Source organism: Lytechinus variegatus, chromosome 1 (assembly GCF_018143015.1).
Source record: "Lytechinus variegatus isolate NC3 chromosome 1, Lvar_3.0, whole genome shotgun sequence".
NCBI lineage: Eukaryota > Metazoa > Echinodermata > Echinoidea > Temnopleuroida > Toxopneustidae > Lytechinus > Lytechinus variegatus.
The window spans coordinates 38,555,936-38,677,831 of NC_054740.1; the positions used below are offsets into that span (position 1 = coordinate 38,555,936).

Sequence of the window (121,896 nt, forward strand, 5' to 3'; positions counted from 1 at the left end):
TTAAAATGTCTCTATTAGGTCAGTATGCCTGGCATCTGAGCGCGCTAGTGACTCAAAATTTTTGCTGGTGCCCCCCCCCATGCCGTGACCAACGGTGCGCCACTGACCCTGAACATGTTATAACTATGATAATTATCAGTATTATCATTATTATTATTATCCTTATTATTATTATCAATTTCATTATTAATATATCATATCAAAATATGAAATATAGAATACACATGGTAAGTTCCGAATATTGATTTGTAAGTTAAGTTTGGGGAATATCCTATGCAAGAATGGTTTTTCTGTTACAGAAGAAACATGACATTTATAAGCTTGCTCCGAAATCATTACCACTTCAACATAATTTGGAAATGTAAAAGGATTCGAAAAAGTTTGTTTTTCCCCGTGAGCTTGTTGTCCCGTGCATACACATTCGTAGTTTCTTTTTAAATCTTCAATATATTATATTGGTCTTGACTATTTTTGCACACTTCCTGGTCGAAACACGTTTTAATAATTCAAGAATCTGCCGTCTCTTTTTTCTGTCCTCTTTTCTTTTCAATATCCGGAGTGCAACAAACGCGGAGCTGCTAGCCCCGAGGTAACCGCGAAATAAATTTTGAATTGCGAGCGATATAAAAACAGAAAATAAGCACATGCTGAATTCGGAATAGCACATTAACTGGATATTAAGAGTCGAAGAATCTACTCTGGTCCACTCAGTTGCTTCAATTGGCATGTACTTCACAGATGTCCGGCGGGTCCCCGGGAGAATTTCTCGAATTGTCTTTAAGACGTCCCCCTGCTTTTAATGCGGTTGTCCACCTCGCCAATTTCCATTCATATTCGAAATAAATAATCGATGTTCGAAGGGCGATTTCCTGCTTCACTTTCTTGAATAATGGATTTGGCGAAGGTCAATGAGGATGGTTGCATAAAATATCGAACACTTTACATGCCATACAGAGTGCTTCGAAATTGCCAAAGTGAATTGCGGTCTTTTCGATCAACAACCAAATTTTCCCTGCAACGGTAATAAACTTTCGGTGCCTGTATGCTTCCAGTGTTACTGGACAAAAGCTTTCTAAAATGTGTTGAAAGCATGAAAGCTGTTGGATCCATGTTCCCTCTAAATCCATGACAAATAAATAAACTTTACCACTGCTAGAAGTGAATTAAGACATTCTGTGAAATACTAGTTCTTATTTACCAATGTCGCCAAAGGCATACCAAGTTTATTAACACCGCCGAAAAAGCCAGGCGTAGCAAAATTCTGAAACAGCTGAGTGCTCGATTAATCGTTTCCCGAGCCTTCTAAAAGATAGTCAACATGGCGGCATGGCGCATGTCGCTAAAGAAAACGTATGTAACTCTGAGCGCGCTTGACCTTTCGGAGTAATTTTAGTGTTTCCGGCGGCTTCAGAACAGCAAGTTGTTGCTATATTCATTTTAAAATAAATTACATTGATAGTGTACACTTGTATTTGAATCAGCATGCATGATAAGTGCATAATTACGTGAGATTACGTTACCTACAACCTTTTTTAATGTTAATGATGATGATCTTCAGACCAAGATCATGTAGTGTCCCATTATAGAAAACTGTGATGTTGTAGATGAAATGAGGACGAACAAAATTTTCGTTTTCTGGTGTACTTTGCATGAAGAAGTGGTAGTAAATGTTTATGAATTCCATTCAAATTGTTTGCACGCACGATTGTCGAACCCCATACGCACAAACACACAAACGCACCTTCAAAAGTGGGCATAAACAACATTTCGGTCTCGGCTTAGCGACGAAAGAAAAATATATTTCGATCAGCCTTTCATTTGTGTATTCTTAATTTGAAAACAGGAACTCTTGTATGTTTTCTTTTTTCTGTAGTAAACGTGTTGTCTTACGATTTTTGATAAAAAAAGAATCTTAGTGCACTTTAAACAAACATGGCGATTCTCTCGTATTTCAATCTTCCTAGAATCTAGGCGACGTGAAGAGTGCTAATTTCAGATCATATTTCAATCTTTGAAAGGAATCTCATCCGATGTTTCCTGTTGTATTTTGACACGCAGGATCCATTTCAGATGATATCCCGTAATATCTTCTGAGCAGAAGTTAGATAAAGTTGCATCGCAAGTTGCCTAACGCGACTAATAAGAGGATATTTTTCATAAAACATAAGCTGTTCGTAAGTTAAGAGCGACATTGAGAACGACTGGTGAACCTTTCGTACGCGCTAAATAGTTAATGACGAACACCATTTACCACAAGAAAGGATCACTAGTCGGTCGTAAAGTCGCTCTTAACTTACGAATATCTATGATATATGAAACACCCATCCGGCATGGATATCTTTTATGGTTTAAAGGGATGGTCCGGGCTAAAAATCTTTATGTCTTAATATATAGAGTAGAATTCACTGAGCAATATGCCGAAAATTTCATCAAAATCGGATGACAAATAATAAATTTATTGAAGTTTAAAGATTAGCAGTATTTTGTGAAAACAGTCGTCATGAATATTCATTAGGTGGGCTGATGATGTCACATCTCCACTTTCCCTTTTCTTATGTTATTACATAAAATCATATTTTTCATTATTTCATGCTTGTGTGAATAATATGTCTCCCTTATAATGAAATAGGTTGCAGCAATAAATATCTAATGCACTAAATCAGTTGCCAATCCAATTTTTCTGGTTCTTGAAGGAAGTAAATTGAATAAACCTAATTTCATAATTATACAAAATAACAAGTGGAGATGTGACATCATCAGCCTACCTAATGAATATTCATGACGACTGTTTTCACAAGATATTGCTAATTTAAGATTCCATAACTTTGTTTTTTGTTATCCGATTTTGATGAAATTTTCGGCATTTTGCTTAGTGAATTCTATTCTATTTATCAAGCATTACATACTTCCAGCCCGGACCATCCCTTTAAAGTGCGCATTAACGATTCTCCAAAATGTACACTAAAACACTGGTACGACAAGAGACCAAACCGCCAGTGCTGCAGTAGTCTGGCGTAAAAGCGAAAAGATGATCATAGTTCAACAATTTGTGTTACTCACAATATTACCATTTTGAATGAGGCATTTCCCATCTTTCCAGAAATTACTATAATAATAATAATAATAATAATAATGATAATAACAATAATAATAATAATGATGATGAACATAACGGTTTATTTACCCAGTTTAGCCAAAAATGTTCTCCCGGCGGGCCCTGCTATTATTATTATTACCCGACTAAGCTAGGCTACCGATTCAGGTGCACACAGTTTTTTGAGGAATTATTTCCTGCCGGTACCCATTTACCTCACCTGGGTTGAGTGCAGCTTAGTGTGGATCCACTTATTGCTGAAGGAAAACACGCCACGGCTAGAAATAAAACCCACGACCCTCTCTTTGGAAGGCGAGAGTCAGAACCAATAGACCATGACGCGCCCGCTGACTTGACAACTGTCAACAATGGATCCTGTATAGAATTAAGAAATGGAAAACTGATTTAAATGCTTATTCATTCATCTGAACAGGTGAGACGAGATTGAAAAGCAGTTACTTCTGTTAGCGAACCGGTAGCTTACTCATCGGTATATACATGTATCTGACTTTGTGATAACTGTATATTTTGTAAAGAATATTTGTTGTGTCTTTCTGTTAATGCCCACAATCATTATATTGATTATTGTGGCAATTGAACGACACGATTGACTTGACTTGAAGATCTTTGTTGAGAAAGGCTGGTGCATAAACCGGGTGAACCCTCTTTAGTTAATATTGTGTTAGTTTTAACGTGCATACTTTGTGACTCTACTTTATACGGAACCAATTAGATTAATTACAGTTAAACTTGTATATTAAGGTCATCAAAATGAAGTAACCAGCTAACTCGGTTAAAGATATGTGTATTTGTTTGTGAAGGGCCCCAAATTTGTATAAGAAAGTTTTTGTCATTTTTTGGAATTCAATCAATAACTATCCGTCATTCATTTGCTGAGATCCTATATGACTGACAGTGCCTTCACGTGTTCCAAAATGGCATCCAAGTTTATTTGAATGGTGATAAGGTTTTATTTGCAAGCTGTAAGCCATTTTACTATTAGTTGCAGACCTTTCATTTGGCTAAACAAGGTTCTTTAATGTTTCTGATAAATCAATAGCACCAATTGCCCGGTGTGGATCAACTCAGGGGGCCGTTTCAACTTTAAGAACGACTGGTAAACCTTTCTTACGCGCTAAACCATCGCCAATAAATATTACCACAATAAAGGATCATTAAAGTCGCTCTTAACTTACGAACAGCTTTATGAAACACCCAAAAGGATATTCTAAAGAGAGGAGAGGGCATTGGGGAAGCCATCTTGTCCAGTCCGTGGCTTCGTTTCCTTAACACGATCGTCATTATAGAAGCTAATCTCGGCGTTAAAATGCCACAGGTTCATGCAATATGATTATCCACTGCAAGAGTGCCTGCAATCTGCCGGAAAGTGGGCTTCACATGTTTACCTTGCCTGGCATCCGATAGGAGAGTGATCTATATTTTGCCCTCAACACGAGAGGCCAATGGGTGCGTGACCAAAGGCATCATCCGCTGGGAAAAAATGCGCTTTGGAAAAAAAAAATTCTTGGAGTAGAGCTAGGCAAGAGTCCTGGATGGACTGATGCAATCCCATTTAGGAATCATATTGAAAACCTATGCTAAGACCAGGTGATGTCATGAAGTTACAATTTCATAATGAAATGGGGCAACGCGATACGTAGCCGCAGGGTCTTTGTGACCCGACTCGAAAATTAAAGGCATGCCTCAATATCCATCTACTCCAAGGACTGTAGAAGAGAACAAAATGCCTATCACGTTGTCTGATAGTTGTTGGGGCACTGATCTCGTATTTTGAGTAGTTCAGTGTCGGCCATTACAATGCGGTGGATCTGTACTAACGTCTTTCCTTGACAATATTTTTCCCCAAATAGATCACGCTTAATCTGCTACAGGTAGTTGGGTGCTTTTAAATTTCCTTTGATACGGCAGAAAAGCTAACCATCTGCAAAAACTACATCCAATTATTACCATACCTGTCTTTTTATGCAGACACACGCAGTTGTGTCCAAATCAAATTGTGATTTTTTTTTTCAATATTTCATTACCGTGACTGTGGCATGGTCGCCATGGACTGGAGGAAGTTGTAGGAATGGTGTCAATTAGATTATCTTCTTATCCTCTTTATAGGATGAGAGAAGATGTTCGATGTAATATCAGCCATCGTATCCCTATTGGCTTGATAATTTTGATGGATCGCTACTCGGTAACCAATACATATTTTCACCCGTAAATGCACCATTCACCATGTTCACTTCCCAAAGGGGAAACGTTACTGTTTTCTTTTTAGTATACATCCAGGCATCATTCATACCATATTCGATCATGTTGATAGCACCCGTAACCTTGGCAACCATCTTCATTTAGTGTTGGCAAGACCAGCTTAGTTCATCATTATATCACCAGCTGTACATGAAAAAAAGAAGAGTAATACATGTACATGCTTCATGCCGAAGGCTTCGATTCATAATTTAGACCATCATCGAGGGGACCGTGTGTCCCACCTTCATGCGTGGTAAAACAGTTTTATGGCTGGAGCTCAAGGGAAAACGTGATGCTTAGATTGAAATCCCAATGTTAACGGGTGTTTCTCCGATGAGATTTCATTACCCGAAGGCACACGAGTCTGCAACAAACAGACAATCTGCTATAACCTTCTTCGTTGCCGCGACGCAAGGTACACGCTCCATTCGTAAACAACATAAACATGAGGGATATGTAACATATCGTAATCAAATAAAGCAACTTGCGATCCTCGTGGTTTTTCAATTTACCGGTAACTCAGTCTATTCTTTGGTTTCTGTAGCAAATGTGTATATTCTATTTTTCTATTCTCCTCTGGTTGTTCTCCCCTTGTTAACCCCTAACTTTTTTATCTAAAGAAAAAAAATCTGCATGGTTATATTTAATCTTTCATCGTTTATTTGTTCATATTACTAAGTTTCGCTAAGCCCCAGTTCCATGTCTGATACAATTTTGAGCCTTTGGATTATATTCGAAACCCATCTTACCCCAGTTCTTTTCAGACTGGCCTCCATTTTATCCCCTCAAAATGTTCTTTCTATTTTGTCTCAGTGTTTCTCTTCCTGATCTCTCCTTCCCTCATCGACTCTTTTCACTTAGTTCCCCTCCGCGCTCGATCTACCTCATCCCCCTTTGTACATCTCACGCAGAGGCGTCGATGATGGGGGGGGGGGGGCAGGGGGCGATCGCCCCACCAATTAAAATATTGGGGGCAGACATATCGTTTTGCCCCCCCCCCAATAATTCTGCATGTGCTAAAAATAAAATAAGGTTGTAATGTTACATAGAAGTCTGCAAGCAAGATTGAGATACACAACTCGTTCTTCGTCTAAAATCTTGCTCAAAATATCTACTTTTCAGATTGGAATATAAAAAAATTCAGTCACGCTTCGCGCTCACATCATATCTGTAGCAAAAACCCATACTTTTCATGATTAAATAGGTGAATATGGTCCCGTTCTCAGTTCTAAACCTCAAAAGAACTCCCACTTCGATTTGCAATAATCTTTTGTTGGATATATATATCCTTTTCGTTATTAAAAAGTCCATTTAACTCATTTTTTTCAGATGGAAATATCAAAATTTTTAGCTCGAGCTTCGCGCTCGCATTAATTTGTTGGTGAGATATGTGTGTGTATGTATATATATATATATATATCAGGAATGCGAAACAAATTCACGAGTAATGCAGTTTTTGTAATGCCAACAATTAAGTTCGGTAGACCTCTACCTTCTTCAGGGAAGATTCGTGAATTGTGACAAGTTTGAATGACAGTTGTTTTTATTAAAGCGTGCGCGATCTCAGCGGGACTAGGGTAACTGCTGCTAGGTGCGCAAAATGCTGTTATTAATGTATATTGCGCGCTTTTTGGTAAAATATATATATATGTGTGTGTGTGTGTGTGAATGTGCGTGTATATATATATATATATATACACATATATATGGGTGATCGAGTGCCTTTGGAGAGTTGATTCATGATTTTGCCCCCCCCCCCATATGAAAAATGGATCGACGCCACTGCTCTCACGTTGTTCCTCTCCCTTCTCAAAGTCATATCTAACTGAGATATGAACATATTGCAACAGTCAGCTGAAAAAAAGCTGTATTAAACCAAAGATCAGCGGGGGAACGCGGTCCATTCCTCCTGTATTTATTTTTCTTCAATGTCTGACAACAAATCTTCCCTATTGGTAATTAATTAATCAAATTTCAATAACTCGCTACTAATTTGGCGCTTGAACACCGGGCGACGTATCAATCAATGCTCACCGAGTGGAATTCAATAATTGTCTGAGGCTTCGTGAATTGACGTCTTTTCTGAAAAGAGTACAAACCATGTTAAAAAAAAGGCGACAGGAAGGGGGGGGGGTGGTGGTAGAGAGACGGGAGAGTGAGGGGATGGAGTGATAAAAAGAAATGGAGAAGGGATGAGCATGATTGAAGTGCATGCAAGGACGAAGAGAATTTGATAAGTAGATGGGTGGATGAGGGTGAAGGAGAATGAGAGGAGGAAGTGCTCTTTTGTATGTGTGTGAGTGTGCAGAAGAGTTAGACATGCAGATAGATGGATGGATCGATAGTAAAAGAAGGATAGAGAGACGGTGGGGGAGGGGTAAAGAGAGAGGACAGGGGAAGCACTTTAAAATGTACTCAAGAGTGATTATGATAATAGTGGATTTCATTTATGACCATTGTTTGTGCTCATTCCCTTGTCATTCTGTGCCAATATGTTCAGAGTGATATCTACGGTTAGTCAAGCAATCGTTTCACATCAACGTTCATTCGCTGAAGATTTTCAGATTTGCTATTCATCCGCATGGGAGAACAACATTAACGAATGTTTTTCGGACAAAGAGAATAACAAGTTAAACAATGCTAAAGTTAACAAACAAAAAGCCTCATTGAGTATTACCATGAGTCGTAAGATATTTGATTTTTTTCTGATCATCATTCTACTTCAATCCTATCAGTGAATTCTCAAATTTGACCAACTTCACGACCTGGCTACGGTTAATACGACTGTAATGCTATAGTTGTACAATTATTTGTTATAATGTTTTTTATTTAAATATTGAAGATTTCTAATAAGAGAAAATGAATAGACAATATGTTTCTTATTGACCATAACAAAATCACAATGTGAATTCCAGTGAAAGGAAAAGAAAATCAATCAAGGAATCAAAGTATGCGAAATACCGCCTCTTCGTGAATTTCTTCCACAGCTCCAGAATTACACGAGTCTATAAACATTTGAAGTAATGAAAGAAAAAAAAAAAAAAAAAAAATTGTAGATCCTCGACCATTGATAAAAGTAATAAGAATATTTCAATATCATACATTACCTCTCGGGAAACTTTCAAACTTATAGGGGGAGTTGTGGCACTTGTCGGAGGGGGAAGGGGGTGGGAAGTCCCTACAACACTTGCTTAATCCGTATGCCATTTTCAGATCGCTCTCCGTGGAGTATCAAATGTATTCCATTTTTTGGTTGGTGAATAGGTAAAAGAGGCGAAAGACCGACAGACAGTCATATGGAGATGGATATAGGGTTTCCTCAGATCTGGGTTACGATTACAATAAGGGAAGAGAAAGATAATACAACGAACTCTGATCATTACACCATCGCGCATGAGCAAATAGAGAAACTAGGCTGACCATTGATCCTAGCATAGAAATATAAGGGCTTGTTCGAGATTACCCAAGAAGGAGAAGGTAAAAAAAGTAGATTTATCCTCCAAATATACTATCTGCGGTATCTTGCGTTTGGTTTTGTTTTCTTCTACTTTTTGAAAGAAAAGAAAAGGTCGTGCGATTGTTTTCTTCTACTTTTTGAAAGAAAAGAAAAGGTCGTGCGATTGAAAATAAACAACCCAAGGATTGATCGCTCATGGAGTCCGGAGGACTAGACACCTGAAATAATTCTGTTAAACAGATAGTCTCAGGGATACCTGAACTTTACGACCAGTTAGTAAACAATACTTCAATCCAAAAATGATCAGTAAAAATCTAATATATGCTTGGAAAGTTGGGTAAAAGGATTAATCAATGTTCGTTGGGAAAATATTAGGATTTTTTTTTTGGTAAACCTTTTTTTACCCAGATTCAGCAAAATGACATATTCAAATCAAACGATTTTGTTGACTTGCGCCTATGATCATGATGATAAGTAACGCAGGAATTCCGGGACCCTTTAAGGAAAAACAAAGACCGATAAGTCAACAAAGTACAGAGAGAGATAAGTCCATGAGGCGATCTATATCCCTCATCCTTGACATTCAGACAGAGTCATATGAATGAGAATAAATTCAGAGTTAATAGCAAAAATGAACTCGGCCTTGAATGACATTTTATACCTCCTAAAGGATTCCGCAAGGGGAGCATCCAGGTAGCGTGAGGTGAAGACGATCGGCTGGAGACTGAATAAGAATTTGGCATCCCAAAATGAAAATTAGGAGACGATAATCATGATGATGGAAATTTGGAGACGTTTGGTTGTTTTTATTATTATTATACTGAGGGGTTCCATGAGTTGCAACATTTTCCTATGAGGAAGCGTCGAGGAGGTGTCTGTCAGTGACATATTATAGTCGCAATTCGGACAAGTTGTAAACTATTTTCAGAACATGGTGCCCCCATTGCATTAGACAGTGACATTGAGACTCAGATTATCGATAGAGTGAGTAAAAAAGAAAGTGAGAGAGATAAAGGGAGAGGGAGATTGACTAAAGAAGAACGAGGCTATAGAGTTAGAGAAAGAGAGGGTGTGGGATTCGAGAGTGGAGAACAAGATAGAGAACTGGGACCGTAACACAAAGCTTAGCAATGATCGTAGAACATTTTCTACGATTGATTCCATTGACTACAATGTACAACCAATCGTGAATATCAAGTGTACGATTAATCGCCAACCTTTATGATACGGGATCCAGAAGAATGATAAATGCAGAGGTGAACAGAAACGGGAATAGATAAGAGATAGGAGAAAGAGATAGACAGACACACAAAAAGATAGAGATAGGTAGATCATGAAGATAGATAGATAGATAAATAGATAGATTGATCGATCGTGGAGATAAATAAATTGATGGATAGATAAATAGACAGAGATGCGGAAGATGAAAACAAAACCTTAAGGTAAAAGTGAGATTTTGAAGATGGCGGAATCGATGGGGGGACTGAATGAAATGGGGTTTAAGGAAATATAAGAGAACATAAGAAAGGAGGATTAGTAGCTCAGATGGAGGATAAGCAAAGATGGATGAGAGGGTATGTCTACATGAGGAATGGCGGTGAAAGCTCCTGGAGGGCCCTCGAAAATCGGGAGTGATCAAACATGAATCGGGAGGCGAAGGTCTCGATGAAAGCCGGCCAAAGTCAAGAGACCATTCGTCATTATATGACGTATTCACACCCTCCTGAGTACGGAGAAAAACAAGGCTGTTTCATGGCTTCCATTGCATTTGCTCTGGCGACAAATGCTCCGATGCAAATTTCACGTATTAATGGAATAAACAACTTCAACCCTGGATTTAACACTATACCTTATCCTAAACCTAACCCTAAGCAACCTCAACCCTATATCTTAGACAAAATAAAGCCCGGAGCCATTGTCGCCGGAGCAAATGTCGTGTCACCGTTTGTGCAAGGCTTTATGAACGACTGGTACATCGAGTTTGTTGCTTGATCAGATTCTCAATCATTTTGATCTTCAGAAGCTAAGATTAATGCAAAGTTTCATCTACTGAAAATTGAAAGGGGTAATAGCTATTCAGTCATATTTAAAAAAAAAAACATTGGCAAATTTTTATTGTGCGCAAGAGCATGCAACAAGTACGTAACAATCGGACAGCCTTTGAGACACACATATCATTTTGTGAAAAAAGGAATTCCTAATATACCTTTAAAAGTATCGCAAACTGAGAGGTACCTTGAAATCACGAGGTCTTCCGCATGGTGTTCGGCAATTTCAAAGCAATTTATGAGAATTGTGTGGCTAACGAAAAAAAACCAAATATAGGAATGCTCGAATTGTGCAGTTTGTCCACCAAGAGCTTTAATTGGATTATACCGGTTGAGATAAGTTAGTACGTTTGAACAGATGAAAGCCTCATAAAGTTCTTGTTAATTATGGGTATATTTTGAGAATGGATGTGATGTGAACTTGTCTATTCTGGAGAATTGCGAGCAGGGGAACCCAGGATTAGGAACGTGAAAGATCAGTCTTGGAGGGTTGAATGGGTTTTGGGGTAATCTATAATTGCTCATTGCAAGTGAAATTAAACATCGATTTTAGTTGTTTGTAATGATAATTTATTTTATCACAATATGATGAAATTACCACCAAAGGCTCCACAAAGATACATCGGCCTACATTCAAACAAAACATGTGTTGTAAGTCACAGAAAACGAGGAATTGGTCGATTAGAAAATAAAGATAATCATGGCGTATTGTCGGTAGTCTTCCTTTCTAAATCCATTCTCGGCCTACATGAGCCTACCTGTGATGGATATTTTGACGGTGTAGGATTTGAGCGTTTAGATTTCATCATTTTCGCAACAGATGTTTAACTACCCAATGAATTTAAAATAAGTGACTAAATCTAATGTATGTACGGTAAAAACTTTCCTCAATTTCGACGACTCTCTCTCTCTCTCTCAAGATGAACACTCAAAACTAGTGTTGGGCCTAATGCACTTGATTTTTTTTAGAAAATACTATTTATAATTAAAAGACGTCGATGATGACGACAATTACGATGATGGTGATGGTTTATATAATAACAATAACAAATGCATTGTAAAACTGTTCCTTCTGATAATTGTTTCGTTTCTCTCCCGGATTCATTATAATGGGTTTATACATATACCAGCCTTTATGATGCCTGTTTATGTCACCCTTTAAAATGTTCGAGTGATTTGCTTTGAAACGTCTTAAGAAAGCGCCAGTCAGCGACAAAGGATTTCTCCTCGCTTCTGTTTTTCCATTTCAAGCTCTTCGTCAATGGCGACCAAGATCATGCAAGAAAGTCATCCAGAGATTTAATTAAAGCTCAGAGTTGAAAGGGGTGCCCTCTTCAACTCGCTATCAGTGCATATCTCTTCCTTTATCTCGTGGAAAGTCTTGTCCTTTTTCTACTATTTCTCAACAAATTTATTGCTCTCTGCCAGTCTTATCCTGTCTAATCTGAGCCAAGGCTGCCTTGCTATTGCCATTAAGACACTCATCTCCGCTTTGTTAGGCTCATTCAATTTGTTCCATTGTCATCCTTTCTATTATGACAATGAAGACTTTAATAACGCATATGCTTTCCCTACAAGCATTAGGCATGTTAGGATCTAATCGGACGCATAGGCAAAATGTTGAATTAATCTCAACATAAATTTGAGAATACTCAGTCGAATTCTAACGATTCTTTTTCTTCTTGCTGACTCGTCATAAAATAGTCATTTGTTTACCATTGCCTGCAAATTTCTTTTCGTCTTACATGTATGCTACCATTATCAATCAAAGAGACTAATAATTCCAATTCCAAACACAACATGGAGCTTACAATCCCTTTAAGACATGTAGAAACATATTTTCACTTTACCGTATACTGCAAAAAAGGAAAAATACCCATCTCATTGTGACGTCACCCTTGACAGTCCCTCCCACGCAGTTGGACATTTTAATAGGAAATGACGAAAATGTCACGACAAACCCTTCATGTCCTCATTTTAAAGGTTCAATGTTCAGTAGAAATTTAAGATGTTTTTTTTTACTAATTGTTCAAAAATACTATTTCTCTTTTTGAAATTTTTAATGTATTTTTTTGAATAAATATTTCTGTGAGGTAGGCCTATACATTTTGTGATAGTGCTTGTTCAAGCGGTGGGTACGATGGTAACTAAAAATAATTACGCATTTTCAATTAAGCAAATGAAACTGCAGCTATAATCTTAAAACTGCTAAAACTATCTACAACACTTAATATTTGCTCTATATTCTCTTACAGTTCTATGTTTTAGACCCCGTTCTGTGTACTCTGATCACGAAAGGAGAAAGATCGGCAACGAGGGTAAAACTAGGAGAAAATATTATAGGATTCGGGTCAAGTCGCTACTTGAGCATCGGCAAGAGACACTGGAAGAACTCGACGTATTATTCGTGTTCCCATTTCCTTTTCTGCATATGCCTTTTTCGGGATAACATGTTTTCATGTGTTTGAACAACTGTTGTACATGGTCAAGTTGTGATGACGATGATGAAGAGGGAGAGGATACATAAAGAAACAGGGAGAGAGAGAGAGGAATGGATGGGAACACGAATGTTTGTTTGGCACAATATTAGGTCAGAGCCTGTTATATAAGGCAACAATTGTGTACATATCATTGTGTAAAATATTCACATTATTTGGCTATTATATCTAAATGACCCAATCCGGACCCAAAAGAGAAATTAGAAATTCATTTACCAGTCCAAAACTTATAAACTACACAACTTAGCAATTCAAGATTCATGCCTTTTCACCGCTTGCCAGCTGAGTATTTTGCTTAAGAATAGCTGCAATTATTGGGCTTCTTAAAATAGGGTTTATTGTGCTTTTCACCGGCCTGAAGTCCGTGCCGTCATTCTGTATCAGATGCGCCATGATGCCATAGGTCTGTACATAGAAAACTGAATTATTTTTTTATTTATTTCCTTTTAGATTACACATTTGATTTTCTTAAGTTATACTTATCACATACATACCATAAACAGGCTTTTCTGTATGTTTAAATTGACGGAGCTTACAGCCCTGGACTATTCCTTGCCATGTTTTATTTTCCTCCTATTTGTCGCAGCTTCCTATTTCTATCTCCATTCCGATTATGCGTTTGACTGTTTTTCTGACAAAGGAATTTAGGCCTAAAGGAGTGAAACAGAGAAATTGAAAATACAAACAAACAAACAAAATTAAGAGCTGCAGTTTTCCACCCATTTTTAGTACTACACATGCTAAATCGATATTGTCAGAGCTATTGCCCTGGAAATTGTTAAAACGGAGAAAAAAATTGAATTCACAAGCTGGAAATCAAGAATATTATTGTTCTTTTTACGTACAAACCTATAATTACGCCTGTTTATATGACAATTTGTAAAACACAAAAATCTACAAATGATGAGTTTTACGTTAAAAACATTTTGATTCCGAAGAATAGAGTTTGTTTTTAAATAAACACCTTTCTTTAATATGAGCTAGAAAAGGCAAACAAGTCAAAAGTAATAAATATGTAGAAAATGCTAAACCAAGCATGCGCTGAGTGGATCATTTATTTGATGTTGAAATTATAATTTACTACTTTTTCCGAATTTACGTTAAAATATAATTATATAGATGTATGCTTGGGTTTGCAGCTCAACCATTTGCCAGATACGACATGGATGATCAATAACTCGAGCAAATCTTAACGTCAAACTATTTTCTTTGGCCTGAATATGTCTCTCTCTTTTCGAACGCATCGTCGATTTTGAGGCGAAATCCAGTGACAAGCTCAGAAACGTAAAGCTCATCAGCCCCGAAGACCTTCCTTATCATTCTTGTTAATACCTGCAGCAACAACAATCCAAGAGTCTTACTGAATGTCATCTTCGTATTAAGAGTTATTCTTTGAGATTCGTCAATGGGGTCGGGAGGGATGATCTTCTTCCGTGGATTTTCTGTGCCGCCGGGCCTCCCTCAAAGGTGGATGACTAGATGTAAATCCATATCTAAAGGCCAACGAAGCCATTAGTGTGTAATTTAGAAAGCTCCGTTTCTATATAGCCAAGCTGTATACACGTTCGAACCAGAGATCTGAGACTACATGCACGCGAATTAAGAACTTTCAGTTGTTATTATATCTCCATCCTATTTTAAGGGGTTTCAAAAGAATATATAGCCGAGGGATAGATGGAAATAAGCATTGCTCGCAAACAAACTTTTTCTATGACAAGAGGAAAAAAATCACGTCAGTGGATGACTTGGTGGCGCCATGCAGCAGATTAAACTCGAAGAAGAATTAATCATAATTTGCTTGATTAGGCAAAGGCATGAAAGAAGAACATCGATTACTGTTATCATCATAGTTATCCTATTGTCATTAATCATCGAAGTAGAATTTGGTTCCGTAATATCGTGTGTTTTTTTTAACTTTCTTGCAGTGTAATGTTTTGTAATAATATAGGAAAAGGAGAATCGCATATGTTCGTAGACAAGTCTTGAGTAGCCTTGATTAACACATTGCATAACGTGTATAATAGAACATCTTTGATACTCTCTATTAAAACAAAATCTATTGATATTATCCACTACATGCCACAGCTACACTAATACACTGGCTCCATATCGAATAAATCTATTACGTTATTTTCATTGAAATATCATCGATAATTTTGATGGTTTCGTTAGCGTAACTAGGATATGAAGGAAATAATAGCAATAGTTATACAACTCCCAAGAATGTTCCGTAATCCGATTGGTCCAAAGCGGATCACACTATTGCATCCAAAATGCACTATCCTGTACTCTGACGTTATACCAATAGTACTATCCTGACGTCAGAGTACAGGATAGTACGAGGTCTGGAATTATCTAGAATTTAGATCAAATATAGCATTCGGGGCAAGTCAGTGATTTGAGGGAGGAGAGGGGTTGTATAAAACAAACAATACATGCATTCTTGTGCATAGACGACCTGAATAATGAACTCTGTGTTCGACTCGCCAAATGGATATAGCGCACTCGGTCCTGCGGACCTCGGTGCGGTATATCCATTGTCTCTTCTCGTTCATCGTTCATTAATCGGCCCTCCATGCACGCGCTTACGTGCATTATTTGTATATTATTTGAATGCCACGCACTAACTTGTTTATATTTATGCCAAGTCACAATGGCCAATCTTGACCGAATTTGACGTTATATGACGTGGCTAGCAATCGTTCGGCTTGGAGTCGGATTTTTGGTTGTTGTGACTGAGGTACCACATTTCATTGCACGCTTCAACGTCGATTCGGTAGAGCAAGCAACAGTCACATCAACGTAACTGAGCCCTAACCTACCGATCGGAGGCCATTGGAAATAACTTGATTTCGTTGTTTGGTCTTGAATCGACTCCGTCGATGTGACTGTCATGAAAGTATCATTGAATTACAGAATTGGTTTGAAGGTCGGTTCCCCAATTTATTCAATCAGGAAATCACCGAAATTGAATTGTTGGTTATTATTCATTTATTTATTTATCATTATCATTGTTATTTTATCTATTTATTTAGTTTCTTTGTGGGGGGGGGTCATTTAAAATAGGCATTGTAAAATATGTTGATCTTCTGCATCCTATAAATAATAGATTTGCGAAATATTTGGCAGAAAGGGAATATGAAATGATCGTTGTGTAAAATAAAGCAAATCGTTAGGTAAATTTTACGCGACGCTGCGTGAATATTAAGGGTTTTATTGCAACACGACCTAAAAAGGTTTATAAACACAGTAAATGTATTGAGAATACAAGTCAAAATGACAAAGATCTGCTGGGAGGTTTTTGTCGTAAATTCGCGAACCGAAACAGCGGTTTCGTCCAGCCTAAATTTCGGAGCTGACGACAAATCAGTCTAAAAAAAGTCGCTTGTCCAAGGTCAAAGACTAAATTGCTTTTTCGATTCACCAATTTTCGACAGAGACTTTTTTTTGGGGGGGGTCGTGAAGGGCATCTTTTTTTCTTAAGTCCTCCCTACGTTGCTGTGCGAAAACTCCCTATTTACATGAAACGTACATTTTACGTACAGCGTTTTTTCTAAACAAACGTGCGTGCTGCATTCACCCAAACGCCGTGTACTCTACCTTTTAGCAGAGTGGAACTATCAACACATGGCACAAGCAGCTGAAATGTTTGCGTCAACATTTGTGGCTATAATACCTCACATGTTTCTTTCCTTTTATAAATAGCCAACCGCTTTCGTGTAACCAAAACTCATTTCTTTTTTTTCTCTCCGTTTTTTTCCTCCCACGATTCTATCGATCTCTGTATATGCAACCGTCTTAAATGTGGTTGAGGTTTGTTCACGAGTGCAGACGATTTCACTTCGCCTCTTTCATGTCTTTAAGTATTCTGATGTTGTAAACCCCATGGGGTGGGAAATCCTGTACACACATATTTCTTCGAGTGGCACTATTTGGTGGACTCAGCAACTAGTTTAATCGCATCTCGAGACATCTTCACATATATGCATAGGACGTACACTGTTGGAACATTTATCCTTAAAATAAAAAAGGTTCCTGCAGCAGAGTCTTGAGAACACATGTAGCCTTACCAGATTGCGTAATTACAGGAAATTGGTATTTGGTGTATGGAACTTTTCACATTTCCTTTAATAAAACACACTTTCCCCCTTTTTAAAGAGATCTGTTGTGTTAAATTGCAGGAAAAAAATCATATTTTATGAATTTACAGAATGATTCTGTTATTGCTTTTTGGAAAATATTCTCTTCTTTTTTCTGTAAAATCAGGGTTTTTTAACAGTGTAGTGCACTGTTAAAAACCCGAAAGATTTTACATGAAAAAATAATGACTCCTTTTTTTTAGATTGTATAAACTGGAAATCAAATGTAATTTGACAGATCGTAGCTCCTAATAGATTTTGGGGGAATTTGGTTGCTTTCAGTCCCATCCAAATATGCTGATTATATACAGGTTTTTTTGTTTTCACAGTTTCATCTTACATGAAAGTTTTCAAAATTTTAAAAGTACCTGTTTCCTATCAATACTTCAGATATCCTAAGCTATAAATTATGGTTCATGTATTTGTTTTTCATCAGATGGTGCATTTTCTATTGTCTTGTTTTTTATATCCAAATAGAAATTGCGCAATATAAATTTACAATTATTATTATTATTATTTTTATTCTTTAATTTTGAAGGAGGAATCTTTCCTGAGCTTCCCGAAATATCTAAGTTTATAACTCGAGAACCGTATATCCACCGGGGCGTACCCAGTAAAAACACTGTGGATTATTATGTTTTTTACACAACGCTATTTGCTATATTATGATCTTTACAAAAGATGTTTATCTGTTTAAACAAGAAATTTGATATTTTAAACAAGGAATTTGATACTTTAAACAAGGTTTTAATTTATAATATTTTCTATCATAAAAACTTTATGTGTGGTTGTTTAACTGTTAAACAACTTACATAAACGTCATACAGGAACACGACTATATTGGAAATCTTTACTTGAAATCATGGCATACATTCAACACGCCAAAGTATCCGAAAGTAGGTTGAAATAATGACTCGTTTATACTGAGAAGAATAAAGCCGTATTGATACAGACACAGATTGTTGGCAAGGGTAAATAGGGGGCGCTCTATGTTGTATAAGCTTACCTCTTTCGATAGGTCCTCCCAACAACGACCTTGGACCGGCCACGGATTCCATCAATCAAACGCATGTTTTCAGACACATTATGATTGCTAGAAATATTGTCATATATCATTCGATGAAACGCCGTTGGTTTATACAAATCGGTAATAAGAAGGAATGATCGTTATATTCAATCATAAAAAGTGCACTCGAAGGGACAGATTGATTGGCCCTTATGTCCACAATGTCACATTCCCTCGTTTATTGCCGTCAAGAACGATGCTGGATGATGCAGTTCCATATATCTGTCAGATTTGAACGAACGATGTGGGCCTAGACTATAGAATACATCGTCGTACAGAAGCAATCGTATACGATCCCCGGTCGGTATTAAAATGACAGTCACGCCCCGGCGAAAAGTACATCTCACTTTAGATTTATGACTAGATTGTGATGGTAGTAATATGGAAGAAAAGAAATTGATTCACTGTGAATTCTGAAAGCTAGTATGCAAGGCAGCTCCGTGCTCTTGTATTGCCTATTATGAATAGACGTGATAGGAGAGAGAGAGGGGGGGGGGGGTGAGTGAATTATTGACAGTATATAAAAAACAGAAGTAAATACCAAAAAAAGGATGTGAAGTTGAAAATTAGAGATATACAACATATAAAATAGAATATAATTACGACTGTCAGAATCTGATAAATAATTCCGAAAAAAATAAAGTGATTTAAGAAATTATTTGAAAGAAATGAAAAAAAAAGAAGGGATGGGGTCGAGAGACAGGGAGAGAGAGAGAAAGAGAACCGTGATGGAGTATTGAGCATTAGAGGGGGTGGCAAAAGCAAGACACAATTCCTACTGTGTTCATATCTACTGTTGATAGATTTTCATATTTGATAACATGGCGTTCCATATTCGCCCCATCGCATAAACAAATTATCACTGTGGTCAATTGACCTATCGAGGTTTGCCTCATTATATGGAACGCCAAATTTACTGTAATAGTTTTGTTTTAATTCATAAATGACGAGTGAAAAAATCCATGATCATTTAGCTTTACATTTGCAAAATTAACATTCAATGCTAAAAATCAGATGTCCATGTTGCATCATGTTTAGTGCTAAGCAAATCCGTCATATTTAACATCATTTTGTGAATGAATTCCTTTTTTCTCACATCAACAGGAAGGAAAATAAATTTTGTTTTTCAGTTTTGTAGTAATCTAGCCGTTCATTAAGTGGTGTGTAATTCAACGAGGTAATTTAAATTGGGGGTGTCGCAAGAAAATATTTGAGATCAATAATTGCAAATATTCTGTTACAATTTTACAACTGATAGATCAATGCTATAGCTGTAGCAAATTAGATTAATCTTCTTGTTTTAAGGAGCAGATTAGCAATCAATCACAAATTAACTACAAGACATATGATTGCTTGGGGACCAAAAATAGACTTGCAATTGATCGCAAGTTTCTCGGAACACCCCAATCGTGTGTGTTTTATTCGTTTGAAGTCCTTTCCATAATCAATGAAGCAAAACCGTCCTATACACATGATAAATAATATGAAATATGGACGGTATTCTGATGATTAATTCTATGTTTAACCCTAGTCTAAGCTATAATCTTAAACACACTGCTATGGTCTGTTAAGCTTCATTACAATTTTGATGTATCAATTTTTAGAAATAAATCTTCATAATTTGGAGTTTCCCTATTCTTCTCATTTCACGACAGTCACTTAATTATTTGATAACTTTTTGCAACAGGATAAGAATGGTGTTTAATTGGTGTGAATGAGTTGACAACTGGCATTTCATAGATGGTCAACGTTGAACCGGGTTTAACTAAACTACGGGTATGAATATCACCTTATATTTTTTAAGCTACAGAATTTAGCACTTTATTCATATCTTAACGTGCCTAAACGAGGATCTACCGGTGTTCCGATCGGTGTGATATGTGTGATATAAGATCAATACGCCTGGGAGTGATTGCATGTTTTTCTTCCATTTTAATACAATTTCTGTTAATTTAATTCGGGGAAAAGGTGCTCCTGATTTCCCATTCATCACTCTCCAGCCGAGGATATTGGCAATCCCACAGTCATAATCAATCAAACACTTGCTGTATTCACCATCACTTTCCCGCCAACATCCCCGGGGATACCCCTAGACACCGTCGGCTGTTGCCTTTGTCACCGAGTCGTGAAAACAAGGTTCGGGTTAAGCGCAGAGAGGATAAAATGTGAGTGTTTACCCCTCACTCCGTCCAACAGTGGCAGTGGTGATCAGCACCTCTTAAGAGCTTCTTTAGTTGTTGGATGGGGAAGAGTGCGTGCTTGTGTGTCTGTATGTGGGTGTGTGTGGTGTGTGTGTGTGTGTGAAGGGGGGGGGGGTGTTTTCAGTTAGATGCAGTATGAATGTTTGCTCAGTTGATAATCTAATGTTGATGTCGGACAAGCGATGCATAGCGATTAGGTTATGGTCATAGCGGTTGGCCGGCCCAGTCCCTCATGCTTACCACTTTGCATCAATATGCATCGATTGCATGTCACTTGAAGCAGACGTAGCACCCACCTATGTGCTCTTCCCGGGTTCTCCCCCCCCCCCACACCCAACATATCCAACGAAAAACCAGGCGATGCTACCTTCTCGTTACCTAAGGAGAGAAACAATTTGATAGGCCAAATGAATCCGAAATTTAGGCAAATGGAGACGAAAACGGGGGAAGTATGTATGGCTTTAGGTTTAAATCACACCGTGAACGTGGTGAATGTTCGAAGTGTTTGACATTAAAAACGAAAAGAATTAAAGTCAGAACCACAGGGGATAGTCAGATAGAGTGTTCTTCGGAAATGACTAGACACCTTGTTTTTCCACATTTGTCTGCGTATGAAGCGTTTGGCGTATTCATAGGCCTTGAGTGCACGCTGTGTGCGGTTTGATGATAACAGGTATGCTGTTTAAGTTTTGAAGTATTTAATGGTGTGCCAATTATTCCTCTATATTTATTCACTCCGGTCACGTGTAACATATTCTGAAACAGGTGCACTTGTTACTTATTTATGAGTCAATCAAGATTGACTTTGTCACCAAGCATACAAGCCATGAGCATCTCATTTCATGAATTAAAATAAATACGCAATTATGTGGTTTCTCCCTCCTGTAATTTGCTTATTTATATATATTATTGTTATGTGAAATAAAGTGAGTATGATTAATACCATACAGTGTACGTTTCTTCAAAATGATACATCCTATTTTAAATATATTCGCAGTAGAACTTTACACTTAAAGCAGGAACGGGCCAACAGCCTTATAACGGCGCCACCTCAAGCCGTTACCAGCTCATATCCGACCAGAATAATGCAACATTCCGATCTGTGTTGTCTTGTAATTTAGGTCAACTTTAATTATGACGCACTAATTTAACCACTCAATACAATTTACATGTATATCCAAAGTAATTATGATTACCAAGTAGCAAATCATGTACTTTCCTCTAAAACACTGCGGAGGAATTGTCGCCGGTGCAAAATGCCATGGAACCGTGTTATGAAACATCATCTCTGAGTCTTAAAATGTCAATGGATGGAGCGCGTTGTGCGCTTGACCCTTTTGGTACTTTTTTAGACCGAAAAGAGCGCGTTGTAGCCCTAACTATCTATTGTCATAGATGTAAATATGCAAAGCAGTGCATCTGAATGCCATAAAAACATTTTCATAATTAAGAATGGTGAGGATTATGAGTTCCACCTTATACCCATTTCTCGTCATTAAATCTCAAGAGTGAGTCGTAAATTGTATGTTTCCATGGTTACGGCACAATTTAATAACGCGACGGATCTAATGGCGTCCTGTATGGCTACACCATTATGAGCAAAAGCTTGCTACAGGAAATACGAAGAACTTTGGCCCCATTATTTCTAAATACACACACAATTACAATTGTATTCTTTTCTCTATTTATAATGTTAATGGCACGGAATGTAAGAGATTTATTTTTTAAATGTAACCGATCAATCTTGTCGTATCTGTTGTGAACGGAGAGCACCGTCATGACCGTGGTCGGTTGTTTCAAAGTGTTGTAAGATCGGGTCTTTCAATGACTTTGTTCTTTCGTGTTCATCTTATGATAATACCTTTCATGGAAAAAACTGAAATAGTCCTATAAGCTGGAGAAAAGAAAAAAAATGAACGGCAAAAAACTTCATAAACGAAGAAAGCCGATAATGAGGGAATTCAGAATCAGAATTAAACAAAATGAGAGATAAGTTATCGAACCGTTGTTAACTCCAAGTTCTATTCCTGACAAAAAAAATTACAGAAGTAAACACCACTAATTCTTTAATGTATTTGTCGCTAGACGAAAAAAAATGCGATAACATCCCGAGTCGTCCCGGTCAATTGAACAGATCGAAAGGTGAGAGCGCTTGAATGGTCGCAGCTCACTGATAGTTGATGTGCCGTATCCGATCGACAAATCAAAGTTGTCGCAATTTATTTCGAGTATCGTCACTTACCGTAAGTGACACCTCATCTGTATCGCCCCATCGTTCGTTCGGCCCGGCACAAATTAAAGGGTCGCGCCATTGCCGAAGGCCTGACAAGTAAATTATGCACTGTCGTGGTTATTGCCTCGTATATCGCTGTTCGATGATGAGTGATCACGGCAATTGGAACACACAATTTTTAAGGTGAGTCCGTCACCAGTCAAAATCAAACCATTGCATGAAAAAAATGGACGATCACAATAAAATGTGTGATGTACAATGTTCCAAATCCTTGCTGCAAAGGATTCTGTTGAGGTAAACGAAAACTGACAATGGACAATTACAAAATTTGATTTAAATCAATATGATGGATTGGGGGAAAAGATATGCGTAGGCTCTTAAAATGGTTTGGGAAAAGGGAAGTAAGTAAAACTTGCTAGAAATGCCTTTGCGGTTTCAACCCACATTTCATATACTAGGAAAATTAATTTCCCGAATGGTGTTGTGGCATTCGATTTCTCCATGCCTTGCGGTATATTACCATTCCTTCGTTTCCGCAATCTCCATTATTGCGTGATTATCCTAGTGGGGACCCATCACTCTTTTGACTTCCTTTCAACCCCTGCAAGAAAACAATTACACAATTACATTAGAACTGCATAACAATCGTCGATTTCGAATAACTCAAGTCGGGGAATTTCTTTCAGTGGGTTAAAGGAATGATTCATTATTTCTGTAATATAGCCAATCGTTTCGCCACAGGGAGTGACATTAGAAGTCACTGTTAGACGCAAAAACTTTTATGGTTATTCATGACTTTTAGGATTGTAATATATAGTTGTTCAAAATGATTTGATTTGTTGCAAGCAAAATGCAACCGTGTTTTCTTTACTTCACTCTGTAGTGTGCCACATACTGATATAGATATTACCATGGCAACAACACATGCATTTTACCGGTATACAAATAGTTTTGATAGATAAATGGGTCGGATATTTCTAAGAGATTTAGGATTTACAACAATCATGGTTTGATTCAAATACACAGTCATAATCGTAGATCGATAATCTGTAATAATGAACATACAGTGCGTATCAAAAAAGGTAAAACTTAAGAAAAAATCATCAAAAATTATAATTCATAATATCCTCAAGATTTTTTGACGTTGGTACAGATCCATTTAAAGGTCAAGTCCACCTCAGAAAAATCTTGATTTGAATCAATAGAGAAAAATCAGACAAGCACAATGCTGAAGATTTCATCAAAATCGGATGTAAAATAAGGAAGTTAAGACATTTCAAAGTTTCGCTATTTTTGACAAAATAGTTATCTGAACGAGCCAGTTACATCCAAATAAGAGAGTAGATGATGTCACTCACTCACTATTTATTTTGTTTTTTATTGTTTGAATTATACAATATTTCAGTTTTTACGAATTGACGATTAGGACCTCCTTGCCTGAAGCACAAAATGCTAAAATAATGGAATGCCACGTTTTCAGGGAGGAATGAAACTTCATTTCACATGACAATGACGAGAAAATCAAAATGTTTAATATTTCAAACAATAAAAAACAAAAGAAATAGTGAGTGAATGACATCATCGACTCTCTCATTTGGATGTAGCTGGCTCGTTCATATAACTGTTTTTGTGAGATGAAGCGAAACTTTGAAATGTCATAACTTTCTTATTTTACATCCAATTTTGATGAAATTTTCAGTGTTATGCTTGTTGAACTTTTCTCTTTTTATTCAAATCAAGTTTTCGTTGGGGTGGACTTTGCCTTTAAGGAAGAGACGATATAACTGTCGAAAAGTATTTCCGCTTGAGTGAGGACCACTTACTTTTGAAAAGTTAGTGAACAATGATTTGCGCAGAACTTTGAAATAGCTTGTGCGTAAAAAAGACCTTAATCATGAAGAACCATTGGAACTTAGCTAGGAAGATTGATTTGAAGATATATTTTACCTTTTCAAAACTTTTTTCCTTGTCCAAAACACTTTGAAGAGTGCTTTGCACCCCACCCCACACACCGAGGCCATTGTGCTTTATACTGAGCTGTGATTTACATGAAATGGTTTAGGCTTGATTATAATTTTGTTTATCAATGTGAAGCTTATAAGTGTGGAGTGACAAGTATTGAATGAAAAATGAATTGTCAACCCACTTTAAATGATAAAAACTTAGTGAAAAAATGCTGGAGATAATAACTTTTGTTAAGATTTAATTATATCCTCAGATCCAGCAATCACAAAAAGGGTAAAGGTTGTGCTTAAGTGTTGAAATTTCGATATTGGTGGCAAAATTGTTACAAAATCCTTGAATGTATCCGTTTTATTCCATTTGACTAATAGGGCAAAGGAAATGTATGCGAAATGGTTTGCAGGGTAAGTTTGATTTCGCCCTTTCCCCTTGACACAACATGAAAAGCAGCATTTCTGCGCAAACAGATTTCTATGAGCTTTACAAAAATGGACAGTGCTCACTCAAGTGTAACATCCTGTCAAAAACCTTTACTTTCATTGGATAGATGAGACCTAAACCCAAGATTATATGTGAAAAAAATACCCATAATTGTATATTATTTAATCCCAAGGCTTTTTCAAAGTGTAAACGTTTTTTGATTCGCACTGGAGAAAGCAGGTGAAATTCGAAGTAGTTTCCCCCACCCCTGACATTTCTTTTTCCTTTACGATATTTTGGTATCAGTTTTTTAAGATTTTGCCATTTGATCTTCGTTCTCACTCTTCTACTACCTGTGATGTAATCATCAATTCTCTTTTTTGCCCACTCTGTTCTCATTTCCTGATTATATTAATAGGCATTTCATTGACTACCCTAGCACCAACCCGAGGTGCTGCTTTCAGCATCTTATTCATACGACCTCTCTTGATAAGCGAGTCAGAACCGCTAGGCAATTTCTTCATATTCCAGTTCTTTCAAAATTGATGCAAGATGTTATTCAACCGTGGGTCGAGAGCAGCGAAATGTGGAGAACCTCTTATACTGAGCAAGCTGAAGAAAAAATTGTTTGAAAAGCGTGAGTTAGAACCATTAGACCATATGGGGCTCCGTATCCCTCTCTCTCACTCTTTTATTGTACTAATATTTTCGCCACTTGTTCCACCCCCTAGACAATTTAATATTTTCTTTTGGCACATAACAATTTGCGCACGATTTTGTGTGCGCGTGCGTGTGTGTCACTCTCTGAACACCTTTTCCTCCCTTCCCTCTTGAATTCCTTTGTACCTCTCCTTTTCCGCTCTCTGTTCTCTCTATCGCTCTCCAATTCTTTCTGTATCAGATGCCAAGTCAACACAGCGTGCTTTATTGAGTCTCTTAACTGGGAGGGAAGGTGACATCGAATGTCTTCATCTATCACCATCAAACTCCAACCAAACGCATTGAATCCTCCACAATTATCTCTTAAACCGTCGTCAAGCCACGGCTCATTTGTGTTTCGGCCAGGGAAGAGGGTAATAGCGAAGTCAATCTTTTGAAACTGTGTCAAACTTTGCGCTAACTGTCAGCCAGAATGCAGTAAATACTCGGAAATTCTTTTTTCTTCTGCCCAGGGGGTGGTCGAGATGTTGTTGCTCTATATCAAACGATTTGTATTCATTAAAAACCTGCACCGCCATTGCTGGAGGCTTCGCTTTGGATGTGTTGGCCGATTGTCACTTTTTGTTTTCGTTAGAACCCTCTCAATATAAAGCGACACATACGTATAGATATCAATGGTGCATTGTAGTGTACAATTAACGCCGGGATGGGATTGTTTTTGTATAACCAATTATGGCAAATGAGAATCTATTTTAAGCGAATGGAAGGGAGTGCCATTAGCCTCACCTAGAATTATTTACCATATGCAACACCCCCTTTTTTTTGGGGGGGGGGGGTGAGAGTACTTGCCTTTTTTTTCTGACGGCAATCCTTTGAATAAAACATTCAACACCCCTTTATAAATATTTTTCCTATAGGGCCCTGTATTATCATTGATAAGATGATTGGTCATATTATCTATATTTTTACCATTATTATTATTATTATCATTATCATCATCATTAATCATTATTATCATCATCACCATTGTTATGATATTATAATCATAATTATCAACGAAGAATGTATATCATCGTCGACGTCAATACCCCCCCCCCCCCTCCTTTCTGGAATTTGCGTGACACATAACCTATTATGACATATTTTAATATGTTCGTATCTACTTTAGATGTGAGTCTGTGTAAAAAATTGTTTTAAAATGTCATAAATTTGTACGACATTTCAATGTTTACAAATGAGTCTAATTCAGAAACTCATTTGATGTCGCAATACTCATAAAAACCGAATACTTCCATACAAATACAAACCAAATATGCAAAACACCTACGAAACTAGTCACCGTGTTTGTATAATGTATACTTTCGTCAAATCTTCCTCTTTGAAAAAAAGTGTCCGGTATTCGTGTATATTCCAAATCAAATTTACTCATTACACGATACGGTTGAATAAACATGCCGATCCAATTAATGCGAATGCTTTCGCAGGACGTGAACCTCGAAGATTATTCCGCCATCAATATACATGTCTTGGACGAATTCCTACCGGACGCTTGGACTGGTCCCGATCGTGTGTAAAAACTCTCTGCACGGGTGAAAGGTGTAATGAATGCATATCGAGGGAGAATGTAAGTGTCATGTGAATGTTGTCGCGCGGGAAATTATTTCGCGTGATTTGGTCGTCTGCTCACGCTTACATGATGTCACGGGGGAGCGGCGATGGATGTTATAATCGTGTGTCATGACACGCCAAAAGAATACACTAACAAAATTTCCCAGGTAACATCGGGCCTCACAACTTGGAAGCAGTGAATCGATCGATATGAGCACTATCCCAACTTAATAAAGAGGAAAAAGGGGAAAAAAGATATAGATAGATAGATAGATAAATAGATAGATAGAGAGAGAGAGGAAGGGGTAGGGGGAGAGGGATACAGAATTTTGCAATGACTGTGATCGTTAAGGGCACACCTATTCAAAATGTATAATAAAGAAATGGAAAAGGCAGCAATTCAAAACTCTTCATGAACAAAATTGTTCCTGAATTTATATTTTTCTGCTTAAAAAAAACATGGATATACATGTATATTGTCGGTGTGTGAAGTATATACATGCATATTGGACGGTTGAGAATGGGATACCCGAAATATTCCGCACTTACATTGCACGAATCGTAGACAAGTGCAATAGGCAAATTGACCCTAAATAGCAGAACATTTCGGTATCCCAATGCAGTAAAGCCATTCAATATAATTGGTACTATCTCTTATCATCATTAGACTGTGGAATACGATACGATGTTGTACAGCAAGTTTTATGGGAATTCGTCAGATTTTAGCATAAATTATCATACAATAAGCTCTGACATTATTATTATTTGGTCCGCCATTATGCGGACCAAACTACTGATTTATAATGCCCCACTTAACGTCTTGTCCATGCAGGATGCACGGGTGTCGATATATCTTTCGGATGGGGGGAGGATGCAAACCGATATTTTTTACCCATCCCAATATTTCAATTGGGGCACTCCCCCCCCCCTATCCTACCTTCCAGTGCCACTTTTCTGTCCTCGTGCATGCATATCTGCTTCCAGTGATACATGTAGATATGCACGCTATATAATGCATGGCTATTTAGTGATCTGGAGTTGGAATCCCGTGTTCGAGTAACCCGACACTACTCTCGTAACCTTTATTTCCAGATAAACATGGACTCATTTCGAGCACACCACGGTAACCGCACGAACGGAAAAAAGGAAGAATACAAAAAAATCGACTGCCTGTAAAGACGGAGATGCTTTCGCTTGTGTTTTGAGAAAGAAAAAGAGAAGAAGAAAGGAGGGGGTTGATAGAGGAGAAATTAGCAGCGAGTCCGAGGGAGGGGGAGGGACAAAGGTATACGTTCCATTGTCACATTCATGACAAAAGTATGTCGATACTTCTATTTTTACGAATTGTGTTACTTATCAGTGATCAGGTTTTGGAAAGAAGGTGTTTGATTTACAAATGCAAATGACATTGTTTGTAATATTAACAAACACAACTTTCCCCCAGCTTCAATTACGGTAAGAATAATCAAGTCCATAAGTGCAGGTATAACCGCAATATTTTATTTTAGGGGGCTTACTAATTAAAAAAATTCTTTGACTTGGCTACATATTTAAGGTGATTCGGTGAAATCAACATTATTACCACAAATGCAGTTCTGCTCTTTAAGTTTGGTTCAAGGTCACCAAAGTCATTGACCGATCAATAATGGGACCATGACCTTCAGAATTTGCATTCGCAATGAAACTCAAGAAAAACATAGAAAGATGGAAATATTCTCATCCCTATATAATGTAAACACATTGATGCTTATAATAAAAACAATGAAAATGGCAGAGAGTTCATAGGTCTAGCAGTTGGTCATTGCCAGACATCTCGAGCATGTCGAGTGCTGTATGAAATCAATTCTCAAGATATTTCAAATGATTTCGAGTGTTCAAGCCGAAGGCAATTATGATTTTTTTTTTTCCGAGAAGCAGGAATATGGATGTAAATATAATTTGCCCAAGGGTACCGCTTTGTACTTATTTATTTTTCTTTCTTTGTTAATTTGTATGTGTGTTTGTCTTTCTCTCTCTCTTTCTCTTTCTCTCTTCCTCTCTCGTCAGTATATCAGGACAAACTCTAGCAACAACCGATTATTTTACCGAGTTGTTGTTTACTATATGAACCTCACAGTCATGACAGTAGCTGTTTAAACAGTTTAGACAAGTGTTTAAATCTTAAGCAACAAAGTTTAATTTTCAATATCTAATTTTCAATAAATTAAACATAATTGTTTAAACGGTTAAACAAATACTGTAAGGTTCATAATTATAGTAAACAGCGTTGTATGAAATCTTAAACAGCGTTTTACTGTGTATGACTGCCAACTTAAAGAGGACTCCGGATACAACGATGTGCCTCATCATTGATATTCATTCATCAATTCATCAGCATGTGTTGAAACAGCACCACTTTGGCTTGGGCTAAAATTGGATATCTAGTTTAACAACACCAGTCGGTGTTTAAACAACTTCGGTGTGATTCTAGACGGGTGCCGTTCCAACACTTCGCTGAAGCACCTGTTTCAACACCTTTTATGTAGATATAACTTGCTGGTGTTAAGCACCCATGTATTTGTACTGCAAATCCGTCGCCGTCTCAACAATGAGCTGAAATGAATATTACCATCACTACTAAGCATGTATTTCCACTTCAAATTCACCTACTGCAATCAGAGTACTTTTTTATTTACTCCTTGATTTCATAAAAACCCAATTTATTTTAATGGAGGTGAATGCATGCTGCACCTTTTTTTAATGTTAAGAATCCATTATGATATAGGGGAAAGGGGCAAATTTAACAGGTGTATATTCAATCGGGATCATGAGTACAAAGCGCCCTTCTTAGTGAGGATAAGATCGAATAGTCCACTCACATTTCACTTGATCAACAGTAAACGAAAGCACCATTCTCGGTGCCATAGGTCAAATATCATTAGGATGAAATTTAATTTACCTTTCATTTCCGGTTGAGGGCAGTTCACGAATACCCGCTCCGAAACGTGAAAGGAATTGGAATTCACTCCGCCAATGATCCGCCCATTACGAGGCGGATATAACCGACTGCCATGAACGCTAAAACATGCCATGTGTAAATTGTTTCAAAGACGTAGTGATACTAGGGAAGTACCAAAAGAGCATGCTCATGCCAGCTGTTATCATATGAAAATTAGTGCTTTATTCGCCAACCACATTTTATAGGATGCACTTCAGCCGTAGATTTTCAGCAACCCGGGTGCTAAAAACACTTTACCTCCAACATGGGTTTATGAAGTACGTCAGTAATTTGAAAGCACCATGCTGCATGTTTATTTAAGCTCTTAATTTAGCCCCCAAATTTTGAAAATTAGCAACCTCAAGTGAGCGGTCGCGATCAATGTACAAACTCATGAAAGAATTCAATACAGTGCTTTGTACAGTGTATATTTAGTGGACTAAAGCAATTTCGTAAAAGAGGAGGTGATTCCATCTTTATTTGTATCCGGGATTTTATTTTATTTTTGTTTCGAAATATGTACAGAATAGGCGAATTAAGAGGCCAACGCACTTTGCCTCCAACATGGATTTGTGAAGTACGTCAGTAATGTGATTCAATGTTTGCTGATGTTCACTGGTAATTGGAAAATATCCATGGACGCATAAGTGTAATAATAGGAAACATACACACTCATCATTACCTTGCCTATAACATTTATTCATTCTCTGATGAGCTTTCAGTAAACTGACTTTGACAGGGGAAATAATTGTCGGCGTATTCAATAAAGATTTGCGGAATGGCGGTGCTTGAGCAATGACAAACATAACGTCACAATTAATGATAGCAGAATGCATACAATGTTTCGTCGAATCATTTTTGTTCTGTTCGTTCTTTTATGCATCATGTTTCGCCAGTATCGTGGTTACTATTGTCGATTTTAATGACTTTGCTGTCATTCGGTCGACAATATTAATGGTTGAAAGAATTGTACATTATGCATGTTATGTGTATCCTGAGTTTCTATTGTGTCTAAAATGAAATTTTTCGCAAATCGACTGCATTTATATGTATATGTGTGGGTGTGCGGGTATATACAGTGCGTCCCAGAATAAACGAAACTGAGATTTAGCGATCATTTATCATTACTTAATCATAAATAAAATAGACAAATGACCTACCAATTTAAAGCTTAGAATCTCCTCTTTCATCTGATATTACTTAGCTTATTTTTTATTCACGCATGAGTGAGCAAAAACAATTTGAAGAAAGGATACCAAAAACTCATTTGGCGAGGGGTATCTTGGTTTAAAAAAGAAAACCACATTTATGAAAAGTTCAATATCTGCTCTTTAATTTGGTACCTCAATTACAGAAAATGGTCAAGAAATAAAAAAGTTCTGGTCATTTGAAATAAGGTTTGTATTTCCATAATTTCATGAGATAAACGTGTTTTCACCGGTTTCCCACAGAAGCTTTCGCATGGTGAACAAAAGATTTAATGCATGGCTGATCGTCAACAAAACGGAGTGATGAGTGAGTTTGAAAGCCAGCCTGGAGAACCTCTTCATTTTATGAAATTATTGAAAATCAAGCCTCATTTCAAATGACCAGAACTTTGTTATTTCTTGACCATTTTCTGTAATTTAGGTACCAAATTAAAGAGCAGATATTGAACTTTTAAAAAATGTGGTTTTCTTTTTGAAACCCAGATACCCCACGCCAAATGAGTTTTTGATATCCTTTCTTCAAATTGTATTTGCTCACTCATGCGTGAATGAGAAATAATGTAAGTGATATCAGATGAAAGAGGAGATTCTAAGCTTTAAATTGGTAGGTCATTTGTCTATTTTGTTTATGATTAAGTAATGATAAATGATCGCTAAATCTCGGTTTCGTTTTTTCTGGGACGCACTGTATATATATATATATACATATATAGAGCGCAAAGAAATGGATGAAGAGAACAATGGTAAGCGTAGCTTAAATCAAGGTTCCCCAGAGCTATCTACCCTTTGGAAAAAATTGATGATACCGAAAAAATGTCTCTGCCGGGAATCGAACCTGGGCCCCCAGCTTTGAACGTCAGTGCCTTAACCACTAGACCACAGAGACGGGTTAGTGGCTAGGCCGACCACGATCCGATTGCCCGTCAGGTAGACAGATTTTTGACACTATACCAATTATAATTTCCTTTGTCGGGTAGATAGCTCTGGGGAACCTTGATTTAAGCTACGCCTACTATTGTTCTCTTCATCCATTTCTTTACACAATATTTAAATGAAAGAGTTGCCAAAGCTGTTGTACATGTATAACTTCACACATTTGTATACTTCTCCCATACGTGTACTGTATCAAAGCAAAAGCTTTGATCCAACTGAGGCATGGTGGCTTGTCATTATTCAAAACCCACCTTCACCCGACAAAGGAAATTATAATTGGTATAGTGTCGAAAATTGACCTTGCTACGGCCCTCTCCATAATCTTGATCTCAAATATTTCATACGAATGTTGAGTGTCCAACATACAGGTAATTATGTTATTTATCGAGAAATCGGTCGTAATTAGATCCCCAAACCAGACATTATTCTTATGATATGCAGTTGAAAAACTGACAGCTTGTGGCGCGTAGTAACGAACAAAAAATCGGATTAATGGACAAATCGATTTGCAATGACATTTTTTGCAAGAAAACAAATGAATGCTATAAACAGAAAGAGTGAGAGAGAATAAGGGAACATAAAACCCTTTGTGTTAAGGTTTGTTTCCAATGGCCAATTGTAGCCTATTGCTAAATTGAAACTCTGGTCTCAAGTTGTGGTTCAACTATGGATAGCCAATAGTGACACAGAAATCTTACTGTACAGGCTTGATTTATACAATGAAAACATTTTTTTTTACTTTTCGGTTTCCCATAGTTTTCATTACAAAGTCAGACCTTTGCCTCAGACTGGTCTCCAGAATATGAACCAAGTGGTCTTTTAACAGATCAGAGTGAAATGAGATATATAACTTTGAAAAGAACGAGGGGGGGAGAGAAAATGAAACGGGGTATTAAAAAATATGCATGACGACACTTCGCTTCCTGGTGGTGCCACATCAATCTAAACAACCGACAAGACCATGATAATCAAAGAACCTCAGCAACGGGGGAGGGGGGGGGTGGTTGTCACAGAAAGATTCGTTCAAACGTCACTCCCCAAAACATGAAAAATCGGACACAACGTGGAAGCGCCATGGCGTAGCGATTCTGACTCTCTCCTTGTAACCAGAAGGTCGTGTGTTCGAATCCCACCATGGGGTACAGCTTTTGGCAAGATGTCAATCCACACTTTGCCACTCTCACCCAGGTGCTAATTGGGTACCGGTAGGAAACAATCGTCATTGTGGTTGTTTAGCAAGTGTGCGCCTAAACAGGCTGCTAAAAAGGCTATGAATCCAGTACCCAGTAATAATAACTGCCAAGCGCTTTCAGCAGTCTTAGATTGATATCGCGGTATATGTAAGCCATTTATCATTATCATCATTATTATTATGAACATTATTATTTTGAACCATTGAAACATCCGTATTAGATACTTGGGCTTATTTTCATTTTATTATTGTTATTGTTTCTAGCTGTATTCAAACGCAACTCTTTCTGCGACAGGGACCAGTAATCCCCAACTTGTGGGGGTATGTGTGTCAGTGCCCTCGCTTCTCTTTGCTTTTCTATTGGTTCTCTCTCTCTCCATATTCACTGCGACTCCAGCGTGAGGCGTGACAAATAATCTCGAGGGGTACCCGATAGCATCCGGGTTGTTTGTGATGCGCGCGCGCTTCTGTGATTTACCCTACGGGATGATGGGTCACTGGTAGGGAGCCCCCACGAGGGCACGGTGGCTACCCCCTCGGCCCAGAAGCAAACACACATCAAGCGTGTCACGAGAGGGTAATGCATTGGTGGAAATTGTGGCGGAGACCACATAATGAGCAAACATTTGTTTTTCGGGGTTTTTTTTCTTCAGGAGTGGGTTAGCTTGAATATAATGCATGATTTTGTTTGTGTAAACGGTAAAAAGGAGTGATGAATATAGGGCGGGATGCGTGTGCATGTTGAGTATGAAAAGGGAAGGCGGGAAAAAGTAAGGCACAAGAGATGAAAGGAGCAGAAGGAGAACTAGAGATCTACGTATACAGAGATAAACGTAAAATATAGCTTGAAATGTTTTTTACGTTGGTAATCTACGAGGTTTTAATCAAACTATTTTTGTTCAAGTTTATTTATTTTGGGGGCGGTTAGGAAAACATCGTAATGACTTTTTTTTTTGCTTTGAGAGGGCTACAATACTTCTCCTCACCTTGTTTCCACAAAATATCTAACATCAATCGCTAAATAATTGGTCCATTTCCTTGTCATGTTAACCTGTAAGTTGTAATTTCTAATATTCTAATTCTTGTATTTACCCCCCTCGCAATGCTCCGAGAAATATAAATCCTATTCAACATCAAAGCCAAGCCACTTGTGAGGTTTATTTTTCGCATAACCCCAAATGGTTTAATTTGAATACATTGAACTGTTAACAGTGCGATTTGATTTAATTCATTGTCCATGATAGTCATTTCACTCTAAGAACACTGAATAAAATTTTACCCAATATTGGGCAGAAAGGGAACATGCATGTTTGCTGGGTATCTTTCTTAACCCCATATTGAGCTATTTCAACGCAATTTTGCGTAAAATTTACAGAATATTGTAAATACATCTAGTTACCCTACCAATATGCATGTTCGCATTTAAACCGATATTGGGTAAACTTTTTTTTAGAGTGTTCATGTCATGTTCATAGAACTACGTGCATATAGTCAAAATCATTAACATCGATAAATCTGTACTCTTAGTGGCCGACATTGGTAATATGCATATGCCAGAGCAACCATTTATTCCCACCGTGACAAAATTATGCTAATATTCAACAATACCCAATCGCTTGAATTCTTCTGCCACTGAAGTTCTTCACGTCGGCAAACCCTTGAACAATATCGTTTCGTGTATCCCTTTCGTAGAGTCCCAAATCTGTGACCCTACCAAGAAACTAAGATGATTTGATAAGAGCTTGAGCGAAGCCTTTCAAACTTGACAAACCAACAACAAACATCGCTACTAAACTTTGATTATGAACTTTCCAGTTGGAAACTAAATCAGCGTAGAAAAAGATATTCTCACCTCATGCTGACTTGAGAGAGAAGTAAGACGAGTTTTGAAAAAAATCGTTCAAAATCACATTAAGTAGAGTCGTTGCATCATAGCAACATCGGAAATAAAATCGGTTTCATCGTTACATGTATCTATTACCAAATGAAACTTGCTATTCTGATTTCATCTAAAATAGAAAGGTATAGACTATGAAATACGAGGGTGATCCGAACGTAGAACAAGAGTCGAGCGCCTTTTCTGCGTGACGTCAGAACACGGCCATGCGTAAGAGTCACCGCGTCACACCAAAGGGAAAACGAATCCAAACCGGCGTGCCATCGGGTACATACCCTTCCATATTTTGTCGATCTAGAATCCGTCTTTCCAGTGTGACTGGACACCTGTTTTACTGTCCATTGTTTCAGTCTCACCAACGAAACCGACTCCAAACGATCGGTTGTACATGTATATGACATCGGTCATTATTAATGGATGTGCCGTGGCCAAGTGGTCTAAGGCGCCTGACTTGACTCATGAAAGTCCGGGGTTCTATTTACGGCTACGACACCAGTGCCCGCGTTCAAAGTACATATTCAATTGAGAGTGCTCTTTTATTCTGCATTCAAATAAATGAAAAGGCTACGTATTCTTGATGACTGTATGTGCACTTGTTAAAGAAATTGGTAAATGACATTACACTTATAAAAAAGCAACAACTTAAAAAGGTAACAACGTAATAGAATCGGTCACCTCGAATTATGTGGGCTATATTCGAATTGCATGTTTGCAATAAAAATGGGTAGTCTGGTAGTAACGCCCTAATTGTATGCATCTCCCCATGAAAGCCTGCAATATTTTTTGATGCTTTATGAAAATTTAGACTGCATTAAGTACACATGGTACATGAGATACGTTACACTAAGCATGCTAATTGCTAACGATATTTGTTTTTCAATCACATCGGATATTGTTTGTGTCGTGATAACAACAATGTGAATAAGTAGCCAGCATGAAACCTTCCGTATTTTACTTTCAACTCCGTAACGAATATTCCACTTATTCCATTAGATATACTACAATTTCCGTTTGAATGTACTTTAATTTCGGTTCAAGTGGAGAGAGTCGATACACGCGTATGATGTGTTTATTTTTTTCAAACCGAAATACGAGAGATTGATGTAATAAACTTCGAAATAGCCGAATCGCTATAAATGCCATTCGCTGTAAACATACCCGTTTCGATGACTGGATATAATGAATTTACGATCACATTCGGTAAAAAATCTGTCACACGAAAGTGATATGACATGTTTCCGTCCTCGAAGGATGTTTACAATTGGTCTGGTATTCACTTTATTTTTGATGACATGTGCAGTGGTATATATCTTTTGAAAGAAAGGGGATGGAAAACGGGGTTTCTCTAGATGTTCTCTAGCCCATTATCATCAGGTGATAATCAACTGGTATTGCTTTGATGTTATGTGCTTATATTGTAGATGTTTTGTTCACGGCACTAGTCTGTAAATAATAGTTGCATTTTCTAAACAAAATGGTAATAAGAATTGCAATAATTACATCAAATATATGCACTGCACACTACACAGCGAAATTAGGAATATTTCGTATTATCATCTATATTGAGTGTTTTAGCGATGCATTAAAAACGAGTATTTTGGTCTGCATCAATGGCAGGTGCAGTATCAGACCGTATCCCTAAAAAGGACCGAAATCTGACGAATATCCCATAGGTTCGTGTACACAATTTGCAATTGAATATGAGAGCTTATATGACAACTATATCCTTGTGATTTGATTGCTTGTTTGATATCTTTCATTCAGCCCATTTTGCAATGACGTCATCAACCGTGCAATTTTGGATCTATACGATTTTGTCCATTGCACTAGCGCACTAAGACTGCAGCTCTTGCACCAGCAATGCACATGTTGTAATGACGTAACAATCAATAGACCGAATTAGCACTGCATGAGCATTTTTTGCATCGAAATTCATGAATTTCATATGATTTTTTAGGTGTCATATAAACAAAATAATAATGAATATTCTTTCATTCGTGCAATGGACAGAATACTTCCTTCGGTAAAAGATGAAGTGAATGATCCGTTCAGCTCGGCTATGCCTCGTTGAATGGATCACTTCATCTTTCAGCTCAAGAAGTATTCTGTCCATTGTACTCATAAACATTCAATATTTGTATAATATTAGATAGCCAAGACAGATAGCTAAGCGCGATTGGTCCATAACGCGTCACGTGATATGATCGAAATCAATGTATTTTCCCAGCCGGTCCACTTTCGATGAATATATTGACCAACCGGTCCATGAATATATTTTTCTACGTGTATGGCGCCCTCTTGTGGATTAGATGTTACCATGCATTATCGGCCTGCCTTGGGTCCTGGACCTGGACTGGTCTCAAACTTAGATTTAGATCTAGGGCAAGGCCTAAACAAAGTCGAATTGATCAGAAAAGGGTCATTCACTGCGTTAGACTAACGTTACTTAGATATCTATAGATCAAGATCTAGTTCTATACCAGTTCAATCAATCACTGTGAATATCATAAACATGCTGCACGCATCGTTAGGCCTAACTTTATCTTAATCATTAGAGGCTAACTAAGAAAAAAAAGAACATTATTTGGACCTCCTAAAGGATTAGTATTTTCCCTCGTGATCATATTTTCCCTCAGCGCTGCGCGCTTCGGGAAAATATAACCCCTCGGGAAAATACAAATCCGGCGGTCCAAAGGATGTTTATATTACACACCCCATTAGTCAATATCTGTATAATATTCAACAGTAAAAGGCGCGTGCGCGAATGCGTGAAATATACAATGCTGGCTACAACAATGAAAGCAATGCGATGTGCAGCATATATACTGCGTTCAATGACGTCTTAATTACCTTGTTTACACTTAATCGGCTTTTGAATCGGCTCACGGTTCTGAACCGCGAGCCGATGCAGCATCGGCTTTTTCATAGCGTGTAAACGCAATTAACTTCCATCGGCTCGCGATTCAGAACCGGCAATTTGCACCACCGAAGTAATAGGTTCCGAACCGCGAGCCGATGCATTATCGGCTTTTTTTACTACGTGTAAACAGAAAGCCGATGCAGAATCGGCAATTTGTGTGCATTTCAATTACCTTACCATTGTGACGTAATTGTAAGGGCACTGATCCAGCGTTGTCTCTATTATGGCGTATATTGTTGGTTTGCGTATCATGTCAGGTTTTTGCATCGGCTCGCGGTTCTGAACCGCGAGCTGTAACAACGTGTAAATGCAAATGTATTATTAGATGCTTTATCCATTTTTTGGGGGGTTATCCGAAAGATACAGTAACAATTCCAATCTATCATAATTATGAAGAAAACTGGTCAAGCCAGAAGACAAAAGTTGATGAAACGCTCTCCAGCTAATATCCCTATACTTGAAAACGTTAGTTTTCTTCGTTACGATCACGGAGCAGCACGATTTGACGACATTTAAACATAACCACAACCACTGGGAATGAACTCCAATTGAAATTCTAATATTTGCAAATTATGACAAGCTATTATCGGTGATACGGTATGCATTGTCATGGTGTGGTTCACCCACAGTCATTAAAAGCATTCATCTTGGATTGCATAGCGAGGGGCGCCCTTGTTGCCCCCAAAACATCCCAGAGGCCCCCGCAAAACGTTTAATATCTTCACTCCCGACACCCTTTTTAAAGATCTTAATAATGCAATACTCGAAGCCCAACCCTAATACGCAACTGACACCGTGCTTTCAGGGCACACTATAAGGAAAGACTTAGAAATTTTGTACAAATAAACAAAGCCCTTGAAGAGCGTGCCTACATACAACCTCTCTATGTAATCATACCCTTAAAATAATAGTGCTTGCTGAGCCCCACTTTTTATTCTCTCTGTTTTGACATTTTCAGCTTGAAAGCAAGTCGCTTTATCATAGCCGTCGCTGTCACAGGAAAAATAATTATCGACCGTTTTATCCACGCATCGCTCTTTTCTTATCCATCATAATTTTTATCGTTGTATTGTTCAATATATATGTTTATCGTTTGAAAGGTTTTTGCCGGGAGCTTAACGATATGCTCGATCTCCCCAATAGCTGATAATACAGGAAAGCACTTATCGCCGTCTCTAAATCGTTACAAAATATATATTCAATAATCATACAGATTAGGAAAATGGAAAGGAGTATTAAAAAAATAAATCAAGATCCCAAAGAAAGAGAAGATCGATGATGTTTTAAGAAGGGTAACAAGCTGAAATAAGAAATAAAACTGATAGCTTTCAGTTTCCTTGTGTTTATTGGCATATCCATCCTTTCTCTTGATTACCTCACTACTAAATTTGAAATACAGCAACAGTAATAATAATGATACAAATGAACATTTATGATGGAAAGATCAAATTATGATGATGATAGTGATTATAAGGTAATGATAAAGATAATACTATTGTTTATTATTTAAATAATAACAGTAATAATAATAACAAAAATAATAGTGATGATAATGGTATTAACGATAATGAAACACAAGTATATATTCATATTAAAATAACCATTATCACAATAAAATTGAAAATGATCGCAATTAGTATCAACTGATGATGAAACCAACATTATTTCAGAATATTTTCATATCTACCAAGGATGATCCATCCATGCTTATTTATCATTTTTATTATCATTATTATCATATTATTGTTATCAATTTTATTATTAATATTATTATTATCATTTATCTTTACTATTATAATTATTACTATTATCATTATAATTACTATCATAATATTTATCATTCTTATCATGATTATCATGTTATTATTATTGGGATTATTATTTGATAGCATTAATGCTGATTAATGAAGACTATACACACCCTTTTAATGCGTTCATATCTACCATGGATTTTCCGTTTGAAAGTTCATCCCAGTTTGTCCGTCCAAACCATGGCCCTAAGAAAGAATACACGTCTGTTTCCTTTACACTTTTATATTCCTTGGGCATCTTTCGAGGAGGCGTTAGATGGCCAATGAATATTCATTTATAGCACGGAAGCCAATCATATAGATTGAATTATACGCATCTCCTAATGAAAGATTATGCCGTAATGAGTATTCACGCGTAAAAAAGCCAATCGCTGAATAGAAATATTGCAATCATGTACAAAGTACATAGGAAAGGGAGGTCGAATATATTGAAATCCCCTATCATTATTTTGATGAATAACAGTTGTATATACTAGAATTATGATACTACCTTTCATACACTGGATAGCAATACTTCTTTTCAGCGTTTTATTTTAAACCAACTCGAGCTCTCTCTCTCTCTTTAAGTTTGATATCGTTAGTGCTCATCGTTTATTGCAACTTCTTTCATTTTTCTTTAACAGAACGACGAGGGGTTCGCAGTGAACATCGTTTTTGACGACCTCTACAGTAACACAACAAATAAAAAGATGATGGTCATTGGAGGACTACGGAATGAGATCACCGAAGCCGTCTCAAAGCCCCTTGTCTTCTGGGGCGTGGTTCAGGTAAGATGTTACAGATTGTAACCATAGGTAACTCTCACACAATCTTAAAATGTTAGGCAGCATAACACTGTCCACACAACAATTGCCTATTTTTTTTCTAATCAAACTCTGGGTCGTTTTCGACGTATACTGTATAGTTTTTACCCAAAGCACATATTATTGGTTAAAACAAGTTGGATTAAGTTACAACCAATTATTGTGTGGACAGTATGTTGCCCTAAATTTCTAAGAGTGCATCAAATGGGTTATATAGAATACAATTCTCTCAGCTTGAAAATAAATCCAATCAAAGTATAACAAGCAATGAAATTGTGAAAAAAGGTATATGCATGCCATGACGAATATTATGTACACAATAAAAAAAAGTTGTTTAAGATTTTATAAAACGCTGTTTATATAAACCTTAGAATAGTTGTTTAAAATAGTATGAACAACCATGCCTAATTTAATGAAAATGCATATTAAAAGGTTAACTTTTGTTGTTAAAGATTTTGACACTTGTTTAAATTGTTGAAATATCTCCTGTTAGGTCCATGTTGTAAACAGCGTTATCGTGGATATGTAAATCCTCTAAACAGCGTTTGTACTTTCTAATATATAGGCAGGCATTAGCAATTTCACATTTTACCCATAAATGTCGGGGTTACTTACATTGATGTTCTATTGCATTTAACATATCAGCATTGATTACCATAAGCTACATTCAAATGCAGGACCAATGGTTGATTTTAGTAATTTGAATAGACCTGCATTTGATTTCAAGTGTCCTTCAACATTCCATAAGACTTTGGCCTTGTGAGTTTGAATATTATGACTGATGTTTTAATTATAACTAAAACGTTTATAATGAATATCTTATTAATAATATTGGCAATTACCAAAATAAAGACCAAAGGTTTTATGAAATGAACAACAGTATGCTCTCTAAATGCAAAAGAGCCAATCCGGTCCTTTATCAAACTCCTCTTAGAATGGGACGAACTCACTCGTTTTTGAGTGAGATTTGCATCATTCTAGAGTGGATTTTACCTCTTTTTGAGTGAAAGTGCACTCTAAAAAATGAAGTGCTAATTCAGCTCTTAAAGAGCGTGTATATAGTGACTGCACTTCGGAATTTGAACTAGACAAATCAGCACTCCGAAGTGCAGTCAGTATACACGCTCTTTAAGAGCTAAATTAGCACTTCATTTTTTAGAGTGTACTATCACTACAAGAGGAGTGTGATTTGGGGGTCTGGATTAGCTCATTTGAATTAAGAGAGTAGTATAAACACTCCTAGAAACCGAATCACGCGTAATACTATTCTTAAACCTGCTGACCCGCATTAACTGAAGACTCGCTGAAATAAAAATGACAGGTGATTTTTCTTAATAACTCAACGCCTTGGGGCATGATAAACACACACGTGAACCCATAGCTTCTGCCGTGCATAAATCGATAACAAACGCTGTCATATTCCCTATAGTTATATTTTTTTTATTAGGCCTCTGTAATTATGGAATTTTAATGTGTTTGAAATAATAGCAGGTTTCTTATTGTGGAGATTGATGCAAGTCGGTTTTTATAAATATAATACAGGCCCATTTTAGGTTACTTTAGATATTGCTGCTTTGGCACACAATCTTAAAAAAAATCCCCAACTTTTAACCAACCCTGGGAAACCTACTATTTACACAGCTATTGGTTAAATTGGATAAAAATTGCCCAGAATATTATGGACATGTGTATTTTTACCAACATACATCTACCCAACACAGTGGGCAGTATGTTGCCCATCATTTTATGTGTGTGTGTAATTTGTGTTCGATTATATCGTTAGATATATCAAAAGGGATCAAGAAAGCAAGGGTTCTACTTCTCAAATCTTAAAGGGATGGTCCAGGCTGAAAATATTTATATCTAAATAAATAGGGTAAGAGCAAAATGCTGAAATTTTCATCAAAATCGGACAAACGAAGTTATTGAATTTTAAAGTTTATCAATATTTTGTAAAAACATTTATATGCTTTAATTATCTGATATAGTTGTTGAAAATTCACTGAAATGTCAAAATTATGCATAAATGTGTTAATCGCAAAATAGCGTTAAAAACGAACTTTTCGACATGAACTATCGATGGGTTACAAAATATGCTGTCAAGTTTTATATCAGCTGTTAATATACATGTAGAGAGGTTGAATTACATGCACTAAAATGTCAATATTCAAACTCTTATCCGCAAGTGAAAGAATAGAATCTAGCTTTAAAGATTAAGTATATTTGATTTCAACGATATATTTTTAATACATATATTGCGAATATATTAGCTATTCATAGAAGCCCCATCTATCCTTGCAAATCTTGGAAATGTCTTAATTTCTGGCATTATCCTCGGAAATCTTGGACGTGGTAAAAATCCCTTGAAAAATCCGGAGAAGTGAGATTTCCGGAAGGGACAATGTAGAAAGAGGACACAGTAAAATAACTTTGTGAAATGGATTTTTTGTTAAATTCACACTCAGTGATCCGGCTCTCATTCTAAATTCTCTCAAATCACATTCATGGACCCCTCCCCCCCCCCCCCCCGCTTCAACAGATTTCCCTTACTTTTAGATGATGCCGCCTCGGATGTAATTCTTTGAAAAGTCATTAAGAATAAGTGATTAATAATATTCATGATAAAGTACTAGTAAAATTGACGAGAAAATTCTTTTCAAGGTATCTCGTATAAGTACATTCATTGGCAATTTTCGGAGGATTAGTAGATAACTACACCACATTTAGATTTATATATTTGGAATATGATACTAGGCCGAGATTCCTACCTTCTTTAATATATCTGAACAATTTGCTTTCCGGTATCTGGATTTTTTTTAATTATTGCAAAGTCAATATGATATACATGTCATGATTTCATTTGCTTGAGACGGTTGTATTTCGTTTGACAATTTAAGAAAAGAAAGCGGTATTTCAAAAAAATGTATTTTGAAGATAATAAAAAATCAAAATAGATATCGAAATACCAAGGCCCATATTGAAGTCGGGTATAGTTGTGGTTTAAGTATGAATAGCCAATTGTTACATAAATCACTAATAGTAGATATAAAATATTTCAGCTCATTTGGCTCTCAAATCAGTCATAATTGTCTAGAAAGTACACTACTCAAAAAAAGTTAAGGACCACTTTTAAAACGTATGTAATTTTTCTTATATATATAAGGTGTTTCTACAATCAACAACTTCCTGACAACAGCAATGCCAAGATACAGCTGTCCTGAATGCCATCAAACACACTGTAATCAATTTGGTTTCAGTTGTTGCATGATGTCTCTCACATCATTGCATATCCTGAAAAGCGGGCCCATTGTGAAGTGGTACAAAAGTGGATTCAAAAGCATTTTCTGTCTTTAGTCTTTACAATCAACAAATTGCTGACAACAGAAATGCCAGGATACAGGTGTCCTGAATATCCTCAAACACAATGAAATCACTTTCAAACATGCAGTTCTTTCACGATGTTTCTCACATCATTGCAGTGGGTCCGTATAAAAGTGGCTTCCAAAGCAATTACTGTCTTTAAAATCAACAACTTGCCTACAACAGCAATGCCAAGACACCACCTAAGTGAAACAGATGTAGCCAGAGCCCTAGGGATGCTCGAAGCTGGCCTCAGCGAAGAGTAGCCAGAGTGATGGGCGTGTCACACAGTGTCATTAGCAGAGCAAGTGAAAGACACCGAGAGACAGGGCTATACTCTGAGAGACCCCGTAGTGGCCGACCAGTTTCAAAACCCCTAGAGATGATCGCTACTTGACGAATCTCAGTCTCCGCAACCGCTTTCACAGTGCACGCCGCCTCAATAATGACTTCACTTCAGCAACTGGAGTGATTGTTTCCACTCAAACAATCCGTAACCGACTTCACAGAGCAAATTTGAATGCCAGACGGCCAACTCAGTGTGTCCCACTCACCCCTGCTCACAGAAGAATTCGTCTCAACTGGGCTCGGCAGCATGTCAGATGGACCAGACAGCAATTGCGTAGAGTTCTGTTCACAGATGAGAGCAGATTTTCCCTTGACCACAATGATGGACGTATGAGAGTCTGGAGGCGACCAGGAGAGAGATTTGCTGACCCCTGTATTGCAGAACATGACCGTTATGGGGGAGGCAGCATCATGGTGTGGGGAGGCAGCACCTATGACAACCGTACTCGTCTCTACGTGGTCCCAGGGAGAGCAATGACAGGAGTGAGGTACAGGGATGAAGTCCTCGAACCTATTGTGGTGCCATTTGCTGAAAATGTGGGTGAAAACTTAATTTTGATGGATGACAATGCCCGTCCCCACCGAGCTAGGGTGGTGACCGAGTTCCTTGAGGGCCATGGAATTGAGCGTATGGAGTGGCCAGCGAGGTCCCCGGACTTGAACCCGATAGAGCACGTCCGGGACATGATGGGGAGAAGTATCCAGCAGCTCGAAGCCCATCCACTTGGACTGCAGCAGCTGGGTGTGGCTCTGGAGGCTGGATGGGATGCACTGGTCGTCAGAGACATTAATCACCTCATTAGCTCCATGAGACAGCTCTGTGAAGCCGTTATTGCTGCAGGAGGAGGTCATACGCGATACTATGCTGCCTGAAAGACACTCAGAAATTCGTTTTTTCCTCTTCATGTCGATAGTTGATACCCCTGTGAACCCACTTTTCAGGATGTGCAGAGATGAGAGCGACAGTGTGCAACAACTGAAACCACCCATGCGTGAAATTGATTACAGCGTGTTTAAGGACATTCAGGACAGTTGTACTGAGGTATTTCCAGAAATAAAACACTTTGTATGAAAAAAATTATATACGTTTTAAAAAGTGGTCCTTAACTTTTTTTGAGTAGTAAGTATAAATACATGATTGTCTTCACCATCGATGAATCAGGAAAGAGCACAGTATTAAGAAACATACAACTTAATACAAAATCTGACACTTTGGCTTCCCATATTTCTAGCACAGAGTCAGACAATGATGTAAGTTAATCCTGACTTCAGAACACGTACCCAAGACAATGGATGAAAGCCATATAATGGTATCACTTTTTTTCATTCAGATCACCTACGGATCCCATGCTCCATCGTTGTCTTCTGGAAACCCGCTTTTGTTCCGAACCATTCCGTCAACAAATAGTTACAACGATCCGCGGATTAAAATGTGTATGAAGTGGGAGTGGAAGAATGTCGGCATCTTGGGAGTAAACAGTCTTGATAATATCGCCGTAAGTATTTATATATTTATATGTACATATTTGTATTTACCCCCAGGAAAATGGTATTGGTTGGAAAAGCTTTTAGATTGTCTATCATGTTTGATCAATCGTTCTAAGTTATACTCTGGGGTGGGGGGGTCGGTGTGTGTGAGTGGAAGAGAGACAGACAGATGGAAGTAGAGATAAATAAATAGTGAGCGAGAGACAGAGGGAAAGATGGGGAGAGGGCGAAGAGAAGTAGCTGAGAAGGAAACTAAGTAAATATTGAATAGTTCGCATGACACGGCAAAAAAGGGTCTGGAAAACTGAAAAAAGGGGTGCGCCTTGTAACAATAAACCCCCATCCCTTTACGTGTTTGTACTACACAGAAAATGAGTAGCTGCAAGCACCGGCCATTCGTCTTATCTTGATCAAGATCCCTGGATCAAAGGTCCTACGATTTTGGAGGCAAACCATGATTCGATGACGCCAGAATAGTGATGATGATAATGATGGTGATAATGGCAATGATGCTGCTGCTGATGATGATAATGATATTAAAGATAATGATGATGATGATGATTAAGAAGAAGAAGAACATGATGATGACGAAGAAGAAGAATAAGATGATGGTGATGAACATGATGATAATGATGATGAAAATGTTGATGATGATTGTTAAGATGAAGATGACGACGGTGAAAGTGATGGTCAAGATGAATATGGTGCTGAAAATTGTCTTTGCGCGTTCTTTTTTTTTGGGGGGGAGGAGGTTGCTCATTATAACATAATGCAGCTGGAAAGTATTTTGCGTTTCTTACGATTCATTCCCATTGCTCTGTTAGCAGTAAAATCGGCTTAGTGTTTGAATGTTCTATCCGCGCTCCCTCGCAGTTGTGCCAGTCCGTTACCATTTGCCGGTGGTTGAGAGCCTGGCTGCAGTGTTTGTGTCGGATCGGATTTCTCGGGATTGAAGGGCAATTTAGGAGGGACGAACTTATTCCCACGTCGAGGCAAGCCCTACCTGGGATTCGATCGGGGCGAGACACGCTCCGTGGATTTAGGTATCGAAATAATTTGATCGGAAAGAAAACTTGAAGCGAGCATTATCTTCTTATCTCCATCTGCTTATGCAGTGTAACTCCAGATGGCAAATGTTTTTTTTTTGGGGGGGGAGGTGGCATTGATCTATATGCTGACGAAGTTCCTTGCCAATCGTCTTCTTAAAATCCTGGGATGTCCCCTTCCCCCCTAAAAAACAGCAACAGACAGACAAATAATAAAACAAAAATTCCCTCGCCTGATCAAAATATAGTAAATATTGGGGGGGGGGCTCGCCCCTCCCAGGAACGCTGTGTTTATGATATACTGTATAATTTCAATTGGAATACATGTAATACGGAGTATTTGCACATGCTTGACATTTTTAATGGGCTTTGGAACGAAAAAGTAAGTAAAATGCTGATTGAGTGAAATCAAGTATTGCATTTTCCGAATGAGCGTGTGACAATGCGAATTTTGACTTCGCCGGCTTTCCATAGCTTTGCAACATGTGCGCAATTGGTTGGGACATGTTGTTTGTTCTCGATGGGAGAAGGGGAATGGTCGAGAGCAGAGAGAATCAGTGCTCGGAAACTAATCAAAACGACCCCAAGATCTTGAGGTAGAATAATTCTGGAATCAAACCCTTCCTGAGAGAACATGAAGTGGGATGCAATTACATGGGAATGAAATCAGAAACCTGAGTTTGGAAATCGATGATTTATTCATGAATGAATAGGCGCCTGCATGTTATGCTCCACAATGTATACCGATCCTTTGTCCGTTAGGAGCAGACGGAATCCACTGCTTGACTTGAAAAGATCAAAATTTTCCTTCCTCATTGATTATTTTGAGTGATTTCTTTTGGGAAATGAAGAGTTTATTTGCAAAAGGGGGTTAGATCCACTTTAGGCCATTCCGAGAAATTCGTGTTTTTTTTATTCTCCCATATGCTAGACTAAATCGTTATGATAAACTACCCTACCATGCCTACCATCTGAACAAAACATTTGATATAAAAAAAATCTGCCTGTCTTCATATTTTGTTAAAAAATATTTTTCACCAAAACTTACTATTGGATTTAGCCCCTTTCGCAATCAAACTGAAATGGATCTAACCCCTTTTGAAAAAAGGATTTTTCTTTTCTATTTTTTTCTTCACTTTTTAATGCGAATTTCAGCTTTTCTTTGGCATCACCCTATAGAGCTACTAAAAATCTATACATTGAGACAAAAAAAATCAGATTAGATGAACAATGGATCTAACCCCTTTTGCAGTCGAGCTCTTCAAATACAGCAAAACTCACATTTTTACCTTAAAGCAAACACTGTTAGCAACGGAGCATTATTTCATGTTTTGGTGATCAGAGAAAAAAATATATAAACGTCTGATTGATTTTAATCTTTTATATATTCATGGTATTGTAGTTTGATGTAGTAGACGCGTGCAAACAGCCAATAGAAGAATAAGTAGACAGCGATATTATATTTATTATAGCAAATAAGCTTCCATACTTTGCTTGGCAATATTCATTTTGTAAAATTTTCTTCTGAGTCTATTATGATATGCTCAATGATAATTAGATTCCTATTTTCCTTCATTAATTTTTGTTGATTTTTTTATTTACTATGTCATTAATATCATACACCTTAGTTTATATATTACTTTTTTTTGCATTGTCTACCTAAGTTACACTTTTATATGTTATGTATATATTGTCATTTTATGTTAACAGGTCACCATGCTAAAAAACAGTCAATCTGAGATTGTTATCCTGTATAAAGATATTTTAATAAATAAGATAAATATATATTTTGGCGGTCTTTGATGGTCAGATCATTGATGGTCAAAATCATCGATGTAATGTTTGGTTTTCTTTTATAATAAAAATGCAGCTGCAACCAAATGATTGAAAGTCGTCTATGATCAAGGTTAACTCCACTGTCTTCAATATCATAATCATTTTTTTGTTTATCGATTTTTGTAATGCGAGGGCTTTCGCACCAAAAAATTGGTTTATTGGTACATTTCAGAACATTATGTATTTCATGAACACGCAAAGTTCTGAGCAAGTGCTAAGACTTTGAAACCGAGATATCTTTTCACCAAAACAAGCCCTATCTTAATAGTTTGTAGACATAATTATATAATATAATTTTTCTAACCTCGATTCCATAGATGAATGAAGATAAAATCTGAAACCACTTGTAATCATTGAATGGTAAAAGCAACCTAGATGTTTTATGTGAATTTATCTTCCTGATTAGACGATTTGATGTTTAACAAAACTATCCAGAATTCATCATTTTCCCAAACATCTAAAAGTAAAAAAAAAAACAGTCATTACACATTTGTCAAATATACAGCGAGATAACTATAATACTATTTAAGTCATCAATTTGTATTTATAAAACCAAATCGGAGTCCAATAAGCCAGTTCGTAGTTCCTTTCTGCGCATGATCAAAAGATTCTACGCATGATCAGAAGAAGGTCATTTGTACTAAAGTGACATGGTGCTTTAAAATCTAATGAGATAAGCACCAACTTTGATGTCTTGATTGTCGTTTTCATTTACATCCACAAAAAACAACAATGCTTCCACGAACGACTGGTATTTCATAGTTTGTCAAGTACATTGTGCAGCATGCTATGATATGCATTCAAAGTAGGAATGCAACAAATACCTTCATTAAGTGTTCATTGGTGTGCTATTCTAGTCACCTGGTCTATTCAATTTCTTCATTATGCTTTGTAAGGCAAGCTTATGTAATATCGTGCTTTGAAATCTGCCTATCATGATGAAAGAAATGAAAGGTCATTTGACCAAAATTGTCCATGAAGTAACTACGAACTGGTCTATTGTATGCCCGTAACACTCTTATTTGTGCGAATATCTCTTTTTCAAGATAAGTATAGGTTATAAAGAATTATTGCATTCTTCTTTCAGAATCTTTTGAAACTCATTTTTTAGACAGTCTATAACTTTATTTGTACATTTTTTGACCTTTTTAATAGGCATTTCGTTCCATTATTTAGGTTTTTACGTATCATATATATTTAAATACATATTAATAACATATTAAATTATGTATAGACCCCTCCCAGTCAGTTATGTTACTTATCCGAAGGAAACAAAATACTATTCACTCTCCTATCATGACGATTGATTAGTTTGATTTAATTTTGCTCATTTTACGCTTGAATAAGGAGCCAAAGTAAGAAAAGAGTCGACGCTTATTTGTCTATTTGCATTACTCTGTTGTGATAACCCATCGTTAATAATATAGTTTAAAAAGAGAAGCATATTGATTATAATTTCAAAGCATGTCAAAGGTTATTGCTCCTATACAATTCAGGGTATTATCGAGAATTCTAAACCATTCGCATTCTGTACAACTTTCCCTATTTCTCCCTTTCCGCCCCAGCTCTGCTTAAGGTTAAGTGCCCGCCTGAGTGTTTGAATACTTTTCATAAATTCATTTTCTCCCATTTTTCTACTTTCTTAAAAAAATGGGCTCGGTCACATGCATAGCTATTCATGTCACGCAATATCAGGAATGGTCTAGATCTCAAACAGGAATGTGACGAGGGTCACGGCCAAGACCAATGCACTTGCTAACGCAAATCATAAAAGCCTCGAAAATGGAAGGTCTTTTCATGACAGTGCATACAAAAATATGAACCAACAAAACAAGGAATATCATATTAAGTTGAGGCATGTTAGGTCTGACAGGATTTAACAATTGACCGCCAGGGTAGGGTGCCAGTGGAGAGAAGAGGCTGGATGCTCTGATAGTCCCTCTTTATGAACACGTTTTCATGCAAACTATATAAAGCATTGGCCTTCGATTTTGTCAATCAACAGTCAATTCAAGCTATCTTCATAAGTTTGAAAAATCGAGTCCGATTAAACAAATATATATATCATGCAGTGTTTAATGATGGGAAAGTTGTAACAAAAAGAGCAAATCTCTGATGATGTACAAAGTAATGTACTGTCGAGTCTCACCAAATAAACCGGCTTCTTACTGTTCAAAAGTACCAAATATGTCGTTATTGTCGACAAAGTTACAATCCGGAGAAGTGGAATATGACATTTCGCCGGTCAAAAATGTTATATTGCCCATTATTAATTTGGGCGAAATATTTCACTTTGCTATTTTTACATCGTCAACGTGTACGAACGAACAGAGCTTCATACGTACCTCCTCCCGATTCTGAAGTAAGACTGCGTAAACAAGTCAGGTGGTGTGCTATAGAGAGGATGTAAACGGACTGATGATCCAATATCTACTTAGATTTCTTGTTCAAAAACACCGTTAAGAGATATCGGCCTCCCTTTTTTTGACATTCATATTTCTTTGACATTCCGAACAGGTGGTGAACGATTTGATTACCAAACTAGACGAAAGCAATATCCATGTCATGGTCAAAGAGGCTTTTAATGTCGACAAGGATATGGAGACGATGTCGCAAAACATCGCACAATCTCTCAAGTATCTGAAGGTAAGTGTGTGCGAGAGCGTGGGTGTGTGCGGGCCTTGTCTGATGTCTGTATGAGCAAAGACAATTATTGCTCCAACAATAGTCCTCAGATGTCAAACATTATACTACACCCACACCAATGGAACCGACTTCAAACCGACCGACGGTATATCATTAAAAATAGCATAACGCATTTTTGTCGGTTTTGGGTCGACTACGCCTGTGTGACTGTCGCATTAGACCTAAGATGCTAAATCGCACAGTTAGCCTTATTGTATCAACGTTCAGAGCTCGGGAGGGTGAGCAGAGAACATTGTCCTCGGACGTATACCAATGGCATAGGGATAACGTGAGAGAGTGTGTGTGTGTGTGTGTGAGAGAGAAAGAGAGAGAGGGGGAATGCGTTTATGTGTCTTTGTCTTTCGTCTTTTATGCGTTTATGTGTCTTTCGTCTTCGATGCATTAACGCGTCTTTTATGTTTTACGCGTTAACGCGTCTTTCGTGGCGTCTTTTATGCGTAGTAACGTGCACATGTATTTTTCGTGTTCGACATATCAACGTATCTTTTGTCTGTGACCAAAGGTATCCATTTTTGTTCATTTGATTGATAAATTGAGATCACACAGAATAGAATTTTACAGCAAATTTCAGAGAAATATCAGACGGGCCCTTGTTGGTAACCACAATTCCCGATAATAGTCCATTGGCGGAAGTGTTGCCACATCAGATTCCAGTGCCTTAGTGAGGTTGGTCACTCAATCCCCATATTACCTCTGCGTTCGTTGTGCCCATTCGAAAAAATACCTGCAACCCACCTCTTTCTACCCATCTACTGTTTCACAATATAACACGATAAAGCGTGTATAGTTCTCATTTATTGTAGATATGAAAGGACAGGCACGCTCTGGAGAGGGCCCCGAGAGGGCCGAATGCTGGAGTTTGAGTCGTTGTAACGTGCGAGTGGTTCACACAATGTAGACTGGAATGTATTTGTGATTAAATATCGTGAATATGGCATGCTTTCCATGCGGGCTGCGGCAGCAATAATTTTTTGTTTTAAATCATATTTATTTCTTCCTCATATCACATGTAAAAAAATATATATATAACATGACATCACTAAAACTTAATTGTTTCAAGTTTACACATAAACATTTTAACATGGTGAGAAAAGGAATATATATGAATTTCAAATGTAAACTTAGAATTAATCTGCTCACATTTCTTTAACAACTTATAATCACGAAGGGATAAATACAGAAAAGAATCCGGGTACAACAGCAAAAATCTAAATTACGGAAATAAACTTATAATCTGTATATAAAACTCAAGTTAAGATTCTCCATACTCTTCAATCAAACTGATTAATGAGGAAGTTATATTAATAAAAAAACAAACACACAACTTAAAGCCAGACCCTTAGCTACACTTAACCCCCCTACCCCCATAAACTACAAATAATAATAATAATGGTAATAAAGAAAAAAAAACTAAGTGGTGGAAGACTGTGAGGCTGATTCGTCAAAGTGTAGTTTTAAATAATAGTTTCAAATAATAGTTTTAAACATGGATCGATATACATGATATAGGAATGATTAAGGAGGGGGGTGGGCAAAAGAGAGATAAAAATAAATCACTGGAAAAAAAACCAAGCAAAGCAATCCTATACAATCTCAAGTCTTGCTTTTAGTAAAAAGAAAAGAAAAATAAATAAAAATGGAGGTGCCGCTATTGGGAGCACGAATCACCATTCACTTGAGATATCAACACAATAATGTAGTACAAACATACTTTGCATTATATATTTTTTTAGTTATTCGAATACATCGCCAATCTTAACATATACCCGAATAATTATCGTGATATTAAGCACTACATTTACGAAAAAATGGAAATTGTAGCCAAAAATATGATTCCTCAGTCTTTTATTTTTGTTTGTTTTTAGGAAGTGAATGATTAAAAGAACAAGTAAAAGGTCATGTGGCAATTGAAAAGGGGACCCATATAACTGCGTTGGTGTTGTCACCATAATGATACATGACATGATTTTTTTCTTTTTAGCTTTTGCTTCAGATGACAGTGTGTTTACCCTTACGAACGACTGGACTTGAACTGAGAGCCAAATTATATTGCTAAAGTTTCATCGATTTTTTTTTGTTCTAAAGCGTGGGCGTGTTTCGATTAAGTGATGTGTATTGATATTTTTGAAGAATGGCAATGTCGGCACACTAACGGACGGAGAGATTCTGTCTTTTTCAAAACTTTTTTTCTGAACAGGTCAAAAATAATCTAGAAGCTGCTCGTAAATTCCCAAATTACAATTTGCGGAGAGCATAAAACACACACCATCATTGTGTTGCTTTGAACTGTAAAGTCAATAACCAGAATCGATTTGCCTCACATTTGTAGTGATTTTCGTTTGAATAATAACAATCATATTCTAATTACTTCTATCATAACCGTGCTTATTGTTTTCATTCTCACTCTGCTACCAATTGAGACTACATCCGCATTTTGGAATTCTACCTCCACATTTCCCTCTTCTAAGAAAAAGTACTTATAACAAATAGAGAAATTAAATTATTTTACAAATTCTGTTAAGATTCTTAAGCATGGCAAACAACTAAAGTAGGACATCTAAAGAAACAAATTATCTCGTACAAAAAAATGAACCTATGAAAGATGTAAATGAGATTGAAGCACTGAAAATTCACCATTTAAGTTTAAAGATAAATTCCAGTTTTGGTAACGATCTCAAACTGACTCTTTACAGAATCTAATAAAATGACCACCCAAGTGTCTGTTTGTATGAATAAAAAATATGTGCCAAAGGATTCTGGAAGAAATTGTGTAATTGCTGAGAAATAAGCAAAATAAGCGCGGATTCGATCACTTCCGTCGGGTCTTTATTCTAGCAATATCAATACACTGTCCAACGTGTGCCTATCTGTGTTGGTGATCTTCAGTGTGAACATTTTTCAGCGTAGATTTCAAGATTTCACAAAGTTCAGTTTATGTAACTGTACCAGATCTAGATCCTCGATAATCTGACAATTAAGCCTGGTTTTACAGACTTTCTCATGAAATCAGTGTTTACTGCAACTACTGGCATTTCTCTTTAATAGAGAAAACAAAAAGGAATATGCGTAGGAGGCAATTATTTTCTGATATGTATTCGCTTCACTCTCTATGAGAGCTTCCAATGAATTTTAAAATATTGTAATTTTAAAACTGTCCATTCATATCTTACAGTCTTATCCCTTGCGGAGTTTTATACGGAAGAAATTATCCCGAACACTTTATAATGGTGGTTATAAGCTAATAAGAAAAGATGACCCGGAATCTGTTATTAAACCGATAAGGAGATAACATTTCCTAAAATGCAATCCTTATAACATATTGCAGGGGCAGCGGACCCCTGGGGCTCGAATATGCTGCAGCCCCTTCCAATAATTTGTTTGGACAAAAAGTTGTTTTTCTTTCAGTCAGCTTGACAAAGGCTCATAAAAGTTCATAAATCCGAGATTCATTGGAATTATCATTCTGATGCAATGGCATTTACTCTTTTAACACGTGTAATTTTTCTAATATTCCATATTTTTTCTGAGCGGTAGGGGGCGCTAAAAAGTTACGATGAACGTTGATTTCAAGTTCTTAAAAATATTGAAGAATGTGAGATTTTGAAAAGAACAGAATTAGATTGACAATTGTTATTTTTTACTTTTAAATCGATAACAAATCTTGAAGGAAAATATTTTCCGTGAAACAAGTATATTTCTTTTCAATGAACACACAATAGTAAACGACTGAATCGGGGACCATACTCAAGCCCAGTGGAATAGAGAATGTGCATGTTCTTTCTCGTCCTTGAAAGCCTTTGGTTACGTTCGTGAACAGAAGAGAAGGCACGTACAAAGGGAAATGCATTCCTTATTTCATTAACAGGATTTCAAATCGCAAAAAGCGATGGACGTGTCGTCTAGACCAGGTAAAAGATATCCAGTCCTTGACCTATAATCAAATATTAGTAGAGGAGGGCAATATTTCATTGCTATCTTCTTCTAGATTCGTTAACGATCTAAAAAAAAAAAAGATCACTCTTACGATCTCTCGAGAATATGCCCTTTATTAGCAGGACTCAATGACACAATCCGTTCTCACCAGAAGATATCTTAATTTTGTTTATGTTTTGTGATGTTTTAGGGAGATGGGGTGGGGGTCAAATACATTAGGGTATTACAAATGCACACTTAAGAACACAGAGGGTGGTATAAGAGAAAGGGACGAGGGTGATACACCCCTTTCCACCCTTGACCGTTTTTGTTTAGAGTACTTTAAGGTCAAAATTAAGAAAAATGAATGGTGCGAGGACGTTAGAACAGAGAACATTTTCTAAAGCAAAATTGAGATGAGATTAACTTAACTCTCTCAACTCCCTATCAGGAATACAAGAGTATACAAGTATAAAGAGAATACAAGTACATTACAGTATAAACAAGAATGGAGTGAGTAAAAAAAGATACACATAGGATAGGATTGTTAATACTACAAAGGTAAAAATAATAATAGTAATAATAATAATAATGATAACAACAACAATAGTTGCAATAATAATAATGAACTTTATAGCACGGATCTTGTTGAATTAACACTTTACTGTTAATTCTAAGCTTACATGTAAAATCATTGGAATGTAAACTTCATTCTGAAATTATTTTAGAAAATGAATTTGACTGTACAAATAGACACTGGGTTCATCCCGCAGCCATATTTGACTGATTTTCATCACGGCAGAGAATCCCTAGCGATTAACACCCCAGTCACATTTCCTCCATATATGCCGGCCGTCCGGCGAGTCGAAAACAGTCGTTTTACTCATTTTTATTCAAACACATGTAGCTATTACAAAAAAAAATGTTAAAAGGACTGTTTTTTAACTCGAGGTACGGCCGCCGTAGAGCAAATGTATAACTGAACTGGTTGGGAGAATAGGGGCAATCGAATGCAAAATGGTGCTGACACCATCTCTGAGGGATTGCATTTTTTCTGCTAAAATTATGATTAGTCACGTGTCAGCTCATGGCCAATCCAAGAGCAACGTATTATTAAAAAGGGGTGGGTAGGTAATACACTAACGCATTGACATTTTGTCGAATCTGGGTTGCCAGATCTTTAATAAATAAAAACAGAGAAGAATGGCAGAGGCAAAGCGGGGCGAGAGAGAGAGGTGGGGGGGTATAAGTGAGGGAGACGGAGAGAGAAATAGAAAAAAAACGTGAGAGGGTATACGATAAGAGCCATAAATATTTGTTTCGATGTGGTTAACCTTCTCCTGAGACAAAAAGGAGGCTCTATTAGATAATTGAAAAATGTAATCAAGTTGATTTGACGCTGCAAAAACCCAACAGCGTTCAGGGAATAAATGCAGTGGCAATTTCACACACCTTGGGAAAGCTTTAGTTAATGATTGATTTTCCCGCATCTGTATAAAAAAATATATAGAATAATTTTACAAGAGACGGTAACGGATATCTGTCAGTTTGCGAGATAACCTTTTGTTTTCTGGAATATGGAAGTAACTTGTTATATACATATTATAAGGCTACAGAAACATTTGGTTTCCGGTGTCAAAATGTCAAATGTTTGTTTATTAATGGGAGGAAGTATATAGATTGATTGAATTCGTAAGTAGAAATAAACTGCATGCAGCGGTACATTCAGAGGCTCTAAAAATTTACCACTTCATAATCATTTACACGTTTAGCTTTATCTAGATAACACATTGAACTCGAATGAGTCGAATAATCTGGTCTGTCTAACTTTCTTTCAGGACAAGGATGTACGTGTCATCATCGGAAATTTTTATCAGAAAGAGGCCATTCAAGTGTTTTGTGAGGTAAGGGGAAACATCGAATCACATTGGAATCATCATATTAATGAGAGTTAAAGATGTGAGGAAAGATGAAAACAGTAATATTGACCTTTTAGACTCCTTTATGATGTATGCAACAGTAAAAAAAAGTTCAAATGTAAGATTTTTTTTCAGTATTTGAATAGTGTGATGCTAATCCCTGTCCCGATTTTTTCCTATAAATAAAAGAAAAATGAAAAATGACAAGGTTGAAATGTTCAGTCGACACATTTGCGTGTAGTCCAATTTATTCTTCTGTGTGAAGTGAAAGTGACCCACAACGAAAATGAAAATGAATGAAAATAGAATAATGCCCATTTCATTACCCCGACCTATTTTCTTAAGTAGACTTCGCTTTGGTTGACGTACGTAAACTTATCAAATATTCTTTTATTGTTAATAATGATTTTTCATCATATATCTTTTATCGTAAATACAATTAACATTTTCTAGATATTTTAATCATAACATGATCAAAAAGATTAGAGTAGAAAGTAGTTTTTTATTAAGACCTAATATTATGGTAACTCTTCCATTTCGGTAACATTGCTTAACTTCCAATCAGAATATTTTAATCATGTTAGTTACTTAAATCGTAAGTCAAATTGTCCATAATCGGGCGTTATCTATATATAAAAAAAGGCCCTCAGACGAATACACAACGGTAAATCACGCAAGTCAGACCTCCTTTCACCACGTGACTACCACTGCTAATGAATAGTGAAAACGCACATCACTACCACAAATTCTTGTGAATTGATTTTTAAAAATGCTAAAGGAATAAAATACTTCTATATGTTTTTTAGGCTTATAAAGCTGAATTATACGGCTCAAACTACGTCTGGCTTATATGGGGACACTATGAACACGAGTGGTGGGTAAGTATCGACTACATGTTAACAACTGAATTATGTCATCCTCATGGGTTTGTACAGGTGCCGGTACACACTGGGTTAAATTTATTCCTCTAGCGCCAGCGTACACATCACAGCTGATGCATTACCTCATTTTGGAACCAATCGTATGAATATATGAACATAACAATTTTTTTGGTTGGGTCAGATATAAGAATACTTATATCAAAACATTGGGTAAAAGAAAGCGTTTTCTTCGGAGTAGTGCTAAAATCGATTCCAATTCGTGGACGATCGTACTTAAAACTTAATTTACAATAACAAAGTATTCAACTGTAGTATCTACATGGCAAACAAGAGACTTTTGAGCGCGTGGGGTTCCCTTTTCCTATGTTTTAATCCAAATTTATTTTTATACATGGGTCAAATGAGAATCGTCAAGTACCGAGTATCTCATAAGTGAGTGATGGTGGTCTCAAAAAAAAAGGAAAACGAAAGTGATTCACACTGATTGAAAAGTACAATCAAATTGCGTGAGATAATATTGCGTCAAAATGATGATTTTAAGCTGACTAGAGATCAGTGCCGTAGAAACAGCTCTCACTTGAATTGAATAAAGTATCGACTTTGAAAAGAAAAGAACACAAATCAAAGCATGCGTAATATTTACCATATTCTGTTAAAGGTTTAGAGTGATTGATGCAATATTTTTTCCTTTGATAGAAAATGGATGACGAAACAACGGACTGCACCATGGAAGAAATATCGGCAGCAGTGGAGGGGTACATCGCCGTCACTTTCGATGTCTTAGGGGATAGCAACAACGAAACTATCTCAAAAATGGTGAGTAGCTAATGCAGGTGTGTTGAGAGTTTTGGCGCCCTCTGTCTTGGGTAATTTTGTATTGTGTGCCACAGCTTCTTTGTAGTCTGCTGTGCAGAACCTTCACTCAAGTTTAGGCGGCTGAATACGCAGCCTACGATGACTTGTGCACTGAGTTGAAACCACAAGTTTCATATGTGTCTGTCTTGTGTAAAAAACCCATTTCTTCGTCAAGAATTCAATTAGCTTCTGCGCTTGTAGACTACCTTATTCTGTTTATGATACTCGAATATCGCACTGTATTTTGTTCCACTTAATCGTGAATCATTAACTGATGTATGGTTTCTAAGATCGGAAAAGTTTTTTCAATTACACTTTGTTACGATAGCGCAAAAAAATAATGCAAATTTAGTTTTGAATATGATTTCCTATTCTTTATTACAGGAAAAAGATCATTTATAAACAAAACAAAAATAATATTGATCTTACATCTCTCGAAGTGTCAGTTCTGATTATCATCCAAAGTTATGATAGTCCTGTAGTGAATCGAGATAAAATCGAAGTTGATTGGCGAAGATTCCTTAAATTAAAGTTCACAACGATGGCGATGATGAAATTGATGTTGAAGCACGATGAATAACAAGAGTCACTGTAACGAGTTGAAACGTCTGTGAAGACGACGTTGATGATGATTAACAGTCAATTTTCAGCAATCAATGGGTTGAAAAGCGTTCAATCAAACAGCTTGAACTCGATGACAACTGAGAATTCTTCTCTCAAAATAACTGCAAACAGTTCATTGATGGCGTGCAAATGATTCCACAGAAGATAAATGTTGTATTCCAGGTGGAAATAAACTATGCTCTGACATAAAGTCTGCTGTGAAACTCTGATCTGATGTGATGATGTCCTTGAAGAAACTGCCAGCTTATATAACTTTCTACTATTCTGGAAGCTTCTAGTATTGTCTTTAAAAAGAACATTCTCCTTCCTTCCAGAGCAGTTAAATTCTCGAAGACTCTTGAATGACCTCAGTGAAATTAACAATGTAAACAACATAGCTAATCCTATTGTCCATTTCCACTGCCACTAGGAATCTCTATTGTGTTGCAGACTTTTATTGTATCAATGAATACACATGCCTAACAAAACTTTGCTGAGACATTCTGGAATATTCTTAATCCATGAATATCCTTAAAGAGAAAATAACTGAATAAATAAATGTAATTGCTCTTACAATTCTGCCTATATATAACAACTTAAAAAACTTCACCCAATATGTATGTTTGCTGGGTAAAATAATACCAAATACTTTGTAAATTTTACGCAATGTTGCGTTGAAATTAACCTTTTAAACTTGCATTTCGCCCAATATGGGGTAACAAATTTACACAGCAAGCATGCTTGTTCTCTTTCTACCAAATATTGGGTAGAGTGTATATCTGAGTTGATATAAATTACAGTTACAGTCTACTCTGTTTTCTGAAATAGATTTCAACAGCATTCGGTTAGTCCTATGAGACGATAAACTAAGTAAAGACAAAAACTTCGATATAAACATGGACAATTCGAAGAAAGGTTGCTTTTCACATTTCCACGTTGGACTCTACAACTTCACGAACAATTCGTACCGTGACGACGCGAAAAATGGCACCAATTTCGCTGCATGGACTGTATCCATCATAACACGAGGCAAAATTGTTGAGCTGAAGAAGATCTTAAGTGAAAAGGTGCAGGCATCTGCATGATTTGTCAAGCTGCACACCTTTTAGAAACCGCAAAGTTGAGTGCCAATCTCTTGAAGCAATCCGATCTTCAGAGGATCCATTTACAACCCAATGTTTAATAGCCACATATCAATCAAATCCTCCGTCTAGGGCTATGTGATATTAAAGTCCTCCTTTGTAAGCATTATAATAATCAATTAATGCAAGCTAGAAATCATAATATATGATGACATGGTCAATTCTTCAGCGTTACAACCATCAGTGATCCAACCTTCACTGCTCACCATAAAAGTGTTATTATTTCTTAGTTGGATCATGACGCCAGATGCCATCTTTAAGAGTATCGTCATTTTGAGTATGGATAGTAAAATGATTCATTCGCTTTGCGTTTCGATCAATTATGGCGCATGCGTGGGGCGTCGTGGTCTAGTGGTTAAGACTCTCTCTTTCAATCTGAGAGACGTGAGTTCGATTCCCAGCCACGGCGTGTTTTCCTTCAGCAAAAAATTTACCCATATTGTGCTGCGCTCAACCCAGTTGAGGTAAGTAGGTACCAGCATGAAGTAATTCCTCAAAAAGCTGTAAGCACAGGAATGTTTATACTAGCTTAGCCTGGGTAATTTCCATGATTATAGGAGCGCGTTGAGCACCTAACAAGGTCGATACATGCGCTATATAAATCCTATATTATCATTATTCTTTTATGCAATATCTTCGTCAAATAAAGATATAGTTTAGTAGCCACAATGTTTTCCTTCACTCTACATGTTCTATCCCGAGATCTTTCATGGCCTTGTATGATTTACGAATCACTTTTTCCTTGACTAAATACCTAGTAGTGAGCTGAATGTTTCGCATGACATTCACGCGAAGAATTTGATTAAACAGTGGCAAGTCGGCTTGTAATAGATCATTAGTTCTTTAAGTCACAAACAATGTTACGCATTGTAAATCACCTTTAAACTCAGCTCACCCGCCCCTTTCCCTTTCTCACCTACTATCTGCCAATATCTATTATCCTTCTGTCTTCCGTGGTTATATTTTCCGTGCAATTTCGCCCTGGTTTTGTCTTTCTTCGTCACCCCCTTTTTCTTCATGTCTTTCTCTCTTGTGATATTTCTCCTGTTTTAACCCTCCCAGCCCTCAATCCATGTTAAATTCCAACCTTGTTCGTTCCCCTCTCTCGCCATCCATCTTTTACCGCATCGATCCCCAAAGAAACCTTATTCGAGCTGACATGGATTGAAGAGTCGGTATGAAAGCTGGCTTAAGCTAGATATATTTTCACAACCCACTAATCATTGCCAAACACGTTGATTTTTCTCATAACAGGAATTATATATCCCTTGTCGGGCTGAATGGGGATCGCCATTTATCGTGCATTCATGAAATGCTATAGATTTTGGTTCCCCGTCCGAATTAGCGTAAGACTCACATCAAGTCGTGACGTAGATAGCCGAATACCCCTCTTCAGATTTATTGGGCTAATCATGCAGGTCGAATACAGAGAGGGAAAGTCGAGGATAGGGGGAGAGTATCGGTACCAGATTAGCCACAGCAATTGCTTTAAGACGCCACTTTACTTGCCGTCCTTTCACACGGTAAAACAAATCGTAATTTTAATGATGATTCCAGTGAAAAATAAGGTGAATAACGAAATTTTTAAGCACGTGTGAAACCAAACTAGAATCACGAAAGCTAATCACAATCACGAATTCAAATTCTACTCTAGAGATGAATTCCAGTAAAGTTTCAGTAAAATTACGGAACGAATTTTACGTGTGAAAGGCTTGACCTACAAAACATCTTTTGAGTGCGGAGCTTACGTGTCCTTTCAAACACTTCCGTAGATAATACAATTGTCATGCACTCATTTGTATCGATGCAGTGCTTTGATTGACACGTTACCTTCGCTCGGGAATTCAAATTCATATCACAGTTTTCGAGTAAGCGTGTGAAAGGTCCGATGATTCAAAGACGAATTGCAACCATTAATACATTGATGATTCAAGATTCAGGTGTGAAAAGGCCCTTGTTCATATTGAGAAGAATGGAGATGTAGAAGAAGAAAGAAATTTGAAGAGATTTATGATCACTGTCCGAGCGTGAAACTTTATTCGCCATCTTCTGAGCACCGCGGTCGAAACGATCCCGAAATCTCAACATTTTATCGAATTTAGCAAACGGTTGCCATCAAATTAAATTTATGGGCTAGCCTGGATGTCACGAAAGAATAAGATACAAACGTAGGCGTGATGAATAGACTTGATAAATCATGGTGGATTATGGGTGGTGGGATAACGATTTAAATGAACGAATGAAGGAGGGGAAACACGGAACATTTACAGTGGCACATTCCCTAACGTTGCATTTAAACCCAAATAGAAGAACAATATTTAATTCTGCTTTTTTAAGAGTTCACAGAGTGTTTCATTAGAAATTATTCTTTACGTGATCTTGAATTAGATTATTGTTTCTAAATAATGTTTTATTTAAAAAAAGAAATAAACAAAATAAAAAATACCCACTCTTACTCTCGTACTTTACTAAAATCATATTCTAAACGTTTTTAAGAAATATTCCTATTTTGTCCTAATTACCCAATTAAGATTCTTAAAGCGAAAATCATGTAACACCCACGTGAACACACTCGCACACACAAACACACCCATTCTTGTAATTTGGCAATTGGCGATTCGCTTATTAATCGTCAAAATGGGGACGTCTGTTTAGGGCCTTATACAGTCAGAATTTGAATTCAGTCCTCTAAACGGGGCTCCTCGACGTCATCGAAGTGCGCTAAGCGGGGACGCACCCTACTGTCCTAAACACATGACACATGAATTTAATTTGCCGCATGGAATTTTCAACAAAAAAGGAAAGAAAATGATTTTACTGTATGTGGAAACGCCATGAAGTGAGATAAGGCATGATCATCTTAACCGGGGACGTCCCCGGATGATGGGTAAAGAGTAAGAAAATGTCCTTTTACGCAGACCATTAGAAAGTAATTATCTTCCCCTCTCACGCAAAAACGTATGCACACACACGCGAATTAAGGCTGTTCAACTTAGTCTTTTGTCAGAAAAATTCATTTATTATCCAAATATAAAATCATAGACCCGCACGGCGCCAGTGTGTGTACAGAATGTAATTTCCTCTTATCTTTTATTACCCCTTTTTACTTCCCTGTTTCATTTTTTTTAATTCATCCTTTTTTTCTGAAAGCTTCCAATATACTCAACACCACCAGATCAGTGCATTGGTGGAAATGTGCTATTCTAAACGCAAAGATGCCTTCACATTTTTGTTCCTTTCTTGTTTCATCCTCTTCCTCTGCAGTGCGTTTTTTCATCTGTTCTCTCATATTATCCTCACTTTGCATCAATATATTTTTTGTCACAATGAATATCAAAGGAAGAATGCTCTTTCCTGATATAGGTGCAGTCCTTACCACCACCACTTCTAGCGGTCTGTACTTCCTTGATTTCTTCACATTCCATCCTCCCTTGATCTGCACTTGTTCCTTCTGTTATCACCATCCCTCCTTAAGGGCAAGGTAATCGTTACAGAAAGACACCAGCGAGAGCCATGGGATCAAGACGTGTTCTTCCGCGCGACAAGGAATTGACGTCTTTCCGCGTGACACCGTTTTGGAGAGCCCCGGCTTTATCACTCTCCCCCCTAGATACAAGGTACAAATAAACAGATTCCAGGGAGAGTAGGACAGTTGACACTCTTTAGCATGCATATCTGGTGCATGTGGACCCAAACGACAAGTAGTTTAAGACAGGGTCTTTAATTATAAAACCAGTGAGTAGCAGGCGGGTATATAATTTTTAAAATATCGAACCAAAAGAGAAGAAAAATATAACGGTATCCGTAATCCTGTTTTTTTTTCAAACGAGCAGTTTCAACTATCCGCCCTAGTTTTGTAAAAGCAAATTTCGAACATTTTATCCTTTTTTTCATGCAAAATGTCACAAATATGTCCCAATACCCAAATCTGATGCCTGCTCCGTTACCATGACGACGTGAGAAAGGATAAACGAGAGATTTTCGAAAGTTGATGTTTGAGAGAAACAGCAGTGCCGCTGTTCCTCTCGGCGCCGCGATTCAACTATAAAACCTCAAGAAATGGATCTCTGATTGCCAGGGACCGGGTTTACTTTTGTTAGCTCTTTCCGTTTAAATTTTCGCTAGATTGTATCACTGTAGGCATATACTCTTTGTAGAATTTAAGAATGAAGCCAGATTTGGTATTTTGGAAAGCGGCAAAGTAATTAGCAATGCTTAGTTTGGCCTATTTCCATTCCTTCAAAAGATCACACGACTCCGAGAGCGGGTTAAAATAAACTGATAAAGCATTCGTAATTAAGGATGACGCACTATTTTGCCGATAGATCACCTACTCAGATGTACAAAGATTTAGCAAGGAATTGGGTGAGGAACTTGACTCAAACTCCAGGGGCCATTTCATAAAATGTTTTTTTAACAACAAATTTGCAATAACAGTTAAAAGCTACTGTTGATTTGATTGGCTGATACTGTGCATCTGTTATCATAACAAGTCTCTGTGAAACGCCACCCGGGAGAGATGAAAAGGATGAGAAGTTGAAAATGAAATGAATGCTGAAACATGTAGCTTTCCATATAAAATTATATAATAAAATAAAATGATTATCATTATGTTAATCTTAACATCATAAATTTAATTAAATTCCTCAAAGGTCAAGTACATCTCAGAAAAATGTTGATTTGAATCAATAGAGAAAAATCAGACAAGCATAATGCTGAAAATTTCATCAAAATCGGATTTAAAATAAAGTTAAGACATTTAAAAATTTATCTTATTTTTCACAAAATTGTCATATTCAGAAATTAGTCACATGCGAGTGAGAGAATCGATAATGTCCTTCACTCACTATTTATTTTGTTTTTTATTGTTTAAATAATTCTATATTTCAATTCTTACAGATATGACGATGAGGACTAATTTCACTGAACCGTAGAATGTTGAACAATGGCAATTCAACATGTCAAGGGAGAGAAAAAAGGAGAAAATTTTAATATTTCACATTTCATATAATTAGATACAAAAGAAATAGTGCGTGAGTGATGTCATCAGTTCCCTCCTTTGCATACCGACCAATATGTTTATATATTTTGTGTTGTGAAATTACACGGAACTTTAAAATGTCGTAACTTTCTTATCTGATTTTGATGAAATTTTTAGCATTATGCTTGTTGAATTTTTCTCTTTTTATTCAAATCACTTTTTGTTGGGGTAGGCTTGTCCTTTAAATATTCCTTTTCTGCCGTACACATTTTTTTAAAAACACGTGCATACCTTTTTACAAATAATGCATATAGCATTTCCATTTATTTAAAAGGAGGATAAAAGATCGTTGCAGATTAAATGCCTTGCTCACGGGCATAGGTTCCGCGGCTGGGGATCGAACCCCGGTCTTTCCATGTATAACCAGGCGCCTTAGACCACTCGGCCACGACACCTCCACGGCACCTCCTCACTTTGTGGCAGGATCGTGGCTAAACGTTGTTTGTTAGAAAGAGAGAGCCAGACAGGGAAGGCACAGGGGGGGGGGAGGTTAGAACACATGCAAACTTAATATTTCATTGATTTCCCTCGTATATCTTTAAGAATAAGATTAATCGTAATCTGACCTTGGTATGGCGCTGGGAAAAGTTAGATGGATAAACTATTCCATAATTGTGCATATAAATTAGGGATTTTAGCCCAAGATTAGAATTATACTGCCGTATAATAAATCACAGAATTTATGAAACACTTCAATCATGAGTAGGGCAACCTGGTTCCTCTTATAATATTCTTCTTTGGATGTATATTTCCCAGGCCTCTGTATTACGAAGGCCTATATTAATGAAACCAATATGGAAATGATGCAGGTGACGGATATGACAAGGGAGCGTTGGAAGGGTAGAAAACAATGACTAAGATTGACTAAGATTTAAACATATATATTTAGGATTTGAATTGTCTGGGCATGGTGGTTCAGTGGTAGAGCGTCCGCCTCATGAAGGGACGTCGTGGGTTCGATCCTCGGCCGAGTCATACCAAAGACTTGTGAAAATAGGACCCTCTGTCTTCTTGCCAGGCGCTTAGCATTAGATCGGAGAAAGGTAATAATAGCATAATGTTATGAAGGGCTCGGTGGTATAGCAGAAGTGGCTACCCTGGGTAAATAAAACATCATTATTATCATATTGAATCCATGGCCTGATGTGAAGAAAAGAAAGAGAGAGGTAAGAACGTTTTTGCCTGTTTTCAAAGTCTCAGATTTTGCTTCTAATTTGAAACTGAAGAGAGAGAGAAGGGCTTTGGGTCAACTGAAGGTGTCCCAATGTGATTATGTGTATACGTACTTCTTGGTCGTACTTACATTTCGTCTTTATCAAATAAACAACACGCATGGGGCTTGCGATATCGAATATATATATATTATGAATAGCATTTTCCGATTTTTATAATGAAAAACGCCTACTTACATACCTATAAAAAGCTGTAACTTTTTACCGCATAAAACAAAGCTCATTGCAGCAATATGTTATTTTCGAGTGATTTCGAGTATTCTTATGTATGACAAAAGCTTTACATTTGCTTCCGACCATTTTTTTAATCGAAATTGGACAATAATCAGAACTGAAACTTAGCTTTAAATTGACGACTGAAACGCAATAAGGCCTGAGTGAGAGATCCGAGAATATATCATCGAGTGAACATAATTTGTAATTAGCTGATTGCATGAATTTGTTACGTCTCAAATCTGCTACCCAGATGCGGCCGTCACATTCCGAGATCCACAAACGGTTGCTCAATAATGACAGATGCATCCTAACATTGTTTCCATATCGTGACGTATGAATGACACGTGATCGTGACACGTGACAATGTACATAGAACAGGCCCCTTTGGAGACGTGCGCAAGCAGGAAGCGCAAATGCAATATATCCCAAACAGGCTGGAGTACTTCAGTTTGCACTTCGCATTTTGAAATGTACGGAGCGTATCTAATTTCCCCCATAAGTATCCTCCCATGTGATAATGATAAATTTGCAATTAGACGTGTAAAAGGGGTAAATAAAACACCTGAGATGTCACTTTTTCATCATTAACGTTCCCTGATTTCATTCATGTGTCATTCTGATGGATATAGATATTTCCTTTTGAAAATCACTTCGAACCGCAGTCGCTGTCTTTCAAGAACATCTCTTATGTTTTTTTAAACTTGTAATCAGCCAATCAACCAACCAACTATGGGCGGAAATCCCAGGGGGACAAGGGGACGTGTGACCCTATTCAAAATAGTAGGGGGCGCAATAGTAAATATACTCCCTACTATTTGTGGTCTTTTATGATGGTAAGAAATACATAAGAAATACATAAAACATGTATTTTAGGACGAGATGACCTTACTTTTGGGATGATAACCTTTTTTTTCCTTTTTCTTTTTTTTTTGCTTGTGAAATTTAATTTAGTCGAAATGACCTTAAATTTGGGATGATAATATTTTTTTTTTTTTTTTTTTTTGGGGGGGGGCTGGTCAAATTTTCCAGCCCCTTGTCTCCCCTACCTTTTGGGAGAGATTTCCGCCCCTGCAACAAACCAAAGTACCGCTTGGGTGAATGATTTAGTAATGGTACTTGGAAGTAATGAAAGGGCAGGCAATAAAGACCAAGTCCACCCAAGAAAATTGTTGAATCAATAGACATAAAACAAACAAGCATAACGATGAAAATCTCATCAAAATATGATGTAAAACGAGAAAGTTATGACATTGTGAAGTTTCGCCTATTTTTCACAAAACAATTATATGCACAACTCAGTGAAATCCAAAAAAAAATAGATAGTCGATGATGTCACTCACTCACTGGCTATTCATTTTGTTTTACATTGTTTGAATTACGCAATATTTCAATTTTTACAGATTTGACAAAGGACCAACTTGACTTAATCATAAACTGTTAAAATAATGGCAATTCCACGGTCTACCTGTTCAGGGATGTGTAAAGTTTTGTTTCACATGTCAATGAGGAGAAAATTTTGAATTTTTATATTTCATAATAAAATACAGAATAAAAAGTGTAAGTGGATTACGTCATCAGTCTGCTAATTTGTTTACCAAGGATGTGCATAAAAATTGTTTTTTAGCGAAACTTTAAAATGTCGTCACTTTCTTATTTTACATTCGATTTTGATGAAATCTTTAGCGTTATCTTTTTGGATTTAATTCTTTTATTTAAATCCACTTTTTGTTGGGGTAGACGTGTTGTAGGCCAATTCACCTCGATGAATACTCTACCATTTCCCCCCACATATTTCCTTCACTTTATGATGGAACATTTTTTCGAAATGACTTTTAATATTCGTATTTTAACTCTATTTGTATTCGTTTACTTTATAAGTATTATCTTCTTATTTTGTAAATGCCCACTACTGTGCAAAATGAGAAGCAAACTTTTGAACTCAGCATGCTTAGAGTGCGGCCTTAAAATCTGCATTTTCAGATAAATATTAGTATCCTATACTGTTATCTGTATAGTGAAACTAAAGGTTTTGAAAGACATCTACTTGTTTAGCTACTTGGTGTCATAACAAAATTCAAGATAAATGCACTGATTAGTGAATTAGTGTGTTATCACTCAAGTTGGTTATTATTGAACAAACCGCATACATATGTATTCGTAATTCCGAAGGTTCGTTATTCCGAAGGTTCGTATTTCCGAAGGTTCATTAGTCCGAAAACGAAGTGAGGTTCGTGATTCCGAAGGTTCGCTAGTCCGAAAAAGAAATGATTAACGAACCTTATATCGTTTTCGGACTAGCGAACCTTCGGAACAACGAACCAAATTTCGTTTTCGGATTATCAAACCTTCGGAATAGCGCCACAAATGTTCGGATTAACGAACTCCTTTACGTTTTCGGATTAACGAACATCGAGGTATAGGCAATTTACGTGTTCGGAATTACGAACCTTCGGAATTACGAAGTGTCACCGAACGAACACACTGTTCTGAATGTTGCATCATGGCTGCGGAATCTGGTCAGATTTGAGTAGTTCAGTAGGACGTGAGGTGGAGCTATACAAAACTTTGATAGCTGTAAATCTGTATGCAGGATCATCATGCAAAATAGCCTGCTAGCTAATCAGTTTTTTATCCCTTTGACAGTTGTTTGATGAACTAAAACAGATATCGCATTAATATGTCTTCATTTGTCGAAAACTATTCTGTGTTACTGTAAGACCTTTCAAGGTAAATTTCACGTCCGATTTTGTAATACAAAAACATATTGTACCAAAGCGACAAGTTAGATAAACGTCAACATTTGACCCAGGTTTTTGACACACGACCTTAATGAGTGGGGATTGTTTGTGTTTCGGGTGATAATCCATTCAGGGTCTGAATTGACACCAAGAGGGTAAAAAAATGACCTCAAATACAGTCATTTTTTTCATGCCTCTTCTTATTTTATTAATTTACATGAAAAGACTGTCGCTCAACATAGACAAAACTAGGAATTGAAATAATAAAAGGAATAGGAATACTTAGTTGTACCACAAATTTATTACGTTTCAATTCATTTCGGGGAATTTCGCATCATTTCCAAAGAAAATCACTCATGTTTAAATAATTCATCAAAGCTATCAAACGATGCGGAATTTAACATTGGTTTCGGAAGGAGACGAAAATAGTTTTTTGACCGATCAGTGTCGTGGCGAAATCGGTATAGTCATTTTTATAATTTTGAACTTCAAATGATGTTAGGTGAAATTTGAAGGCACAAACTCCCGAATTCGTCTAGACATCTAACAAAGCGCAAGATAATTGATATAATTGTACCACTATCTGTACTTTATTCTACTCATTAAAATGCATATTTGTTAGTATAAAATGAAGACGAAAATAGAGAACGAACAGCGGTAGAATTATAATTGTTCACGGAAGCGGAAGAATGGACTGGAGTGTGCTGTTCGGAGAAGTGCAAAGGCAAGTGCGATAAGGTTATAATTCAATTGCAGTCACTCTATATGTTTTTGCCATTATCCACTTGGCTAGGTCCTTGTTTAATCATTCATTTATATTTAGACTGATATTTATCAACCCATTAAGCATCGATGGGGGTAACAGAGACGGGAGGTTTTTGTTTCAATAGTATGCCTGAACGACCTTGCTATCGCGTTGATAAAAGGTCAAATATACAATATATGGATTATAATGGCTGTAAATGTGCACCACTTCATAGAAATATTTTTTACTCTGCATATTATACTTTTTTTTCATTTTGCCATAAAAAAGTTAATAATGGGAAGTTTACCGTAATGGAAAGTTTGTTAGCAGATAGAATAATAAAAAAAAAATATTGTGAAGGTTAGAGATAAATCCATTCGATTTATGAATTAAGTATTGGAATTCAATTTTTGTGACGTCATGTTCGAGCATGCTGCCTAAATTGCTATGTAAAATGAAATGCATGGATTTAATGGTTCGTGATGACTTATGATTTATTTTCTTTTAAGGAGCGAGTGTGAGGTGATCTATGGATTGATATACTCGAGGAACAATAGCAAAAAAATAAATTTTCTGAGAAAATTACATTTCATACCAAACCATACGTAGGAAAGCTGGTCGCATGTGACGTCATAAATCAAATAATCCATTTTAAAATATATTTTTTTATAATTTTTTACTCTTTGATAGTTTCTCTAACCCTCGCCAAATTTTTCCTTTTCTTCTACTATTTCTACAAAAAAACTTTTTGTGAGGTTAAACTTGCCCTTTAACCATCGGCTGGTCACTGAACTGAATTGTGTCAATTCGTATTATAATGTGACTAATTCAAAATAAAACGTAATTTCTTGAGATGTAAAATAATGAATGTTGAATTTTACTATTTTTTCTTTTCATTTATAGATTTTGAGACCCTAACAGGGGAACAAAACTGTTTAGCATTTTTGAAATGAATAAATGCTAGACCAAACTTACAATAATTCGGGAATTGTTGATATCAGCTAATTAACTTTCATCCCATGCGTGCTTTCTCCGCTTCGCTACACGTATGCTTCCATTCTTACATAATCTGTTGAATACTGAACTTTGTCATTCCCATAGTCTTTGCACATTATAACCCGGTTCCAGTTGGCATCGGGTTAACTTGTTGATACTTTAATGTAGTTCTTTAGAGCTCATTATAATCGTAATAACAGGCAGGCATCCCGAATCTAAAAGATGCAAGTTTGATAGAAATGAAATTGTCACCAGTTATAATCGAAATGGCGGAAGAGAGAGAGTGTGTGGGGGGGAGGGGAGGGAGAGGGGGTATGTGAGGAATACGGAGGGAGACTGGAAGTATTAAAAGATAATTATTAACGAAATGAGCAGTCAAAATGACAGAAGGAATACTTAAATCGGATGACAACAGAATGCAATATGAGGAAGGTGCAGTCAGTAATTGAAAGTAGGACCTCGAAACAAACATGAAAGGTATGAACCATTAATTTATTGTCATTCATGATTCTGATCAGTGAGATCGATCACGCCTTCTCATCATCGAGATAATACACTCCGTCTATTTTCAACCGGCGGCACGTTTCCCGCCATTTCTATTCTTCTCTTGCCATTCGCGCATGCATGCAATGTCGATGCCCTTTTTGGGGGGAGTCTTATAGTCATACTCTTCAGAATATACCTTAGCCGCGGGAAATCCGGTCGAAATAGGATCCTTCCTGTAATAGGCTACAAGCTGGCGACCGGACTAATGGCGTTTATTTTCTCGTCGGTAGCGGCCTGAGTCGGGTCGATTCGCATTCGCATCAAAACACTCCATGATATTATCGATCTAGGATGTGTGGAGAAGGGGGGGGGGGGGGGTTGTAATATAGTCTTTTTCATCGTTAAGTTATGCAACACCTTACGATAGGATTCAATATGCCAGGCCAAAAAAAATCAAAGTGTCCAAATTTGTCGCTGCGTACAATACATTCATATCTTCTATAGATTTCGTCAATAGTCGCGATTCAACAACCGCACATCCGTCAATCCCACCGATGCATAGCGCACTTTCCTACATAGAGCACTTTCCTTGCTGTGACGAAGCGCTCCGCATTTTTATTCACTAGATCATTTCGGTCCTCAAAATTGATAATATCACAAAACACACCAGTTGAGTAGTAAGAGAAAATAAAAGTTTATAAAAAAAATGCTTTAAGAATTTTCTACAATTGATCTACGCTTGCAGCGGTCTTCAAGAACGTCGCTAGAACATCTCACAGCGACACGACTAATAAACTTATAGATACATCCTCCTGCTCCGCTGAAAGATTCAATTCAGGTTGAGTTTCTTAGAGTTGTGTGTTCTAACATGAAGTTTTATGCAACGGGCAGACAATTTGAGAGAAAAGGTGTTTTTCGCGAGACACAATTTCATATATGCGCATCAAACAATTAGCACACACTGCGAAAATGAATAATTTTCAGATTCCAACGCAAACCTAATGCGAGATTGTATATGTTCCTATAGGATTAGCATAAAAAAGATACTTTTTGACTAAGGAGACGCTGATTTCATTTATCGAAAATATCTTTAACTTATCAGAATAATTTTATCAGCTACTTGAATCGGGAAATAGCGAGTATTCATTTTACCCGTTTCTTTACATGGTAAGAAAATTTTGAAATAGCTTGTGCTACCCCAGTAGAATTGAAAGAATAATCTTTCATTATCTTTTGTATGAGCCAAGTTCGTACATTCAGGAACAATGACACGAATATGATTTCACTTCTTAATTTACCAAATGAGTTTTCTAATATTCATTTGTATTGCATTTCTTTTATTATAAAGATTTTGATGTAAATCTTCAAGGACTTTAAAGAGGCGAACAAGAAATGTCAAATGATGTATCACAAATCTGGGATATAAGGATACTCCCCGCGTGAGCAAAAGTATCCACCGGAGATGTAAAATCTTGGAGATGTAAATCCGTGTTTATATCACCTTCGGAATAATCCATTTCAAATGCTCTGCATAACTTACCTTGAAATTTATTCTGTTTGTCATTATATTGGCATATTTTATTTCTTGAAAGAAAATCCCGATGATCCATTTCTGATGATGTTTGGAAAGTCACGTTGATGCCAGCCTGACAGTTTAATGTCGTCCGTACATATTGAACCTGGAAGATACCAAGAAAGAAAAAAATGGCGCTGCGAACTTTATGCAAGAAGAAGGATTACAATCAGATGCTTCTCTCAAAATCATACCTAAATTTATTTTCATCCAATCAAAAGCGAGGATTCGAGACTTGCTATTGATATTTTGACTGGCGTTCAAACCTAAGTCTTTGTGCAACCGCCCCTGTACTCCTTGCAAATCACACAATATGAATATGTTGATACAAACCTTTCCGGCTATGACCCTGATACATATATATTTTTTTTCTTCATGAAGCTTGTATCCCTCGCAAATGTGAGATGCTCACTCCCAATGCTAATAACTGCTTGATTGAAGCATCAGGTGGTATGCACGGAAGTCTTCATAGACGTTTCTTTCACGTCCTTATACCTCCAATCTGTTTTTCATTTTCCTTTCATCCATCTTCACTTGTTCACCTCTTCCCCTTTTGCAGTCATCTGTTTCCTTTATTGTTCTCTCTTTTTCTCTCTCTTTCTTATCATGCATGTACCATTCTGTCTAATTACCAGTTAGGTTTTCCTTATTTTATCTAATGCCCACTTGATCTTGCATCACTTAGTCTATATCATTATATGAACTGTTTATGAATAAAATTTTCTTTCGCAAAAAGTGCAAAATTAATAATAAGTAGACGAAGTAGGAATTAGACCATTTGGTATGAGACTAAACGAAAATAAGATCAGATCGTCGAACACCACCATGACTAAAGTTACTAAACCAACTTGGTCTAAGACTCATTTGAAATGAGTCTTAGACCAAGTTGGTTTAGTAACTTTATTCATGGTGGTGTTCGACGGTCTGAGAATTGCACCAAGCTTACCAAGATGGTAAGGAGTATTACTCTTTTTCTTCACGCTCAGGAAAAATGAATTGAGAGTTTTCGTTCGGCGGAACTGAGAAAATGTTTTTGGAGAATGTCCGTCATGGGAAAGCAGAACGATTCTTTGTTGCAAATTGGTCAATTAGAACCGCAGTTTCGTCCTTGATTCGGAACGAACAATATTTGCATTTGTTTTCATCGGACTCTGCATGGAGGAAGCTCTGGCATGTCTGGAGGAAACTGCTGTTCCGGTCCATCAATTTTCGACAAAGACCTTCCAGCTGCTCCTTGCCAGTTGATGGCCATTTTCCATACATTAATTCTGTTCGTGAATCATCGGTACGTCGCTAAAACTCCCCAATACCGATGAAAAAATACCATTGTGGTCACTCCAACGGTAGTGGAGTTTGGTCCGGGTTCAAGTCCCACTGCAGCACCCGCGTCCTTTGGGCAAATTGCATTTATCTACATTTGCCATTCTCTATCAAGGTGCAACAAATGGGTACCAGATTGGAAGAAATTCCTTGAATGCTCTGATTTTAATTGAGTTCTGCAGATATTCCTTCGGTTAGTTATAGCTTCTTCATCGAATTCCATTATTCATGGCAGATGGATTGCTTTTGATAATCACCACCACTTCTCCAAATTTCTTAGAATCCTTTCATTTTCATTTTATCCCCTTACCGCCAATCTCGTATTTCGTCTTGTCAGTGTATCGCATCGGCCAGTTTATATTTCAATCCTTTTTCTATTTGCAGCATGAATATTCAAATCGAAATGGGCTAACGCTACTAAGCCTCCACTCTTTTAAAGTTTATTGGTGGGTCAGTGGGCTGGGACTACTGCCCCTCCTCCTCCCTGAAAAAATAATAATAGTAACAATAAGTTTTGCTTTTCCAAAATAGTTTCTTTTGAATTAAATTTCGTTGAATATCGGGCCTATTCGATTTTTATGCGCCAGATCTATATACAAATTGAATGTTTATGCTAATGATCATGATGATAAATACCTTTGCTACGTAATTTCTTAAAAATCATTGATACACCGTCCTTATACCAAACTCATTCTGTAATCTTCCTTTCTCCCTTCGTTACTTTTTTTTTCTTTCTTTCTTTCTTTCATCCTTTTTTTCTTTTCTTCTTTCTTTCTTTCTTCATAGCACGGAGGTTTTAGGAGCATTTATAACCCTATATAATGATAATGGTCCATTTACGTAGCACCGTTATCTTATAAGCATATACTCTACTTCGCTTGATATTTGGTATCATTTCATTTCCCCTGTTGCAGCTGAGCCGCAATATAAGCGCTAAAGCGTCCAAGGAACACGTCCTGCCGCGAACCCATCCACCTCACCTGGGTCGAGTGCAGCACAATGAGGGTAAATCTCTTGCTGAAGGAAGACACGCCATGTCTGGGATTCGAACCCACGTCTCTCAGATTGAAAGAGGAGAGTCGTAACCACATTTTGAATGCTTGATCTTTTTCTACCCCTCTGTCTTCCTCCCTTCCTCCATCTCTCCCACTCTCGCTTTGTTTCTTCCTCTCTCTCTTTTCTTCATCGCCCCCTTTCTCTTTTCATTTTCCTACGTCTCCGTCATCACGATTATAAGAATTTTCTTTCCCTGTTTACCAAAGAATTTTTAACCCACCCTGGACCCCCATACCCAGAGCTTAACTGATCTCATCATATTACCTTGGTGACAAGTATATGAAAAATTCATAGCCTTGCTGATTAATAGCCCTGCCGTAATCATTGCGTATGGAAATGAGTATAATGTCTGGTGATGCGATCGGATGACATACAATATGGTATCATTTTTCTTTAGTAGATATTCCTCCTCATTGCCTCTATTTTAATATCCACGATATAGTTGAATTTGGCGTCCCAAGTTAAAGAAATCAATTTTGGAATGGCCCCTCGATCTTAAACGGTAAAATTATCCTTTCCCGTTTAATTTATAATGTTTGCTGGAGTAAACCATCTAATAGTGCCATATTTGGCCCGGGGAGGAAAACACAATCTGGAAAAATCAACTATCGATTCGTAAAATAAAATGCCGTCACTCTATTAAAGCATGGACCTACTTTTAGAATGATGGCAATGGCAGGGTTATTTTCAATAAACTATATAGAATGGAAGTATCGGTTTACGTCATGTTCATTGTTTCTACTTATAAAGGGAAGTTCTTTCAAACTTAGATCGATCTGATAAGAAAGCGCATTTAGCACGTTTTAGAACGATTGTTTTTCTCCAAAAAGGTGTGTTCGTTCACGTGACTTGGGATACGCACCTCCTCTGCATTAGACCAGTTCGTAGTTATTTCTTGGACAATTTTGGTCAAATGACCTTTCATTTCTTTCATTGTGATAATCATATTTCAAAGCGGGATATTACGTTGCATGCCTTACATAGCAGGATGAAGAAATTGAATAGACGAGGTGACTAGAATAGCACACCAATGAACACTCCATGAAGGTATTTTTTTGCATTTCTACTTTGAATGCATATTGTATAGCAGGCTGTACAATGTATATTTGGCAAACTGTGAAATACCAGTCATTCGTCGACGCATTGTTTTTTTTTAGGATGTAAATGAAAACACAATTCAAAAGAATGTATGAAAAATCAAGACATCAAAGTTGGTGCTTATCTCATTGAATTTCAAACCACCATGTCACTTTAGTACCAATGACCTTCCACTGATCATGCGCAGAGTGGAACTACAAACTGGCTTATTAGTATGTCGAGCTGTAGTTTGCGTACGATTCTCCCTCCTCCTTTTTCTCTCTCGGTCTCCCATTTATCTGTTATTTATGTCTGCCTTTCTTCTTTCTGTTTCCATATCTGCCTCTCATCTCCCTGTCTAAATTTCTTTCTCCCTCTTTCTGTCTCCCCCCATTGGCGGCGGAAGCCAACAATTTTAGGAGGGGACAACCAAAAAAATTTTGACAAGCAAAAAAAAAAAAGGTTCTCAACCAAAAAATTTAGGGAGGACGTAGGCAAATAAACTGACAAGCAAAAAAATAAAATTAAAATAAAAAGTCATCAACAACAAATTTAGGGGGGGACCGTCCCCCCTCCCCAAATTTAGGGGGGAAACGTCCCCCCCCCCCCGCTTCCGCCGCCTATGTCTCCCCCCCTCCCTCTTCAATCTTCCCCTCTTCATGTCTTACTTCTAACCCATTCTTCACACTCTCTCCCCACATCGCCAAACGCATAATTTGTAATAAGTTTGTCAAAATATGTATTAGATTTAATTTTCAGTAGTATATACAATCATTGTGATTATGATTCTTGAGGAGTGGGGTTGGTGTTGACTTTCTCATCCCCCCCCCTCCCTCTCCCTCTCTTCTCCTTTTCTTCCATATCTATGCTTGTATTGATGTCTGATCTCCCACTGTGCACTATATGCCAAAGTAGTTTATTGTTGTTTCCGTTTGTTCGATAAAAAAAGTTTCCCACTTACAACATCACAGTCCATTTTCACAACAGCTTCATCCTTTTCTCCTCCATTAATACGTAACCTGCGAATAAATATTCCGACGATATTAGGAACCGAGAAAATTAAGATGCTCTGATATTTCGTTAACCCTGCGGTGGGCCCTCGGGAGGCTTTACCCAAAGTGCTTTGCTTTGGCGGTTTCAAAATATACTCCGGGGGTATTGAGTAATCATCATAATTTCAACGCCACTTCAACCATATATCAGCCTTTTAGGAAGATGTTTATTAGATTGTTGTGTTTAGCACGCATCCGATTTCTGGATGCAAGGGAAGGTTGTTTGCTCAGCAAATAGCGCGCGAAATGTGCCCTATTTGGCGCGCCATAGATATTTCTCTATTTTGGAAGACTGTTTTGTGTTTTGATCGATCGGGTGTACATCGTATAGATCAATGCATGTACTAAAAGGGGAAGGTTGGAAGAATTGGGGGTGGGGGGGGGGTGGGGTCTATAATGAATATAACACCCTCACGTTTTATATTAATTAGGATAATGTAGTATAAATAATGATGAGAATAATACTGTGATTTAATTAAATCCAAATTCATAATTCTATCTGTAGTGTCATGTATAATGAATAATTCATCTGATAAGCTCATCAGAGATCATGAATATCATTATGCACCACGAGAGCATATCCCAGGTGGATGGGGGATATCCCTCACACTCTTTACGGAGGAGGGGGAGGGGTATGAACAATCTTCGCCCCGCCCACTTGTCAATGCAGAAACGATATATTTGTAATCTTTAAGATATTCATACAGTAGCGTAACTAGGATTTTCCACGGGGGGGGGGCAAAATCGTCCGCCAAAAAATTTGAAAAGTAAAAAAAAAACCCTCAACAGGATATAAAGATAAAGGATATTTCGAACCAGAAAAATAATTGATTATCAACAAAAAAAAGGTCTTCAACTTCAAAGGAGGTGGCCACTGGTGGCTCGTGACTCGTCAGGGGGCAGTCTGCCCCCCCCCCCCGTAGGTACGCTAGTGTATTCATACTTCTGTTAATGCGTGGATTCATCTTTGAATGCAGTGAAAGTGCTTAGATTGGCAGAGGTTTTCAGTCTAAAAAAAAATGCAAAAATTTCTCGCGCGGCCGCCCCGCTCTCTCGCTCAATCTAATCTTATTTTTTATTTTTGTTTGATGTTTGCAGACAGCATCTGAATACAGTGAGGTTATGTTACGTCAGACAGGCGTGGACTTCACGCGGGAGACCAAACCTGGACCTTTTGCCTACGATGCCGTCTGGGCCTCGGCCCTCGCAATGAACGCGTCCCTTGAAGACATGCCGTACTCCCTCGGACAATTCAGCTATGGGGAAATCGGCCGTAACATGTCAAAAGTGTTTTCTAACAAACTTTGGGAAATGCAATTTTTGGGACTTTCGGTGAGTAAAACCTATCGAAGCATGCACACTTTTTTTAACCAACCCAAATCGACAAAAAGTTGGTGAAAATAAATCCCAATTCACTTTGCATGCACGTTTGTTTAAACCAACAATTGAGTCGGTTCGGTTCATTTGAACCAACAGTTACTTATAGGTCGATTTGTTCGTGGCAGCATGACCGCGCGAGGATAGTGGGGGGGGGGGGGGGGGTTCCGAACGAATTAGCTGAATATAGAGGACGCTAATATACCTATTTTTATATTGGACCGTAAGGATCTGGTCACACTTTTAATTATTTTCTCTTTTTTCGAGGGGGTGGATAATTTGCAAAATACAAAGGTTTTGATTTGATTCGGGGGTAGAGGTAGCGAACGGAGGCTCTTGCCTCAAAAGACTTCCACTAGTTCTAGGTAAGGGAAAAGATTAGCTTATCGCACATAACTAGTACTATACAGAAATAAAAGCGAGTTTAGGTCATCTGTAAACTTTGTGTATCGCCATCATGCCATTTTCAAAGAATTTCTATGGTAGAATCGTTTCACAAACCCAAAGTAAGGGCCTTTAATACCAAGTTTGTATCGCAGATGTGGCCACTTTGATTAAATGAATTAAATGAAATAAATGAACAAAAAGGGGATTAAAAGTATTGGCATTTTTCCCAAAATGAGATTACCAAAATTTTCTTAACATGTTTAAGAGAAGATTTAGTCCATCTTTCTATTAAAAGAAGTATATGTTTTCTTCTTTTCACTGGCACATCATGACGGGGAAAAAAACCAAAGTCGTCCCTCATGCCTATCTAAACATTCCAGTAATGAGGCGAAAATGTTATTCATCTCCCTGAAGACGATAAACGAATGCAATAAACTTTGTTTTCCAACAGGGGCAATGTCGCAAATCAAACATTTCACCGAATCATACAATGACTGATGAGCTAGGATTTCCCATGGCACAACGAAATTATGTAGAATATTCGAAACTACTGTGTCGATTGCATGGACCTCGTTTATACTTATGTTCGAAACGAATGTGCTTTTAAACACAAAGCGCATCAATTCAGCAACATTTATTGATTACTTTAGTGCCGTGAGCATGGGGAGACATAACAATAAAATCAAGAATTTCAAGTTTACGTTCACATTTGTCATCTGTAATAGAGCTTTACCAAAATGCCAGGGATTGTTCGTATTTTCGACGTTTCTACGTATTTTGCACAGGTAATAAAGAGGGGGAGAAAATTGAAGGAAGAAAAAGAAAGAGAAGAAAAAAAAGAGACGTGTGCACAGTGTTACCCTATGAGATATTTTTCTAATGACTAGATGACGTCTCCCTTTTGGGCCGTCTTATCCACCCACCCCCTTCCCATAATGGAATACCCCGGCGCCACCACTGTGTTAGTAACAACTACTACCTACTTACTCTGTGCTTACTAAATACAACTAGATTTTTCCTGTCATCGGAGTCAAAAGTTTTTGCAGCAGCTAAGCTTATGGAAAACATTACAGATATCATGGATATATATGCTACGCGATACCGTATACTTTTTCCCATAAACATAATGAACAAGCATTCGAGAAGTCTCCATAAATGACTCCTTGCGATGCTATATCTGTAGTATGAGAACAATTTTTCATATGCATTGGGTTACCCTTTCCTCCGGTCATTGGACCTTTGATTTCCCAAGATGTAAATGTGATACAGCATCTCTCGCCGAAAGCCTCTTATCTCCATCACGGAGAGGATATCTGTATCCTTTTCTTCCTCTTCCTCCCCTCCCTCCCTCTTCTCCTTTCTCTCAACCCCCCCCCCCCAATTTTTTTTTGTTCAATGTACATGCATATCCCCTCCAAATGCAATTTTCACTCCAACAAGAAAGAACTATGATAGTTTATTTCCATGACCATGATGACCATGATGACATTAGTATTTTTTGTTTTTAACAAATGAGCAATTACGAATCTATCAAAACGGTCAGAAAACGGACACGTACAAACCAACCCTCCTACCTCAATCGCCGCTTAAATGCTTTCCGTTTTTGTGTATCGTTTAAATCAGCAAATGATATTTATGTATTATTTTTTTTATATATTTAGACACTCTTATTTCGGCAATAATCATTTGTTACTCTGATCACAGCTTCAAAAATGAAAAATACTTGGGAAAAAAAGTCATTTATGCTCCGTCTTGAATGCATAATAAACGAGGCTATTAGAATAAGAATTATTTCAACATTATTTTCATCGGGATCACCAGTATGCTACACAGTCGCACCGGCGACATCGACTCCAGGGGCCCGTTGCAGAAAGAGTTGCAATCAATCGCAACTCTAAAAATCATGCGCAATTTGATTTTCGACCAATCAACAACGCGCATTTGGGACTTGCGCATGATTTTTAGAGTTGCGATTGATTGCAACTCTTTCTGCAACGGGCCCCAGAGCCACGTCTGTTACAAAGAGTTAACGATAGATCCGATCTACAACCATGACAACTATGGAAAGCCAGCAATGTCAACATCCAAAATACATCATTGTTCAGAATATTTCCTAAATTTATGATGTTCGTACATTCATCGTTTCAAAAAATCTAGTGAGCTTCTCTTTGTTTACAAAGGATGTTGTGAAAATTTCCTGTGGAATAAAATGATGGATTTCCATAGAGTTTAGTTTTATCGGATCCATCGCAATTCTTAACAAGACAACGCCTAGACCGGCAAAAGCGAGTATGTTATTTCTAATTCCATATCGTTTTTCGGTTTGGAGACAATTCTGTTGATGTAACTTACTTTTTCGAAATTTTCACTGCGAAAGTTTATACCAGTATTGTAGACTTTCAGTGGTAAAGGCGCAAAGTTGAACCTACCGTGTTTTATAAACTATTTCCGATTACATATGGCAATGAGTTTGCATCATCTTCCGCTTTTACTCGCTTTCGTTTGTGTCACAGAACCATTTTATGTGTACACTGCAAAAACTCCGGTGTTGATTTAACATTAGCCCGGAATCTATATATGTCCACACACAGTAAAAAACGCTGTTTAAGATTTTATACAACGCTGTTTACTATATGAACCTTACAGTATTTGTTTAGCCGTTTAAACAATCATGTTTAATTTATTAAAGATTGGATATTGAAAATTAAACTTTGTTGCTTAAGATTTAAACACTTGTTTAAACTGTTTAAGCAATTATTGTAAGGTTATATAGTAAACAGCGTTGTATCATTTTTACTGTGCACCAGGGAAGTATTGAAACAACACCAGTTTGGAATCAAACCGATGCTGTTTTAATACTAACTGATGTTGTATAAACACCTATCTGGTGTTATACCAAAACAAAATTGGTCCTGTATATAACACTTCTCTGGAGTGGACATAATAGTATATTCGGGGCTGGTTTTAAATCAACACCAGACTTTTTGCAGTGTAGCTTTGCACCTTCCTGCTCTCAAAGGATATATGCAAAGGTGCTCCTGTAAAAGTGCTAACTTGTGTGTCGGTTCTAAAAAGGCATATGTTTTCAAAATTGTAATGGGCAAACTATTCCAGAGTGGATATTAATCGGAGTATTTTACTTTTACCCTGCAGGGACCGGTCGTCTTCAGCGAGAATGGGGACAGAATAGGCGTCCTACGAATCAACAGGAACATAAGTAAGTGCAACGAAATGTGAATTTCAGTTTCTCGATTTCAGGTAGCGGGATGAACTGTCGGGTGTCTGGAAAAAGAAGACCGAAGACCGGGGACACATATCACACTCGTGTGAAAGCGTTTGTAGTTCACGCACGAAGTGTGTACAAAGCAGTGCAAAGTGTGTACAAAACACGTGCGCGGGTTAGAATGGACTTTGGACCTTACCCCCTACACATGTTCTCCCATTGACATAACGCATGTCCCCGGTCTTCGATCTTCGTTTTCCAGACCTGTTGTTGGGTGTCTGGAAAACGAAGACAGAAGACCGGGGCCATCGCATCCGTCTAGCTAAAATAAACCATTATTATATTCAGATCAAATTCAGGAATATTCTGATATTGGATATATAATGAATTATGATTGGTTAATGATTAATTGTATGGATATCGTAATGTGAATGATAATTGATTGAGCAATATATCGCGCTCAGCTCAGCTGGCATTAAAATTTTATACCATTGACATAACGCATGTCCCCGGTCTTCGATCTTCGTTTTCCAGACACCCAACAACAGGTCTGGAAAACGAAGATCGAAGACCGGGGATATGCGTTATGTCAATGGTATAAAATTTTAATGCCAGCTGAGCTGAGCGCGATATATTGCTCAATCAATTATCATTCACATTACGATATCCATACAATTAATCATTAACCAATCATAATTCATTACATATCCAATATCAGAATATTCCTGAATTTGATCTGAATATAATAATGGTTTATTTTAGCTAGACGGATGCGATGGCCCCGGTCTTCTGTCTTCGTTTTCCAGACACCCAACAACAGGTCTGGAAAACGAAGATCGAAGACCGGGGACATGCGTTATGTCAATGGTATAAAATTTTAATGCCAGCTGAGCTGAGCGCGATATATTGCTCAATCAATTATCATTCACATTACGATATCCATACAATTAATCATTAACCAATCATAATTCATTACATATCCAATATCAGAATATTCCTGAATTTGATCTGAATATAATAATGGTTTATATTAGCTAGACGGATGCGATGGCATGGCCCCGGTCTTCTGTCTTCGTTTTCCAGACACCCAACAACAGGTCTGGAAAACGAAGATCGAAGACCGGGGACATGCGTTATGTCAATGGGAGAACATGTGTAGGGGGCAAGGTCCAAAGTCCATTCTAACCCGCGCACGTGTTTTGTACACACTTTGCACTGCTTTGTACACGCTTCGTGCGTGAACTACAAACGCTTTCACACGAGTGTGATACGTGTCCCCGGTCTTCGGTCTTCGTTTTCCAGACACCCATGAACTGTCCCAATGTGTGTGTGAAAGTGTGGGTCCTATAAGTTCCTGCATGGATTGGTCGAATCTCTCCTGACACAAAGGTTAAGTTAAATATTCTTCTAACGACTTGTTTTTCTTCAGAAAAAAGTCATTGGTTTTCCATCGTACCCGCGTGTAGGGTTGCTTTCCCCCCAGAGTTTGAATAATCTGACGAAAATTATGAGATAAACTGCTCCCTTGAAGGAATGTCAGTCAACAGAAAAAAAAACTTCTTATTAAATTAACAAGAAATCTCATCCGTGGATTATGACGCATAAGCAATAATTCTAACGGATTTTTTCGGGAAAATGTCACACCGGATTCGCATATATTAGTTTTTGGATGGTTATTTCTCGGGAAGGACGGTATACTTGGGGTCAGAAAGACACGTTTATTATTGATGGATGGTGTGATGGCGAGGGAGCAACCTTATACTCTGAGAGAACTTTTCTTTCACCTCCTGCCAGCAGGCAGGACCCTTCCTTTATAACAAAGAGTTGCGATTAATCCGATCAACCGCAACTATGGACGGCCAACAACTTCAACATCGGAAAAAGATGCATATTGTTCAAAACATTTTCTTGATAATGTATATTCATACATTCATCGTTCTCTTGAAGATTCAGTGTAATTGTCTTTGTTTACTATAGAGATCGTGCAAGTTTCATGTAAATAAAATATGTTATGGATGGATTTCCATACAGTTGAGATTAATTATAGATCAATTATACCTCTTTGTTATACGGGACCCACAAGTCCACATCACGTTCACCGGGGTCGGTCGCCGGTGCCCATTGGTTATTATTTATGATATTATTGTATGCTTGCATCATGCGTTCATCATTAGTTCATTTTTTTCTCCGTTGAAATATTAAAGACGACACCTGTCGTAGACGTCATGTTAGAAGTAGAGATATTTTACCCAAGTGGTAATATAAATATGAATGCAATATCAGTATTAAAGAGGAACGTGCATTTTTGTTGGATAAAGTATGGAGCTAACAGAGAGCTCTATGGATAAAGTAACACAATTTATTGTGTGTTTCTATTGAATGTTGAACGTTACTTAATGAATATTGGGGAGGTTGTTTTTTTTAGGGAGATGGGTCGATTATATGGCTTGAGTCTTCACTTTTGTTATTTTAGCAATTTTGTTTATTTCCATTTTCGTTCCCTTTTTTCATAAAAAAACATGACAGCAGTAGAAAGTGAATAGATAAATAACACCACAATGCGGTGACAATATCAGAATTTCAAGTACTATTTAGATATCACAATTTGAGCATGTTCAAATAAGCATATGGAAATAACAGTTCTTGCAGTTTACAAATTCTATAATGTTTTTATCCTCTTTTCTCCAGACGGAACAGTGCGCGATATTGGCCGATACTACAAAAGTGATGATCGTATCGAATGGTACATGCCCATGGAAAGTATTTGGGGTAAGTTCACGAAGCATTTTATTGCAACACATTAATATTTCATAATTGCAATGCGCTCCTGGTATCGATTAGGGAGCTCATATTGGGTATTCCATATATCTCCGTAATTAACTATGTCAGCTGATTTATTTGCCATATCGAATTGTTATTCAGTTGAGAGTAGGCCGAAGGAAATAGAAATTGGTTAGGTAGTTTGATGTGCACTGGCTGGTAATAAAGATTTCGAGCTGAAGGTAATATGGGGTTTAAAGCTGAATATTAAAGGAAACCAAAACCCAAGATGAGAAGCAATCTTATTGGAAAGAGTAAAATAGAGGAACAACTTAAAACAAGTTTCATCAACATCGGTTGTAAAATAAGCAGGTTATTGACGTTTAAAAAGTCTTGTTGTTCTATCTATGGGGATCCTCAAATTGACAAACATGCTTCAAAAATGGCTGATTTTGTGGACAACTCTCCATTTGTTTTGTACACAATTTTTCAGATTTTCCCTATTATCTTTAAAATTGCATATTGCCTCATTCTGAGCATAACATATGTCATGGGAAAATATAATTCACACGACGTATGTCAAGGTCAGGAGAAGATGATGCGAAAATACGGAAAACAAAAGGGGAAATCTGAAAATATGTGTACAAAACAAATGGAGGGTTGTCCACAAAATCAGCCATTTTGAAGCATGTTTGCCAATTTGAGGATCCCGATAGAAAGTACAACAAGACTTTTCAAACTTCCATAAATCGCTTATTCTGTAACCAGTTTTTATGAAACTTGTTTCAAATTGTTCCTCTCATTTTACTCTTTCCAATGAGATTGCTTCTCTTCTTGGGTTTTGGTTTCCTTTAACCTAAACAGGAGAATGATTCGTCAATTTATTCTCATCTTCGATGTTCACTATTGCATTAAAAACAATTATTATTGATTGCTTGTTTCAGCTTCGTCTTCGATAAACATTCACAAAGGACAAGTCCACCCCCAGAAAAAGTTGATTTGAATAAAGGAGAAATATCCAAAAATCTTTTTCAAAAAATCAAAGAAAACAGATCTGGGAGGGGGGCCTTGGGGCCATAGATCTCCTCGAAAATTTCCCTGATCAAGAAAATAAAAGGAAAAAAAGAAAGAAAGGGAAAAAATGTGTTGAAATATTACATATTTTTTAATTTTTGTATTGAAAATGGTCAAAATTGTGCTTGTTATAGACTCTTCCTAGTATTTGCCCTTTAGAAAATGATCTCTATGTATTATCATTTAGATTATTCTTTTTAAAAAATGTTACTTGATAGAACAGTTCCATCTATTTCCTTTCAAAATCAGGCATCTTGCTTTTGTTTTTGCTTAAATATTATGGCACCCATGTCCATTATTTGTATTCAGCCTGATCTAAATATGTGTTCAAGTACCTTTAACCGATAGGACTAGTTGTCATCGTTTTATCGTTGCGATCGGTTCCGATCTCAACTTTGAGATTGATCGTAACTTGATCTTTTGCGTTGAAGCATTTTAGATCGACTTTTAGGCAAATATTCATTAATTTGAATCAATTCTGTATGTACAAGGGTTTAAAGGGGCTAATAATTACCCCTTAAGGATATCGACACCGTTGGCGTTCCATACATTACTAATCTACTGCCCCGTCATTGCAAATACATGTCAAGACAACAGATTTCCTCTCTTACGAACAACATAATATGTAAGTTATATCATTAAAATTATTCTACCAAACAAAATTATATAAATCATCTACCAAACAAAATATAAATATAAATTATCTACCAAACCAAATTGAGTAACAAAATAATATTCCATCAGAACAATGAATCGAAAAAAGTCCTAGCGATAATGACATTAAGATGACGTCATAATTTTCGATTGAATAGTTACACGGTCAAGAACTCTCGTTTTTATACTCCTTCCTTCTTTCTTTCCTCTTTTCTCTCTCTCTCTCTCTCTTTCCTATTTTTTTTCTTCACTACCAAAAAAAAAATCATGCTCCCCATTGGTGCCATCCCTGGGCCTAAGTGTTTTTCCTCCTGGAGTCCCACAATACCTTGCACATCCGGGGCACATTGATCTTATAACGAGATACCCATGGCAGTATTAATGTAGCAGCTGTACACTATTTTAATCACTATAGGATACACGTATTATACGGTGTAAAGGCTAGGACATTCAACTCTTAGCCCTCGCGTGGTTTTCTACATAAATCATGAAAGATGCGACTTGCTATAGAATACTGGGTAAGAGAGAACACAACTGTCACGGATATCCTCAAAGTAAGACCGAGTCTGTAATTATAAGTTCTCTGTTTACCTGCATGGATAAATGATCATTTTCATGTATATGTTTTGCAGAGGGGTTTAGACAGTGCCGATAAGGCCAAACGATAAAACAGGGAAGGGTCGGATAGGATAATGGAAAAGAGGAAAAGAAAATTTGAAGAAAAAAGTTATCAATGAAGCGGGAATAATGAATGCTGAACCGGGACATTTTGAACCCGTCCACCCCCCCCCCCCCCTCCCGTGCTTCTCACCCAAATAACTGGGTTTGGATTTGCGTCTGTACTAAAAAAAAGAAGAAGAAAAGAAAAATGTGTAACCCGTAAATAAAATTTGAGACTGGAAAGACATCAGGAAGCGGGAGTAAATAATAAAAAAAATTCATGACAGATTTTTTATTTTATATATATACGCATGCAACGTTTGATATATCGAATAATGAATGAGCTATATACCATTCAGTTTTCATACATACAGAAGGGATATGACGCGACACGACCCCCATGTGGCCGATAGCGCGCCACTATCAATCATGTAGAAATGGCACAATTTCTGGAATATATGCACTATTTTGTCCAATAGCAGCACATTAAAAATTCAAAACACTGTATAACATTTACATCATTTCCGGTAGGAATTTCCCCCTATCCGGCCTCTTAACGACGTTATTGCCCATATTGGGACATTGGCACTCTAAAATTTATTAATAGTCAAAGTGCATATGTTTAAATAAATTTTCGATATAAAACGGTTAATTTTTGTGTAAGTTTCGAACTTAAAGGAAACCAAAACACCAAAAGAGAAGCAATCTTATTGAAAAGAGTAAAATGAAAGGAACAAATTTCATCAAGATCGGTTATGAAATAAGCAAGTTATGGACGTTTAAAAAGTCTTGTTGTACTTTCTGTATATAGGGATCCTCAAATTGGCAAACGTGCTTCAAAATGGCTGATTTGTGGACAACTCTCCATTCGTTTTGTGCACAAATTTTAAGATTTCCCCTTTGTCTTTCATATTTCATATTATCTCCTCCTGACCTTGAAAAATTTCTTGAAGGAAAAATTATGACGCTGATGGATTTCCATAGAGTTGCGATTGATCCGATCAACCTCGAGTATATGGAAATCTATGTATGAAATACATCTAGAAAATATTTTAAACGAACATGCATTTTAGATGATGACGTTGCCGGCTTTCAATAGTTGTTGTTAATAGGATCAATCGGAACTCTTTGTAAGACGGGGCCCAGAAACTGATTATGGAAATACTAAGGTAAAAGTGGTGATAGGTTCACATCTACCTAAGATTTAAAAAAAAAATCCCTGACTAAGAAGTGAAAACGATGTCATTGTCAAATGTTTCCAAGGCCCCGTCGTTAACATGAATGGCCCGGTCACATATAGCCCGACGCACGACCCGCGCATTGAAAATTGAAAAATAGGACCAGTGCGTCGTTGTGCGCTCAACTCCTGTTTAACATGAATCTGATGACCATGGTAATGACATATCTGTAAAGTCTTTAGAGGCGTCGTTCCCAAGTTTAAATGGAATATCATTGAAATTATCAAAGCTTTGCCAATGATTGATAAGCATGTTTTGTCCTCTCTGAGCTTTTCCCGCCTGAACTGGTGTAATTTATGAACGGGTGATGATGAAGTTTTCGTCTGTTATTAATCCAATTATGGCCAAGTGGCGCCGATGTCGCAATACAGTAAGCACGGTGTTCATCAAGCTTATACCCGACACGGTCGACATTGAATGATGTTCGTGGTGTCACGGCGATGAAGGAATTTCATAAATCAACGTTTATCAAGTGAGAAAATGAGCCGAATCTCGGTCGCAGCTTGAATGGCATCAATATTTAGTAAAGTCTTAAAGTCGCGATAGGTCAGTCGGTAGGGCGGGGTTGTCGGGTTCCAGTGACACGGGTTCGATTCCCACTTGGGGCGCTATTGCCCCTGGGTAAGGTGTGTATCCCAATTACCCTCAGGCCCATAAGAAGAGACATGAAGCCGTCATCCTCTAGTAGCTTTTCTTTACATGTTCATGTTTTCTTACCAATCGGGTAAAATAAATACTCCACCACCATCACCATCACAATGCTTGGGGTTGTTACTGAGGGAGGGGGGGGGGTAATCATAGGCGGCGGAAGCGGGGGGACGTGCCCCCCCCCCCTAAATTTGATTTTCCTACCTCCCCCCTAAATGTTTGGCTTGAGACCCTTTTTTTTTTTTGCTTGTCCCCTCCTAAAATTTTTGGCTTCCGCCGCCAATGGGGGTAATTTGGATGATTTGCCCTTTCTTTGCGGTGTTCCCTTTATCACAATAAAATTACCCACCATCGTCATCACGATGGACATTCGGCTGCAATTAACTGATTAAACTATTCATTATATCGTCTATCATCTATCAGTGCTATCTAGATAGGTGTGACATCATCCAATCCTTTGTACAGATTGGATTTCGAACTCCATTGCCGTTAATTATTTGAACTGAGCCCCAGAAACATGGCCCTTGGCAGATGAATAATCTGATTAAAGTTCCCTATATAAATAAACATAACTATAATCATAATTAAGAAAAAAAATTAGGTAGAATTGGTTTAAGATAACACATGACTATCAGATATTCTTTTATATTAGACCAAATATATTCATGTTTTATGGGTGAATATAAAGCGCAGCCAGCGTAAATTATGTGCGCTTAAATCATCTTTTGTTTGCACAAAGTATTGAATAAAATTATGAGAGTCATTTTCATATGCTTTGGGGTGGTAATGATCATCTGTGTAGAATGACCACGAAATTTTATCCACAACCAATAGGCACACCACACATCCAGACGTAGCTATTGCGCGCTCTCGGGGATTATGGATCCCGCTTCTAGAGTGACTAGTCTCTCGTCTCGCTCTGGGAGGGTTGTGATAGGGGGCCGGAGTGGCTCTTTTGCATTTGGAGTGAAGATTCAGGTTAGATCATGGTTGCGTTACAGAATATAGATTGAAATGGAGGGTAGGCTGGGGTGTAGGGGAGGGAAGTAGGCCGCGCTTCCTGAGCTTGGATGGCATGGGGGGGGGGTAATGGGGATGGGAGGGTGTTACTCATTCAGTTCAATTGCGTCGCTATAAATTCTTTTTTTTTGTTATATCTGTATTTTTCTTTTTTCTTCAAATGGTTCTAGATGAATTGAATGTTATATTCTGTATTTTATGTACATTTTTTTGTATTATGAATAATTATTTGACTTTGCGATTAGTGTTTGGTTGATATACTATAACTTGTATGATTTTGAACTGAATGATTTTCAACACATCGATCAACATGTTAAGGTTGAAATCATTTTTAGAAATCATCCTTACGTGAAATACTCTGACATGTTAGTTACATCTCACCCTATGACTATTCCTCGTCATTGTGTTAGGTAGAACAATGTTGTTAACCAAACTATCAACTCGGTGTCCAAAATGACCGTACTCCCTGTCATAACCATATCCAGTGCTAGTATACCAATAAGAAAATTGACATAACATCTTTCCTCTCCTCCTTCTTTTCTTAATGCGGGCTTTTCGCATTTACTACGGGGAAACTCTCTACAACGCAACGATTCCCTTTGAAAGTGCAATTCAACGCATGATAGACAGCTGAGAGGCTTTTGTCGAAAGTCAGTGGGCCGGGGCAGCATCGGAATCTCTTGACTTTGGACAACAACGTATTTGCAATTGTTCGTCCGGTGCAAATCTTCGGATGATTTGCTGTATACAGTGCCAGTCGACCAACTTTCGACAAAAGCCTCTCAGCTCTCCATTATTATTTTTCATTTTTCATTTCATTTATTGGTTTTTGCAACATTTTTCATAACAAAATTCTGGACACGAAAATACATATCTGAGACTTGACATCAAAATAATGAACAATAGTTTTGTATATAAATCCTCAAACATATCTTACATAAATGAAAATCATTAAGTGGTATTTCCTGTTACAATAAGTAGAATAGTTGCAAGGGTCGTCACAAAAGCAAAGCTTGAAAACGTAACAACCCTGGAAAATAGCCAAAATAATTAATGTCTACTGTCATTAAACGTGCAGGTGCAAGAGGGTCTGGGAGGGGGGAGATGCTAATTGATTTTAATTGAATTTTCAAAGGAGTCGATGCGTTTTAGAGGGTTTCCCCGTAGTAAAACCACCTAATGTTCCATGGTTGTGGAACTTTTAGGGCCCTGAATCCACCCCCCCCCCGCCCTCCTTAGGAAAGCAGCAGTCTTAACCACAATCATGACATTAATCATTACAAATCCTTGGCCATTATCGTGACCGTGCTCATTACCGTAAGATTCCGAAATATAATGAAAACCATAACCAATTTACAAGTGTTATGGGATGTCCATAAGGGTGGCACGACTTTTGCCCCTGCAACAATTGCTCCGGGTTTGATTTCGTCTAAGATGTGGTGTTAGGGTTTGGGTTGCAATAGGTTTTATGTTATGCACTATCGTCGGAGCGAATGTCTTGGAACCATGTTCAATTTATGTGATTGTTATGATATTTCCAGAAAGCTATCACCCCCCCAAAAAAAAAAAAAAATCCTCATCGTATAGATGATTGTCATATAGTTATAAGCTTAAAAATGACATGTTTTCATTGTCAAAATCACTTGTCTTCTGTTTGCAAATGGTGACGTAAATCACTTTTCTGCATGACCCTGGGAAGCAGGGTTGCGGGGGGGGGGGAGCAGAAGCACCCCAAAATTTTCCCAGGGGGTGTTGCGTGTATTATTATCCATAGGCCACACCCCCTGAAATTATGATAGCTGTGTCAAATATTGTAAATGACCAACATTTTGTGTTGAAACTTTTTTTTGTATTGTTTGTCAAATTTCTCAGAACCCAAACGACCTTCATTTTGTATAGTGAAAACTTTTTTTTTTGGTCAAATTTACTTCAGCGTGCCCCCGGCGAAGAAATCATTCCCAGTGCCCTTCTTTACTGTGAACTATATTAAATTGTTATAATTGATTGGTCAGGTTCTCAAGGATTAATTAAACCTACATGTATTTGCAGAAAACAAAAATCTTTTGAATCATTTATAATTACGAGCAACGCAACGATAAACTTTATGAGACCGTCAAAACGATTCGTCCTCTGTGCACTTGCAAAATAAAAGTTACTGCAAATCAGAATCCGATTTCAAGATTGCAATAAACAGGTTTACCTAATATACTGTTTAAATTTGATTTTAATGCATTTGAAATGTCACCGTCACATTTATGATCCCACGGAGTATTTGAACATCGAAGAAAGTCTAAACGATGTCAACAATCCTACAATACACTAATCTAACGTTTATGCATAAGGCAGTTAGCATGATGACATTTTACAAATGTTTTCTTACAATATATTTCAAGATTATACTGTATACTATAATAGCCCTAAGGTATTTCCACACTCTAACGATGATAAATGTGAGAGGTTCAAAGTAATCTCAAATGATTCTGAGAACGTAACTAACTCGCTATAACCGTTTCCAAACTGGAAAGTGAATTGTGCGACCTGCATTGATGGTACACACCTTTGCCCGACGTTGCGTTTCTTATCAAAGTACGGCTAGTTTACAGCTTCATGACCTCACCGCTTCCAACCTATTTTTCAAAACACATTCTTACAAACCAATTAGAATTAATATCATGGAGGATTGTATGCAGATTTTTGTTTTGTTATGCTGGGCTGTTTTTTCCCCTTAATGTTCATTTATAAGACTTTAAACAAAATAATTTGCCTTTATTAAATATATGTGTGATATATCTCCTATCGATCTTTAAGTATTTTAGTACGGCAATTCTTTACTTGATAATTACAGCGTAAGTACAGAGTCACAGGAAATGGACAACGTAACATACATTGATTTACACCTACAGCTTCCCATACATGTATAACAGTTTTGAATTGACGAACCCTGACCGCACTGGCGTTTTGACTACATGACTGCAGTAATTACCCTCATGCAGTTGCGCCAGTGGACATGATGGAAGAAAAATGTGACGCGTGAAGCGTAAGCGAATTCAGCGAGCAAATATTTTGACATTTGAAAAGAAAATCTGATTTTGTGTAAGAATTTTAGGAAATGTTCAGAAAACATTCAGAATCTTACCCCTTTCCCTTTTTATATGTATTTATTGATTCCTCTCCCTTTCTTTCCTTTTCCTCCTTCTTTGCGTTTTTTTTTTTGTTGGTCATGGAACTTTTGGGCGCATGACCCCCTAAGCCCCCCCTATCTGTATGCATGCCTTCAAGTGTACAGGAAGAAGAATGGAATAACCTAAAACAAGGAAATAAACAAATAATATCAGCAACAACACAAGTAGCTGATGATGATAATGGTGCCAGCTGCCCTTATCAGCAACAACCCCAGCAACACTTGATGGGGATTAGCACACTGCCTCAAACGCCTCATTTCTGGTTTCATCTTTTTTTAAATTATATTTCATGAAAAATAATCTTATTTTCCCATTTCGATAATACACTCGAGGTACTTAGGACGAAGGAATCATCTTCTCATGAATATATTGGCGTGTCTCGTAATCCTTGTAGATATTCCCGATTCTTGACGCCCTTTCTTCTGAAATTGCCCTTCGGTTTTAATGTATTTTGAACTATATGTGATCTGTCGAAATGTCAGCTCACCCATTAAGACATTAAAATAAATCACATCAATCCGCTGTCTACGCCTTTTCTAAAAGTTTCAGTGAAAAATAAAGATTAATGACAAAACAAACGGGGGAAAGGGTTGGCTGACATTGAGACAATGCAGTAATAAACTGGTGATAAACACATATACAGTGCGTATCACAAAAAGTCTACACTTTGAAAAAAAATATATGAAAATAATGTTTTTGTAATATTCCGATGCTTTTTCAACATTCATAGATTGGTATATATGTCTTTTTGCGCAAATGACAAGCCTGTCAAGATTGTTTTCCCCTTGAGTGAACATCACTTACTGAAAAAAAAAATACTTGGACAGAAATTGGAAAGAACACATATGTGTACTTTAGCTAACAATGTTGATATGGTGATATATTTTTCCTTCTAACTTTTCTTTACGCTTGCCCAACACACTCCCCGACGTCAGAATGTCTGGGTCAACAATAATGTAGTAAAAAATAGGAAGAGCCGTGGTGTAGTGGTTTTGACTCTCGCCTTGTAAACAGAGGGTCGTGTGTTCGAATCCCATCGGTATGTTTGAATTTGCCAGCGCCATTATGAGGCTGCGCTAAATTCAAGGAATGCTCCCCAGCGAGTTGAAATACTAGGGGTTGAAATGGTGTACGGGATTGAAATGAATCCAATGACCGGGGTAATGACATGCTGTAACTGTGCATGTGTTTACGTTACGCGCTTCGCGACTATCTGGTGATTGAAAGCTGGATGCAAATTACGTCGAAGATCTTCGTAAGATGGCGGCGAGTACAGCACCTTCCAACAGCGCCCTCTTGAATCCTGGGAACGTGCACCTTTTGCGCATCCTGACGTTGGCAAAATTTACAAAACAAGCAGTGCTCACTCAAGCGTAATATTATGTCAAAAAGCCTACGAATATAGTTATAAAAAAAAGATATTCCCGTGTCATGCACGTTGCATTTCTTTTATCAATATTGCTAGGTGTTTTTTCAAAGCATTTTTTTTAAACGCGGTGTATATTTCCCTTATGAAATTGTTATCATTTTTTTTATTTCATCCCATACATAATTAAACTCAAGATATCATTAACTTGCAAGACGTCATAAATCTGCAGGGGTGTAAAAAAGAAACGTGATACTATTGATTTGATTGCACAATCGATCATAAAGATGAAAAAATTTATATTCGCGTTTCATCATGGTTGTTATGACTCATTGAACAATACTTATCGAATCGGCAATATTCTGAAAGTTTAATATCAGACTTCGACTTATTTTACATTAGCTGAGCACTGAAATAATTGTATCAGGAAGGGAAGAAATTCCCTTCCCTCTCCCGAAAAAGAAACCCCTAACATTCGGAGCTCTTTTTCAATCAAGTCGTCGTATTTTTGAGAATTATTGTTTTCGTCAACTTAGCAAATATTAATTATTTGGTCGAAGTAACTTCGTTTGAGATATTCACTCTTTCACTGAATTTTATCTTATATATACATATATATATATATCGCATGCTTTGTTCGCCCTTGTTTTTCTTTAATAATAAGTTAAATTAAAAACGATGGTCTATGTCTCCTTACTGTAGTGAAGGGTGAAATGAGAGGCTCTCGTTAAAAAAATTGTGCTTTAATAGCATAAAAATCATACATGATTTATATACAGTCAAGGAAACTCCCGCTTTTGCGAGAGCGACAGAATCTCGATTAACAGGGATTTGTGGTCGCATGACGCAATCTTTTCGGATCTCACCGAATAGCTTTCCTGTACAAAGTGAATGGGGTTTTTTGACATACCCTCACTAAAAAATTCATATAAAAAAAGCACCACGGTGGCGGATTTTTATTTTCAAATATGTTAAAGAAAACTAAATTTCTCATCTATATTCCAAAAAATAGAATTCGCCACCGTGGTGCTTAGACGCTATTGAAGAAAGAAGACACATTTATGCTGAAAAAATGCAAGCAAAAGTTCTCGTAAGAGGTGGTTAGTCTCTGCGTTCAGCCTTTGTGCCGCGATACTCCGTTGCATGTTGTAGCCGAACGCGTGGTGTGTGTGTGTGTACAAATTGTACAAAGTGTGCATAGAGCTATGGTACTACCATGGACATTCCATGATCATGCTGAAAGTTATTTTGGGTACGGCATTACGTAATATATGATAAGAAAGACTTGGAAAATATATTCGTTCCTATGGTAATAACCTCTAACCAGCTCTCCGGCGGTTTAGTGCTATGGAAAATGGATATGCAGTTCTCGATAATGTTCATAATCTAAACCATTGATCTCACACCTGTTCACTGCTAGCATGGATCATGTCGAATGGAGAATGGTCATGATTATAATGACATCATGATAATTGATATTCTCATCTGGGCTGGACGTTTGAGGGAAGTTTGGACATGGATCGAGCTGACAGGCAGACTTTTATAATGCACTTGATTTGGTGACCGGTAGCCCCAATACTTTGCAGTATGTATGTTTTGAAGGTGAATACAGTATACTTTCTTCCAATTTGTTGGCTTCGTCAACCAGCCAATGATTGTTTTAGGACAGACCTGTATTCGGCATGTTTTGAAATTGCATATCGACGTAATAATTTCCATGATTTCCGCCGGCACTGGTAGTGGAAATAATATTATAATGAATTGATTATGGATTGTGCATCAGATCATAAGCTGAATGCTGAGGTGGAATCAACATGAAAGTTGGATATTACGGATATGACGGTGGATCCAAAAATATGGTCTTATTACGGTACATTTAACGTCAGGATTAAGGGTAAGTGATGAACGAAAATCAAATTGAATGCTTGACAATAAATAAGAGAGAGAAAGAGAGAGAGTGGGAGAGAGAGTCACATGTTCTAAAGATAACAATGTCCCGAAGAATGCACGGTTGTATCATGGAGCTAACAGCTCTATGGTTGTATACACGCGTACACATTTTCACCGCTCTTACCGAGTGTTCGCACACATACATAAGGGTCTGAAAACAGCCGAGAAAGACTACACAGGGCGAAGGTTTTCAGTGGTGATTCACGCTTCGGTGAACGCAACTATCTCGAAAAAGGGACGTTTCAAACGATCTCGGAAAAGCGGGAGTTTCCCTGACTGATATAGGTGAAACTCTGCCCTATAATATCAGATTCAAAATCTATACACCGAAGCGGAATTGGTGTATGAAATTGAAATCTAAATAACTTGATCGGTGTCACATGTTCATTACTACTCTGAAGAAATCAGTTATTTATGGAATGGTGGATATTTGAGAAGGGATACACTTTCACGTAATGATTAGCAATTAAGTGATTTTTTTTACAGCATTACAAATGGAAAATTATCTTACACCAGGCTATCATCATCACATGGCTACCGTCACTAGATAAATTTCACTCGATGAAAGAAATAATAACTATCTGATTAAATTAATAAGTTTGATTCCAAAGAATAGAATGTAGAATTGATATAAAAGATATATCTAAAAAAGTCTTGAAATAGATAAACGGATTGAACGAAATTGAACAAATACTACCACAATACACTAAGATTCACAAAAAATAACAATTGAATATCAAAATGTTTAACAGAACAACTGAATAGGAAAAATATAATGGCTTATGAATAAAAGCTTGTAAATTGTGCTAATGAAAAAAAACAGCTGTTTAAAATATTGAGATTTTTTAAAGCCTGTAAATGTTATAAATATCATTTAAACCTTCTAACATTTTTAAAAACATTTAAACAGCGTGTTTTAAAGTTTACACAGAAGCTGTTATAACAATAATTTGTTTATAAATGATATGTGTTAAAATGGGGTATCAGTAAATACTTCAATTTTTTGCCGATTAAAAGACTAAATGTTTTACTTTGATCTAACATGTCTCATGGATGATTTTTATGAAATTAATGACGTTATATAATATTTTTTTTTCATATTCAAGCTTCCAACGGCGGGACCCCTCCTAAGGATGCGGACAGCCATCAAATAGTGACTGAACAGGTGTCACGTGAGCTGTTCATCAGTATGCTTACCTTCTCCATCATCGGGATCGTCATCGCGATATGCTTCCTGGTCTTCAACATCTTCTATCGGGATGAGAAGTAAGTTGAATCTTTACTCAGTAAAACCCGCATGCATTCGTAATTCCGAAGCTTCGTTATTCCAAAGGTTCGGATATTCCGAAGGTTCGATATTCCGAAGGTTCGTATTTCCGAAGGTTCGTAATTCCGAAAACAAAATAAGGTTCGATGTTCCGAAGGTTCGTTAGTCCGAAAACAAAATGAGGTTCGTAATTCCGAAAACTAAATGATTAACGAACCTAATTTCGTTTTCGAACTAACGAACCTTCGGAACATCGAACCTTATTTTGTTTTCGGAATAACGCCACAAATGTTCGGATTAACGAACCCTTTTACGTTTTCGGATTAACGAACATCGAGGTATAGGCATTTTAAGTGTTTCGGAATTACGAACCTTCGGAATTACGAAGTGTAACGGTAAAACCAATGCTTAAAGGGGGAGTAATTGTGTGTGGTCTCTCATTGACTGGACTGTGTGTTATGAATACATAGTCTTAAAATATACGTTTTCAGAGATCTACTATACTACACAGAATAAATCGACCTATGATTGTATTTGTACAGAAAAACTAAAATAAAAATTTGAGAGGAAAAGTAATTGTTTTGCTGCTTGGTAACATAATTATTACGGTATAAGTGTATTCAGTAGATAATTAGCATGGTATCATTCAATTGGGTCTATGACTATACCATCATTATGGGTCAGGAAACTGGCCAGGTATGAGTAGTTTAGGACTCGAGATGGCGCTTTTGGTTCGTATATCTGCTTTTAAATGTTTCATACAACGTTGGTTACCATATGAACCTTACTGTAGTTGTTTAACAGTTGTAAGAAGGGTTTTCAAATTATTTAATGTATTATTCGATGAATTAATCGGGGTTGTTTAAGCTGTTAAACAACTCTTGTAAAATTCATATGGTAAACGGCGTCGCGTAAAAATTCCCAACGGTTTGTACTGTGTATAATAGGCCGGCCGGTTCTCTGAACTCTAGTTTAACTTAGACAATGGTTTCTCCCTGTTATCAAATTATGGAAAGCTGAATAATGCCAAAAGTTTGTTTGCATTATTTGTTTCTTACGTTAACTTTGCCTTTCCATTTTGCACTAATGGTGAATGAAACATTTCTATTTATCATTATATAGAAAAAAATCTCAGTGTCAAATAAGCTGATAAATTGAACCCGTACTCTTAAAGATTTTTGTCACAGTTGGCTCTCCGTAGTTAAACCACAACTTTAGACCAGAGTCTGAAATACGTATTGAAAAAATATTGGGACCGTTGAACAAAAAAGTTACAATAATACACATAACTAGTCCGGATACTCGCATTGCAGATCCTTCTTTTCTATGGCATGTTCTCTGGCAACGACTGCTCTGACGGAATATGTCCAGGAAAATGTGCATCAAGCCAAACATAAAACCTAACCTCTAGAACTAACTAGCTAACCTTAATCATTTTCTTTCAATTATTCTGGACCAAAAACTCTTATAGTATTAAGTTTTTGTAGTGTGTTTTTGTTGTGCTCTTTTTTTAAGTTTTAAACTGAACTCTTTCGCCATTAAAGCAACTGAAACACATAATGCAATCATTCAGGAATTAACGCGCATTGGGAACTTGCGTTTATCGTTGTGTTTGGTATAATAAAGCCTGGGCTCCGTAACACAAAGGTTTTCGATGAATTGCAAATATGAAAAAAAACGCTCTGATTGGTCCCTGGTCAATATTTTAAACCTAATGCGCGTGTAACGTTGATAATGATTGGTCAGTTGATTTAGCGATTGATCGCTAATCTGTGTGTTACGGAGCCCTGGTCACACCGCCCGAGCGTTGTTGGAGCGGTCGTGGAGCGGAAAGAAAAAATCACCGCTCGCTACCGTTCCCCATTTTCGATTTCGATTGTTTTTATTTTGTTTTAGAATTTTTTTAATATATTTTTTCCCCAATTTTGTGAACGAAATTCGACCCTCTCTCCCTACCGCTCCACGACCGCGCCAACAACGCTCGGGCGATGTGACCAGTCCTTAATATTGTGTTAAACCGGACGCTTTTGCCATCGACGCAATAGAAGTGCATATTGCAGCCGATCAGCAATTGTGTTTGATCATTGTGTTAAAACGAACGGTTTCGTCAATAAACCACTGATATTATTCATCTTATCTCTCTTTTTCAAATTTCAGATTGATAAAGATGTCGAGTCCGAACATGAACAACATCATTATAGGAGGTTGTATTCTTACATACATCACAGCTATTATACTAGGTGTTGATATAGGCCTACTCGATCAAAACGGTCTTAAAGTAATGTGTCAGGTGAGAGTGTTAGTTAAATATTCATTTTTGTATTCTTTTTTTAATCTATTCATTAATGTATTTACTTATATATTCCTTTCATTTATTTATTTGCTTTTGTATTTATGTATTCATTTACAAGTACAAAAATCAGCAATAATCTGATTTTCATCAGTGCTCTGATGACCTTATACGTACATGATCTAAGGCGCAATGTCCCTCCCCTAAAAAAAGTGCTCTTGGACTTTAAATTGATTTGGAAACTGGGAAAAATAAGCTGCATGATGGTACTTACTGATGAAGCCCTAACAAAATCATTGTGCTGCACTCAACCCAGGTGAGGTGAATGGGTACCTGGCAGGAATTTATTCCTTGAAATGCGTGTGCGCAGTAATTACGGCTGCCAAGCGACAGCTGGGGTGATACTATCCAAGTCCTTTGGAAGCGCATAGAGAAATTATTCATAACTGTGATATGCGCTATACAAGAACTGTTTATCATTATTATGTGCTTCGCACATTAATATTAAATCCATCAATGTATAAGTGACCGGAATTGGCAGATGAAGCCTTCCTCATAGAATTAAGTTATGTGAAGTTACCATAATTAGGATTCTACAGTCATAGATATCTTGATAAAACTCGTGATGATAATGCCGTTCACTTCGAAACCCAATGTGCTTGACTCTATCCGTATAAACTCGATTTGAATGACATCGTAATTGAATAAATATTATTCATTCAAGCTTTTAAAAAGCTCCCGATGCATTTGGTAGTTCAAACACTAGTATAATTATGAAGTTACGGTCGATAGTAAGGTTTTGAAACACGAGAAACAGTTTAATACTATATTTAATGAATGCAACCCAATATCGTTCGAGGCCCTGACCGTCATGTCTTGACCTGCAATCCCTATGATCAGGATGATAGAATAATAAAACAACGCTTACCATCATCACAATTACTTTCACAATATTAAACAATTATTATTTTCAATTTAAAATATCTATGGAGAGTTTCGTAATGATACAATTTTTGATGGTTTCGCTGGGCAGTTAATATTAAAATATGACCTATATCTGGCAACAGTTGAAGAGTCGGAGGCCTTAAACAAGGTTTGTGGTACGGCTGGATTTCATTCATTTCATTATTTATTACGAAGAGAGACCGTCCATCACTTGATATCAACGTAGGAATGAATGAAACGGGGATACACATCTAAGAAGCAACTCGGAATTGGTAATCTGCGATTTAATGGACTCCGGACTTGGCTTTCTAATCTTCCCCAAGAAGTTAATCGAATATAAAAGATTAATCTCGGATGGCTATCCGGTCGATTTAATGTATCGGAAAGGTGGAATTCGGTCGCTCCCGTTATTTCCTCGCACGACTTTCCTTTGAAAAATGTCTCGCGTCTTAATGCTTTCCCGCCAAATTAAATCTGCGCCCGCTCGCCTCCATTACGGGTGGATCCGTCTTCATTGTAAAGGTAATTGAGGCGACGCCTGGCCGACGAATATTCATGGTGGGGGCAAGATTGCGGCCAAATCTTGCTTTATTGGTGGAAAATTGATCATTCGAGACAGAGATTCATGTCGAAGTCAGTTACAAGTGGAATGATGAGTGAGGGAGTAAATTGGATAGGGGTAAAGGTCGTGATTTGACGTGGATTGGAAAGGGGTAGGGCTATCTGTGATCTAAGAAAAGTGGTTATTATCACGATGAATCGATTGAATCGGAAGGGTCAAGGTTCAATTGCTGGTTGAGATTCACTGATAGAAAACCAGGGAACGTTTCATGAAAGGGCTTGTCAGAAGTTTTATCCGGAAGGTCTGTCTGATCCAAAATTTGCCAAATTTAATGTCAGTTTAATTTCTCAGCAAATTAGGATTTTTCCCCAATTCCTACACTGTAAAAATTGTAGTGCTAATTTAGCACTTACAGTGCATGTATAGTGACTGCACTACGAGTGCTGATTTGTTAGTTTAAATTTGAACCAGAAAATCCGCACTCGTAGTGCAGTCACTATACAAGCACTGTAAGTGCTAAATTAGCACTTCATTTTTTACAGTGTAAGATTATTCACCTCGATTTTAGTACAATGATTATCGTTCACATTATTAATATTATAATTATCATCATAATCATCATCACCAAACCCATCATTATAATCATCGTCATTGTCATCAGCATCATTCATCATCATCATCAGCAGCAGCATCATCATATTACCATCCCTATTATCCCTATCATTGTTGTTACTGGTGATAATAAATAGCGTTTCATTATCTGTATAGTTAGTGTATACTTATGGTAATGAATATGATATTAAACATTATTATTTTTCCATCATAAATACTTCTGTCATCATCGTCGTCATTTTTCTCCACATCATAATCAAAACCATTGTAAAAAAAAATCAAGACCATTGCCTGGAAATCATGATTATATTTTTGTGATAACTACTTTTCATCTTTCTTCTCTTTTAGGCGAGGACGTGGATATTTTCTATAGGATTTACGCTGTCCTTTGGAGCAATGTTCTCAAAAACATGGAGGGTATATAGCATATTCACGAATAAGAAACTTCAGAAAAGGGTAAGAACAATAGTGTTTTTTTTTTAGTGTATACACTTAAAAAAAGGTGAAAAAAATCAGTATTAGCATTGCACAGTAAAAAAGGGAACTTGCAAGTTTGTCGTGTGAAATATTAGACATTTTCATGGGTATCTGCTGCAGCGTACTGAGAGCGTAGAGAAAACTGTTATTGACGTGGCAAAGTCTGCATGATCTCCGAAAACAAATTTTCCGCTACGTGGACTTTGAACATGTCCAAAGTCCGCGTAGCGGAAGCGCCGTCTAAACCGAGCGTAGTAATCGTTGGCGGCGGAAGCCAAAAAATTTAGGAGGGGACAACCAAAAAAATTTTGACAAGCAAAAAAAAAAGTTCTCAACCAAAAAATTTTAGGGAGGACGTAGGCAAATAAACTGACAAGCAAAAAAAAAAAAAAAAGTCATCAACAAAAAATTTAGGGGGGACCGTCCCCCCCCCCTCCCCAAATTTAGGGGGACCGCTTCCGCCGCCTATGGTAGTAATGACGCAGTAAAGACCTACCAACAGCTTCATAGACGTAGCGGACACCGAAAGAACGTGGCAACAACTCTGTCCATGTCTACTGTACTGCCACTACGCGGCCACCACGTAAACTCGGTTGGCTCTACGTCCAAATAGACGAAGGTACAGAAAGTCGCGCAATCTGCTGGATGTAGTCGGAACGTAGCGGGAACCGTTTCGACGCAGCATGGACCGGCTCTGCGCGCAGAATGAACTCTGTGGGCACACTACACACGCAGCATAAACGTCACATTAACGTGATGCGGACGTAGCACGCACGTGACAATTTCACATCTTTCGAGAAATTCAAAGTTGGCGCCACGTCCCAGGGTTTCTTCTGAACTTCAAGAATGTAGCGGGAACTTCGTCTGGTGTAAAGGGGGTATAAGGTGTTATCCATCAAGCATGCGTTGTCAATCTCACACTCGCTACTTTATGCTAAAGAGCTTAATTATAACTCTCGTATTATTTTAAATAACCTTTTTCATTGATTAGCACAAAATTTTCATTATATGCTTATCAAATAAGTTTTGCTGTTATCAAAACAATATTGACGCCAGGGCGAATTTTCCCTTTAAGTTCGATCGGATATAAAAAAAAAGTATTACAATATGTGTGTGTGTCTTGTTGATGGATTATTTTCATAAATAAACAACTACTGCAACCTTTTATCAGACATTGCAGTTGTATCCTCCCTCCACAAGTCCGAGTGCACATTTTCTAATATATCCCTACATACGATTGCAGAAGTCACTTTTGTCAGAGTTAAGGCGACCATTTTTCCCTTAAAGAAAAAGGCCCTTAAAATTATCTCTTAAGAATGCCTCATACATTATGCAAGTCCTCAGTCTTTTCCAAATGCAATTGAGAAAATAAAATTGTATGAATTTATATGAAACCTGCTCTGGGCGAAATTCATAATATTTGTTGATTTACAGCCATTTGCAATTATATCGCAATTGATCCCGAAACAACTTGCAATTCCCATTCGGGTATTTGATGTCGTTTTCGAACAAAGACATTGCCGCAAGAGATGATTTTCCTCTCAGTACTATCTCATATTTCCACTCATGTTTTCAGAGAAATGACAATATTAGGATTTTGAATTTCTTCAGCCACATTTTTGTCATTTCTTTAATGATGTTCAGTCTCTTGTCTGGAAGCATATCTTGCAATTTTGAATTTAATGTGTCTGTGGATTCTTTACTTCAGTCGGTCTATACCCCGTTTCTGTTATCTTCATGTTACATTTTATTTCTTTACTCTTTTGATTTGATTATGTATTTCAATTTTTTTTTAATTTGTAATAGCATGTATAACCTATTTCCAAGGATGCAGAATCGAAGTGATATTCTAGCAATTTAACATCGAGGGTAGTCTATGTTCGTGGTCTTAGCATTCCCGGCCATTTTTTTTTTCACAGCTCCCCACTTTCCGGAAAAAATATACTGAAGAAATTGGGAGGAGTGATAAAACTATTAGCGTGAATTCCCCTCATACTTCACTTTCCCAAATAAATATCGTTTAAGAAAGTTCGAGAAAGAAAGTGAGTGAAACATTGTAGAGTAATTAAGAAGGGGGTAGTAGTAGTAGTAGTCTGCATGACCGGCACAGTCAGTCACGCATGTCTTCCGTGGGGTCCAAGACATTTAACATCAACATATAAGTTAAACACAATAAAAGCAGATTAAAATAACAGATGTACGGAAGATAAATGAACACGTGAACATAATTGATTAAAAATGCAAATATCAAAGGTAAACATTTAGAAGGAACACCGCAAATAGAAAAACAAAAAAAATCAAGGGATGCAAACGCAACAGGGAAAGGGATGATGGGGTACCGGAGTTCATGTACTATCCTCTCTAAATCCTTGCCGAATTCCAATCAAATCGCTGATTTTTTTTTTCCAACAGCCCCCTCCCCTATTCCGATAACGTACCACCTCCTTGTCAAAAGCGATAATGATTTCGTTTGAATTCTACCCCACAAAAAACACAGCTTATAAACTCTTGAGAAAACAAGACACTATAGCCGAGCACGTGGGTCCATGGGCATGATGAGCCGAGTAATTATAGCAAAGAAATCATGTTAATCTGTCACAAATGCATCGATATTTTTACACTAACAGCGGGGAAAGTAATTTGTGTTCACTATGCTATTCCTGGCGAGTCTTTTCTACGATATTGCAGGGAGCCCAGTGAGGAGAAAATTATTGTTAAATTAAGAGGGGAATAATGCAGATGACTTAGAATGGGAGAGAGGGATGCAAGGAAAGAGAGAGGGGGAGAGAATCAAGAAGAGAGAGGGAGAGAAGGGGTTGAGGTGTGAGAGGATAGTCGAAGCAGGGAAGTGGGAGTTCTTCCCCTTCCGTGGTCTAGACAACAGTTTTCTTGGTTACCTCCTGTACATGCCTTGAAGCGTTGCTCCATGGTACTGCATTATCGAGTTAGCTTCTGAGGAACAGAGCCATTGGGACACCACTAGACTTCCCTCTCAGGGGGTCGGCCGCCGTGGACTTATGAACCCTAGCATAACAAGAAACCCATCGCGAGAAGCATGCACATGCAGGCCATGGACAGTTCATCCAAATACCCTCCAAAACATTTTGCATTATAACTTTCGCATGAAATTCCATTCGGAATTCATAAGAGAATGAATTATTCTTGGCACTTTGGCTAATGATTACGAAAAATGATACACTACGTCATACGACCAAAAACTGCCGAGGGAGTCCTTACGTCTCAATCAGCTCCTTGTTGACAGAAAGAGCCGGAAGTACGAAATGTTCAGAATGAGATCATAAAACATATTGATCGCCTAATGGTCATGATGGTGATAATAATTTTCTCTCCAGGGACTAAGTAACAGAAAAATTGTCAGCCGTTGTACCCATAATGGCATTGGGAAACATGGCAGTCATCGGATGTTTATTTGCGCGGGATCAGAAAGTCAGAGTTAATGAGAATTATATTTGTTGTTTCACTTGTGAAAAAACATTGCTGTTTCATATCAATCATCTTTCTCTCTCTTTATTGTCTCCTTTATCTCTGTCTGTGTGCCCCTCCTTTCTCTTTCTTATTTCTATACACCTGGGCCCCATCTTACAAAGAGTTACGATTGATCCAATCAATCGTAACTCTATGGAAATCCATCAGTGTCATACTTTCTTATGCAGGAAATTGCAAAATGTGCTTTGTAAACAAAGGAGAACACACTAGATTGTTAAAGCTTGTGTATAGTTTTGGTAAATCCACCAAAATGCACCTATCACTATTCCAATTCATTGCTAGCTAATATGAATGAATATGCCCTATAACAGTTATGATGTGGAGGATATGAAATGAAAATGTGTTTTACAGGATAAATTTTGCGATTTTACATGGAAATTTAACCTGATCGGGTCACCCGATCAAATTAAAATATCTGTGTGTTTTTGTCTTTCAATTAAATCCTATTCCAAATCATGGAATGGGCTGAAACTTTCAAGATATGTTCTTTGTCTGTAACTTTTGGATATCTAATCACTAAATTTATAAGATAAGTGCTTGAATGCCCATTTTTTTTTAATTTAAAACAAGCATCGCCGAGATGAGAGGGCACTATATATCCAAGATTTAAATATTTGAAATGTTCTCAGAGAAGTGCAGTTGGAAAAATATATAACGGTCTCTACGCTTCAGTAAGACTGTCATATTAGATGATATTCGATTATCAATCACATTGACCCTTTACCAAAGATATACACAGGCTTTAAGAAATCAATAAACATATGGATATACATTTGTATCTAGAAAGGCTTTTGAACATGCATGTATTTTTTTTATGTTGACTTTGCTGGCTTTCCATAGTTGTGATTGATTGGATCAATCGCAACTCTTTGTAAAATGGGGCCCTGTCGCCCTGATCTCACCTGTACCCCACCCTCTCACAATATCTCAAGTCTCTATCTATATCTCTATATCTCTCTACCTTCTCCATCTCCAGGTGATTAAGGACTACCGTCTATTTGCTATGGTGGGCATCCTCCTACTCATCGACATCATCGTCCTAATGGTATGGCAGATCATTGACCCTTTACAAGTTCAAGTAAAGATCATCGAAGTCAGAGTAAGTAGCCCTGCCTTACTGCCCCGTAGCTGTTTGCCGAGGCAACAGTCACACCATCGAAACCGATTCCCAACCGACTGATCGTGTGTCATTTGTGATAACGTAATCCGGGAACGTAATTAGCTTTGATCGGTCTGGAGTCGGTTTTTGCCGGTGTAACTGCAGTCGACAGCGGACAAGAAGCTGCAGAGGTACATGTATTAACCTGCTATACTAGTATATCTGGATTTTCTTCTCTGTCTCGCTTTTTCTAAACAGCGGCATAATCTGCACTTGCAAACAGGGACGGTGCTCAGCGGGGCAAGGGACAACCGCTCCCTGTGATTTTTTTTACAAGAAATTGAGTTGTGGGAAATAGGCCTCCACGCACGTTACGATATAAAAATAATGATAAAAAGAACGAGTCCTAAACACCCATTTTCATTTTTATCTTTTATCACACACAATCACGTGGCGACCTCGAACCCATTTCCTATATTAAGATGGCGAACGGCCGCATCATAACGATTATATTATTTCAAATTATATTTTGCTTCTTTTGTCATTTTACCAATGAAACTGTCTGCGCTCTCATCATAGCCTCATTCTTACAATTTTCATGTATGCTTTTCATTATATTTTCTTCCCATTAATTATATGATTAAATAAAATATAAAGTAAGTATTAAATCATCAGTCTTGATATCGAGCGTTCATAACACCAGCCTGCATTATATTGCTTGCATTGATTAAAAGTTTCGGAGCTGAAAGAAACGTGACTCCCTTAAACTATTTCAAACCATTTTCCAAACAATTTTGTTTTCAGCTCCTCCTAATCTTACTGCATTAGCAGACTATCATTAGGCAGAGGAAAATTTGTTATTGGTCTTATTTTGTTCCAAGTTTGAGAATCTTGGCTTCATTTCATCGGGAGATTCATTTTGTTTCAATTAATCAGAGCCAGACTATCGGCGCACGACGATTGGCCCGACCTGAATTAGTATAAGACACATTTAATCCTTCCGTCACATCGCGGGATTTAAACATAATCGCTCCATGCATCGTCATTCTTCTTCAGTGCTCGTTCATCCTCATCAAAATCTCCACTTCTCCTTTGGGTTTCCAAAATTGCTTAGTCTGCCCGAGTATTCCCTTCACACTGTCTTATTTTCATGAGCGGGAAATTAGAGGGGGATTATGGGAAATTTCCACGAGCTAAGCTTTGTTTCGGGACAGTGTATCGTCGCCTTGTACTTAGAAAATTAATAATGGAACGGCATGATTAATTTTATACGCCCCTTTTGTGGTTAAACATTCAGCTCTTGCGACTTCAATCGCTATGTGACCTTTCCCAAACATTCTTTTCAAAATGTTTGTCGTCGGCTTGTTACATATCAATTATACTTGACATATCAAGTAGTACTTAAAGATCCGAATTAATGGTCTTATTAAAAATGAATGATTGATATTTTCCTCTTCTTAATCTTCTTCTTTTTCTTCTACTTCCTCCTCCTCTTCTTCTATTTTTCTCCTCCCTCTCCTCCCCCTTCTTCTTCCTCCCCCTCCTCTTTTTCTTTTTCTTCTTCTTCTTCTTACTCCTCTTCTGCCTCCTCCTTCTCTTCTTCTTCTTTATTTTTTTTCTTCTTCTTCTTTATCTCTTTCTCCACTTCTTTCTTTCACTATTTTCCTCATCCTTCTTTACCTTTGTCTTCACCTCCCTATTTTCTCCTTCTTTCTTTTCTGACACAGGCTGATCCAGATAGACCGAATCTAATCTTCAAAACAGAACAGCACACGTGCGACAGTAAATTTGAGCAGTATTTTATCTGGACGCTTTTTATCTACAAAGGTCTTCTGCTCATTTTCGGTACCTTCATCACGTGGCAGACGAGGTAAGCGAAGCGGCGCCGCGGAAAGGGTGCCATTCTTACTTTTATTATTTAATCATTATTTCCTTTTCTATTCAGGACGGTGTCACAAATAAGCGCCATTCGGGATTTTTCGTCCCAGGATGCATGAAGAATTCATGAACATAGAAAATGTATTGTGTAATGCCCTCCATGATAAAGAGCAACCAAGAAGACTTTGCCGAAAATTGGTGAATCAAGACTGCAGTTTATCCTGGACTCTGGACAAAACGACATAATTATTTGTAATTTACGTCAGCTCCGAAAGGGAGGACGAAACTTCCGGTTCACCAATTTTCTACAAAGACCTCTTGTCTGTCGATTGTCATTTGACGGGCTTTTTAACGCATTTACTGTTTCTTGTATTCGTCCAACGTCGTGTGCGAAAACTTTTCCCATTTATTTATGCAGATTATATGTTTATAAATTTCCAAAGGAGGATAAATTCATGCATAATCATTATTGCTGTAATAACTTTGTACCCTTTGTACCCTCTCTGCCCCCCCCCCTCTCAATATCTCTTTTCCTCCCCTCTCTCTCCTTCTCTCTGCAACGACACCACTTTCTGTTCTAGCCAGGATTATAACACAGTTTGGCAAATATTCTGATTCAAATTACAATTTCTCCAAGCTAAAACAAATTCAAGAATAATTCACTTTATCATGAATATCACGGCTTCTCTTCGTATGAGATTTCTTGCTCATAAGTGCACAGATAAAAACTGGAGGAAACGTGTTACCTTTTTCAATTTGTTTGTTTCCGCGAGTACCGAATATGCTCGCCTCGGGTTAAAAAGCTTGAAGTGTTTCGATTGCACCACTTTGCCTAAATGGTTTAAGCTATGGTATCCTCGATCAAAATGTCAAGATGAATAGAAACACTTTTTTGTCCAGATTATAGTGGAGACATGTTAGATGTTTGGACATACTCAAGTCTTTGTCGGCTAAAGCAATGTCCCAGTTGGCGTTACAAAGTATAGTTAAAGTTTAAACAAGTTTTAGTGTGCTCTGAACGTTAAGCATTCAAGAAGGTTACTTCCGAAAATCAGTATCGCTTCTCCGTCGTCGAGAGCCGTTAGAGAACTTGGCGCATGATGGGTCAAAGAAATACAGCTGGAATGAATGAAAAAAAAAGAAGTGAATTTAATATATGTCTCTCTGCCGTCATATAGAAAAGTGCGGGGACATATTTTGCAGTTTTGAAGTACATCTCTTTGTCAAACAAAACAAACGCAGACTACCAAATCGTGTTCATGTTGTTATTCGTGATAGGATGTTAATGTTTTTAAGGGAAATTGGTTTATTTTGTTACACAGAAACGGTTGAATGAAAACATGTTAGAAATATGAATATAGTATTATGTTAATGTGTTTAAAAAAGACGATAGACAAATGACAAGACGTTGTTTGAAAATAATTGATGAGAAATCCAGGACATAACCAGGCATAGGAAGACAGGATAGCATTAGGTCGGGAAACTAGGGCAGATTGGGGGTGACTTGGAGTTGCACTACATCTTGGAATGCTGCTTAGACATTACGAATGCTCATCCAAGCAGTCCATTACCCGAGAAACACCAAGAAGACCGTTAAAGAAGGTAACGAGATCGAGACTTCATCAAGTTATGGCGATTTGGAGCTTGACGTCGGCACTGTAACATGGCTTCTGTCATTCATAACAATGTTGCAGTGACGACTTCGCGCTTCCGGTTGCCAGAATCAACAAGATCTATCCAGCGTGTGTATGTAGCATGCCTGTCTGTGGTGTTACAGACGTGTATCAGTCGGATATGAAACCTAATGTCTGGGAAAGAACTATGACGTCACAATCCGCCAAGGCGTGACGGGAGGCTTGAATCACTGCTCTCTAACTTCAGTTTAATTCTGCATGTTGCTGTATTACAGAAGCACGTCAATGGCGCCAGAAGACCGCACGGCTGTCACTTATAATAAAAAGCAATGCCACCTTAACAAAAAGTTGATTTTAATTAGAGAAATATAGATATGACATTTTCAAATTTTGCCTATCGGCAATAAAAAATATAATTCAAACAAAAATCAGCAATAACAAATGTAATTCAAATAAAAATCGCTTACTTTTCACTTTTTTTTGGGGGGTGGGGGTATGCATAACACTGTGAAATGCAAATGAAAGAGTCGATGATGTCACTCAGCCAATGTTTCCTTTTTATTTTATTTTTAATCATACTATATTTTGGGGCATATTTTGCAAGAAGGAGACTCTTTCTCAATTTACTATAAATTTCATAGTGACAAGTCCGCATACTCAAGGAGAAACCGAACTTTGCTCCTCGTCATATTGAGGTGAAAATTGAAATACAAAACAAAAGTAGTGTGTGGGTGACGTCATGGACCCCCTTATTTATTTGCAAACTGACCAAGATGTGCATGCATATATTAACTCATATGTGAAATTCATCGAACATTTTAAACATCACAACTGTCTCATCACAACATCCAATTTTATTAAAATTTTCAACATTATGCTTCTTTCGTCAACCTCTTTGGGGTGGGCTTGTCCGTCAACCTCGAGAGCAACCCGCATTCTTCTGACGTTGAACCGTATTACCAAATCGTAGTTGGCGGTAGACTACAATATTCAACAGAGAGTAATGGAGTATCATGCATGCCGTCATGTATATCACAAATGTAAATAATATGAAGAAGGCGGGCAACTATGTTTCATAGCTTGAAACGGAAAGGTTCGGAAAAAACAGGAAATTTTCTCAGCAAGTCTTCACCTCGCATTCCTCGAGTGAAAACCAGATGACAGATGAGACACGCTCAGGACTATTTCAACAAACTAAAATGTTCTCATAATTATATTAGGATCATCGGCAACATGTTTCCGGATATACTTACATGCAATAGTTGGTGAAAGAAAATGAAATATTGGCAGAGCTGCCGGCGCTAAGCATGTCATTGACATGGATGAATATCGTGTTTATTCAATTCGGGGAAATTCTCTTCTGAAAATTGTTACTAGTCACTTACAGAAGTATACGAAGAAGGCGAGGTCCATTCGAGACAAAGTACGTGTAGGATAAAGTCAATGTGACAGGGAAACATTATCCTGGATCTTTTGGGGGTCAACTTTTTTACGAAAAAAAAGACGATGAAACATTATCCATTATTTCATTCTTATATTCTTGAGTGACTAGACCGACTCGATGATACTTTGTATTGTCTTTTTGTCATCTTGTCCCCTCTTCGTGTTTACTTCTACTGAACGATAGTGACGTATTTCTCTTTACCTTTAATGGGGAAGTTTACTTTGAAAATAGTTTATTGTAAAAATGGCAGAAAAATACTGCAAAAAGTATTGGTGAAGTTTCTAGGAAAATCCATCAAGTATTTTTCTGTTATAAAGCGATAGAAAGTTGAACTTTTGGACTTGTGACGTCATCCTGTGAGTTGCGTCCCCATTTATCGTGTTGCAAAAAAAATATACTAATCATTTCACATGCTCCTGAAAAAAAAAAGTTTTAGTCGTGATGAACCATGGAAAATATAATGTAGTTCATATGGCGTATATATATGACGTCACAAATCAAAACTTAAGATTCTAATAATTTTTTTATTCTTTGCTGGATTTTCCTCAAACCTTCATCAATACTTTTTTATTATTTTTTTCCTGTTATTTTTACAGCAGGCCTTCGTCGGGGTAAGCGTCCCTCTTAACCCTAAAAAGACTGGGGGGGCTGATTCAGCCCCCCCCCCCCTCGACATTTTTCGCAATAAATCCGCTGCTCGAAATTTTTTGACCGCATCGCTCACTGACTTTTTACTTTCAAGTCTCGCGCAACTTTTAAGACCAAAATTGTGACCCCCGGGTACGCGGTTCCAAAATTACGCAACATTTCGTAAGTGCATGCAGACCCAAAATTACTCAAAAACGTGAATTTGTGTACAAATCCAATGCAAATAGTGTTCTAAGCCAAAATTCATAAATGTTTCATTATTTTTCCTTTTACTGCTTAAGATCAATTAATTTTATCTTGTTTATGGTCAAAATAAAGTCCCCGACAATTTCCATTGAAAAAACAATAAAAAACAAAAAGTCGAAAAACAAAGAAATACATAAGAAATTTAGAAAACAATAGAATAAATAAGAAAATAAATTTGATTTTGAATTTTTTTTAAAAATCAATTTGATCAGATGCCTATCTAGAGTATGTGAAACAAAAATTAGCATTTCAGGTGCATTATTTTATTAATTAGAGCAAACTGATGATTTTACGCATAAATTAGCATAATTAATGAGACATGAGATTTTTTGCCGAATTTGATGTTATAGTTTTGTAGATAATGCCATGGGTAACGCGTGTGCCAATTTTCGTCGCGATCGCGCGATCAACGGCCGAGATCATAAGGGGGGCTGAATCAGCCCCCCCCCCCCCCCAGTCTTTTTAGGCGTCGAAATAGCCCAGTCTATTTAGGGTTAAGCCTAAGTACAATCACCAAGTGTCCGAGCCATCTTCTTAATGTGTCGCCTAATAACTCTCTAAGTAATTTCGTTTCTGTCTTTGATGGATTTTTTTTTTTGTTTCTCCGTAGAAACGTGAGTATTCCTGCCTTGAACGATAGCCGGTATATCGGGGTATCGATCTACACCGTAGTTATTTTCAGCGCGCTAGGTGTGCCTCTCTCCTTTCTATTAGCCGAGAATAGCAGCTATAGCTACGCCATCATAGCCGGGCTTATCCTCTTCTGTACAACACTAACCCTCGCTCTGCTCTTTCTGCCAAAAGTAAGTTTTTAACCAATTGAGAATGTATGTCAGTAAAGATAAGAAGGCCTATGGAGGATTGTCTACATGTTATCTTAGGTAGATAGCAAGGTACCTCTAAATGAAACATTCGAATTACTTCAGGAATTGTCACATAATTCTGTCATTTTATTCTTTGAACAAATTAAAGTATTTTTCTGATGTCAGCAGAATAATATATGCCTAGATGTTAATAAGCGGTGGATAATGCGCCATTTTGCAAGTTGGACATAGCTATCTAGAGTGAATTTTCAATTGCCTGACATCGTCTGACGAAAATGTTCATTATGAGACAGATTGTAACGTTAGACAGCATTATGTGACACATCATTGATGCTTCATGAAGTGTGTGTAATAATTTCATTAAACGGTGACAATGATTATTTAAAACTTATATGGATGCCAACAAAGACGGATAGTGGGCATGAAATCCAAAGCTCGTAAAATGCTCATTTTACCGCTTTCATAAAAAAAACAAATCCAAATAAATGAACGCGCACACTGAGAGCTTTGTCACTTCGTAATTGGTAATTATATGTTGTTACTTGAATGTACATATTTTATTTCAAAAGGGGGAAACAATATCATAGGTGCACTATTTCATTTTTAAAGATTAATCTGCCAATCGGTGTTTTTTTTTTACCCTACTAGGTCTTCAGCATAATTCACGGCTACGCCCCGGAAGAAGTTGGGAGTCGGGTCATGTCAAATGTCAACGGTCGTCCCGCTTACTCATCGGGTTTCCGAAACGGTCCCGGGGGAAGTCGATCGCAGAAAAAGAGCACTCTGCTGGCCGCCGAAACGAGCCAAACAGCGGCAGATAGAGAAAGAACTTCAGAAGCTCAGATCGCTGTGTGATGCAGCTTAGAATTACCAAAATTATGAATTAACATGTTGACATTATTTCAGACTGACAGTTCGTCATTTTTTTGTTTGTTGTGTAATTGACTTCACCGACATGCATGGATAATGGATGGTGTTAATCTATTCATAATGATCGACATTATATACCGACGACTATACCAGAAAGTAGCTCTCGTCACCCTACGCATTTCAATGAAAATGGGAAGCAGAAGATGAATCGCAGATGGACGAGCAAAATGATAACCTATGAAGGCAATTACCAAGCATGCCAGGAACCCGTGCTGATTCGAAAGCTAGTTAAATATCTCACTTGATTTATCCTATTTAAAAACAATATTTCTGGATACATGATCAGGTGTTTGTTATTGGAAGATGTAAGGCCTACATTAGAAATATGAACGCTATGGCTAAAAACAATCAAACATTAGCGAGGAGAAGTTGCATGACATACTGTTGGAAAGATCAAAATATTGAGATGGAAATTCGGTCAGTCAAGCGCACAGAAGCACTGATTCCATGGAGAGTTTGTAGACAGCAAGGGTCTAATTTTGAAGGTTTGATATTATAACTACAAATGGCTTGTATCTATGGTTTAAAAGGAGGGAGAGAAATAGGAAACAAAATAAATGGTGAGGTCTTCGAAAGGTCTTTCATCAAGAACCTTAACGTCACCGAATTGTTCAGGATTCATGCGTAATTTTGGGTTTTTTTAACTTATCGAAGAGTTTGAAAATCATCGTTTGTCAAGAGACCCCCGTCGATTTGCCAACACAAGCGAGGAAGCACCGGCCAAAATACTTGACAATATAGCTTGGATGCATTTCGTCAAAACCTAGCATACGGATCAGAGAGGCCATTGCAAACACTTGCATTTTGGAGATTCTAAGAAATCTTGCAGCAGTGAGCACAATGTTAACAGTCTGCTGAGAAGTAAAACGAATGCTGTCAGTTGGCTGCGTTCACCGTGAAGAGTTTTAGCAACACGATTATCAATCCGGAAGTTATATTGACCGCTTGAAACCTTTATCTACTTGTACCTTCTTTTCGTCTCCTATGTCCGAAAAGCAGTATTCCACTCACCCATCTAATAGTCAAGTTGTTCAAGCTCTGCTCAACTATTGCTATTGAATAGGTTATCAAGGTGATGCTGAAAGCGAAGGTATATGATGCTGAAAACCACGGGATTGTTAGTGATCACACCAGGGGCGGATCTAGAATTTTTTGAAAGTGGGGACACTTTTTCCCGAGGAAAAATTTGACAAGCATAAAAAAGATCTAACTTTTAAGGGGGCGGAGGGGAACACACTTCTGTTTTAACGATGTTTCAATTGTGCTTCTTAAAATGGGGAGGGGCAGGGGCCGGCTGTGCCCCCTACCCCGTGGATCAGCCAGTGGATCTCACTACAATTTCCCGATTTAAAATGCCATGTAGTTGTTTAACTGGTACTTGAATTATTTTGATCACAGAGAGCTTGGAAATCCCTGCACCTAAGGATTCCAGATCACTGTTTGCATATTGTAGTTTAAGAAAGAGTTTCTCATCGCAATGATTTCATCGGCATGGACCTCGTATGATCGTGAAATAATGTGCAAAGATAGAAAGACAAGACCTCAACCTGCATGGAACAATGAAACGGATGCACCCCACCAACGTTCAATTTGATGACTACCGTGAATATCAATTACCCCAAACGACTTTGAAATATATATATTTGTGAATTGTCTTGAACTGTGTAAGAGTATACCACTGAGCGACAAGATAATGACGCCGTGAATTTTGATCTTGTTATTGTCCACAGCCTATTATTTTAGGCTGTATTTCTGCGATGTACTATTGGAACAACAACTGAACAAAGTGTTTGATTAAACATCAACAAAGAAAATTAATACCTGATAGTACCATTGTTGTCCCTAGTGTATCAAGAACTTCATTGAACTGTTGAATCTAAATCTATTCCAATTTGAATCGATTAATGATTTAAACAGAATATTCTGACCTGATAATAAGGAACATGCTGATCGTTTCATAGTGTTGTTGTGGAAAATTGACGCCGAGATTATAATAGAATGCTACTGGCTATACCCCAATAGCGCATGATAGACGCTGCAAATAATCTCTTGCGTCGCATAGATATTAAATTCGTGAAAGATAGACTGAAAAGACATTCAGGCTGGTTATGATGGCCAAAGAGAACTGCATGTTCAAAGAGTATCTTAGTTAAGCAGTTTATATAAATATGTTAATTTAGATATGTGAACATTCGTCATATCTCCATGTGTTCGCCTACATTGCGTCAGATTGATCGATGTGAACCGGACCTGGGGAAATATTCTTTATGGAGATGAAACTCTTTACTTGAAGTGAATAAATCTGAAGGAAATTGCAAATTATGTTTTCTCATTCCACAACAATAAGTGACCAATCGTGTTGTCTCAACATGTTCCAGCCTAGACTCTGTGATATCATTCAGGGCTTGGGGTACATTGTGGTTGGTTGGGCTTGTACGAGGTCAGTGCGATAACGCCTTGTACACTATTGTAAGCAAGAGTAAATTCTTTATCCTATGTCGCGTATGGAGAATAGTTTAGAACGCCTAGATCATAAAACCTACGTTTATTCTTTCGTTTTTTTGGTAAATTTTCCTTATACAAAACAAATATATTTTTGAAGTTAATATTCTACTATTTAAGGTGCTGGAGATGATTTAAGAATAAAACAATATTTTTTATCAGCTCATGGTATTGTCATAGCTTGTTCCTTGTAGATAATGTATGATTTCATGACCGTCCCCACCCCCCAATACAAAAAATATGCCGTGAAAGAAAAGGCATTTTTAGGTATTACTTTGGGGTTTTGCAATTTCCATGTCAACACATTTTATATTTGAAATGAATGATTTTGTTTCATGTTCACATTCGTTATCGATTATGTGGCGAGTTAAAGCAATGTAAATATAGACGAGGAAAATATTACCTGATATTTTTTTCTTTTGGGTCTTTTTCCTGCATGAGAAAAGCCTCACAACAAATAATGTGTACATAAAATCACTTGCATTGAAACATATATACTTCCATTCTTACCATGTGTACATAGATGTAAATGTGACAGCGACCTGCTGTTTGAAATGATCTATTATATTATCGTATACGTTTTGTTACAAGTACAATATGCTCTTATCGGTACGTCTCCCGGCCTGAAAATAACTTAAAATATGACGTTGTCTTTGTTTGTTTGTTTTTTTTTTTTTTTGGGGGGGGTTCAAATCATACGTCATCACCTCTTACCACTTTTGCACCAAGGTATGGTGTGACCGTACCCAGCGACCGATCGGAAGTGCTTTCATATGTAGTCAGGCCCAGAGCGATCGGGCGCTGTATACGGTATCGACCGTACCTTGGTGTGAAATAGTATTAGATTTATTATCCAGGCAAACGCTAAATAATCGTTGCATCGTAATGGTTATCTGAAATTCAAAATCATCATGTATGGTGGGGCTTTACTGATAATGACTGTGATTCTTTCAGTCCAAATCATTCTGTAAATGAAAACCAATTGAGTAAATAAAATTACCCGGTAGCTGAAAGTTAATGAGACAGTACCATTTATCGCCAGAATAAAAGAAATATATATAATGTCACCAGATTAGCTAGATAACGTACAGAAATAAGGGTTATTTTGAGAAACAGTGATACACGTAGGCACTATAAGGCACATATAATAATATCGTAAGCTCAATTTTCATCACATTAAATGTTTGTTTTTTCATAATGCGTGTCGTAATCTGAAATCAGTAACTCTTCATTTGTTCTGGCCGGACATGTTAAATCTGGTTTGATTGATATGAATAAAAACATAATGTCTGCTATGACATAACAATTAAATGCCCAAGCTAAATTATTAACCTATTAAGATATATAAAGTGGTATCAAATAAGTTCATAAAAATCATCATTACTTTGTGTTTAGTATAGATTTGGATTAAAATTCACGCAGTTTAGTGCAAAACATTTCTTAAAATATTTTTTTCATACTTAACCTCTTTTTAACGAATATGGTTTGAGAAAAAAAACTTGGTAGATGTGTTCCTACACAAATGGATCAAATTATGTGTATGATGAAAAATGATTTGTCATGCATGTTAAGTCAAGAATTAATCACAACACCAAAGGCATTTTGAAAGCCCACATGCTACACGTTGGATGACATTGGTAGTAAGTTTGGGCTCTCTCGAGAACGATGTTGAAATCATTTCTTGTGTTTTACAATATACATGTTATATAACAAATCACCATGGGTGTTAACCCAAAGGGGGGGGTGTATATCCCCGAATATTTTTTGGTGGGGGTGTCCTGTGTTATTCCCCATTAATTTACCGTCGAACATCATAACATTTATGATGAATCATAATATGATCATGATCATAATGGTAATAATAATGTATGGTGACTAATAATGTTGTTTCCCTCGGGATTTTGCTGTATATTGTTATCTAATAAGACCATTGTTTTCAGAAAATATTCAAAAACAGAAAAAAAGTATATGATGAAAGAAAATAACATATTCATGTTTATACGACACTATCGTTTAAAAATCTAGCCCTCCTCACAACCAGGCGCATTTTTATTACTATTTTTTCTTTATCCCGGTTAAAGGAAACCAAACCCAAGAAGAGAAGCAATCTTATTGGAAAGAGAAAAATGGGAGGAACAATTCAAAAAAAGTTTCATCAAAATCGGTTATGAAATAAGCAAGTTATGGATGATTAAAAAGTCTTGTTGTACTTACTATGTGGATCCTCAAATTGGCAAACATGCTTCAAAATGGATGATTTTGTGGACAACTCTCCATTTCTTTTGTACACATAATTTCAGATTTTCCCCTTTATTTTACATATTTCACATTATCTCCTCCTGACCTTGACATATATGGTGTGGAATCTATTTTCTCATGACATATGTTGTGCTCAGGAGGCAAGATGCAATTGAAAGATAATGAGAAAAATCTGAAAATTTGTGTACAAAACAAATGGAGAGTTGTCCACAAAATCAG

General features: G+C 37.3%; 1 protein-coding gene across 1 annotated transcript; it reads left to right on the top strand.

The window, feature by feature from the left end:
• Positions 1–41,211: 41,211 nt before the first annotated feature.
• LOC121413491 (gamma-aminobutyric acid type B receptor subunit 2-like) lies at positions 41,212–120,082 on the top strand. Its single transcript, XM_041606316.1, has 16 exons — positions 41,212–41,350; positions 46,426–46,590; positions 51,982–52,110; positions 57,921–57,986; positions 58,808–58,879; positions 59,579–59,698; positions 80,113–80,346; positions 83,932–83,995; positions 86,690–86,770; positions 99,660–99,819; positions 101,978–102,110; positions 104,578–104,685; positions 109,190–109,312; positions 111,040–111,182; positions 115,773–115,965; positions 116,635–120,082. Exons 1-16 carry the CDS (start codon positions 41,273–41,275, stop codon positions 116,839–116,841), a joined length of 2,076 nt encoding a protein of 691 aa, XP_041462250.1. The 5' UTR covers positions 41,212–41,272; the 3' UTR covers positions 116,842–120,082.
• Positions 120,083–121,896: the final 1,814 nt, after the last annotated feature.

Excerpts from the sequence above, each read along its gene's own strand:
- LOC121413491 (XM_041606316.1), top strand. The coding sequence starts at position 41,273 with ATGATGGTCATTGGAGGACTACGGAATGAGATCACCGAAGCCGTCTCA. Across the intron at positions 52,111-57,920 it reads AATCTCTCAAGTATCTGAAG|GACAAGGATGTACGTGTCAT; the intron begins GTAAGTGTGTGC and ends ACTTTCTTTCAG. Across the intron at positions 80,347-83,931 it reads TGCAATTTTTGGGACTTTCG|GGACCGGTCGTCTTCAGCGA; the intron begins GTGAGTAAAACC and ends TTTACCCTGCAG.